The sequence below is a fragment of the Kogia breviceps genome, chromosome 5 (assembly GCF_026419965.1).
Source record: "Kogia breviceps isolate mKogBre1 chromosome 5, mKogBre1 haplotype 1, whole genome shotgun sequence".
NCBI classification, from domain to species: domain Eukaryota; kingdom Metazoa; phylum Chordata; class Mammalia; order Artiodactyla; family Physeteridae; genus Kogia; species Kogia breviceps.
Genome location: NC_081314.1, coordinates 66,850,341 through 66,993,659, shown reverse-complemented (window position 1 = coordinate 66,993,659; position 143,319 = coordinate 66,850,341). Strand labels below are relative to the sequence as shown.

Below are 143,319 nucleotides of genomic sequence, written 5' to 3'. Positions count from 1 at the left end.
TATTATGTGGGGCCGGGAGGTCTCTGGTTGTCCAATGTCCTGGACTCGGCTCTCCCACCTTGGAGGCTCAGGCTTGACACCAGGCCAGAGGACCAAGACCCTGTCAGCCACACAGCTCAGAAGAAAAGGAAGAAAAAAATCAAATCAAATTAAAAATATAATAATGATAAAATTTAAAAATAATAAAATTTTTAAAAAAGAGAGCAACAAAACCAATAAACAGATCCACTAATGATAACAAGCACTAAAAACTGAACTAAGATAAACATACAAATCAGAAACAAATCAGTCGCAGGCAGCAAACCCCAAGTCTACAGTTGCTCCCAAAGTCCACTCCCTCCATTTTGGAAACATTCGTTGTCTATTCAGTTGTTCCACAGATGCAGGGTTCATCAGGTTGATTGTGGGGATTTAATCCATTGCTCCTGAGGCTGCTGGGAGAAATTTCCCTTTATCTTCTTTGTTCGAACAGCTCCTGGCGTTCAGCTTTGGTTTTGGCCCTGCCTCTGCATGTAGGTCGCCCTCAGGCATCTGTTTCCCGCCCAGACAGGAGGAGGTTAAAGCAGAGATGATTAGGTCTCTCTTGCTCTCTCAGCCGGGGAGAGGGAGGGGTACAGTAGTCATAACTGGAATGCGGGGTGAGCCTGCAGCGGCAGAGGCCGGCATGAAGTTGCAACAGCCTGCAGTGCACCATGTGTTCTCCCAGGCAAGTTGTCCCTGGATCTTGGGACCCTGGCAGTGGTGGGCTGCACAGGTTCCCGGGGGTGGGGTGTGGGTAGTGACCTGTGCTTGCACACAGGATTCTTGGTGGCAGCGGCAGGAGCCTTAGCGTTTCTTGCCTGTCTCTGGGGTGCAAGCTGGTGGCCACGGCTCACGCCTGTCTCTGGAGCGCACTTGGGTGGTGCTCTGCCTTCTGTGGGCACACGGGGAAGGAATCCCCTCTCCTCGCATACCCCGAAACAATGGTCTCTTGCCTTTTAGGCAGATCCAGACTTTTTTCCAGACTCCCTCCTGGCTAGCTGTGGTGCACTAGACCCCTCAAGCTGTGTTCACATAGCCAACCCCAGTCCTCTCCCTGGGATCTGACCTCCGAAGCCCAAGCCTCAGCTCCCTGCCCCCGCCTGCCCCGGTGGGTGAGCAGACAAGCCTCTCAGGCTGGTGAGTGCTGGTCAGCACCGATCCTCCGTGCGGGAATCTCTCTGCTTTGCCCTCTGCACCCCTATTGCTGCACTCTCCTCTGTGGCTCTGAAGCTTCCCCACCCACCCACCCCCCGTCCGCCAGTGAAGGGGCCTCCTAGTGTGTGGAAACTTTTCCTCCTTCACAGCTCCCTCCCAGAGGTGAGGTGCCATCCCTATTCTTTTGTCTCTGTTTTTTCTTTTTTCTATTGCCTTACCCAGGTACGTGGGGAGTTTCTTGCCTTCTGGGAAGTCTGAGGTCTTCTGCCAGCATTCAGTAGGTATTCTGTAGGAGTTGTTTCACATGTAGATGTGTTTCTGATGTATCTGTGGGGAGGAAGGTGATTTCTACATCTTACTCCTCCGCCATCTTGAAGGTCCCCCCTATTGATCATCTTATATAAAAATACCTAAAATGATGAATTAGGGACCATTTTCAAGTAAAACAATAAAAATGATAGTACTTAAAATAACTGGGGTCGCAGGTTTTCCAATGCTTATGGCTTCTTAACAAGCCATATAAGAATCACATAGTTTTTCAGCAAGAACATTGGGTCTCTTTCTACCTTCAGAATTCTTTATGTGTACAGGGTACTTTTCACTTTGGCCAGTCCTCCATCTCAGACAAATTAGTAAGCACCTGGAATGCTTGTTTAGGAGGCATACTAGCTTAGGCTAGCTCTCGCTTAGAGTTAATGCCAGGACAGAGTTCCTTGTTACAAATGTGGTTTGGACATCCCTCCTGGGTATGCCTGCCTCCTTCTCTTCTCCACTAGGATAGTGGAGATAGGGGAAGTTAGCTATATTTAGACAGAGCTGCAGTAGCTGGATTATCATTTTCTGAACCCATTAGGAATAGTTGTCCCCAACATTCTCTGGAATATCCGGTGGAGTCTCTAAAACTCCCCTTTTAGCTCCAGATGCATGTCTCTCCTAAGCCAAGCTGTGGGCTTTCATGGTGACTCAGAACTAGGAGATGGTTCAGAAACTCTTAGCTGATTCAAGGGTCACTGTGGGAGGGTCAGGGACTTCCTCCACTCTCAGCTTTCTCTAGGCATCTTTGGAGCCTCCATCTTGGGTTCATATATCTTTAGGATTCTTGGGCACTCAGTCATGGACCTAAAAATCAGCAGCTCTGAATGTGGGCTTTAGCTGCCTCCTTCGACAAATATGGGGCCAGTTAGGACTCCTGTGAACCTGGGATTGCCTAGAGCAGAGTTTCTCAACCTCAGTACTGTTGGCATTTGGTGCTGGATAATCCTTTGTTTGGAGGACTGTCCTGTGCACTGTAAGATATTTAGCAGCATCTCTGGCCTACTAGATGCCAGTTCCATTCCCCATCGCAGTCATAAACTTAATAATGTCTGCAGACATTGCCAAAGATCCATTTGGGGGTAAAATATCCCACAGCCTGAGCACTGGCAACTTAGATTCCTAGAGATTTAACTTCTTTTTCTTTTTTATTAGTTCCCTGACCAGGGATCAAACCTGGGATCTGGCAGTGAAAGCACCAAGTCCTAATTACTGGACTGCAAGGGAATTCCCAACACTTAAAAAAAAAATCCCAAATGATTATAGGATGGTCACTGTGTCCTCTCATCTCATTCCTTGTCCTGACTGGCTGGGCAATTTCTGGCCCATCTTCATGGAACTCCCAGCATGTACAGTGAGCCGACACTTGCACATCCTTTTCGGGCTTCTTAGTATTGGTGTCTGGTGTCTCCATGGCTGTACTCTGGGGAATCAGGAATAGGCAGGTTGGGGACTAGATTCCCTATGGCTTTGGATATCAAGGCCAGAGACACAGACACTGGATTTAGGAACCCAGGTGAGAAACAGTGTCCGAGGCTCAGAGGCTCCAGCACCCAGGCCAGTCAGCAGGGTCTGTGTGAGTAGCCTTGAGAGCTTGCTCTCCTCCAAGATGAGGACAGGTGTCACCTTCATCCTGATTCTTAAGCCCTATGCAGACACTAGATGGTAAAGAATCTCTCTGGAGACTGTATAGTACCATCAAAGCCCCCGGACTTCACATCTGGTCACCTCCTTATTGGTCTCACTCCTAGTCTGGCTTTTTCTAACTTATCCTCCACTGTGTAGGCTGTGTAATTTGAAATGCAGAGCTGACCATGTCCTTCTTATACTTGAAATCTTTCACTGGCTCCCATTGTCTATAGCAGTTACGTTAAGACTGCTGAATCTGAGAATTTGTATTTTCAACAAGTTTTGCAGGTGCTACTGCAGCTACTCATCCTGGGACCACACTTAGAGAACCACTGGCTTATAGGATGAAATCTTACTCCTTAGCATGATGTAAAGTACTCTCTGACTTAAGTCCCACCTATCTGTCCATCATTTTGCTTTGGATTTTATTTTATTTTTAATATTTATTTATTTATTTGGTTGCGCTGGGTCTTAGTTGCAGCATTTGGGATCTTTAGTTGCGGCATGCGGGATCCTTTTTTTTAGTTACAGGATGCAGGATCTTTTTTAGTTGCAGCATGCGGGATCTAGTTCCCTGACCAGAGATCCAATCTGGGCCCCCTGCATTGGGAGCACAGAGTCTTAAGCACTGGACCACCAGGGAAGTCCCACTTTTGATTTTACACTATAAAAGAGTTGTTCTTATCTTTAATATGTTTACACTATAAAAGAGTTGTTCTTATCTTTAATATGTATCAGAATTACCTAATGTGCCTTACCTTCACCACTCTGGCCCTAAATCTGAATCTTAGCCCCAAATCAGAATTGCAGGCAACAGTGCTCAGGAATTTACATTTTAAACTAGATCCACAGCTGATTCTAATGCACGTGGATCTTGGACTACACAGGGAGAAACACTACATACTAAGCAGCACCTCAACATCCAGTATGTGATTTTATTTCTCCACATTCCCTCAACCTAAAATACACATTCTACCATTGATCTCTTGTCCCACTAATAAATTCTTAAAGATTCAGCTCAACTCAAGCATCTAGTCTTCTGTGAAGGCTTCCTCAATCTCTTTTTCTCTCCTTCTCTCTTTCTGTCTCTTATACAAACACACACACACACACACACACACACACACACACACACACACATGCACACTTGCGTATGTGCTCCTGAATGCTGTTGTGACCCTTAAACTGGAAACATCTCTTTACATGTGTGTCTTTCCTCCTGCTCTGTAATTTCAGGGAGAGACAGAAACATTTTTTTTTGGTCCCCCGGTGTGTGGCATATAGCAGTAAGTAGTCAATAAATGCTTTTCAATTGAAATGTAGTTGATTTACAACATTACAATATTAGTTTCAGGTGTACAACATAGTAATTAAATATTTTGATAGATTATACTCCATTTAAAACACTATAAATTATTGGCTATATTTCCTGTGCTGTACAATACATCCCTGTAGCTTATTTATTTTATACATAATAGTTTATACCTCTTAATCCCCTATCCCTACCTTACCCCTCCCCACTTCCCTCTCCCCACTGGTAACCACTGGTTTGCTCTCTATATCTGTGAGTTTGTTTCTGTTTTGTTACATTCATTTGTTTGTCTTTTTAGATTTCACATGTAAATGATAACATACAATATTTGTCTTTGTCTGACTTATTTCACTAAATATAATACCCTCTAGGTCCATCCATGTTGTTGCAAATGGCAGAATTTCATTCTTTTTTTGTGGCTGAGTAGTATTCCATTACATATATATTATATATAGTATATAGTATTATAGTCATTCCATCATATCTCTATATCTATATCTTTATATCTATCTCCCATCTTCTTAATCCCTTCCTCTGCTGATAGACACTTAGGTTGCTTCCATGTCTTGGCTATTATAAGTAATGCTGCAGTGAACATTGGGTTCATGAATCATTTCAAATTAATGTTTTCATTTTCTTCTGATATATACCCAGGAGTAGAATTTCTGGATCATACGGTAGTTCTATTCTTAATTTTTTGAGGAATCTCCATACTGTTTTCCACAGTGGCTACACCAATTTACATTCCCACCAACAGTGTACTAGGATTCCCTTTTCTCTACATTCTCACCAACATCTGTTATTTGTAGACTTTCTGATGATAGCCATTCTGACAGTGGGAGGTGATATTTCATTGTGGTTTTGATCTGCATTTCTCTGATGATTAGTGCTAAGGGTTTAATATCCAAAATATATAAACAACACGTACAACTCAATATCAAAAAAACCAGACAACCCGATTAAAAATGGATGGAAGCCCTGAATAGACATTGTTCCAGAGAAGATATACAGATGCCAGCAGGCATGAAAAGATGCTCAATAAATTTTAGTTAAATATCTGGCCTGTCAGTTTACCATGGATGGGGAGAGAGATGCAGGCACCTTTGGCAGATGTAAGAAAGGTGATTGGGATCCTCATGGGAGTCCTGAGGCCATATCAGAGAAGTTACCTGCTGTTCCCATGGTGTGGCTGAGGTGTGGGCCTCTACCTTGGGTGCAGTTTGGTGGAGCTGGGGTTTGGCAGAGGCACAGCAACCTCCAGAGGGCTGGAGCCAGGGGCCGGCCTTTTATTTCTGACTGTCCCCTCTAAGTTTCCAGTGAAGACCATGCTCAGAATGGCCTAACTGGAGCTACCATTTATTTATTTATTTATTTTTGTTTATTGCTTTTATTCATTATTTTTTTCCACATCATTATTGGAGTATAATTGCTTAACAATGTTGTGTTAGTTTCTGCTGTATAACAAAGTGAATCAGCTATACGTATACTTATATCCCCATATCCCCTCTCTCTTGAGCCTCCCTCCCACCCTCCCTATCCCACCCCTCTAGGTGGTCACAAAGCACTGTGCTGATCTCCCTGTGCTGTGCAGCTGCTTCCCACTAGCCATCCACTTTACATTTGGTAGTGTAAATATGTCAATGCTACTCTCTCACTTCATCCCAGCTTCCCCTTCCCCCCTACCCCCCGTGACCTCAAATCCGTTCTCTACATCTGTGTCTTTATTCCTGCCCTGTCACTGGGTTCATCAGTACTGCTTTTTTAGATTCCACATATATGCGTTAGCATACGGTATTTGCTTTTCTCTTTCTGACTTATTTCTTTACTCTGTATGACAGACTCTAGGTCCATCCACCTCACTACAAAAAACTCAATTTCGTTCCTTTTTATGGCTAATATTCCATTGTATGTATGTGCCACACCTTCTTTATCCATTCATCTATTGATGGACATTTAGGTTGCTTCCATGTCCTGGCTATTGTAAATAGTGCTACAATGTACATTGTGGTACATGTCTCTTTTTGAATTACGGTTTTCTCAGGGTATATGCCCAGGAGTGGGATTGCTGGGTCATATGGTAGTTCTATTTTTAGTTTTTTAAGGAACCACCATACTGTTCTCCATAGTGGCTGTATCAATTTACATTCCCACCAACAGTGCAAGAGGGTTCCCTTTTCTCCACACCCTCTCCAGCATTTGTGGTTTGTAGATATTCTGATGATAACCATTCCAACTGGTGTGAGGTGATATCTCATTGTAGTTTTGATTTGCATTTCTCTAATAATTACTGATGTTGAGCAGCTTTTCATGTGCCTCTTGGCCATTCGTATGTCTTCTTTGGAGAAATGTCTATTTAAGTCTTTTGCCCATTTTTGGATTGGGTTGTTTGTTTTTTTAATATTGAGCTGCATGAGCTGTTTATATATTTTGGAGATTAATCATTTATCCATTGATTCATTTGCAAATATTTTCTCCCATTCTGAGGGTTGTCTTTTCGTCTTGTTTGTAGTTTCCTTTGCTTTGCAAAAGCTTTTAAGTTTCATTAGGTCCCATTTGTTTATTTTTGTTTTTATTTCCATTACTCTATGAGGTGGGTCAAAAAAGATCTTGCTGTGATTTATGTAAAAGAGTGTTCTTCCTATGTTTTCCTCTAAGAGTTTTATAGTGTCTGGCCTTCCTTTTAGGTCTTTAATCCATTTTGAGTTTATTTTTGTGTATGGTGTTAGGGAGTGTTCTAACTTCATTCTTTTACATGTAGCCATCCAGTTTTCCCTGCACCACTTATTGAAGAGGCTGTCTTTTCTCCATTGTATATTCTTGCCTCCTTTGTCAAAGATAAGGTGACCTTGTGTGCATGGGTTTAATCTCTGGGCTTTCTATCCTGTTCCATTGATCTATATTTCTGTTTTTGTGCCATTACCATACTGTTGATTACTGTAGCTTTGTAGTATAGTCTGAAGTCAGGGAGCTGGATTCCTCCAGCTCCATTTTTCTTCCTCAAGATTGCTTTGGCTATTTGGGGTCTTTTGTGTTTCCATGCAAATTGTAAAATTCTCGTTCTAGTTCTGTGAAAAATGTCATTGGTAATTTGATAGGGATTGCATTGAACATGTAGATTGCTTTGCTACCATTTATTGAGTTTGTGCCATGTGCTCTATACTGTGTTATGTACTTTATGTACAGTGTTCATATCCTCACAATTGCTTTGAGAGGTCAGCACTATTACTCCCAATTTTACAGATTAGAAAACTGAGGTATAGAGAGGTAAAAAAAATCTAAATCTTGTGCCCATCCAGGTGGATATTGGTAGAATCTAGATTCAAACCCAGGTCATTCTAGTTCCATTGTTCTTTCCTTGCTCTTTTATTTTATTTTATTTTTTATGTTTTATTTTTGTGGTACGTGGGCCTCTCACTGTTGTGGCCTCTCCTGTTGTGGAGCACAGGCTCTGGACACACAGGCTCAGCAACCATGGCTCACGGGCCCAGCCGCTCCACGGCATGTGGGATCTTCCCAGACTGGGGCACGAACCCATGTCCCCTGCATCGGCAGGCAGACTCTCAACCACTGCGCCACCAGGGAAGCCCTCCTTGCTCTTTTCATTACTCTATAGCTGGGGAGTCTTGTGGACTAGATTATTAGGCCCCTAGGTTTCCACAAATGAAATCCTTGGGCCTAGACAATGTTTGGCTCCAAAGGTAAACAGTAGGGACAGGAGCTATAGTTTTGCAAGTCAGATACCAGAACCTTTCACCTTAGCTTATATTCCAAAGGGGATCACACCACATGGCCCTCTGGTGGCCCCATTCGTCTGGGATCCTGAGGGATCAGATTTGGGAATATAGCTGTAACCTGGCAAGGGCAGAATTAGCTGGTAGAGGAGGGAGGGTAAGTAAAGTCCATTCTTTTGTAGCCCTGATGGATGGCAATCACATACAGAGGGCATTGGCCAGGGCTAAGGATCCAGGAGCACGGAGGCAGCCAAAACATCCAAACTGCAGGGTGAGTCACTAGCTGAAGTCAGGTTGGCTATGGTGCCTGGAACAGAAAGAGGGAGGGTCCTGGGACTCCTCAGAGGCACCTGGGAAAAGAGACCAAGACAACCACTCAGCTGTGGCTGCCACTTTAACAGGCTTGAATTCTCTTGAAGTGTGATAACCCCATACTTATCACTTCACTTTTCTCCACTTCATTTTTGTCATCTAAAAAATGAGGGGGTTGTGCTAGAAAGTCTATAATTCTTTATGTCTAGTGCCTCCCACCTATATGTCGATTTTGCACTCTAGATGTCAGTCTGCATGATGAAAAGATGCTCTCTAGCGTATCACATTGGGCTTTCTAGTTTCTATAAGCCTATAAATGGTTTTTTAAATCCATGTTTTAAAAATAACTTAATCTGGGACTTCCCTGGTGGTGCAGTGGTTGAGAGTCCGCCTGCTGATGCAGGGGACACGGGTTTGTGTCCCGGTCCAGGAAGATCCCACATGCCGCAGAGTGGCTGGGCCCGTGAGCCATGGCCGCTGAGCCTGTGCGTCCAGAGCCTGTGCTCTGCAATGGGAGAGGCCACAACAGTGAGAGGCCCATATACCACACACACACACAAAAAAGCTTTGCCACCTAACAAGAGGAAAGTCATTAGCACAAAGAGTGCTTATCATATGATTCTATTATAGATGGAATAGAAAGACAGCTACCACATTTGTTACTTTTCTGGGAGCTCTCTGATTTCAAAGGTTCTGTATGATTATCCAGTGTGTGTTAAGTTCACATGTTCAGATTTTGATTTTGGAAAAAATAAAATCACTATAATTATATCATGCCTTCTTTTACTGAAAAGAGATTTAGTGTCTTAATCCATATGTCAAAAAAGATCAAGTGCATATTTACTATTCAAATAAAACACAAAGCTATGTAATGGAAAAAATGTGAAGAAAATAAGTAGAGAAATATGTACTGTGACGATCGGTGGAAAGAACAAAATGATGCAAATGGACCTCACATAATTTTAGAACCTCTTGAAATCTGGGTAAGTGAGATACTCAGCAAAGTCAAGGATGAGTCTCCAGGTGAGGTGACTGTCTCAAGATAGGGCATAGGAGTGGAACATCCAAAAGTATCTGGCAATAGATATCAGCAGCAAAAAGCTAAATCCATAGAGAATACAAAGGAAAGAGGGACTGCCCAGATCAGATTTGGGGAAATATATACTCCAGAAAGCAGTGGAGGAAGTACAGGTAGTGGACTTGGGTGTTATGACTTAGGATGAGAGTGGGCAGGAGAGGTGAGGAGTAGAAAAAACTGAGGGAGAGAGTAAAAGGAAATTGAAAAGAAAGTTTGTCTTAGGGACCCTGATCAGAGACTTGCTCTTCCTGTTTTAATTCTGCTATAGTGTTAGCTGATGAAGACATGAAGTTGGGGCTTCCCTGGTGGTTCAGTGGCTGACTCCGTGCTCGCAGTGCAGGGGGCCTGGGTTCAATCCCTGGTCAGGGAACTAGATCCCACATGCCGCAACTGAAGAGTCCACATGCCGCAACTAAAGTTCCTGCATGCCTCAACTAAGATCCTGCATGCTGCAATGAAGATCCCGCATGCCACAATGCAAACCCGGTGCAGCCAAATAAATAAATTTAAAGAAAAAAAAAAGACTTGAAGTCGATTGATGTCTCAACCTGGGACTCCTGGAGAACCTGTCTGGTTTCATCCTTGGTCTGGAGGGTCATGTGGCAGAGGCTGAGTCCCGTGTCTTGAGCCAGCTTCCTCGGTTCAAATTGCAGCTGTGTCACCTGACTAGCTGTGGAAACTTGGGAGACAGCTCAGTGGCCATCACTGCACTTCTCTGTGCTTCATTTTCTCATTTATTTCATTTCATTTATTTGAATATATAAAATGGGGATAATAATACAAAGCCACAGTTTTAAAACCTAAAGGGCTTTGAAAACCAAATTATTTTTCATAAATTATTTGGTGGCAAAGCCTGTCATGAACAGTTGTGAGTCTGTCTGTAGTTTCATTTTTGCTACCGAGTATGAATATTCATAGATTTCACTGCAGAAATATTAATTGTGTTTGATTAGAGGGTGCTACTCCATAGCTGACTTGGGGTGTTAGTAACATATAGTACATGCATGATTGTTACCTTTTTAAAATCTGAAAAATTCCACATTTGGCTCCAAGGTAGGTGTGGATCTATAGTTCCTGCTTCATAGGATTACCATGAGGATTAAATGTGCTTATTCATATAAAGCACTTAGAAAAGTGCCTGTCACATATTAATAACTTAATAAGTGTTGGTTATTATTATACCTATACTGTGTCCTTTCTAAAGGCCCACTTTGTAGAAAGCTGTGAGTTGAGGAACTGCCAAAATAATAACAGATATCCAAAATAATAACAGACATGCTCATTTATTTAGCTGAATGTCAGGGCTCCTGATTTAACCTTAGCTAGATCTTTGACATGCCTGGAGGGCTGGTGATGGTGAAGGGAGCGTTTAACAAGGTTCTAGAAACTGAAGAGCCAAAGACCTTCCTGAAATTAAAAAAAAAAAAAAAAAAAAAAGCAGAGAAAAAGGAGAGTTAAGGGGCACAAGTTTAATTGGAAGACCAGGAGCCTGAGTGAAAGGAGCCATTCAGAGTATAGCAGTGTATTTCTGCCTCAGTATGCCCAGATTCCCATGGACTTCTGCCTGAGTCCCAGCAGAAGGGGATTGCAAGGAAAGAGCAAGTTACAGCTGGTCCTGGTGACTCAGCATCCAGTGGGAACATCAGCACTGTGGGTTCAACCTTCCAGTGGCCTGGGCTCTCAGAGGGCAGAAGCTCCTGCAGCGAACATTGGGATGGGACCTCAGGCCCACACCACCACCAGCAGCAGCACTTCTAGTGGACATTGGCTGCCTTGCCACCCTTTGGTGACCTTGCCACCAGTGACCAGAAGAAGCCAAAGGAGCTTGAGGAAGAGCAGTGGAGAGGAGGAACCAAGGAAATATACTTTAGTGAACAATATTGTGACTTTCTTTTTACTCCTAGCCTGTTATAACCTGGGAAATTTAGGCTTCAGATAGACAGTAGTAGAATAAACTAAAGAAAGGAAAAGAAATGGTTGCTAAAAATGAAAGATTGTGTTCAAGTTGTAACTAAGTTGCTCTCGAATCTGTGCTTTTCTGAACCTGGTGTCCAGCAAATCATGCCACAGCTCTGGTGTTCAGTGATACAGTGGGGTCTCCACTTTCCCCAAGAAGCTATTGGAAATAATGGGCCAAGAGACAAAGACTTTCAAAATGATAAGGCAAGTGCCAGGAAGGGGAATTTTCCAGTTCATATGGAGGCATTTGTGTTACTCCCAAGTAAAGCAAATGCCATTTTCAAACGTGCTCTCTTTGACCCAGTGTTCTTTTCTTAGCATGATTAGGGACGGATCAACTCTAATTGCAACACAGACAGCAGAATTCGGGATTATGTTAACACTCTACGTGTTAAATGATGAATGAGTCATATGTCAGGCTGTGACAAAAGGCTTCACTCTTTAAACAAGAGATGCCTGGTTCTGGCACCTTATTAATTTCTGAAGCTTAAATCTGGGATAACTGGATTTAGGAGGTTAATCCCTATTTCATTATAATTCCTTGTAATAGATTTTGGCCTCTTCTCTCCCCTCTCCCCACCTTCACATGTTGTCTAATAGACTTAAAAAACAAACAAACAAACAAGAAAATCCTTACTTTGGTAATGAGAAGTTTCTGCAAGAAGACTCTCAACCTCAAGGGTTTTGAAACTATAATATACTGCAGAGAAGAGCCAGTGCTTTCTGCAAAGGGGTTATCGGAGGAGATTCGATCAAGGGAGTATTCCAAGAACCTGAATCCTGAGGAGCCAGGCAGGCAGGATTCGTGGGAGGGCTGAGGGGAGCTGATGGCACGCAGGAGCAAGGACCTGACTCAGGAGAGCTTAGGAGACCATTCAGGTCTGGTCTGAAACTGAACAGAAGGGCTGGGTTGAAAACAAGGTGGTTGCCAGGTCTGTAAGGTGGGATTTGGACAGGGATGAGAGCCTGGCTGGTTCCTGGAGGCAAGAGAAGCTCTCGCCTGGAGCTTGCAGATGGGCATCTGCCTAGGTGTTCCAGAGGACGATGACTGTGACAATGGAGGGGCCAGGAAGAGCAGGGAGAGGCGGAAAGGCAGGGTGTCCATCATGTGGCTGAACTGCATCCACAGACTGACCAAATGCTGCTTCTGACCTCATCTTCCTGCTGGGCCCTCGCTGACCCAGGGCACCCATTTAGCTCTGCCTCTCTGGGACCTGGCACCTTCCCCATCAGCTCCACGGGCTCCTTCATACCTACGGAGAGACAGAGACTCAGCTGTGGGCTGCCAAGGTCAGCTGGGGGGTTGTGGGGGCAGGAAGGAGGTGGGAGCAGAGAAGGGGAGGCGATGGGAGAGGACGCGTGGGCAGTGCTGATTTCCCTCACCAGGCAGGTGGGCAGGGCTGAGGCTCAGGCCCGTGTTCGCTTCTGGGGCGCAGCGGGGCAGCGTTTCCTTGGGCTGGTGCAGTGTAGAAGCAGGGAACGGAGGCGGCGAGGCCTGGGTGGGGGCTGGGTGGTGGCCAGATGCAGCAGGTAGGTGATGAGGATGGTCTCCAGCAGGTGGACCACCATCAGTGACAGGCACAGGGCAAAGTAGACCCCTGGAGGGAAGCTGGGCCTGCCTGAGGGCCAGAGGCACCAGCCAGGGACTTCCTGTTTTCTCTTTTCCCTGAGGGCTCATTTGCAGGATCTCTTTTTACTCTGACCTGGTTTCATTTGTTCCTCTCCCCACTCCACCCTCCACCTTGCGTTTCTTCTCCTGATGGAGGGAGGGGCCATACTGATGAGGAGGGGTGCCATTGGCAGGGAGTAAGTCATTCAACGTCATGAGCAGGAAGACGTTGTAGCCCAGCAAGAGTGTCATCTTGAATGGGGCGCGGTTCTCACTTTCTGCCAGCAGGTAGAGGCTGAGGGCGTCAATGGCTATCAGAAAGCTACTGGGCACCAGGAGGCTTATGACGTAGAGGCTGGGCCTGCGCCTGATGGCCACCTGGTGAGGAGAGGTGAGGGAGGCAACTGAGGAGAAGCCTGGGAGGCTTCCAAGCCAGTTAAAAGCAAGAGTTGAGATTTGCTCCTTACTTTCTAGTTAAGGAAACATTACCTCAAGTCCCTTTCTCTGTCCTGCCTCTCCAGCAAAGCCATCTTAATCACCACACTGCCTTTCCATGGTTTGATTCTACCATGCTGCTTACCATTGAAATGTATCTCATTCCTTCTTGGCCCAAAGTTCAACTTTCTCCACCTAAATTTTTATTACTACCAATGTGCTCTTAGCAGAATTGAGGGACCAGATTCTTAGGTATTGTGTGTGTTGTATTTCTGCTTGCTTTCCTCATCAAGGTCTAATCTCTAGTGACTTTGCTGGTGGACATTTAAAACCAGGGGGAGGGAAAACAAGACAGAGCAGACATTTTGGGGTCACCAGGATTTGGAATCATAATATCCCTAAGATTGTGTTTCATAACTTTTCCACCACCTCTTTTAAAAAATAAATATAAAAATTCCTGCCCTCCAAAAAGTTCTGATAGCCCTGACAGAGGGCAGAGGGTCATGCTCACTATAAATCACTGCCGTGGGATCTTTGTTTCTTCCTCGGGGAGGATCCATTCAATCAATATTTACTGAGTGCCAGGTACTGTTTTAGGTACTGGAGGTTTATCAGTGAAAAAAGTGATAACAATTTCTGTCCCTGTGGAGCTTATTTTCTCGTGGGAGAGCTTGCATTCTGGTGGAGGACATAAGCTATGCATCTAAGGAGAAGATCTCATCCAGGGCCCCTGAGCTCACATAGAAGATGATTTGGTCATACTCATTGGTGCCCACAGCCATCTTCATCATTCTTTGATGGATAGCCTGAAGTGCCCATTCCCCCTTGCTCCAAACGACGTTCTGTGATGTTTTCAAAATCTCCTGCATGTCCTGCTCCATGCCCAACACCATGTTCTGCACTGCAAAGGAGATCCAGGCGACTCAGCTTCCCCCAGCACTCCCAACCCCTTTGCCCAGACTGTTGGATTCCTTACCACTTAGCTTTCACACCCCTTTCGGTGAGATTCCCTCACTGTTCCCAGCTTTCTATCCTCTTCTTCCCAAACCCTTTCTCTAGTTCTCAACATGTGAGCCTCACTCACCTGTGTAGATGAAAGAGCTGGAGGTGAGGGTGCCGTTCTGTTCATCAAAGGGGAAGTAGATGTCCAGGTTGCAGATGCTGGTCACCTGCATTGGTTTACTGTATTCGATGTGATCATCACTGTTGACATAAGCCATGAGACCTGGAGGGGTCTGATCCATGTCCATGCTGTGTGTGAGAAGGACAGGGAGGTGAGTGCTGTGGGTTCCCCATCAGACTTGGCCTTCTTCCTCTCTCACGTCACCCAATCCTGTGCTCCAGCCCCCTCATCTGACCTCCCCCTTCCACCTATTGCCATGTTTTGGGGATTTCAGACGCTACTGCTTTCTAAGGTGAGTCTTGGTGTGGCCCCTATTGGTTACTCATGCTCTTCCCTGGAGATATGGTCTCCTTCTTGCTCTTTTCAGCCCCGATACTCACAACTCCTCGATGAAGATATCTGGAAGCCACAGGTTCTCAGTTGCCACGCTCAGCTTCCTGATGCCCCCACATTCCACTGGGTTCCACCTAAGGAATGGATTGTACCAGATCTAGAGGAAACCATGGTGTGGGACAAACAGGGGGTGGGAACTGGTCTTAGTCTTCCTCTGTCTCTTGCACTTTGCATTTCTTTTCTTACTCATTTCTTTACTCTCCCACCCTCTCTCTGGTGACAGCTGTCACAATGTCACTGACAAAGTTTTACTTTCTTCCACTTCTCCCTCAGTGGTCTCAAGGGAGACCTTGAGCTTGGCTTTGGATTCTCTCTGTTGGAGCCACTTAAATATTGGCTTCCATGACCTTGGTTTATGCCACTTGCTCCCTGAGCCCCATCTCTGCCCTCCTTAAACTGGCAGAATAATCAGGAAGTTTTGTGTTTTCATTATTGGCTGGTTCTGTATGAATTTGTCTAATTTGTGGGTATTCTCAGCTTTATCCATTTTAATCTGTGAACTTGGACCCTGGAGTGGAAAAAAAGAGGTACCATAACAAAGGGGAAACTGAGTCTATCTTACCACATTTAGCCACAGGAATGATGTCATCAGTTGAAGATGTGTATCCTGGAAAAACAATTTTCATCCAGGATCATTAATTTTATGAAGTCAGGTCCAGTGCCACCACCCACCTCTTAGTCATTTCCAAGGCTGTTCTGTGTGGCAATTATGATATTTTTCATAAGCCACTAAAAATGGTAGGTCATATAATCCAGGGTACATGAGAAATGCAAGTGAAAGCGCCAGTATGAGAGTCCATTGGGATCATGTTTCTTGTGGCGTATTCCCAAAAAGGGAGAGCTTTTACCTGCAGAGATGTCGTTGTAGCATTCCCCGTCATTCCTCCCTACCCCATAGACTGAGCTTTTAATTTTACAAAATCCAGTCAGGGAACCCACTGTTCACCACTTACTACTTCCAGGATGGCAGACAGGGTGAAGGAGATGTGGACATGAGTTGGGATGCTGAAGTTGGTGACTGGACAGAAGGCCTTTCTGTCAAACACTGCTTGGAAGACAGAGGGATCCACCCCATGCTGGTCGAATCCTGAGCAAGTGATGGTGAAATTGTCTCCTCTTCCTGTAGAGAGCAGAGACTGTGAAAGGAGTGCGAGCACTGGGGTCTGGGAAGTGTTTCTGCACAGAGCGACAACAGGGGTCATGGGAGAAATGTCTGGACTCCTCCTTCCTGGACCAGGGAGCTTGGGCTGAGCTGGTAGGCAAATGGTGGAAGTTGATGAGGTGAGCTGAGTCAGGGCTCCATCCTCAATTCCATCATCTGTCTCTCTATGCAAAACTTGTCTAAATGTATATGCAAACTCAGTCCTGACCACCACTTTTTAGTGTCCTGTTGTGTTCTTAACAATCTCACCACAAACCTTTGTCCTTGAGCCATTTGGGTGAATGTCAGTGGCAGATTTTGCAATCACAGTTCTCCTCCTCACTATATGAACAGGGCATAGATGGTCATGAATTAATGATGAGAGAAATAATCAGGTAGGTAGTGAGCAATCTGTGGGACCTTAAGGAAGGAACTCCTTAAAGAAGGAACTCAGTTTTCAGTTTAATGGTATATATTGTGTCCTTGCTTTGTGCTGTAATTGTTCTCTTCTAAAACTCAGGACTCATCACCACTGAGACTATCTTAAAAAGAGTTCCTTGATACCCATCTTATACCCAAACCTTTTCTTGTCATACTTTGTGGGGCAGAAACAGAGAATGTACGTGGTAACATCTTCTGGTCAAGTCTGTTTTTATCTGTCTCTGATGTTGTCCTATCCCTCATTGCTTATTCTCAATAATGAACAAGAAATTACTCTAGACTGGGAAAATTGTACTGAAAAAGTTTCCCTCTTTCACAACAGATCTCTTCTACCTCCTTCCCCTTGGCATCTTTCTTTTCATTTGCTTAAGGGAACTGAGAAAGAATTTTCTTCTTCTCCATGTCAGTCGATACCCAGAAACTGTGGGTTAGATTATATGCCTGGAAAGAGAATGACATGGGGAAAGGGAAGAGGCCCATAGATGTATGGGGAGTGGAGAAATAGATTAAGAGAGGTGTCAACTAACTGTTTAGGACCCTAGAAAGAGCCACAAAGCTGTCAGTGTCATGAGTTTCCATTTTTACCAAAATGAACACCCAGTCATTGACTGTCTAGAAATAAAAGTTAGCCTGATTTCTCTGTTTCCCAGAAGTTATATAGATGCTGTGCTCTTGTCCCGTCTTACCTTGAAGCAGCAGGTGGAGAATGAGGCAGAGGAGGAATCCTTCCCCATGGAGCCAACCTCTTTCCATCTTCCTCTCCTTGGCTCTTCTCTGGGGACTTAGTGATAACGTTGACCTTAAAAGACCATAGGCCACACCTCAAGCCTTAGCTTTGAATAATTCAGGTGTCAGGTAGCATTAGCCATCTCTCTAATGAGCACCCCCAGTGACAACAGAATATCATGGAGGACTACCTCACCCCATGCCCTAACTAGACCTGAACCTGGTCTTCAAAAGTAATCTGACAAATCAGTTTGGAGAGGAGGAAGAAAAAATATTTGATCACTGGAGCAGTGCTAATGGCTTCTTCATACTTTAGAGTCACTCTGGCATATAATGCACCATAGGAAAGGCACAAAATGACTCTATTGCCTTCAGGTGGCACACGTACTTATTTTAACCCTGCTGCCATCTTTCAAAAAAATTGCAGGGGGGCGTCTCCTTTTATATAATAAACTTCAGACTCTGAGGTTTTAAATATGACTTCTGTACTGGCAAGTCTTAACTTTTGATTTTCTGGCATGTGTCAAAAGCAATTTAGACCCAGGTATACTGGAGGAGGGGGTAGGGTAGAGGGGAGATCACAGAGTTTTCAGTAGAAGTTGCTTTATGAGGTCATGACCAATCAGCCTGCAAATTCATGTTGTTTTTGGCTCTGCTAGTGTTTTTAGGAAATTAGTTAGTTGTCAACATTTTAAAAATAGGGAGATTTCATGTAAAAACTGTTTCTAGCTTTGTTTGAAAAATAAGATCAAGCAGTACTGGGCTCACATTTCTGCTTGACAACAATGCTTTCTGCCAAAGCTAAGAAGTGGTTAAGCCCTTTGGATGGAGAATATTTCTCTCTAGATCATCACAGTTTCTGTCACCAATATTGTCTTATTCCTGACCAGCTCCCCTCATTTACGTTACCTGCTTGGCCTTGGTTGGTGTTTAAGTTTGCCTTTGAGTGTTAAGATTAATTTTATTGTTCGATTCTTAAAGGGCCTTAGGAAATAATTTCAAAATACCATGCCATGCCTAGGTGATCACAGGTCTTGTCACATTTAGAATGTGCAAATATTTGGTTCCTGGTGGAAACCAGACATATGGGAAAGTGGGCCAAAGTCATCAGTTGTTTAACCTGTTTTATTCTAGAATGATTTCTGTTAGGGAAGGCCCCAGGGAGTGTCATCAGTGGCTAGGAAAACCAAGGGAGAGGTTGCTTCAGTGAAGAAGCTTTTCAGACTAGTTGGTATGAGACAGCAAGAAAGGTCTAAGGACAAATCCCATTTCTATTAGAATCATGTCACCCTCTCTCTGCCTCAGTTTCCTCCTCTCTAAGATTGAGAGGATAAAACCTGTCATGCAGGAGTTTTATGTGGTTTGAGATAATATTTGTATGTTGCCTATCCCATCCTCAGCAGCTAATGAATTGGAGCAGCAATAACATTAAAAATGGTAGTAAGAGTAGTTGTTGTTATTTTCACTCTGTCAAGGTTGTTCAGGTTGCTTCAGCCTGAATGGAATCTTCTGGACTTAGAATGTCTGAGTAGACTGAATTAACCCCAGTTCCCATGAGCAGAAAAGTGTTTTCTCTCAGCTTCACTCAGCTGCATACTGACAAGGACCCTCCCTCCACTCTCCTTAGCACCACTCTTCATCTTTTGAGAATCCTTTCCCCTTCAGGAAGTTTATTTATTTTTTCTTTTTTAAAAGATTCCTTTGGATCAGCATTTCTCAAAGCATTTTCTGCAGAACACTAGTTCTACAGGATGTTCAATGCTTTTCCTTTTTTTCAAAATTTATTTATTTATTTTAATTTTTGGCTGTGTTTTGTCTTCGTTGCTGCGTGCGGACTTTCTGTAGTTGTGGTGAGCGGGGGCTACTCTTCGTTGCGGTGTGCAGGTTTCTCATTGCGGTGGCTTCTCTTGTTGCAGACCACTGGCTCTAGGTGCATGGGCTTCAGTAGTTGTGACTCACGGGCTCTAGAGTACAGGCTCAGGAGTTGTGTCACATGGGCTTAGTTGCTCTGCAGCATGTGGGATCTTCCCAGACCTGGGCTCGAACCCGTGTCCCCTGCATTGGCAGGCGGATTCTTAACCACTGCGCCACCAGGGAAGCCCATTCAATGCTTTTTCTGAAAAACTGTTTTTTCATTGTTCAAGTTCAAAGAAGTCTGAGAAATGCTGAATTAAGCAAGGAGAAACAGGTTTTATTACTGTAGGATTTCTCAGAGTATTTAACTAAAATGTTAATGTGATTTGAATATCATGTATATAATTTCCCAAACGTAGTTGACTTTTGGAAATTTCTTTTTCTCAGAATATCTTGCAGGACTAGTACTCCACGGATATTTTTGTGAAACACTGCTTTAGGTAAATAGCGTAAATCTAGAAGAAAGAAAACCTGAAAATTTTGTCTTAGACTTGCTACAGATAGAATATAGAATGCTGCAGCATATGCATAAATAAATCAAGAAATTTTTAAAAATATGGCTTCCCTGGAGGCGCAGTGGTTAAGAATCTGCCTGCCAATGTAGGGGACAGGGGTTCGAGCCCTGGTCCGGGAAGATCCCACATGCCGCGGAACAACTAAGCCTGCGCTCTAGAGTCCACGAGCCACAACTACTGAAGCCCGCGCGTCTGGAGCCGGTGCTCCGCAACGAGAAGCCACTGCAATGAGAAGCCCGTGCACTGCAACAAAGAGTAGCCCCCGCTCGCTGCAACTAGAGAAAACCCGTGAGCAGCAACGAAGACCCAACGCAGCCAAAAATAATAAGTAAATAAATAATAAATAAATTTTTAAGAAAGAAATTTTAAAAATAAATGAGATAAGTGCTTTTTCTTTAGATAAGTATTTTAAACCTGAAATTTTGATTAGAACTGTAAGAACCCACAAACAAATAAAAGGTAAATAGATACCAATTTCAAGCTGTTTCTGAATCCCTGAGCAATATAAACTTAGACTGCCTCAAGGAGGAATCTTTTTTTTTCTTTCTTTTCCTTTAGATCAATGGCTTACCAGCTGCCGGCCATGTGTTATCCACCTAGATCTAATTTTAAGATGAGAATTTAAAAACATTCTTTGGTATTGTTACCTCTCAAATATGCTCAGACAGTAACATTTTAGTAGAAGGGCAATGTTGATTTTTCTCATTGGTGGTCTTGCAATCGATAACGTATATAATTTGTGTTTTTACAGTATGTAGTTTTTCCTCATGGAATTCAATAAGTGAATTATTTTGAGTGAAAAGTACAGACAGCCTGCATCAGTTTTAAATTTTCCTGGACTGACATTCATGCCACAAAGGTTATCACCAGTGTAGACCAAAGTTGTTTATCTCTTCTTCTGATCAAAAGCCCGTGTTTATAAAGCAACACACCTGAGAAGCTTTGGGGGATGACTGGGAGTGACCACTCTTCCAATTTGTCTAGGCCTGTTCTAGTGAGAAGTCTCCATCTTGGCTTGACTATTGGTTCTGTCTTCTCCGGCTTAGTGGGAACCTGTTGCCTCTTGTCTGTGACCTGACAGGTACCCAGATGATACTTCACAATGTGGGAAAATCCCTCATGCACATTTTACCGTTAGAGATCTTAGACAAACTGCATTCTTTTGTTCGCTTGAGTAAGTAATTCTTAATTGTCATTCTGGGAGGAGTAAAATCCCAAGGCCTGTCTATAAATTGTGATGCTTGTTATTTGAGCTGAGTAGATTTAGATGATTGTTCTGGGTGGAGGGAACAGCTAGAGTAAAAACATGGAAATTACAGTGTTATCAGGACCTCATATTTGAGTAGGAGAGTGACAGGAAATGAAGCTGTGGTATAATGTGGGTCCAGATCACAGGTCTTATATACCAAGCTGAAGTTTGGTGTAATTTCATAGCCCTGTGTTTCTCAAACTTGAATAAGTCTCAGACCTCTTTTAAGGGAAACAATTCTCCTAAACCCCTGATGTTGACCTAAATTATTTATATTATAATATTACTTAAGTATGTATATTCATAAAACCATGTATAAAGTCCTTATATCCTTTATAGTTCTCATACCACTATAAAATTAAAATAAATTTACAAATTATTACGTACAAGACTACAGAATCAACACAACACTAATTTAATGTAGTGCATAATATTTTTTTACTAAAATTAGATAATTAGTGTCATTTTTTTCCCTCTTTATAATACAGAGTTAGTTTTTGGAACACCTATGTGTTATTTTGTTGAGCCAATTTGATGGTGCATCTCAATATAATAGTTCGTAAACATTTTTTAAAAAGCAATTCTTCATTTAATTCTAACTACTACCCCTACTGCTAATGAACTTAGGAGGTTACTACTGCAAAGGTGGGGAGTGTGTAATTCTTTCCTTCATAAGGTGAATATGTGATATGACTTATCATAACATGCCTATACCACTGTGTACTCTGTGAACACTGAGCTTCTCCCATGCAGTTCTCTATTAAAAATTCTGTGAAACCTTTGTCTCTATAACATGCTATGATGTTATTTGGCTTTCATTCAGCATTGTTTACATGTTAAATCCTCTTCTCTTCTTTCCTAATTTGCCTGAGACCATTAAAGAAGTGCATTATTCTGTTGCACTATATTGTTACCATGATGTTAAATAAAAGATTCCATTTATTAACTAATTTTTTAAGTCATTCCATGAAAATGACTTTCATTGCAAAATTGATCTGCAAAAGTGAAGTTTTGTTTTTATAACTGGAAGAAGAATTCAGGAGTGCCACAGCAGATGTGGGGTGATCACACTTGACATTAGCTCCTGACAAACTGGGTAGAGGAGGGTGTCGGGGGGCTGCTGGAGTAGAGCATTTCTTATATCAATGAATGGGACCACCGTCCATCCAGTTCTGCAACCAGAAACCAAGCTGTTACCCATGACACCTCTCTTTCTCATCCCACAGTATCTAATCCATCAACGTTAGTCCATTTGACCTCTTAAATTTCTCATGAGTCCGCCTACTTCTCTCCATCTTTTCCACCACAGTTCTAGTCCAAGCCACCACCCTGGATGATGATAGTCACTCCTGACTTGACTCTTCTCTTCCATTCTAGCTGTCTCTAATTCTTTCTCCAGTCTGCCAGCCTCAGGGAAGTTTTCAAAATGTAAATTTGATTTCTCAATGTTTAACCCATTCACCTTTTAAAACCTTGCAATGGTTGGTTTTTGCTCTTACTCTAAAGACCTATTACATGGTCTGCCTTTGGAGACCTTCCCTTCCTTCTCCCACCACCCTGCCTTTGTTGTTCCCTCTGCTTGGAGAGCTCTCTCCTCTGCTCACTTCCACCATCTTCACCTCGCTAACTCCTACTATTCTTCAGATGTAACACTAACCTTTCTTTTCTGGTACATACCATAGTTATAGTTTAAATTTGGATTAATGTTTATCCAGGACTCTAAACCCCATGAGGGCAGGAAACTTGTCTGTTTTAGCTCCATTGTATCTCTATCAAATATTGAATAAATGACTGTATTGAGTACCTTACACAACATAAATATATTTAACAATTCTGCATTGCAACATAGATTCTCTAGCCCCTTGCCTGAAGGTTGGAGAATATCAGTCTCCACCCCAAAACACTTCACAACATAAATACACTTCAAGGAGGGGATGCTTTGCAATTAATACCATGTAAATAAGTTAAGTCTTTGGCCCAGGCTGTCCTTGGACAGGCCGAGGTAGTACCGTAGTGTATTGAGATGTTGAACCAGGGTTGTATAGTGCTCATTCATTTTTTAAAAACCTATTTTTGAAGTATTCAGGGAGATTTTTGAAGATTTTTATTTTATATGAAGGTATCAGATATGCAGCTTTTGGGTACTACAATGTTTGAAGCATGGTTGGAAGTACCAGTATGCCTTGGAAAGGTGGCTTGAGGTGTGCTGAAAAAGGTTTTTCTTATCCTACCAGATGGCCAGAGGTGCTTAAGGAATTCTCAGTAGATATATATCTATACCTATATCTATATTTATATATCTATATCTATATAAATCCTCAAGATTTTTCTGTTAAATTGAACATATCCCCACTGAGAGGAGAAATGGTTTGTTCCTATGATACTAAAACACTTTTTTATTATGAAATACTTAAAGGCTACCCAAAAGTACATCAAATGATTTTAGAAGCACCTGTGTACCCACTGACAAGCTTTGTTAAATTTTAACATTTATAAGTCATTTTTACAAATTGATGTATAGTTGATTTACAATGTTGTGTTAGTTTCTGGTGTACAGCAAAGTGATTCAGATATATATATATATATATATATGCATATAATATATATAATATGTATGTTCTTTTTCAGATTCTTTTCCATTATAGGGTATTACAAGATATTGAATATAGTTACCTGTGCTATATAGTAGGTCGTTGTTGTTTATCTATTTTATATATTGTAGTGTGTATCTGTTTGTTTTATTTTAAATTTATTTATTTTATTTATTTTTGGCTGTGTTGGGTCTTTGTTGCTGCGTGAGGGCTTTCTCTAGTTGCAGCGAGTGGGGGCTACTCTTTGTTATGGCACGCGGGCTTCTCATTGCAGTGGCTTCTCTTGTTGCGGAGCATGAGCTCTAGGAACACGGGCTTCAGTAGTTGTGGCATGTGGTCTCAGTAGTTGTGGCTCGTGGGCTCTAGAGCACAGGCTCAGTCGTTGTAGCACATGGGCTTTCTTACTCCGCGGCATGTGGGATCTTCCTGGACCAGGGCTCGAACCCATGTCCCCTGCATTGGCGGGTGGATTCTTAACCACTGCACACCAGGGAAGCCCAAAGTCGTTTCTTAAAGAAATAAGATATTACAGAAACAGATGAAGCCCTTTGTGTATCCTTCTCTGATCTTATTTTCCTCCTTCCAACATCAAAAGTAATTACACCTCAGATTTGTTGTTGATCATGCCCAAGCCTGGCTTTACATTTTTGTTTGTTTCTTTTTGTTTTTTGTGGTATGCGGGCCTCTCACTGTTGTGGCCTTTCCCATTGTGAAGCACAGGCTCCGGACGCGCAGGCTCAGCGGCCATGGCTCACGGGCCCAGCCACTTCGCGGCATGTGGGATCTTCCCGGACCGGGGCACGAACCCGTGTCCCCTGCATCAGCAGGCGGACTCTCAACCACTGCGCCACCAGGGAAGCCCAAGGTTTTACATTTTTAAACACACATGTGGGGCTTCTCTGGTAGTGCAGTGGTTAAGAATCCGCCTGCCGATGCAGGGGACACGGGTTCGAGCCCTGGCCCGGGAAGATCCCACGTGCTGGGGAGCAACTAAGCCTGTGTGCCACGACTACTGAGCCTGCACTCTAGAGCCCGCGAGCCGCAACTACTGAAGCCCACGCGCCTAGAGCCCACGTTCCGCAACAAGAGAAGCCACCGCAGTGAGAAGCCTGCACACCACAACGAAGAGTAGCCTCTGCTCACTGCAACTAGAGAAAACCTGCACACAGCAAGGAAGACCCGATGCAGCTAAAATAAAATAAAATATATAAATTTATTTAAAAAAAAAAAAAACAACCGCTGGCCTTCAAAGCTAAATTCTGTGGGGGCTCCTCCTCCCGTCGCCAGACCCCCAGGCTGAGAATCCTGACGTGGGGCTCAGAACTTTCACTCCAGTGGGAGAACTGCTGTGGTATAATTGTTTTCCAGTTTGTGGGTCACCCACCTCACGGGTATGGGATTTGATTTTATTGCGATTTCGCCCCTCCTACCACCTTGCTGTGGCTTCTTCTTTGCCTTTGGATGTAGAATATCTTTTTTGGTAGGTTCCAGTTTTTTTTTGTCTATGGCTGTTCAGCAGTTGGTTGTGATTCTGGTGTTTACCTAAGAAGGGGTGAGCTCACGTCCTTCTACTTCACCATCTTGAGGTAATCTCCCTGGGTGTCTTTTCATCTTTGAGTGGCTGCTTGAGTTTTCTTTTTTGTTAATTGTCTGTTCACATCATTTGCCAATTTTCCTATTAAGTTATTTACCATTTCTTATTGAGTTGTAGAAATTATCTGTATATTCTGTATTAAAAACTTTGTCAGTTATAATTTGTGGTTTATCTTTGTACTCTATGGCATCTTATAGAGAAGTTTAAATTTTAATATAGTACAAATTTATCAAACTTTCCTTTATTAATTTGTTTCTGTATCTTGTTTAAGAAGTTCTTTTCTACTCCTAAGTTCACTTAGATATTTCACATTTTCTTCTAAATGTTTGAAAGTTTTCCCTTTCACAGTTAGGCCTTCAATCTACGTGAAATTGATTTTTCTGTGTGATATGAAGTAGTAATCCCTGAGTTTAAAAAAATATGGATAACCAATGGTTCCAGAGCTATTCATAGAATCTTTCTTCCTCTACTGATTTCTAATGTTTTCTCTGTTACAGATCAAGTTTACATGTACAAATGAGTCTGTTTCTAGGCTCTTTATTGCATTGGTATAGTAATCCATCCTTGTGTAAGAACACTGTATTAATTACTTCAGCTTTATGGTACATTGGTGGGCTTTTTTTTTTTGCTGTGCTATGGGGCTTGTGGAATCTCAGTTCTCAGTTCCCTGACCAGGTATTGAACCTGTGCTCTTGGCTGTGAAAGCACAGAGACTTAACTACTGGACCGCCAGGGAATTCCCTCCATTTGTGTTCATACAAGCTAGTTGTATAAAGGTAGAAGTCACTTTCCTTACCTTTTTTTTTTTAAATTTTGGAATGGATAATCATAATACCTATACATAGGGTTGATATGGAGACTTTACAAAATAAGCATGTAAAGCACCAGATACAGAACAGGTAGGCACTCAACACAGTAGTTATTTATATTATGATCCTGTTGAAGATACAGATGAAACACCCAAGAGAAATAAAGTGATCGGTCTCTTTGGAAACCTCCGTTTCATTTATAAAAAGAAAGGGATGAATTGGCATGCCATTTCTAACGCTCTTGCCACTCTAGAAACTGTGGTCCTGGGCTTCCCTGGTGGTGCACTGGTTGAGAATCCGCTTGCCTATGCAGGGGACACGGGTTCGAGCCCTGGTCTGGGAGGATCCCACATGCCGCGGAGCAACTGGGCCCGTGAGCCACAACTACTTTTTTTTTTTTTTTTTTTTTTTTTTTTTTTTTGCGGTACGTGGGCCTCTCACAGTTGTGGCCTCTCCCGTTGCGGAGCACAGGCTCCGGACGCGCAGGCTCAGCGGCCATGGCTCACGGGCCCAGCCGCTTCGCGGCATGTGGGATCTTCCCGGACCGGGGCACGAACCCGTGTCCCCTGCATCGGCAGGCGGACTGTCAACCACTGCGCCACCAGGGAAGCCCGAGCCACAACTACTGAGCCTGCGCGCTTAGAGCCTGTGCTCCGCAACAAGAGAGGCCTGGATAGTGAGAGGCCCGCGCACCACGATTAAGAGTGGCCCCCACTCGCCACAACTAGAGAAAGCCCTCGCACAGAAACGAAGACCCAACACAGCCAAAAATAAATAAATAAACAAATGTGGTGTTTTTTTTTTTTTTAAGGAGGTAATTATACCTATAACAAAAACAAAACAAAAAACCCCCTGTGATCCTGGCCTTTATTTGCTAGAAACCAGGCAGCATAACATTTGGTGATGGGCAGTGGAATTAAAAGGAGAAAGGTGATAGCGCAGAGTCGTGAGCAAGCAATAGTAAAACGTGAAGGGCCACACAGAAGATCTGGGGCTGGCTGGTTGCGAGGACATAGAGGCTACAATGACCTTCACAGTGCTTTTCGGTGCATAAACGGCCAAGCACCGCCGCGACCGCCCTGCCTACAAACACTGACTGCGCTGCCCGCCCACAGAGGGCTACTGTCAACCCTCCCGGCCACCCACTGGAACACAGGGCCTCAGAGAAGATTCCAGACAGGATCGCAGAAACTCTGGGAAGGACGGTGCAGAGCCTGGAGCGCGGTGGAAGGGAGGAGCGACTTGCACCTCCTCCAGGGCTTCTACGGTGCTTCTGGGAAATATAGTTCTTTGCCTCGAATCGAGTCTCGGGCTCCTGGAAGGGGGACTACAATTCCCTTCAGTCTTGGGAAGTCTTTGTGCAGCACGCCTGCGCAGTCTGGCGGCCAATGCCGCTATAAAAGCTTGTTTTGCTCCGGGGCTGATGCTCGGGAGCGTGGTCGAGTGGCCGACGCAGTCGTTTTGGAGCTGGGGCACTGGTAGGTAGCGGCGATCGCCGTACCCCTTTCTTCTCCTTCGGGTTGTCGCGGGTACTATCTCCTGTGTGTTTCGTCCGGAGGTGGGGGGCTGCGATCGAGGATGCGAGCAGGTCGGGGGAAGCCGAAGACTTGAGAAACGGGGCCAGGCTTCCCTCTAGTCTCCCGCCACCGCCTGCTCCTCGGGACTTGACCCCTGAGGGCTGGTGGTGAGGTGGTGAGGTCCTGGCGTCGGAAGGCAGGTAGGGTGGGATGAGTGGTCGGGGTTGCCGGCCACATTCCCGGCTAACGCCACCAGGGGGTGCTGCGCCCGCGGCCCGTGGGTGTGGGTAGCTCTCGCCTCTGCGGGCCCGAACTGGCCGCGGGAACGCCCTAGGGCCCCGGCATCCCAGGCTAAGCTGGCCTAGGAAGCCCCCATCCTCAAGGTTGTAGGGAGACGGCTTGGGGCACCCCCGCTCAATCCCCACAGAGGAGACTGAGCTGCCAGCGACCTCAGAAGCCAACCTCTCGTTTTGGCGAATGGGTAGATGGAGGTTCGTGACAGAAGCACGCACAGCAAACACTTTGCAGAGTCCGGAATGGAATCTAGATCTCTGGACTCTTATTAGTGCCCTTTCCCCTTCCACCACACACAGCTGCATGGTGCTTTGTATTTATCACATAGGGGTCGTTTGGTTTCTGCACGGACGTGGGGAGGCAGGAGGCAGATGGGCACGGGAAAGACTGGCAAAGTTTCAGAGGGTTTTGAAGGAGAAGATGAATAGGTCATTCTGGGGTCTCCAGCGTAAGTGAAAGGTGCAGAAGGCTGGGGCACAGCAAGTGGATATGAAGGGGGTGGTAAATACATTATCCTTGTAGCTTCAGGTCTTTTTGTGTAGCTGCAGGGCTTGGAACCAGATTCCTGAGGTGTTGGAAACCTAAGGAATGTTGTAATGAAGGCAATTTGGAAACACCAGTCTGGCTATTTACAGTCCTTATAATCCTGTGCAGCCCCCTCCCCCCATGCAGTTTCGACTGCATCATCGTGCAGGAGAACGTCTACACTTTTATCACTGGAAAGAGAGTTTTGGTTAAAAAAAAAAAAAAAAAAAGGCAGCTGACCAAGTGGCCTCTGCGCTGAGCACCTCTTTGGGTTCTCCCACTTTGAATATGCTGCTAGTGCCGTCGTTCAGCTCTGACTCAAAAATAAATAAAAATACCTTCCCTTTTCCCTCTCTTTATAATTGGAGCAAGTTAGCATTTTAAAAAAGACTTTTAAACAACTTTAAGGGAGAACAGAAAGAAGAAAAGAGAGAAATACAAAAGGTATCCCTAAAAAGTCTAGCTAGTGATCTTAACTGTTTTCTTCAGATTTGGTCCTTGTTTCCCAGACCCATTGGACTTCCTAGCTCTTGGCTGGCCTCCATGTGGGCTGCCCTCTCTTATATCCCTGATCCACAGAAGCTGGAATCCTCCTTCTGTTCAAGGCTAGGAGATACTCGCTTTGTCCCTGCACAAGGCTTGCCTACTTTCCTAGCTGTGCCTCTCTCCCCAGGAAATTAAAGAAGCAGGAGTGTTAGAGGGAATGGGAAATTGCTCCCCACACCCTTCCAACATAGAATAACTTGGAATAAAGTGATTGAAAGAAACTGAGGTTACATGAATTCTTAGACAATTGAGATGATCTTTGTGTTCTTCCTGACATGGCATTTGGTATTGTGAGTGAGTTACAATACTTTGGCCTCTTCCCTTTCAAACTGCCTCCTCTCCACTTGCCTTTTTTCAAAGTTGGACTAATCTTCTGCTTTCCAGATAATCAGCTAGGCTGGGGAACCTTTGGAGGGGAAGGTTGGACTTCAGTGATCCCTGTAAGAAGGATTATTCTGATCTGCAGCTGCATCCCAACATTGGGGACACTGGCAGATGCCAGGTCTGTTTATAGTTTAGGCTTGCTGAGGTCTCAGTGACGTGATTGCTGTGTTCTTGGTTGTAAGCCGGTGCTCTTCATGGTGCAGTTTGTCATTGGACAAGGTGACTTTTTTCTTTGAAGATAAGTAACTTAGCAGTATCAACTCAGGGTACTTGAGCCAGACCCCTGAAAGGCAAGAAGTAAAGGCTTTCTTTGTGCTGAAAACACGTCTCTGTGGAGGAGATTTAGTCCTTTTTATTTAGAGGATTTGTAAGTGTTCTCCTTTTTTTCTGACACCTTAAAAAATGAATTGTAGCTATCAGAATTATGTCCGTACTGTTGTACTTTTAAGTATCAATGATAGCTAGGAATTTATGGAATTCAAAAGGCAACACAGCTACACTTCTTTAATTTCTAGTGAGGCTGGTATGAAAATTGTTTTCCCAACTTGTACCTGGGAAGCTTTGAACCATCTTAGACAGGGGGAAATGTTTTAGAGACGTATGCATGTGTTTTGTTTTTTCAGAAGTAACCAGAGTTGATACCAGATATTGATTAGAGATAACCAGGCTAGCAGGGTTTTAGAACAGAGTTTCAGGTAGATAGCAAGTAAGACTTAGTAGGACAGGGTAGGGAATTTGTTTTTGTTATTGTTTTTTAATAAGAGCTTTGTTGAGATATTTTTGTATCATGAAATTCACCCCTTAAAGTATATAACTTGGTGTTTGCTTAGTATATTAACAGAATTGTGCAATCATCACTACTATCTAATTTTAGAACACTTTCAGTAACCCAAGGGGAATTTGTTTTTAAAGGTAAGGTGTAGTATTATTTTGTGTTTTAGCTATGTAACTTCACAGAGCTTTAAAAGCATCAGTTAACCATTACCTAATCATAAAAATACAGAGATGGGATATATTATTGGTAGAATAAGTATTTTATAAGTTTTCATTTAGTAAAATTTATCCGTTTTAAAATTGTGGAATTTGTAATGCTTGGAACAAACTTAAATTGTTTCCAGAAAGCCTTTTTTTTTTCTTTTTAAGGCCTATCTAAATGCTGTCTATACATTGTGATTGAACATAGTTGAAGGTGAAGAAGGCGGGTGTCTCTATCACTGTGTTTATTTTTTTTAATCTTTTTTTTTTTTCCCCTTTGAGGTTGGAGGAGAGAATTCTTCTTGATTCTATCACACTGAATTTTTTTCTTGAAAAAATAAAAGGGTAATTGAAAGATTTTTGAAAATTTATTTTTATAGATATGACAGAAAACTTTAAGGCTTTTGTCCTTTTTTCCCCTATTCTGGAGCACTTTCACTTATGATGAAGCACAATTTAGGAAATCTCTGTCCTTGATGAATTTTTAATTTCAGAAATTCTCAAGTGGAACCAAGAGTCTGTGAGCCCTGGCACCTCCACTCAGAGAAGATGAAGGACATTGACATAAGAAAGGAGTATATCATCCCCAGCCCTGGTTATAGAAATGTGCGGGAGAGAACCAGCAATTCAGGGCAGCAGCGAGACCGCGAGGACTCCAAGTACAAGAGAACTCAACCGGTCAGTACTGCCTTGCTTGAGTCCCTCTTCTTACCTGCTTGCTGTGCTAGACCACACCTTCTCTCTTCACAAGATGCCTAATTTAAAATAAATTTCTTTTTCTTTATTGGCTTTAGGTCACTGTTAAGAATTTATGGTTATTTATGAAAGAGGAGAGGTTGGCTCCCAGCTTCTCACCTATTTTCCCCCTTGGGTTCTCCTCTAAAAAGGCTTTGCTTGCGAGAAGACAATTTATGCCAGGTGGGATAGGGGAAGGCCTGGGCAGGGAGCAGGGGGCATATGAACCATTAAACTTCATTCATGTACTTAAAATTGTTTTCTCCCTCTGCCTCGGTTGTCTGCCTTTAAAAGGTGACTCCTTTGGAGATTTTCATTCAGACCTCAATGTGTACTTGAAACAATTCCAGATCGTTGGAGGATAATCAGTAAAAGTTTCAAGTAAACCCATGAGTGTAAAGGAGCCTTTAGTTAATAACCTAATTTCCTCCAAGGGAAATAATGAATATACATTTTAAACTGGAAGAAATATCTTTATTCTGGGGAAAAAATTATACCTTTTCTTGAATTGCAGAGTAACTAATAAGGAAGAACGGGGGTTGCTGGGTAGGAAGTTGAGGTTTGTGTTCAGCTGTTTGTTCTGTGAAAATTGGAGAAAGATATGGCTCTGAAGCTGACACTGGAGTTTCATTAGCCTGACATTACCTGTCCCTCTTTGCTACCTGAAAGCTGTTGCCTTATTAATCAACATTTTCTAACTAATGGGTGTTTTCTGTTTCTACTGTATATTATACAGTGCTTTCCCATTCAAGCTTAACTTTGGGGAAACATAGATTCAATGTAATCAGTATCAAATCCTTAAGGTGCCAGTTTTTTACATTTTCTTTGTCCCTTTGTCCAAACCTTATGTTAATTAAACACGTATCAGGTACCTTTTGAATGCTAGACACTGTTAGTATAGGACTTAAACTGGAAAAAGTCACAAAGGTAACACTGGAGCAGGGCTTTGAAGACTGATGACATGGGGATGCTTTCAAGCTGCTTAAGTCATCTGTGCCTTAGTGGTTTATGAATAAAATGGTATCAATGGTAGAACCTAACTCATGAGTTCCCTTGAGGATTAAATGAGCTAATACATGTAAAATGCTTAGAATGGTGCCTGCCACATAGCCTGTGCTCAAAAAGTGTTAGGTCTTAGAGCTAGTTGTCTAGAGCATAGGATATATGTGAGAATGCTCTGCACGCCATGCTAAGGAATCATTTACTATGGGTGTTGGGGAACTATTGGAAGCTATTGAGAGGATTTTTTTCTTTTAACTTTTTTATTTTGAGATAATTGTAGATCCACATGCAGTTGTAAAAAATAATACAGAGAGATCCCATACATACTTTATCTAGCTTCCCCCAGTGGTAACTTCTTGCATACTATAGTATAATATCACAACAGGATATTGATTGACATGGATACCATCCATCCACCTTATTAACACTTCACCAGTTACACATGCACTCATTTTTGTGTGTGTAGTCTATGCAATTTTTCCACATGTGTAAATCTGTATGACCAGCACCCCAGTAGAGATACAAATCAGCTCCACCAAAAGAATCTCTCATGCTCCCTTTTTAGGGCCACAGCTACCTCCCTTGCCCTCTCCCCCAATCTTTTTTTTTTTTTTAATAAATTTATATATTTATTTATTTTTGGCTGCATTGGGCCTTTGTTGCTGCGCGCGGGCTTTCTCCAGTTGCAGCGAGCGGGGGCCACTCTTTGTTGCAGTGTGCAGGCTTCTCATTGCGATGGCTTCTCTTGTTGCAGAGCACAGGCTCTAGGCACACGGGCTTCAGTAGTTGTGGCACGTGGGCTCAGCAGTTGTGGCTCACAGGCTCTAGAGCGCAGGCTCAGTAGTTATGGTGCACAGGCTTAGTTGCTCCACGGCATGTGGGATCTTCCCAGACGAGGGCTCGAACCCATATTCCCTGCAGGTGGATTCTTAACCACTGTGCCACCAGGGAAGTCCCGGTCTCTCCCCCAATCTTTGGCAACCACTTATCTGTTCTCCATCTCTGTAATTTTGCCATTTTAAGAATGCTGTACAAATGGAATCATATAGTATGTAACCTTTTGACATTGGAGTTTTTCACTCAGCCTAATTCCCTTGAGATCCATCTGATTTGTTGTGTGTATCAATAGTTCTTTCCTTTTAATTGTAATTTTCCATGCTATAGATAGACCACAGTTTGTTTAACCATTCATCTGTTGAAGGACGTTTGGGTTATTTCTAGTTTGTAGCTATTACAAAAAAAGCTGGTCTGAACCATTTGTGTATAGGATTTTGTGTGAATAAAATTTCCATTTCTCTGGGTAAATTCCCAGGAATGTAATTGCTGGGTCATGTGGTAAGTGCATGTTTAGTTTTATCAGAAACTTCAATACTCTTTTCCAGAGTGGCTGTATAATTTTACATTCCCACTAGCAATGTATGAGTGATCCAGTTTCTCTGCATTCTTGCCAATATTTGGTGTTATTAATTTTATTTTAGCATTATGATAGGTATGTCTGATATATCATTGTAGTTTTAATTTGCATTACCTAATGGCTAATGCAGTTGAGCTGAGATTTTTAAGACTTGATTTTTATCTTAGGAAGATTAGTTTTGAGGCAGTGTAGGAAAAACCTGTATGAGAGAAAGAGAGAGACAAAATGCAGGGAGCCATCTGGAGGCTCCTGTGCCAGCCCATGTGAAAGAGGCCAGGGGTCTGTGTCCAAGAATAATAGTGAGGATGGAGGAGAGGGGAGAGATTTGGGGGCATCTTTGGAAGGGGAGGGAAACATTGGGGTGCCCGGGATTCATGGTAAGGATTTAAAACTATTGATGGACACATGGGAAGAGAAGGAAGGAGAGGAGGTAAGAATGAGTTTGCTTTTGAACATGTGGAATTTGAAGTGCACCCACATGAGATGATTAGCAGATAATTAGAGCATAGGCAAGGAGTAGAGCAGGGACAAGTTTTGGAGTCATTAGTGCATCCATGTAGATGAAGCCTTAGGAGTGAACAAGCTTGCCCATGGGTAGCTTGTAGAGCAGGAAGAGATGGAACCTGGGAAGGTAGTGTGTGGCCCTGTCCAGTTGGTTAGAGCAGAACTGACTTTAGGGTGTGCACAGTGGGAGCAGCAAACTTTTCCTCTGTGGGTGAAGAAGAACTGGAAATGGAGTCACTGTTGTGCCTTTTGTCCCCTAAATTATTAAGTCAGGCACCAGACAGCGAGTTTCCTTTGTGTGGCTGAGCCTCATCTTGAAGAAACAGGAGGCTGATACCAACCACTTTTATAAAATCTGAGCAGTCCACATGAATTTCATTTTCATTATCCTTTGATGTTTCCTAAACTTTTACATTTTTGTACTGTTTTCCTGTTTTTTACCATATCCTGTACCCTCCGAACTTTTTTTTTTTTTTTTTACTTAAATTATTTCTTTTAGATTTTTTTTTTTTTTGATGTGGGCCATTTAAAAGTCTTTATGAATTTGTTACAATATTGCTTCTGTTCTGTTTCGGTTTTTTGGCTGCGAGGCATGTGGGATCTTAGCTCCCCAACCAGGGATCGAATCTGCACGCCCTGCATTGGAAGGCGAAGTCCTAACCATTGGACCGCCAGGAAAGTCCTTAATTCTTTTAATATACTGGCTTATTTTTTTTTTTCTCAGCTTTGACCTAAGCAATAGAATCATAGGTTTATGCAACCTATTTTTTTTTTTTAATTTTATTTTTTTTTTTTTGCGGTATGCGGGCCTCTCACCGCTGCGGCCTCTCCCGCTGCGGAGCACAGGCTCCGGACGCGCAGGCCCAGCGGCCATGGCTCACGGGCCTAGTCGCTCCGCGGCATGCGGGATCCTCCCGGACCAGGGCACGAACCCGTGACCCCTGCATCGGCAGGCGGACTCTCAACCACTGCGCCACCAGGGAAGCCCTATGCAACCTATTTTTTACACACGTTAAAAGGAATGTGTAAATATCAAGTGTTTTTAAAAGTTCACATACCACCTAGAATCTTCTTGCATATTACCTGTCAAAATCCAAAATCTTAGATATAAATATATCTTGAACTTGTCTCATATGTTAACAGTTTGCTAATAGAGGAAATCAGCAAGATGATAAATTTCTGGTTCAGTGATAGTTTACAAATAGGTAATTTAAGTATTTGGGAAGTAGAATGGCTGTATAAGCCTACCAATTTTAAGAATGTAAGTAGAGGGACTTCCCTGGTGGCGCAGTGGTTAAGAATCTACCTGCCAATGCAGGGGACACGGGTTCAAGCCCTGGTCCAGGAAGATCCTACATGCCGTGGAGCAGCTAAGCCCGTGCGCCACAACTACTGAGCCTGTGCTCTAGAGCCTGTGAGCCACAACTACTGAAGCCTGGGCGCCTAGAGCCCATGCTCCACAAGAGAAGCCACGGCAATGAGAAGCCTGCACACCACAATGAAAAGTAGCCCCCACTCACCGCAACTAGAGAAAGCCTGCACACAGCAATGAAGACCCAACGCAGCCAAAAATAAAATAAATAAAAATTAATTAATTAATTTTTTTAAAAAGGAATGTAAGTAGATAATTGGGTAGAGATTACAGTTTCGTGTCTCTTGATCATAACCATTGTTTCTATATTAGTTGTTAGAGATGAAATCTGGGATGGGACTTCCCAGATGCCAGGCGTGTCTATTAGCCATCAGAAATAAAAAAACAGTACATCCCAAAGTAACAAAAGATAAGGATACATCATCTGTGGCTCTTAATTGGAAAACAAGGTTTTATTCACCACCATTAGCCTTCAATAGGTCCAGTTAACATGGACACATGAAACTGTCAAACAGAAGTCAGAAGCAAAGCATTAGGGAGTAAATTCTCATTTTAAACAGGCGGGTGATTTTTTTTTTTTCTCTCAAGCTGTAAGCAAAGTTTCAGAGTACACAGTTTGCCTGTTTCTTAATATTGTGACCAAATCTTTTGGAATACTCTTTGGGAAAATTGCTCTAATCATTCACGTTTCAGATATTTGTATCACATTTGCTTAGAGCTAATTAAATTAAAAATAATGCATTTTCACACCTCCCCTTTGTTTAGGACTATTGAGTTAAAGCTTGTGGCCACACACAACTTGAGGATTTGCAGACATCCTTTAATCCTGAAGTGCTAATAGGGGTGCCTTCTGTTGTTGTTAGTTCTTTGAGCCTAAGTATTAATCTTGGCTAGCATTAGGCTGGCATTATTTCAACTGACAAAGATTTATGTCCAGACCGCTCCTTAACACTGTTCCTGTGTCTGAGGCATGACTCTCCAAGCATAGCTCCTTTTCTTATAACTGCATTCAGATATGCACATGTCGATCACATAACTCCACCAAGTCTGGTTGGTTTGTGTGTGTTTTTTTTTTAATTGAGGTATAGCTGTTTTACAATGTTGTATTAGTTTCTACTGTACAGTGAAGTGGAGTTCCATTTGCTATACAGCAGGTTCTTATTAGTTACCTATTTTATACATATTAGTGTATATATGTCAATCCCAATCTCCCAATTCATCCCCCCACCCCTGGCTTGGTTTGTTTTAAGATGTGATGTTTATTCACTTTTTAAATTTAGCAAACATTTGAGCACTCTCCAAGATGCACGCACAGCCCTGAATGAAGTGTTCTGGTGCACATGAAGATAAATTAATGCTGGGCCTGCCTGCCCTCCGTAGCTTAAACTCATAGGCATGTACATAGATAACTGTAATTTAGATGCTATGGAGATTAACAAGAAGGAGAGGATGCTTCAGTCTTTGAGGTCAGGGAAGACTTCAGCAGGAGGTAGCATTTGGTTGGAGACTTAGAGGAATAGGTAGAATTCAGAGAAATGAAGAACATGCCTGGTAGAAGAAAGAGCTGTGGGTAGGACCAACTAGGTGCTGTTGGCTTTGAGCACGAAGTGTGAAGTCATATATGTAGAAGGATAGATCAGTGAGTTTCAGATGATGTGTTCTTGAATAATAGGCCAAGGAGTTTGGATTTTAGTTGCTTTAAATTAAAACTTAAGCAAAAGCAAGACAAAGCAATTTGACGCTTTTATAAGCTTTTTTATTGTGGTGGTTGTTTGTTTTCTTACTGTGCTCAGGCCAAAGCCAAAGGTGACTTGTTTTTCCCTAGCATGTATAATCTAGGAAAGGAGGAAACATGGAAAATAAGCAAGACTTCCCTGGTGGCACAGTGGTTAAGAATCCATCTGCCAATGCAGGGGACATGGGTTTGAGCCCTGGTCAGGGAACATCCCACATGCCACGGAGCAACTAAGCCCATGCACCACAACTGTTGAGCCTGTGCGCCACAGCTACTGAGCCCACATGCCACAACTACTGAAGCCCGTGTGCCTAGAGCCCATGTGCCGCACAACAGAAGCCACTGCAATGAGAAGCCCGCGCACCACAACAAGGAGTAGCCCCTGCTCGCCGCAACTAGAGAAAGCCTGCGTGCAGCAACAAAGAACCAATGCAGCCAAAAATAAATATTAAAAATAAGTAAATTAAAAAAAAAAAAAAAAGAAGTGTACCACTGGTGGAATTTGCTTTCTACCAAGTTAGAATATTCTGCTTCTAGGCAAAGTAACAAAACAAGTATTCTCAAAGTCCAGTGACCTTCACTTAGTGTCTCCTTTAGTTCCTTGTTCGGCTGACACTGTAGCCCTGGTTGGAGTGTTCATAATTAGTGAGTGGAAATATTTGGGTGAATTGAAGTTACATGCTAGAGACAAAGATGTGGTGTAATCTCTTACCAAGAAATATGATTCTAAGATATATTACTATGAAAGAATTATGGTCTCATTATAGAAAATGTGCAAATTGTAGAAGATTATAGAAAAAATAAATCACCCTTAACCCCTTTACCTAGAGACAACTATTGTTACCATAAAGTAGTTTTTGTCTAGTATATTACACTTTTAGAGAATGTAACTCTGAAAGTTTTTCTTTATGGACTAAGGGTATGTGAATTTTTCCGTGCTCTTGTGTTTTCAGTGTCAAAAGTATTATGTGTGAGTCTCCTTGCAGAAGGAGAGCAGGGTGAAGGAGATTAGTATTTGCAGTCTCTGCATTATTTTTCTCTTGAATGCTACTCAGTGACTCAGCACATTTTCTGGACAGTTAGTAATAGGATGCGTAAGAACACCTGCCTTTTTTTTTTTTTCTTTTCCCTGAAGGCATCTATAAAGCTTTATAAATCTTAGTACGGTATGATACGGTGTCTGGCCTGGTGCCAGATGTTGGTCTCCAGTAGCAGCCCAGAGCTCCCTTGTAGAGATGACAGCAGTGCTGCCATTGGTGCAGAGCCCAGGTGGCTTTCCTGCGTGGGACTGAGTCTACAGTGCCATGGGTCTCCTAAGATTGGCCTGCTGCCTTGATCATGAGCTCTTTTATGCCATCTGCAGCAGGACTGCTGCTTCTTTCCTAGGAAATGCTGCTTAAGGGAAATAAATATAGCTTGTTGGCATGAGTTAAAGGAGCTTTCTGTCAAAAGGGAAGAAAAGTATTGGAACTAGCTTTTTGTTTTTTAGGCAGTTTTAAATACCCAAACCTTTATTTTGTTAAGATGTATAACTTGGAAGTTACAAATGGTTAATGAAAACTTTCTCGTGAAACTTTGGTTTTGCTTTGAGGTAGCCTTTTGCTAATGCTTTTTTGAATGTCTCACCATTCTGTCCCTCCCTCTCTCTTAATCAAAAATAAAAAGGTCAATGCCGGAAACAGGAAACAAAGCTTCCGGAGGTCTTTGCAATGGTTGAACCTGTCAGTAGAATTAAGCTTATTAAGTCTCTTCCTTGCCTCCTTACCCCCTTTTTAGGGAGTTAACCTATTTAGGTAATTAACTAGATGTTACATATGTTTTAATTATTTAAGATTATTTTCTGAATTAGCTGTTCAAAGAATCAACTTAACTGTTATTAGATATCAGATGAAAACTTCTGTTTACTAAAGCAGATATGGTGTTGAGCAGTCACTTAGTTTCCTTAAATGTTGTATTCTCACAGTGGAAAAATAGCCAGACTGCCCAAATCTTCACCTTTGCCTTTGCTTCCCACCATTGTCAGCGGTTCCAGCCTGCTCTGCAGTACAGGAGTCACATGTTGGACCCACTAATGTCTTATTCTAGGCATTTAACATGGGCTCACATGGTACTTACTGATCACTGAAGGGAGTTTCATTTACAAATTATATTTTGGCTTTTTTTTTTTTTTTTTTTAAGCTAAAGCCTGAAAATCTTGAAGGGATTTTGTCAAGTGCAAACGACCAGCATCCTACTGTATATACATCAGTGGTTCTCAGTTCAGGCTGCGTATTAAAATCACTTGAAGAGCGTTAAAAAAAAAAAAACCAATGTTCCAGACCAATTAAACCAGTCTCTGGGGTCAGGCTCAGGCATCCATGCATGTTGTTTAAAAGCTGCCCTGGTGATCCTAATGTGTCAGCAGCACTGAGAACCTCTGCCTTAGATCTCATGGAATAAAGTCTCTTCTGTCCCCTCAACCAGTGGGGCTCCAAGTGTTTCCCATGTCTTTTTTTCCCTTCTGTGATTTATTTTCAGTTTAGTCCTTTGAAACCTTATCATTATAATAACAAAGTTAATCTCACACCCCAGTGTAATAGAAACTTTAGAAAAGTTCCTTGGAATTTAGCTTATGAAACAATTGAAAGCCCTCAAATTTCTCTGGATTCTGGGGCAATGCTAGATTATGAGCTGCGGAAAAATACCTGTTTCACGGTGATGGTGGTAAGTTATATCCATTGGTTTTACATATTTACACTTGTGAATTGTAATAGCTTATCCTCAGCATGAGGGTAATACAGCCTAGTTACAGATTGGTGAGCGGGGGGTACAAGTTAATTCATAGCCGCTGAGCAATAGGGCTGAAGTTAGCAGGTTCCCTAACTTTGAATAGTGAGCCATTTCTATTATATTCTGCTTCCTTCCTGTGAAGATTACGTTCTAGAATTTCGCTGTCCCTCTTGACTGAAGTGACCGCTCTTTGGAAGTTCTTAAGGGAAATGCTAGAGACGGTCAGAATCATGTTAATAACCCATTGGAATAAGGAAGTGCTGAGAATTGGGAGAGGAAATGTCCTTCATAGTGCTAACTTGTCGGGGAGAGGGAGGATGGGGACGCCTGGAGTCAGCTGTTCCTGGGAGGGTATCAGCTTTTTCATTTCTTTTTTAATTTAAAAGAAAATTTAACTTTAATTTAATTGTTAACATTTTGAGTCTCTTGAAAACTGTATCTGACAGTGTAACAGTTCCTCTTAAAAGTTTGTCTTTCTAAATGTTTGTCGTAAAGGCAGCTGTGGGGCTGGGACACCTGCAGAAAAGCTTTTACTTGGGCCAGAAGAGTTTATGAGAAGAGGCTACCCACTCTGTATTTGTGTTAAGACCTTGTGAATTAAGGAGAGGGTAGGAAGAATATGCTGTAGAGTCTGAGGCCTGTCCGTTCTGATTGTGCCCCAAGTGTGGCTTTCCTTGTGGGGTGGGCGAGATGGGAATATTGCAGCCTTTAATCCCCTTGGAAGCTAAGAGGTGCCTCTGGTTGATTCCTCAGCCTCTAGGCTTAGCAAGGCTACCCTGCTGTTGTCCTGCTGTCGGGAAAGGATTGTTCAGCCTGGGGAATGATTGCTGGCCCCTGGTATCTTGTCCCAGGGGCCTCCATGCCGGGGGGAAGCCCGTGGTTGCCCTGTCAGCAGACATTCCGCTCTGGCAGCCTGTTAAAATGAGATGGGACAAACTAGATAAACGGAAGCCATGCGGTGTGATAGTGAGAGCTAATTATCCCAGCCCTGAGGATGGTCTTAGTGCACAGAGGATGGAGGGCTCTTGTGCAAACCTGTCTGTTTGCTATGGATCGAAAGTTCCTTGTTTCCCTCACGGGATGGGCAAGTAAATGACTCTGTGTTTCCCTGACCTTTGTTTGAACCATGGCAGAATCTAAATTTCATTGTCCCCTTTTAGTTCCCCAGTGTCCCTGCCCTGCTCCGTCCCCATCACCTTGGTAGGAAAAAAAAATGCTCATGTCTCCTAGATACAAATGGCAGCAGTATTTCCTTGTTTAATGTTTTCTCAACTCCCAGATCAAGCAGTATTTTTCCCTTTGGAATGAATCAACTGCTGCGGACACCTTCTGTGGCTGCAACATCTGGCCATGGAGAGACCTTCAGTCTGCAGTGCCCCTTAAGAGAAGTAAAGAGAAATGAGTGCCCTCATCCCGTCTCAGGAGAAGCCTTAAAAAGTTACTTCTAAAATTGATTTAAAGCATTGTAACATAAAAAACAAATAGGCCGGGCTTCCCTGGTGGCGCAGTGGTTGAGAATCCGCCTGCGGATGCAGGGGACACGGGTTCGTGCCCTGGTCCGGGAAGATCCCACGTGCCGCGGAGCGGCTGGGCCCGTGAGCCATGGCCGCTGGGCCTGCGCGTCCGGAGCCTGTGCTCCGCAACGGGAGAGGCCACAGCAGTGAGAGGCCCGCGTACCACCAAAAAAAAAAAAAAAACCAACCAAACAAACAAACAAACCAAAAAAAAACAAATAGGCCTCATAAAACACATTCCCCTAGATCATCATACATCGAGTACTAGCCGTGTTAGCTTTTTAGCTATCTAGGGCTACCTTAGCACTACTGACATTTGGGGCCCTGTTCTGTGCATGGTAGGATGTTCAGCAGCATCCCTGGCTTCTACCCGCTGAATGCACAGTTGTGACAACCAAAAATGTCCACAGACATTGCCAAATGTCCCCTGGGCAAGCAAAATCACCCTCAATTGAAAACTACTGGACTACGGTATCCAATACTGTAGCCACCAGCCACGTGTAGCTATTGGACGTTTGAAACGTGGCATGTCTGAATTGAGATGTTCTGTATATATGAAACACACACCAGGGCTTCCCTCGTGGCACAGTGGTTAAGAATCTGCCTGCCAATGCAGGGGACACGGGTTCGAGCCCTGGTCTGGAAAGATCCCACATGTGGAGCACCTAAGCCCGTGCACCACAACTAATGAGCCTGCACTCTAGAGCCGGCAAGCCACAACTACTGAACCCGCATATGACAACTACTGAAGCCCAGGCACCTAGAGCCCACGCTCCGCATCCAGAGAAGCTACCTCAATGAGAAGCCAGCTCACCGCAATGAAGCGTAGCCCCCTCTCGCCGCAACTAGAGAAAGCCCGTGCACAGCAACAAAGACTCAACACAGCCAAAAATAGATAAATAAAATAAATTAATTTAAAAAAACCCTTATATAAAACACACACCAGACTTCAAAGACTTAGAACCAAAAAAAGAATATAAAATATCTCATTAATAATTTTTTTGATTATATGTTTAAAAGATAATATTTTGTATATATTGGGTTCAATAAAGTATATTATTATAATTAATTTCTCCTGTTTCTTTTTACTTTTTAAATGTGGCTACTAGAAACATTAAATTACATTTGTGGCTTGTATTTTATTTCTGTTAAGCAGTACTGCACTGGAGTGTTGCTCTACTGTAGTTTAGCCATTAATCTTCTATTAGGCATTTAGTTCCCAGTAAACCATTGGGTTTAAATGATTTTTTTTTGTTTGGAAAATTTTCATTCCTATAATAATACTATGGAGACAAAGCTTATGTAAAGTGTTACATATGACCAGTTTGCTCCCCTAGGTACCTGCCAGTGACATTAAAAATCGGGTCAAGGTTCAGATGATATGTGGTTGTCTTACATTTCCCTCCTTCTCGGGTTGGATTTTATCTCTATTTCTATTAAGGTATATATAGTTGTGTCTTAAAATTTAATTTTAATTTCTTGATTGGTAACATTGAATTCAGAAGCTGAGAGAAGCTTCTGAACCAATTTAGTAGGTTATTCTGGATTTTTACCTTTTATAAATAACTAAAATGTAACCTGCATTAAGGCAGCGATTTCGAGGTGCAAGTCTGTTTTTTCACTCCCGTGTCCCCAGCACCCAGAGCTGTGCCTGGCGTGTAGTCCCCTCAATAAATACTTGCTGAATGAATGGATAAAACATGTTTTTCAGTAAAAGCTGGCTGTTCAAAATATATTATTATATTCGTTACCTGGTCACTCCTTTAGCTGTATTCCCCTTCCCCTTAATGCTAATTTCATTATGCAAAAAGTTTTCCTTTTTATATTTTAAGCCATCCCTTTGATAAGTTTCAGGCTTTGGGGGGAAATGGAGACTATTTCTCTTCCCTAGGTGGCTAAATATGCTGTTTAATTCTCTTCTATTTATTTCATCATTTTAATGTAACTTTTGGGGTTAATTCCAGATGGATTAATGTATGGTGTGAAACCTGGATCTCAGTTCATCTCCAGTCTGTTTGTATTTGTCCCAATGATATTCGCTGAATCGTATTTCCCTACCGTGTTATATTATTTATGCGTTCATATAGTAAGCCCATATAGCTTAAATATATTAAGTCATTTTTCTTTGTTCATTTCTATTTTTGTTTGTTTGTTTGTTTGTTTTCGGTACGCGGGCCTCTCACTGTTGTGGCCTCTCCCGTTGCGGAGCACAGGCTCCGGACGCGCAGGCTCAGCAGCCATGGCTCACGGGCCTAGCCGCTCCGCGGCATGTGGGATCTTCCCAGACCGGGGCACGAACCCGTGACCCCTGCATCGGCAGGCGGACTCTCAACCACTGCGCCACCAGGGAAGCCCCCATTTCTATTTTTAATCCACTCAATCTTAGAACGTTGATAACTCACTTTACAGAATGTTAATATGGTAGGTTAAATTTGTTTTTACTTTAGATAGACGTTTTTCCCCCTGGCTTGCTTGCCCAGGTAAGCTTTTTTGGGAAGCCTAGAAAGAAAGAAGTTAGGCGTCCAACCGAACAGTTACAAGTATAAGACATCTATGCAGTTACTGGCAGGGTAGTATAAAGATGCTTTTATTTTATTTTTAAATATCAGTCCATAATGTATTCATCATTTAGCATCTACTCATCTTTGGTTGAAAAACAACCAGGAAGTGGATTTTTGCAATTAAGTAAAATAGTTTATTTACATTCTAGTGTTCTAATCATGTACTTGTGCCTTTGACTTTGGAAATTACCATTTGCTTATAATGAGGTTAGTTAGGAGAGTCATAGTTTATTTTAATCTGATACTCACCCTGGGGAAGAGAGGAGAGCTGGCTGTCTATAAAGACACATCTGAGGTCATCTTGTACAGTGATGAGTTATTTGCTTGTTTTTTCTTTGAATGGCACATAGCATAGTGATTAAGAGCCTCAACTCTGGAGCCTGGATTCAATCTCTGCTTTTAAAGATCTCTTCAAATCTTTGCTGTTATGTCACAGTTTCCTCAGCTGTAAAACAGGGGAAATTAGAGTATCTACCTCATAGGGTAGTTATGAGAATCATAAGAGTTAGTATCTACAAAACATTTAAAACAATGCCTGGCACATAGTAAATGCTATGTTGGTTTGTTATTAGTTCATTTGCCCAAATTTTCCCATCACCTTCAAGTAAGCAGTTTGCCTTTACAGATACATGCTAGTCATGAGATCGGGCTATAAACAAAGAAGATTGCCCTAACTTCCTCCATTTCCTGCTAATGTCCCAGAGTAGGTGGGATAGAGGCAGGCTCAGGTCAACAAAATAGAACTGAAAGTACTAAAACTAAGAGCAGTTCTCTTTTGCAATAATACTGGAATACATATCTTATAATAAGGTTAATTAAACAAACTGGATGGATGTCTAGTTGCTTGGAGCTACACTCTTTAATCCTGTAATCCCACTGATGGAATTTATCCTAAATAATCCAGAAAGAGAAAAATAAACTGTAATTGTTTATTATACAATTAATAATAAGCAAAAGAGCAGAGAAATTAAACAGAAGTGGGTTAGTTAAGAAGATTTCTTAGTGGTATGTCATGCAGTTTTTCATGATAATAATACTGATTGTGGGGCAACATGGAGATATTCTGGTTGCCATTTGAATAATAGGTGCCAGGCTCTATACCGTGCCAGGGGAAAGGGGTGCAAACAAGAGTTAGTCAGCCTGCCCTCCAGGAGTTCTTAGTAGAAGCATCCTATTGCAGTGGCACAGTGCAGGGAAGACATAGGACGGGGGAAATAAATTCCCTAATCTTGAAAGAGTCAGGGAAAGCTAAAGGAAAGAGGAATAGTTGATATAGGCTGTATGATTTATCAGGTGGATACATTGGTATATAGTTAATACATATTAAATGTTTGTTATATACCCAATACTTTGCTAAGCACTTTTCATTATCCCATTAATTCCTCTCAACATCTTGTGGTAGGTGCATGTACCATTGTAAAAAAGAGGAAATTGAAACTTAAAGTGGCTAGGTAACATGAGGAAAGTTGGTGGCAGGATCAGCCTGTGAACCCATGTCTGTTTTCTGAAATCCATGTGCAAAACCATTATACTTCACAATGGCCTCCAACGATGGGAAAATTCTGCCTAAAAAGTATGAATACTTTAAGACCGTAGAGAACATAGTTTTTTATTGGAGTAAGGGGATTTTCTCTTGATTTTCTTGATTGTGTTATTTTATCATTCAAGAGCTAAACACCTGTTGCTTAATGTTTTGAGAGTCCTGTCTCTGAAGGAGCTAGGTGCAAATATGGAGCAGGACTGTTTCAAAACAGAGCATCCTGCATGAATCTTCTTATCTCCATCAGATATTTCACTGTCCTTATCTGGGCAGTGAGTAAGATATGACAACAAGATTGACAGTTTGGGAAGCAGTTTAGGAAAGAATAGCAAAAATATGATGAGACTTGGAAAGTGGGTTGCTTAGAATGGCAACTTTTGATTGTCTTAGATCAACAATATAGACTTCTCCATACCTTTACTGTGGTCATTCCTGCTCCATGTTTTGTTATTCTATGAAAATTTGAGAATTAGTTCAACCACTTTTTCAACCACTTTTATGGGAGTTTTTCTTTGTCAGAATGAAATTATACTGAGTGCCTTGTTCTAAAATCAAAAACATTGCAAGAGTCCTCAGTCTCTGATATGTTACAGGCATTTGATAATGCTTGTATAGTACTCATGATATGCCTTTGGGAATGAAACTTTGCCTGCCTGCTCTCATCTGAGTCTTTTTAGAGAGCCTTTGAATTTGTCATTCTCCATTATGGGCAGTAACTTACTACCAGAAGGTGGTGGAACATGACATCATGTATATAGTCAAAGGAACAAAACTCATGCAATAAGAGGATTTTGTTTGTTGTCATCCATTCACTTTTCTATTCGTAGGTTTTGATGAAAATTGTAACTAGGCATTTTAGAGATGAATAAAATGAAATTAGTGTACTACAAAGATAGAAATTAGAATATTTTTTATTCCCAGCATCTGGGACAGTCTTGTACTTAGGTGCTCAGTAAGTTATTTGTTGAAAGAATAAATGAAGATGTGAAGATTTTAGTTTTCTCTTAATGCTACTATGTCATTCTTATGTGAGAATACTAATGGATGGCATACCAAGTTTTCCTTCTCTGATGCCGTAATGTCAAAAGATGTTTATAAAACTCTCCTCAATCTTGAACTTGGTTCTTCCAGAAAGGCAAAAGAACTAGAATGGCTAAACCAGTTTTGTAAAGGACGAATAAAGTTGGAGCTATCACACTATGCTATTTTAAGACTTACTAGATAGCTATAGTAATCAAGTTAATGGTATCAGTGAAGGGATAGACAAATCAGTCAATGGAATAGAGTCCTGAAATCGACCCATACAAGTATGGCCAACTCATTTTTACATAGGTGAAAAAGCAACTTAATGGAGAGGTGAATCTTCAACAAATGGTGTTGGAACATTGGACAGCTATAGTCAAAAAAATGAGCCTTTGCCTAAATTTTATACCTTATATAAAAATTAATCATAAAATTAATCAGGATGGATCACAGATCAAAATTTAAAACTATAAAACTTTTAGAAAAAACAGAAAATATTCATGACCTGGGGTTAGAGCTAAGAGTTCTTAGACATGACACTAAAGGCCCAATCCTTAAAAGAAAAAAATCAACAAATTAAACTTGATCAAAATATAAAACTTTTGCTCCATGAATGACCCTATTAAGAGAGAAAATACTTTCAAATCATCTGACAAAGGACTTGAATCCATAATAGATAAAGAACTCTCTAAATGCAGCACTAAGAATAACAGTCCATTTAGAAAATGGACAAAAGACTTAAACAGACACTTCACCCAAAAGGATATATGAGTGGCAAATAAGAATAGGAAAAGATGTTAAATATCAGTAACCATTAGGGTAGTGCAAATTAAAATCATGATGAAACACTAAACCACACCTGTTCAGGTGGCTAATATAAAAAATAACAACAATACCAGGCAGTGACGAGTATGTGGAGAAACTGGATCTCTCATAGATTGCTGGTGGGAATCTGAAATGAGACTGTGACAAAGTAATTTCAGTGACAACTAATGTTTGAATCATAAGTAATGTCAAGTCACTTTACATAGTTCTCACACTATCAAAACTTGAAATAAGAAGTAGGGTCCCCATTCCCTTACAGATTTGTAGTTTATATATTTTCTGAGCTTAAACTACAGTTCCAGCAGTGTGTTTCAGAACCTCAGTGAAGTACAAAGGAAATTTCCATATTTCAAATCCATTTATTTTATTTTTAAATTTTTAAAAATTGAGGTATAGTTGATTTACAATGTTATATTAGTTTCTTTTTTAAAAAAATCTATTTATTTATTTGGTTGTACCAGCTCTTAGTTGTGGCAGGCAGACTCCTTAGTTGTGGCTCACAAGCTCCTTAGTTGCAGCTCTCCAGCTCCTTAGCTGGGGCACACGGGCTCCTTAGTTGTGGCATGCAAACTCTTAGTTGCGACATGCATGTGGGATCTAGTTCCCTGACCAGGGATCAAACCCGGGCCTCCTGCATTGGAAGCGTGGTCTTATCCACTGCACCACCAGGGAAGTCCCTACAATGTTATAGTAGTTTCAGGCATACAAATAGGGATTCAAAATTTTTATAGATTATACTCCATTTGTAGTTATTATAAAATATTGACTATATTCCCTGTGCTGTGCAATCTATCTTTGTAGCTTATTTATTTTTTACATAGTAGTTTGTACCTCTTAATCCCCTACCTGTATCTTGCCTTTTCCACTTCCCCTCTCCCCACTGATAACCACTAGTTTGTTCTCTATGAGTCTCTTTCTTTTTGTAATATTCACTAGTTTGTTTTACTTTTTAGATTCTACATGTAAATGATAACATACTATTTGTCTTTCTCTGACAAACTTCACTAAGCATAATACCCTCCAGGTCCATCCATGTTGTTATAAATGGCAAAATTTCATTCTTTTTTATGGCTGAGTAGTATTCCATTGTATGTATATGTATGTGTGTATATATGTGTGTGTGTGTGTGTGTGTGTGTGTGTGTATACACACCAAGTCTTTATCCATTCATCTGTTGATGAACACTTAAGTTGCTTTCAGATCTTGGCAATTGTAAATGATGGTGCTATGAACATTGGGGTACATGTATCTTTTTGAATTAGTGTTTTTGTTTTCTTCAAATATATACCCAGGAGTGGGATTGCTGGATCATATGGTAATTCTATTTTTAGTTTTTTGAGGAACCTTCTTACTGTTTTCCATAGTGGCTGCACCAATTTACATTATCACCAACAGTGTACAGGGTTCCCTTTATCTCCACATCCTTGCCAACTAATGTTATTTGTGGTCTTTTTGATGATAGCCATTCTTACAGGTGTGACGTGATAACTCATTGTGGTTTTCATTTACACTTCTCTGATGATTAACAATGTTGAGCATCTTTTCACATGCCTATTGTCCATCTGTATGTCTTCTTTGGAAAAATGTCTATTCAGGTCTTCTGCCTATTTTTTTATTGGGTTTTTTGATACTGAGTTGTATGAGTGGGTTATATATTTTGGATATTAACCTCCTATTGGTCATATCGTTTGAAAATACTTTCTCCCATTCAGTAGATTGTCTCCTTTGCTGTGAGAAAGCTTTTAGGTTTAATTAGATCCCATTTGTTTATTTGTGCTTTTGTTTCCTTTACCTTAGGAGACAGATCCAAGAAAATATTGCTACGATTTTATGTCAAATGTTCTGCCTATGTTTCCTTTTAGGAGTTTTATGGTTTCTGGTCTTACATTTAGATCTTTAATCCATTTTTTAGTTTATTTTTGTATATGGTATGAGAAAATGTTCTAATTTTATTCTTTTACATGTAGCTGCCTAGTTTTCCCAACACCATTTATTGAAGAGACTGTCTTTTCTCCATTGTATATTCTTGCCTCCTTTGTGGTAGATTAATTGAAAAGATCCATTCATTTTAGAAATAGGTAATAATGAGGGATTTCCTTGGTGGCACAGTGGTTAAGAATCTGCCTGCCAATGCAGGGGACATGGGTTCCATCCCTGGTCCGGGAAGATCCCACATACCACGGAGCAACTAAGCCCGTGTGCCACAACTACTGAGGCTGCGCTCTAGAGCCCGTGAGCCACAACTACTGAACCCGCATACCATAACTACTGAAGCCCATGCGCCTAGAGCCCGTGCTCCACAGCAAGAGAAGCCACCACAATGAGAAGCCCACGCACTGCAACGAAGAGTAGCCCCCTCTCTCCACAACTAGAGAAAGCCCATGCACAGCAACCAAGACCCAACGCAGCCATAAATAAATAAATAAATTTATTGAAAAAAAAGAGATAGTGACAATTGTTGTGTAACATGGTGAATATAAGTAATGCCCCTGAATGGTACACTTAAAAATGGTTAAAATGGCAATTTTTATATTGTATGTATTTTGCCACACACACAAAAATAGTCCATTTAATTTTGCCATACAGTGACTTCCACCTAACTTTGACTTGGAAGTGACAAATCTGCAATGTAATGATATGATAAAGGCAAATGTCAAGAGGAAAATCTAATAGAATCCTATGATGCCTACCAAGAGATAAGTATGCTCAACTAAAATCATATACTCATGGATTGATTCAGTATTTGGCTGTACCTATCTGTGTGAAAAGAGGTTTTCAAAGATGAAGTTATAAAGTCTTGTTATAAGTCAGCATTAACAGATGAAAATTTACAATCAATTTTGATGAAAAGGGAAAACTTTTTAAAAAATTTTATTGAAGTGTAGTTGATTTACAATGTTGTGTTAATTTCTGCTGTACAGCAAAGTGACTCAGTTTTACATATATATTCTTTTTCGTATTCTTTTCATTATGGTTTATCACAGGATATTGAATGTAGTTCCCTGTGCTATACAATAGGACCTTGTTGTTTATCCATCGTGTATATAATAGTTTGCATCTGCTGACCCGAAACTCCCAATGCATTCCTCCCCTCTCCCCGCTTGGCAACCGCAAGTCTGTTGTCTATGTCTGTGAGACTGTTTCTGTTTTGTAAATAAGTTAATTTGTCATATTTTAGATTCTACATATAAGTGATATCATATGGTATTTGTCTTTTTCTTTCTGACTTACTTCACTTAGTATGATAACCTGCAGGTCCATCCATGTTGCTGCAAATGGCATTATTTCATTCTTTTTAATGACTGAATAATATTCCATTGTGTATATATACCACATCTTCTTTATCCATTCATCTGTCGATTGACATTTAGGTTGCTTTCGTATCTTGGCTATTGTTAATAGTGCTGCTATGAACACTGGGATGCATGTATCTTTTTGAATTATAGTTTTGTATGGGTGTATGCCCAGGAGTGGGATTGCTGGATCATATGGCAACTCTATTTTTAGTGCTTTGAGGAACCTCCATACTGTTTCCCATTGTGGTTGCACCAGTTTACATTCCCACCAATAGTATAAGTGGATTCCCTTTTCTCCACACTCTCTTCAGCATTTATTATTTGTAGACTTTTTAATGATGGCCATTTTTACAGGTGTGAGATGATAACTCATCGTACAATAGTTATGATTTGCATTTCTCTAATAATTAGTGATGATGAGCATCTTTTCATGTGCCTATTGGCCACCTGTATGTCTTCTTTGGGGAATTGTCTATTTAGATCTTCTGCCCATTTTTCAGTTGGGTTGTTTGTTTTTTTGTTATTGAATTGTTTGAGCTGTTTGTATATTTTGGAAATTAAGCCCTTGTCGGTCACATCATTTGCAAATATTTTCTCCCAGTCCATAGGTTGTCTTTTCATTTTGTTTATGGTTTCCTTTGTTGTGCGAAAGCTTTTAAGTTTGATTTGGTCCCATTTGTTTAGTTTTGATAGCATTTCTATTGCCTTGGGTGACTGACTTAAGAAAACATTTGTATAATTTATGTCAGAAAATGTTTTGCCTGTGTTCCCTTCTAGTAGTTTTATGGTGTCTTGTCTTACATGTAAGTCTTTAAGCCATTTTGAGTTTATTTTTGTGTATGGTGTGAGGGTGTGTTCTAATTTCATTGATTTACATGTGGCTGTCCAACTTTCCCAACACTACTTGCTGAAGAAACTGTCTTTTCCCCATTGTATATTCTTGCCTCCTTTGTCGAAGATTAATTGACCATACGTGTATGGGTTTATTTCTGGGCTCTCTGTTCCATTCCATTGATGTGTATGTCTGTCTTTGTGCCAATACCACACTGCTTTGATTACTGTAGCTTTGTAGTATTGTCTGAAGTCTGGAAGGGTTATGCCTCCTCCTTTGTTCTTTTTCCTCAGATTGCTTTGGCAATTCTAGGTCTTTTATGGTTACATACGAATTTTAGGATTATTTGTTCTAGTTGTGTGAAAAATGTCATGGATAATTTGATAGGGATCACATTAAATCTGTAGATTGCTTTGGGTAGTATGGCCATTTTAACAATATTAATTCTTCCAATCCAAGAGCATGGGATATCTTTCCATTTCTTTGAATCATCTTCAATTTCCTTTATTAATGTTTTGTAGTTCTCAGCATATAAGTCTTTCACCTCCTTGGTGAGGTTTATTCCTAAGTATTTTATTTTTTTGATGTGACTTTTAAAAGGGACTATTTGTTTGCATTCCCTTTCTGATATTTCATCGTTAGTATAAAGAAATGTAACCAAGGGAAAACTATTTTATTTTATTTTATTTTTAATTGTTGTAATTTATTTTATTTTATTATTATTTTTTTAACATCTTTATTTGCGTGTAACTGTTTTACAATAGTGTGTTAGTTTCTCCTTTACAACAAAGTGAATCAGTTATACATATACATATGTTCCCATATCTCTTCCCTCTTGCATCACCCTCCCTCCAACCCTCCCTATCCCACCCCTCTAGGTGGTCACAAAGCACAGAGGTGAACTCCCTGTGCTATGCGGCAGCTTCCCACCAGCTATCTAATTTACATTTGGTAGTATGTATATGTCCCTGCCACTCTCTCACTTCGTCACAGCTTCCCCTTCCCCCTCCCCATATCCTCAAGTCCATGCTCTAGTAGGTCTGTGTTTTATTCCCATCCTACCACTAATCTCTTCATGACATTTTTTTTTCTTAGATTCCATATATATGTGTTAGCATACAGTATTTGTTTTTCTCCTTCTGACTTACTTCACTCTGTATGACAGACTCCAGGTCTATCCACCTCATTACAAATAACTCAGTTTCATTTCTTTTTATGGCTGAGTAACATTCCATTGTATATATGTGCCACATCTTCTTTATCCATTCATCTGTTGATGGACACTTAGGTTGCTACCATGTCCTGGCTATCGTAAATAGAGCTGCAATAAACATTTTGGAACATAACTCTTTTTGAATTATGGTTTTCTCAGGGTATATGCCTAGTAGTGGGATTGCAGGGTTGTATGGTAGTTCTAGCTGTAGTTTTTTAAGGAACCTCCATACTGTTCTCCATAGTGTCTGTATCAATTTACATTCCCACCAGCAGTGCAAGAGTGTTCCCTTTTCTTCACACCCTCTCCAGCATTTATTGTTTCTAGAGTTTTTGATGATGGCCAATCTGACCAGTGTGAGATGATATCTCATTGTAGTTTTGATTTGCATTTCTCTAATGATTAATGATGTTGAGCATTCTTTCATGTGTTTGTTGGCAATCTGTATATCTTCTTTGGAGAAATGTCTATTTAGTTCTTCTGCCCATTTTTGGATTGGGTTGTTTGTTTTTTTGTTATTGAGCTGCCTGAGTTGCTTATAAATTTTGGAAATTAATCCTTTGTCAGTTGCTTCCTTTGCAAATATTTTCTCCCATTCTGAGGGTTGTCTTTTGGTCTTGTTTATGGTTTCCTTTGCTGTGCAAAAGCTTTTAAGTTTCATTAGGTCCCATTTGTTTATTTGTGTGTTTATTTCCATTTCTCTAGGAGATGGGTCAAAAGGATCTTGCTGTGATTTATGTCATAGAGTGTTCTGCCTATGTTTTCCTCTAAGAGTTTGATAGTGTCTGGCCTTACATTTAGGTCTTTAACCCATTTTGAGTTTATTTTTGTGTGTGGTGTTAGGGAGTGTTCTAATTTCATACTTTTACAGGTAGCTATCCAGTTTTCCCTGCACCACTTATTGAAGAGGCTGTCTTTTCTCCACTGTATATCCTTCCCTCCTTTATCAAAGATAAGGTGACCATATGTGTGTGGGTTTATCTCTGGGCTTTCTATCCTGTTCCATTGATCTATATTTCTGTTTTTGTGCCAGTACCATACTGTCTTGATTACTGTAGCCTTGTAGTATAATCTGAAGTCAGGGAGCCTGATTCCTCCAGCTCCATTTTTCATTCTCAAGATTGCTTTGGCTATTCAGGGTCTTTTGTGTTTCCATACAAATTGTGAAATTTTTTGTTCTAGTTCTGTAAAAAATGCCAGTGGTAATTTGATAGGGATTGCATTGAATCTGTAGATTGCTTTGGGTAATAGAGTCATTTTCACAATGTTGATTCTTCCAATCCAAGAACATGGTATATTTCTCCACCTATTTATATCATCTTTAATTTCTTTCATCAGTGTCTTATAGTTTTCTGCATACAAGTCTTTTGTCTCCTTAGGTAGGCTTATTCCTAGATATTTTATTCTTTATTTTGCAATGGTAAATGGGAGTGTTTTCTTAATTTCACTCTCAGATTTTTCATCATTAGTGTATAAGAATGCCAGAGATTTCTGTGCATTAATTTTGTATCCTGCCACTTTACCAAATTCATTGATTAGCTCTAGTAGTTTTCTGGTAGCATCCTTAGGATTCTCTATGTATAGTATCATGTCATCTGCAAACAGTGACAGCTTTACTTCTTCTTTTCCTATTTGGATTCCTTTTTTTTCTTTTTCTTCTCTGATTGCTGTGGCTAGAACTTCCAAAACTAGGTTGAATAAGAGTGGTGAGAGTGGGCAACCTTGTCTTGTTCCTGATCTTAGTGGAAATGGTTTCAGTTTTTCACCATTAAGAACAATGCTAGCTGTGGGTTTGTCATATATGGCCTTTATTATGTTGAGGAAAGTTCCCTCTATGCCTACTTTCTGCAGGTTTTTTATCATAAATGGGTGTTGAATTTTGTCAAAAGCTTTCTCTGCATCTATTGAGATGATCATATGGTTTTTCTCCTTCAGTTTGTTGATATGGTGTATCACATTGATTGATTTGCGTATATTGAAGAATCCTTGCATTCCTGGAATAAACCCCACTTGATCATGGTGTATGATCCTTTTAATGTGCTGTTGGATTCTGTTTGCTAATATTTTGTTGAGGATTTTTGCATCTATGTTCATCAGCGATATTGGCCTGTAGTTTTCTTTCTTTGTGACGTCTTTGTCTGGTTTTGGTATCAGGGTGATGGTGGCCTCATAGAATGAGTTTGGGAGTGTTCCTCCCTCTGCTATCTTTTGGAAGAGTGTGAGAAGGATAGGTGTTAGCTCTTCTCTAAATGTTTGATAGAATTCGCCTGTGAAGCCATCTGGTCCTGGGCTTTTGTTTGTTGGAAGACTTTGAATCACAGTTTCAATTTCAGTGCTTGTGATTGGTCCATTCATATTTTCTATTTCTTCCTGGTTCAGTGTTGGAAGGTTGTGCATTTCTAAGAATTTGTCCATTTCTTCCAGGTTGTCCATTTTATTGGCATAGAGTTGCTTGTAGTAATCTCTAATAATCTTTTGTATTTCTGCAGAGTCAGTTGTTACATCTCCTTTTTCATTTCTAATTCTATTGATTTGAGTCTTCTCCCTTTTTTTCTTGATGAGTCTGGCTAATGGTTTATCAATTTTATTTATCTTCTCAAAGAACCAGCTTTTAGTTTTATTGATCTTTGCTATTGTTTCCTTCATTTCTTTTTCATTTATTTCTGATCTGATCTTTATGATTTCTTTCCTTCTGCTAAATTTGGGGTTTTTTTGTTCTTTCTCTAATTGCTTTAGGTGCAAAGTTAGGTTGTTTATTCGAGATGTTTCCTGTTTCTTAAGGTATGATTGTATTGCTATAAACTTCCCTCTTAGAACTGCTTTTGCTGTATCCCATAGATTTTGGGTCATCGTGTCTCCATTGTCATTTGTTTCTAAGTACTTTTTGATTTCCTCTTTGATTTCTTCAGTGATCACTTTGTTATTAAGTAGTGTATTGTTTAGCCTACATGTGTTTGTACTTTTTACAGATCTTTTCCTGTAATTGATATCTAGTCTCATAGCATTGTGGTCGGAAAAGATACTTGATACGATTTCAATTTTCTTAAATTTGCCAAGGCTAGATTTGTTACCCAATATATGATCTATCCTGGAGAATGTTCCATGAGCACTTGAGAAAAATGTGTATTCTGTTGTTTTTGGATGGAATGTCCTATAAATATCAAGTAAATCCATCTTGTGTAATGTGGGAAAACTATTTTAAACCCCAGTTAAGTGAAATGTTATTCCCTCATAAAAGAATTTCATTCTTCTCATTAGTAGACCTGTACCACCAAAAAAATTGTACTCAATTAGTATTACTATATTTTGAATTTTGGCAATAAACATTTTATAGAAATTTGTTTTCTTTTGTAACATAAGTACCTACATAATATCCTCTATTTTGTCTCTTGGCCCACAAAGCCTAAAATATTTACTAGCTGGACCTTTACAGAAAATTTTGCCAGCCCCTACCTTAGAGCATTGATGTTTCACTCTTTGTTCTTTTCTAATATATGCTTTGAAAGCCTTCACAATTTCTCTCTGTGCTCCATTTTAGCTGCATCCCACAGATTTTCATGTGTTACAATTTCTTATCATTTAGCTCGGGATATATATACTAATTTCGACTTGATGTCTTCTTTAACTCATATTATTTAGAAGTGTGTTGCAATTTTTAGATATTTGGAGATTTTCATATTATCTTTGTTACAGACTTCTAATTGAATTCCCTCTTGGTCAGAGTACATACACTGTGATATCAGTCTTTTGAAATGTGTTACACTTTGCCTTGCGGCCCAGCATATAGTTCATTTAGGGCAGCTATCCAGTGTGTACCTGAAGTGGTATTATTTTAATTTTATTATTTTAATTTTTGTCTTCTTTTGAAGCTTAGAACATTCAAATAAGGCTGATCCTTGTCACCTTCTGTACTTACTCTGTAGGTGTTCTCAGTTTCTACTCCCTTATAGAGAATATGTTTGTATTTTTAGTGTGTCTTTCTGCTTTCTCAATCCAATGGTTTTCTTTTCTTCCCCTTATGGTTATGGGCAGCTTAAAGGTTAAATAAATATTATGTAAACAAAACAAAACAAAAAAACCTTTGTTGTGTACTTGAATCTCAGTAGACTTAAGTTCATTTTTAGGTGCTATAAATAAGTGTTCACCTTATACCTAAGGACTTTATATGAGTTCATTCTTTTCTTGGTGTTCACTCCTTTGTCACATGTTGTTGTTATCTCTTGAAGGTAGACTTAGTTTCGAAGTTTGCCTTGCCTTTGACAAAAGGGAAAAAATGCTTCCCAGTTGCTGTGTACTTTCCTGATACTAAGCAGTGACTTATCTGAAGATTCTTAAGTATGCTGTGAACTAAAGCTATTGTATTTGAGGAGAGAGTCACATAGGAATGCAGGTGACCCCCAGGCACAAATCCTTAATATTTGAGTTGCCTCTGTTTTGTGTGTAAAAGAGGTGGTGTGTCAAAATAGAGACTCCACTTTGTGTGAGGCACAGTGTGTTAGGTGCTGCACCACTTAACTTTTTCTTGATCTGGGGATCTAGTCTTTCTTGCTAGTTCACAGTAATTGCTGGAAATATTTGTGAGAATGTGAGAAAAGCATAAGGTCCTTATAATCCTTACTTGAGGAAAAGAATGCTTATGTTTCTGCAACAGTAACTGCAAAAGTAACTTTGATTGATAAACAACAAGATCCTACTGTATAGCACAGGGAACTATATTCAATATCCTGGGATAAACCATAATGGAAAAGAATATGAAAAAGAATATATATATATATATGTACAACTGAATCACTTTGCTGTACAGCAAAAATTAACACAACATTGTAAATCAACTATACTTCAATAAACTTTTTTAAAAAATTAAGTGACTTTGGGTTACTTTTAGAGTAAACGGGCGTAGATGTGTCCAGTTTTTTGGTCCACCCTCTTCTGCCACAGTCAGACTTTGAATTATATGCATTTTTGTTAATATGATTAATTGGTACTTATAAACTTTATAGTAAAATATGTATAACTTTGTATTTCCACCCATGAGACTCTCTGCTTCATGCTGCAGAAGTCTGGGTAGGAGCTCTTTAGTGGGGCAGCCAGGGTGAGAGCCCCACTTCTGCTCTCCCTGTTGCTGATAAGAGAGAGAGAGGAGGCACGTGTGCATCCGGCTTTTTCTGCATGACAGGGCTGATAATGGGGGCGGGGGATTGTGAAGTTTTTGCCATAGAAAATGGGCAATAGAATTTGAAGTTAGTAGTGTATTAATTGACTTTCAGTCTATGTTGGGAAATGAAAGATAAAACATTTTGGTGATAAAAATATAAATTTTAAGATATACAACACAGTGGGTGAATAATGATGTAAACTGTGGACTTTAGTTAGTGATAATATATCAGTATTGGGCTGTCAGTTGTGACAAATGTAGCACACTCATGCAAGATGTTAATTATGGAGGAAATGGGGAGGAGAGTGGGGAGGTGAGGAGGTATATGGGAACTCTCTGTACTTTCTGCTCAATTTTTCTGAAAGTACTAAAAAAAATGAAGTCTATTAGTTTAGAAATTTTAAGTATCTGGTTTAATGTTCCTTAGCAAGTTCATATCATACAAGTTAGTGTTTAACCTCCTGACCCTTGGGATTTCTTGGGTAAGATGAATCTAGTTTGCAGTTTGAGCTGTTATGTCAGGTAGATTTGGTACTCTCTGTTTTTCTAATGTTCATTAATTGTGCTTTTACCTTCCCTCCCTATCTGTTGAAACAGCTGGATTGCCAAGATGCCTTGGAAGCAGCAGCTCGAGCTGAGGGCCTTTCCCTGGATGCCTCCATGCATTCTCAGCTCAGAATCCTGGATGAGGAACATCCCAAGGGAAAGTACCATCATAGCTTAAGTGCTCTGAAGCCCATCCGGACCACTTCCAAGTAAGGGGTTCTGCTGGTTAGTGGCTTGTCTGTGAAGCACCAAAAATGATTCGGGCTAAGATTAGACTGTTTGGGGAAAACCTGGGTTTAGCCAGGAGTTCTGTATACTAAACATTGTGTTGTAAGTGTTGGCCGGCCTCTCCACGTGTCTTGACAATTTTGTGCTCTGGGTTTTCTCTCCTCAGACACCAGCACCCAGCAGACAATGCTGGGCTCTTCTCCTGTATGACTTTTTCTTGGCTTTCTCCTCTGGCTCGCGTAGCCCACAAGAAGGGGGAGCTCTCAATGGAGGACGTGTGGTCTTTGTCCAAGTACGAGTCTTCCGAGGTGAACTGTAGAAGGTAGGCGTCTCTGATCCACCCTCATCTCCCACGTACTGGTTGTGTAGGGCCTGAGCTAGGAGTGTGGGTCCAGCAGTGTCAAGTCCAGAGCTCTGTGTCCTTTTAGGATCTGAGCTATTCTATGGAGGGAGGGTAGCCTGGGGGTGACTTTCCCTTTGCTCTTCTGCTTTATCTCCGATATCATCTTTAATCCTGTTTTAACCACGGGCTTTCTCTCTCTCTCTCAGCCCCGCTTCTCTTCCTGAGTCTGCAGGGAGATTATGTTGCTGCCTTGTGACAGAATACATTTTTGTGGTAGCCGATTGTCATGATTAAAATCTAGTTACGACTCTACATTTTACCACAGGATCCTTCAGAAAGGGTTGGGGACCCTTGAGGAAGGAAGTTCTTATCCACAGGCAGATTCTATTCAGGGATAATTTTTCTGGGTGGAAGGAAAGACTTTCGTTCTCATCATTTTCTGAATCCTGAGAGGCTCCCTATACAGGGTAAATATGTAGTTACCCAGGAAAGGTCTTTCTTCCCCAGAAGGTGAAGACCGTACATAATTTGAAAGGAGAGGCTGGTGTGAATGGTGGCAGGAGGGAGGCTGGGGGCAGGTGGTGTGTGTGCGTATTCCCTGGGGAGATGTGTGACGGAGGACATGTGCCCTTGTTAAGACTAGAGAGACTGTGGCAAGAAGAGCTGCATGAAGTTGGGCCAGACGCTGCTTCCCTCCGGAGGGTTGTGTGGACCTTCTGCCGCACCAGGCTCATCCTCTCCATCGTGTGCTTGATGATCACGCAGCTGGCTGGCTTCAGTGGACCAGTAAGTCCTAACCATCCTTCCTGACAGTCTCCAGGGCCCCAGCCATGGCCAGCTGTAACCTTCTTGTTCTGTTGCAGGGGTCGCCCTCACCTTTGGGCTAGTTAGCAGCCTTAGAGATGCCTCCAGGTCTGTTGCAAGGGCGCAGTTGATATTGGGGTAAATGGTGGTTTGTGAGAACTGGAAGGAGGACAGGGCCGCATTGCCAGAGGAGAAGCGGACCTGGCTTGCTTCCCTGGGGTGGGGGTGAAGCTGAATGACTCCAGCTCTGCCCAGGGCCGCGCTGCTTTGCGGCGTATCGACACGAAATGACAGTCCTGGTTCGGGAAAGGTGTCTCACAGTTCCGTGAGCAGCCGAGAGCAGTGTTGTGTGGCATAGGCTGTTGCGTTGGTGCTGGTGACACACTGAAGGTCTGGGGGGAGTTGTCACATGTTTGACAGTTCTGTGGCACATGAACCCTCAAGAAGCTGGAGGACTGTTGAGGTTCTTAGAGGCTAACCTGAAGTCCATTTCAAGTTCTGGTTTATAGTGTAAACCGTGTGGCAGGTGTTGGGGTTGCAGCCCTGGTTTTCCTAGTGTTGCTGAAGCAGAGTAGGGCAGAAGAGTGATGGTCACACTGTTTTCTGGACGCCTGTTTCTTACACCTGCTGTGCTGCCTTACACTTGAGACTTTGATTAAATCTATTCTCTACATATTTGCCTTGAGGCATCGGAGCCGTAGTACTCCTTATTCTGTGCGTTTTCCGTGTGTGGGTAAGCTGGAGGTTCATGGTTTTGGTAAGTATGGGCCTAAGGTGCATGGTGATTAGGTAAAACTAATTTGCAGTTTTTCTGTTATTTTGTTTGTTTGTTTGTTCATTTGTTTTTGTTTTTAATGTCTGATGCCTTTTAAAAGTTTTGATCTCTTTTCTGGAGCAGAGAACACTACTTTTCTGGTATTGGGTTTCTTATTAATTGACCAACTAACATACTTTTGTATAAGTTTTAAGTAAGAGGGACCATGTAACTGAATATCATGTCACTGACCAAAATGGCAAACGTTTTCATAGGACCAGCTTCCCCCAAGAAGAGCTTCTGTCATTGTTTCACTACAGGGCTGGTGGCTGCTCTGATCTTTGGAAGAATTCTTGCAGCTGGGTAGCACGGTATACAGGCTTCCTTGATTCCATTTGGCCAACGCAAGAATTTAATTGGCTCCTCCCACCTACCCCCCCCCCAAATTCCATAGATTGTTGGGATTTTAATTTTTTACTTGGGAAAAAAAGTTTCTTATGCTTCTTCAGCTTGGGGGGCCTTACAGTCACTCACTTGAGCATCTGCATATTCCTTTATCTCTCTTTTAAGGCACAGCACACTGGAATACTAATCTCTAGTAAACTCTTCTAGATGCCAGGGAAAGCTGAGAGCCTTCCTTTAATAGGAAAACAGCAGTACGCTTTTCCTTTTCTCCACCCTCTTGAGGAAGAGCACCTTAAGGCCTGTGTTATTTCGGGAGATTTCCCCCTAGAACAATCAAGAAAGCAATGGTCCCATCCACAGTGTCTCTAATTAATAAAAAAAGATTTCAAATTGTAAGCAATGAAAACTTCTTTTTTTGGAACTCTAATTCTGACAAATTTCTTTTTAATTGGAAATTTGAAGGATCGGGTTTGAGATTAGTATTAGCAATGAGCATACCTTCCATCTGTGGAATTAAATCCTCTGGAAGAACATCCATTTCAGATTTTTGCACATTTTCTAATATGGCAAGGCTTTCAAACTGGCTTAGTCTGTTCTTACAGCAATCTACGTAAGATCAGACTCCCCAAATACCATATATTTAAAAAATCTCCCCTCAGGTCTCACTGAACCTTGATAGCCATATGCAGAGCAAATAAAACACAATCAAGTGACTGTGTTTTGTTTTGTTTTTTAACTGCTGGCCAGCTGGGGCTGGACATTAATGATCAAGATGATATAAGGTTTCAGTGATGCCAGTGGACCAGTGCTCTGCGCACGGCGTCCAAGGGTCACCATAGTGTTAATGGAGAGCCAGAATCTCTAAGGTTATGGTCCTGACCTACGATGAGTGACCAAATTGCTCAACTTGCAGAGATGATTTGTGGCCTTCTTGGATTAAAACAGTTTTAAAAGACCAGGCCTGACCTACGATTTGTGTGTAAAGAATTAGCATCCGCCCTGTAGATCTGCAAGAGACAGCTCCCTCCTGCAGTGCTATCTCTTGGTGAATGCTAACTCTGCTCACGGGCCTTTTGGGGAAAGGACAGTGAAAAGCCTCTAGAGAGGTAAGTTTCCCACCCTTCCAACCTCTCTCCAGCTGCAGCTTGCTTGATGCTGTCAGGATCTGGATTTGGGGGGAGTGTCTCTGTAGTGGAACCAGTGACAGAAGCTGTTCTTTAGAATTTTCAGGATGGCTGTATTCTGCGGTCAGAATGAGAGAGTCAAGCTGGGCAGAATCTCTCGCCAAGAGTTCAGGTAAGGTAATGTTTATTCACTGGGAATGCTTTCCACAGCCAGACAACTATGCTGACAGTCTCGAGTTTTCTCCCAGTTTGTTTAAATTTAAATGATTAATTTGTAACCTTTTAAAACGAAAATTTGGTTAGATTTTTCATGAAAACCTTTTTTTTTCTTTGTTCCATATGAAATGGTTTGAAATGTAATTGTTTTTTTTAAAAACCCCCTATGTGTTGGAAATTCTTTAATCTGCTGTTTCCTCTTTTCCCTCCCCTTTGAAAGTTTTGCATAGTGTAAGCATTCATTTTGTCTTTTACCTTCCCCCTGCTCCTCCTCTCTGGGAGGTACTAATGCTATTACCTGGTGCTGAAAAATGGCACAATAAAGGTATGGGAAGGAAGGAACCCCAAACTACAACCTGCTGTCCTTTCACGCCTTCCTTTGGAGACTGCTCCGTCAGTGCCGAGGTGTGTGAGAAAATGCTTTACTGCACCGCCATCTTACTGAGTTGCTTCACGTGAGGAAAATGGGGTTTTGACCCTGCCACTCAGTGACTCAGTTCCACATTTTGGATTGCATACTGGAAAAGAAGCCAATCTTCTTGCTAGTAAACCAACAACCCAGCTGTATGCAGTGGTGACCCAAGCAATGGATATAAAACCTAAAAATCCGAGGGAGGGGAGAGATGGGATACAATAGTTCTTGGAATCTGAAATCTCCTATTTATTTGATCAGGTTATTTACTGAGACTTGACATAAATCTGATTGGTGGGAATCTCTTAGGATCTAGTCGACATCTGATATTAATTTCCTCTCAGGAAAAACAAGAAATACTGATTTACCCAGAGAGAGTCTGGGTTCTGGAATTCAGCGTTAGCTGCTTCAGGACAATTGCTTCTGGCCTCCATTTTTGTCTGTCATTCAAGTGCTGGTTTCCAGCTACAGTACCCTTTGCTATAAGGATCGGTATAGATGGGTGAATGGGTTTCTCCTTAATTTTATTTTCTTCCTTCGGGGAGGGGGATTGATTTGGCTTTCTTTTGTTGTGCTTTGTTTTGTTTCATTTTTGGCAAGATCGACTTTAGCTGCAAGGACTCGAAAAGACTCTGAAGGATGCCACCCGTTTTTCCTTGAGGCCTAGATTTTTGTATTTCCTCCAGAGCAGAGGTCACTCCTCACAGCCTAGTGAACCAATAGCACCAGTGATTTTAAGCAGAGTCAACTCTTTGGGGAGTTTTCAGTTTTGTTTTTTGTTTTTTTAATTCTCTTTCCATAGCAGCAAGGTTTTTATTCCTGGAGAATCTCCTCTATTGCAGACTAACTGCAACTTCAGGAGCCTAACCGATTAAGTGCTGTCAGCTTGATGTGCTACTCCGGACTCTGGAAACAGATATTGGTTCTATGCTGTAATTTCCACTGTGTGTAGTTAAAACAACAGTCGAGGCCAGACCTGTTGGCTGGCTAGCCCTGTATAACTCGACTCTGTATGTTCCCATGTATGTTACCGCGATGCTCCTCCTGTTGTACAGTGTCTGTGAGATGCTCTATGAAGATGGTACTTTTTATTTTTTTCATTTTCAATAAAAGTACATTACCTCCCACTTCCTGGTATTTAATCCTGTTGCTGAATGTGCCTCGTGTGAGTGTGTGCTCCGGCGTTGCAGGACCTCAGAGCTGGAGGTGGCACTCGGTGGTTCTTGGGGGCTGCTGCCTTCCCTCCCTGCAGGTGGTGTTAGACATGTGCTACCTGAGGTAACATGTTTTTGTTTTTGGGAGGGAGTGGGGAGTGTGGGAGGGCCCTTGGGAGGGTCTCTGGATTTTGAATAGTCAGCTTTATTTGCTCTCTTCTGTACTATTAAACTGCTGATGTTTATTTTCAGGAATGTTTTGCAAATGCACTACTCACTCTTCCCCAGTCCAACTGTAGGTACACTGTTCCTTTTTATCAAATAAGCACGTTTGAAACGATCCAAAAAAAAAAAAGAAAGGGTCTTAATTTCATGTAAAGAAATGTATCATTGTGTGGAGATACTGGAATAAGGTCAAATATATACTTTTTAATGACCGTGTGTTGAGAATGAATTTCAGCTCATGGACAGGTTTATGTTACATTAGAAAGAGTATGGGTTTTGGTGGTGTCCTGAAGGAAGATAGTTTCAAATTAGACCTACCTCCTGCAAATTGCTCTGCATAAATAGCTGCAGGTGGACCGTCAGCAATAGTTGGTCCTCCGAGAAGGTCTTTCTCTGCTTAGGCACTTATCACTGTACAGTGGAGCTGCCTCCTCTTTCTAACTTAACATAAAACTGTGGCGTGGTGTGTGAGTGCCGTGGAGAAGCTGACGGTGGTGTGTGTTTCTCCCTGTAGGCCTTCGTGGTGAAACACCTCCTGGAGTACACCCAGGACACAGAGTCTAACCTCCAGTACAGCTTGCTGTTAGTCCTGGGCCTCCTCCTGACAGAAATCGTGCGTTCTTGGTCACTTGCACTGACGTGGGCATTGAATTACCGAACTGGGGTCCGCTTGCGGGGGGCCATCCTGACCATGGCGTTTAAGAAGATCCTTAAGCTGAAGAACATTAAGGAGAAGTCCGTGGGTGAGGTGAGCGAGGGATGTTTGCTTCAGGGCAGAGAGAAAGCTCCCAACCTGAGCTCTTTCCTTCCCTTGGGTCCCTGTTCTGTCCTTCCTCTTCCTCCTGAGAAGTGCCTGAGTCCTCGCAGTGTCTACTCACTGCTCTTTGTGTCTTGTAGCTCATCAACCTGTGTTCCAACGATGGACAGAGGATGTTTGAGGCAGCTGCCGTGGGCAGCTTGTTGGCTGGAGGACCTGTTATTGCCATCTTGGGCATGATTTATAATGTAATTATTCTGGGACCAACAGGCTTCCTGGGATCAGCTGTTTTTATCCTCTTTTATCCTGCAATGGTGAGTAAGCCTCCTTACTGTATTTTGGCAGATGAGTTAACTCAGATGAGTAACTTCCACTGGGCTATATATAGTAGGCACCACTGAGGTATCACATCTTTGATTGGAAATTTCCTTTAAGCAGGTACCTGGTTTGGAAATGTCTAGAAAGAGCTAGACAGTGTTCAATCCATACAGGCAGCATTTTGACTTCAGAGGACGTCAGATGTCACTTGAATAAAGGCAGTAGCTCCTAAGTGAGATTTAAAAAGAGAGAGTGTGAGTGAAGGAGGTCAGCAGGTGAACCCTGCTTCCCCCAGGTAACACAGGAGAAGTTGAGTCACACCACCTCAAGGTGATGCTAACTGATATGGCTCTCCCACTTCCCTTTGATAGATATCTGTGATTACTCTGAGGACAAATATTTACTTGTCTTAACTTTCTTCCAAAGAATAAGAGTCAAATACTATTTGATTATAATTTAATAGAGCCCTTTTATTAAAAAGCAGTACAACTACGGGATGCTCACTTTATTTATAATAATCTTAAGTGGATTTATCTCCCAGAAAGACTAGACTGTTCTAACTCTGAATAAGCTCTGATTTGGCATGACATCGCTTTTCCTTTCAGATGTTTGTATCGCGCATCACTGCATATTTCAGGAGAAAATGTGTGACCATCACAGATGACCGTGTTCAGAAGATGAATGAAGTCCTCACCTACATTAAATTTATTAAAATGTATGCCTGGGTCAAAGCATTCTCTCAGAGTGTACAAAGTGAGTTTAAAGACTTCATATGTGTATATGGTAGAAGGATGTTGGCTACTGTGCTGCCTGAGCACATTAGCTACTGGGAATCCTAATGTCATAGGATCATAATACCTTATGTTCTTATAATAGCCGATGAGCTTTACATTGATAGGGATCTTAGAGACTGGCACCCATAACCTCATCTCACAAATGAGGAAATTGAGGCCTGAGAAAATTGTGATTTTTCCCAAGATAACTTAGCTGGTTATGAGTAATTCATTCAGTTTCAAAGCCCCCTATCTATACTCTCATCCAGCCCATAATTTTCTGGTCTGGCCATGAGGACATCACAGAAAACAGTATCAAGTGGCTGCTGAGAGCTCCACTTCTGCCCCCACCACTCTGTGGGTGCATGCGCACTACAGGTAGGTGGGTGTGAGACCCTGGGGGTAGTGCTGGGAGAAGGGCTAGGCTGGGGGTCAGGACAATTGGACTCTGAGCCTCGCTCGCCACTCACTCACAGGAGTCTTTTAATTTGGTTTCTTTTCAAATAATTGATTTGTGTTGAGTCATAAGGTTCTCAGTGCGTGCCTTGATACTGATCCGTAAATTCAGTGCAGACATAAACATGTCATATGTAAATGCCACAAAGTTTGGAGGAATAATTAGCACATTAGCTGAGCATTCCAAAAGATCTCAACAAAAGTTGAAATCCTGGGCCCTAAAAAAGGTGAATTTAAGAAAAATATATTTAAAGGCACTTTAGGGGACTTCCCTGGTGGCACAGTGGTTAAGAATCTGCCTGCCAGTGCAGGGGACACGGGTTCAAGCCCTGGTCAGGGAAGATCCCACATGCCATGGATCAGCTAAGCGCGTGCGCCACAACTACTGAGCCTGCGCTCTAGAGCCCACGAGCCACGACTACTAAGCCCGTGTGCCACAACTACTGAAGCCCACGCAGCTAGAACCCGTGCTCTGCAACAAGAGAAGCCAATGCAGTGAGAAGCCCACGCACCACAATGAAGAGTAGCCCCCACTCGCTGCAACTAGAGAAAGCCACGCAGCAACGAAGACCCAACACAGCCATAAATAAATAACATTTAAATTTAATTTAAATGTAAAAGATATGACTGTTCATTGACCATAATCTCACAGTGAGCTAACCTGAATATGATCCAGTTAAAAAGTTGGTGCAGGGGACTTCCCTGAGGTCTAGTGTTTAAGACTTTGCGCTTTCACCGCAGAGGGTGTGTGTTCTGTTCCTGGTCGGGGAACTAGGATCCCACATGCTGCGTGGCGTGGCCAAAAAATAAAAAAGTAAAAAAAAGTTGAAGGGCTTCCCTGGTGGCACAGTGGTTGAGAGTCCGCCTGCCAATGCAGGGGACACGGGTTCGTGCCCCGGTCCGGGAAGATCCCACATGCCGCAGAGCAGCTGGGCCCGTGAGCCATGGCCGCTGAGCCTGCGCATCCGGAGCCTGAGCTTCGCAACAGGAGAGGCCGCAACAGTGAGAGTTCTGCGTAGTGCAAAAAAAAAAAAAAGTTGAAAAGTTGGTGCAATTTTGGGTTGAATAGAAATGCAGTGTTCAGTTCAAGGAAGTTTTATTTTCACTGCTTGGTTTGTTGACTAAACCTTCAGGAACATTCTGTCCACTTCATAAACTTTAATTATGAGTGGTCAGAAGCGTCTAGCAGAGGATTAGGCTCCTTCTTTAAGTAGTGAGTTTGTTGCCAATAGAATGGAACAATTGGGTGCTAACAGGACATCCGCCAAGCCTGTTGGCAGGGTCACCAATGATGGTCCCTTCTGGCTCCCAGATTCTAATTTTCTCAGTTTTATAATCTTCTTTCTGAGACTCCACTGATCCTTCAGCCCCTGACTTTGGTATCTTTACCTGTGTGTTTTAGCTTGAAAAGAGCATTCTTGCTCATTATAGACTTGGGCAAGTTATGTGATATGTGTTAAAGCAATGAGTTGAATTTTTTTAAAGTATGACTTGAGAGCTGTCTCTCAATATATTTCCCAGTGTTTGGGACAGTGGTAATACCTTTAAAGGTCAGTTCATAGTCTCCCAGAAAAATTGCTTTTATGTTTGAAAATTTTTTGAAAATACCTCACCACGTATTGTCATACTTCTTACTCCCTGGTCTTTTGTACTCCGTGGTTGCTCTGTTAATAAGGTTGTCAGTTTTATAAATATTTAAGAAAAATCATTCTGCTTACAAAAATTGTATTTCACTCATCTTCTTCCAATCACCCTTACTGCTTTTTGTGTGAAAGCCTCTATTCTAGCACCAACATACAGTAGGCACCTTTTTTGTTTTGTTTTGTTTTTTTGCGGTACGCAGGCCTCTCACTGTTGTGGCCTCTCTCGTTGCGGAGCACACGCTCCGGACGCACAGGCTCAGCGGCTATGGCTCACGGGCCCAGCTGCTCCGCAACATGTGGGATCTTCCCGGACCGGGGCACGAACTCGTGTCCCCTGCATCAGCAGGCGGACTCTCAACCACTGCGCCACCAGGGAAGCCCTTAGTTCCTTTTTAATTCTCCATTATCGTTGTATAGTCTTTCTTATAAGTACCTAACCTAGAAATAAACAACCAGGGAAGCAAACAAAACTGCCACTAGCAGATATGATTAATGTGTTCATTCCTTCTAAACATAAGAAATTTGCAAAAAGAATTAGACTAAGGCAGAAGATGATCATTGTACTGAGAAGTAGTGACTGTTCTGTTAGATTCATTCCTGTGACTTGATCCATTTCAAACCTCAAGCTTGTGTGCCTGCTTTTGTGATTGTAATTGATGGTCATATTGACCTAGTTTTTTGCATCATAGATGTTACAGGGTCGTTTTAAAACCTATGGTGGCTGAAGACCTACCAAGTCTTGTTTGGTGACAGAGGAGCAATATCCCATGGTTTTTTTCGACTTGCTTTTTAGAAACTGGCTTGCTTTTTATTCTTAGAAATCCGAGAGGAGGAACGTGGGATGTTGGAAAAAGCCGGGTACTTTCAGAGCATCACTGTTGGTGTGGCTCCCATTGTGATGGTGATTGCCAGTGTTGTGACCTTCTCTGTTCACATGACCCTTGGCTTTGATCTGACAGCAGCACAGGTCAGTGAGCCCTCAGGGCTTGGGGACATTTTAGAATACCACATATAGAGATGCTCTGGTCCTCTGGTTACTAGATTTGGGTTTTTTTCATTCACGCGGTTAATCTGAGAAGTGGAAGGGTGGGGATTTAGCCCCAGTACACAAATAAGTGTACAGGTTGTTTTACAACTTCGGGTTTAGTTCTGAAAATACAGGTCATTGTTTCATTCAGATTCACTGAGAATTTTAATTAGAGGTCTCAAAAACTCTACCTTAAAAAATATATATCTGAAATATATCTGACTCGTACCAACATTTGACAGTCAAGTTACAGCCCTCCTTAAACCTGAAAGGAAATTGATGATGTTGTGTTACTTTAGTCGCACAGCCTCATCAGGCTCAGTTTCTTCTCTTTATCTATTTTCAGGCTTTCACAGTGGTGACTGTCTTCAATTCCATGACTTTTGCTTTGAAAGTTACACCGTTCTCAGTAAAGTCCCTCTCAGAAGCATCCGTTGCTGTCGACAGATTTAAGGTAAGTGGCTCCCTCCCCTCCTCCGTGTCAGGAGCCGTGGCAAAACTAACCGCTGCCTTTATTCCAACGGGCCACATGGGCTGGCTGCACTTGGCTTTTTTCACCTTTAGCCTTTCTGCAAGTTGGTAAGAAAGGGGGCAGTGGAGGAGACTCAGGGGACCTTTTCAAAGAAATATGAATTTTTACCTTTTGTAGACAGCCTAGTTCTGGGCTCCCAAAATTTCAGTGTTCCCCTTCAGAGCTAGTCCCTGCTGCCTGGACCTAACGTGGATATATGTTATAATTTACTGGGTCTTTAAGTGATTCAAACCTAGGCAATTAGAATTATCCGGAGGCTGTCAGCTTTTTCTCACCTTGATCTACATCTACATCTACCTCTACCAAAATACTGTCGGGAATAAGCTCTTTTTGATTCTTTTCCCTGCCCTGGGGTTGCCACTCATGATACAGGTAATGCAGTGACATGGGAATAGTCATAAGACTAGATCATACTGAGAACTGCAGTTAAGTATGTATCAGGGGTTTTTTTCCTTGCAGGTGGTTAGTTGATTGTGCCTTGACTGTTTTTTGTGCCTTCAGAATAATACAAATACATGGTACAAGAGGTAGATATATTTGGGAGGGTGGAGGGAGATAGATATTTGAAAGTGGTTAATACTTAAAAAAAAAAAAAAAAAAAGTCCAGCACCTGTGTGGCTGGACTCTCTTGACAAAGCCACTGCAGAGTAGCTCCAGCTAATCCTTCATGGCTGCTGAGAGCAATACAAAAGCAAGGTCAGTACCTTGAAGGCTTGAAGCTCAGGTGTTTGAGGGATTGATATCCTCACCTTAGATGTTCAGGAGAAAACAAATTGGGTTTTCCTCTTAAGAAGCATGGAGAATAGCTTCCCGAGTCTTATTTATATTTTACTTGTTTACCGTTAACCAGGTGAATTTTGTTTGGTCAAGAAAGCTAGTCCTCAAGAATGTGCCCCCCGACCCTAGCCCCAAGCCCTTCCTCACCCCAGCCTGGCTGCTAGAAGGCCAAGATCCAGAGCCACGTGAAAAGAAATGGTCTAATTGTAATCAGAGCCTTATTTTGCAGAACCCACAATATCTAGTTTTGAAGAAGGCAGTTTTTTTTGTAAATTTAAAAAATCTTATTGGCTTTATTCAGCGATTCATAAATTGGGCAACATTCAATCTAGCAACTAGAAAAAGCTCCGAGGAGCTGTACAAAATGAAAGACTTTTATAGGTAGAAGGGAGCAGGAACAAGGAAGTTATGCTAGGCAGAAAATTGCATTGGTTATTACAAGGTTACTTTCCTTTAGGGGATGGCAGGGGTCTATCAGGTGGGTTACCTAACTAGTGCTGATCAGGTGATTCCTGGTTGATTTGTTTAATATTCCATTTCTGGGGGAGCTGAAACTATAGTTAAGTCTCAGTTTGGTGACGTGGGGCTTAGCATAAGTGACTCCATTTGGGGCCTGTTGTCTTGTTTTTAACAGCCCACAGGAAGCAGACCAGAACTCATCCTAAATGGATCAATTTCCTCCTAAAAGAAAAACACAACATTTTATATAGGATTTAACCAAGATGTAGAGTCTCATAATATAATATTCAAAATGCCCAGGATACAATCCAAAATTACTCTGCATACAAAGAAAGTCTAGATACTGAGATGACCCAAATGTTGGAATTATCAGAAAAAGACCTTAGAAATGAAAAGATAGAAAGTCTCAGCAGAGAAATAGAAGATATGGAAAATAACCAAATAAAAAAATTTTAAGCTAAGAAAGTATATTAATCAAAATTTGAAAATATATTGGATGGACTTAGTAGCAGAATACAGGGGACAAAGGAAAGTCTGTGAACTTGAAGATAGATCAGTTGAAATTATCTGTGATAAGCAGAATGTCCGCCCCTAAGGCAGATGTTTTGAGCATAAATTTGTCCCCCTATTTGTTTTTCTGTCCTTTTTAGTGAATAGCTTTGGTGGCATTTTGGACGAAGGAATAGGAATTTATAGTACAGATTTGTTCACACACCACCCCAACCCCCTTTTTTCTCGAGAGCTCTCTTCTTTTCACTTACTAGTGAGAACCTGTTTTAGCAGGTGGCTTTTCACGCTATAGATCCTTCCTCTATCCAGGAAGCTTCAGAGTTAATAATAGAAGCAGAATCACCCCCAGCTCTGTTGTATGCCTCATGAGAATGAGCTGCATTCTAGCTAATTCCTCTTGGCAGTCTCCTCCTTCCCCCCGCCTCCACTTCTGGGAGGATGATAACTTTAGAAAGGCAGTGAGAAGCCACCTTATAACTTTTCTGATAAGACAGTCACCAGTATAGTGTTGCCGGGTTTAGCAAATAAAAACACAGGCCACCCAGTTAATAACTGCATGAGACGTACTTATACTAAAAGACTATTCATTATTTATCTGGAATCAAAATTTAACTAGGCATCCTGTATTTTATCTGGCAGCCCTATGAGTAGTCTCCTCTTCTGCTCAAAAGATACATTCTGATTTGATTGCTTCAGTGAGTGAGAGTAGTGTTTTGATGTAAAGTTGAGGTTTACGGTTTATGTATCTCTAAGATTCTGTTGTCCCGGCAGGTGCAAATCCAAGTAGATATAAATTTAGGTGTGTGGGACGCTTGTGTGCCTCAGCATGTCCAGGCAGAGTGACCTGAAGCTGAAATCCTCCTGGGAGGAGTGCGGGGGCTGCAGAGAGCCTGTGGGAAGGGCAAGTGTGGACGAGCTGTGCAAGCCAGAGGCACTAGCATAGTTTTTATAGTGCATGAGGCCTACAAGACCCATTTAGTAACTCTTTAGGAGAGAGAAATGATAGGAATTCTGTCAGCATATGGTTTACTCTGTGAAGGTGGGCAGAATATTTGGCATGTTATTCTCAGCCCAGTCTCTCAGGAAGGCTCTGAACAAATGAAACCAATGGCTCTTTTCAGAAAACTGAACTTTAAACAGAAAACTACTTTTTTAAAAGGTTGACCAAGAGTGAAGATTATCTAGGAGATTTAGAAACATGACATTTCTGGGAAGATCAGAGATTGGGAATGAATAGGAGACATGGCAATTTAGGGATGCAAAGAGCAAGCCTAGGAGTTTAGGATTTAGGAGAAAGAGCTGGCTCTTAGGCAAGGGGATTATATGGTACATTTAATAGCACCTGCAAACTTTAAAATAGTTAGGGGTTCTCGGTAACTAAGCAAAGAGTCCTGCCATTAAAAATCATCTTTTCTCTAAAGACTTGCTAATGTTTTTAAAAATTTTTAATCCTACTGGGAATCCAACCGGGATAGCACCCTATAGGGAAGATCACTGGGTTAAGGGAGGTGTCAGAAGTGGGTTCAAAGTCATGGGCACATGTTGGCCCTGGGCAGAGGTTTATTATGGTCACTGTTTCAGATCTAATTTCAGAGACACTTAGCTTTTCAAGCATTCCATTTCTCTTCCCCTGATATAACTCAGTGGGACTTGGGGAATGAGTGGGAGGGAAGAGTCTTTCTTTCTTCCCAAGGATGTTTCTGAGAGAGATACCCTTCCCTTCCATGCAAGCCCTTTGTTTGAATTCTCACAAGTTCCGAGGCAAGACTTGGAAGACATGAGAAATTGTTGGCGAGAAGATGTACTCCGCCGTCAATAAAACCTTAGGTACTCCTTTCTAACCGGAGCGAGCTAGGCCTGGTCACAATATCAGCTCTGCCTCTCCCCCCAACATGTGCGTGAGGGAAGTGCCTAGGCTTGGGGGTTCTGCGGGAGTGGTCTGGAAGGCAAACAGAGTGATGAGGGTCTGGGCAGGAGAGCAGCGTGCCCACCCTTTGGTTTCCCTGCTTGCAGTTTACTACCTGCTACTCAGCAACTCATGAATGAGAACAGGGGCTGCAGGCCAGTCAGTTAAATAGGCCTTGGTCCACATTAGACTGGTGGAAAAGGAAAGAGTAGTTTAGCATGTAACTGGTAGCATCGAGTGTTGGGCCAGTTAAGTAGGCCCCCGTCCATCCCAAGGGTGTCCCCACACTCCCGTGACCTCTCCGTGGGCCTGAGGCTGGGCTACACTAATGAGCTACCTTTTGCCCTTCAGCTTCCTTCCACTGTATAGCCTGATGTGTTTTGCTTCGTGAGTGTACGCCCTAGGCTTGTCTCCCTGGTCTTGATCCAGTGTCTCATCTTTGCACCTCTCTCACAACTCCTATCAGAGTTTGTTTCTAATGGAAGAGGTTCACATGATAAAGAAAAAACCAGCCAGCCCTCACATCACGATAGAGATGAAAAATGCCACCTTGGCATGGGACTCCTCCCACTCCAGTCTCCAGAACTCACCCAAGCTGACCCCCAAAACGAAAAAAGACAAGAGGGCTGCCAGGGGCAAGAAAGAGAAGGTGAGGCAGCTGCAGCGCACTGAGCATCAGGCGGTGCTGGCAGAGCAGAAGGGCCACCTCCTCCTGGACAGTGACGAGCGGCCCAGTCCTGAGGAGGAAGAGGGCAAGCACATCCACCTGGGGAACCTCCGCCTGCAGAGGACGCTGTACAACATCGACTTGGAAATTGAAGAGGTAACCATCTACCAGGTGTCTATTCTGGCAGGGGTAGGCAGCTTCCAGGCCTTTTAGCAAAGGGCTTTCTCTCTGGGAGTGGTTTTGAACTAAAGAGCAAATCTGGCCAGTTCCACCTCTAGAAGGGATATTTAGGCATTTAACAATAGAAATGAATAACAACTGCTCTCATGAGATACTCATGGTCCTCTATGAGACCACCTGAAACAACTAGCATGGTTGTACACAAGTCAGTTTTTTTGACTCCAATTAACTTTTTTGGCCGTGTTGGGTCTTCGTTGCTGCACAAGGGCTTTCTCTAGTTGCGGCGAGTGGGGGCTACTCTTCGTGGCGGTGCACGGGCTTCTCATTATGGTGGCTTCTCTTGTTGCAGAGCATGGGCTCTAGGCTCACGGGCTTCAGTAGCTGCAGCACACAGGCTCAGTAGTTGTGGCACATGGGCTCAGTAGTTGTGGCTCACGGATTCTAGAGCACAGGCTCAGTAGTTGTGGCACACAGCCTTAGTTGCTCTACTCTTCGTTGCGGTGCACGGGCTTCTCATTATGGTGGCTTCTCTTGTTGGAGAGCATGGGCTCTAGGCTCACGGGCTTCAGTAGTTGCAGCACACAGGCTCAGTAGTTGTGGCACATGGGCTCAGTAGTTGTGGCTCACGGGTCCTAGAGCGCAGGCTCAGTAGTTGTGGCACACAGCCTTAGTTGCTCCGCGGCATGTGGGATCTTCCCGGACCAGGGCTCGAACCCCTGTCCCCTGCATTGGCAGGCAGATTCTTAACCACTGCGCCACCCGGGAAGTCCAGATTTTAACAGCAGGCTCCTTATTTAATAACGTTTATCTTGATTGAGGCAACTATATCACATTGCTAATCAGCTCTATTAGAGGATTATTCCTTGTAATCAGCTGAAATTTACTCTTCTCCTTTCTATCTATTGATCCTCCTTCTGCCTTTTACAGTCCACGTTCACATGACAGACCTTTAGCTATCTGAAGAGATACCACAATTCCCCCAGCCCCCCTCTTTAGGGAAGAGGTAGGAAGTTAATATTTGCCTGATGTCTTCTGTGCCCCAGGCACTTACTTCATTGTTGACATCTTTAGTCACCATTTAGTTATCGGAACAGCATTTTCTCTGTGTTAACCTGACCAACCTGAGCAGAGTCTGAGCCTATGACTTGGTCTCCTCATCACGACCGGGCTGTAATCTTTCAACCTCCTGAACCATGTCAAAAACTTTGTCCAATATACTTTTATTAAGTACCAGACAGTGTGTTTGGTCCTGCAAGGATGGCTCCTTCCAAGTTGCTCAAAGCTCAGTTAGAGAGACAGTATTCGTTTAAGTAATAAGACCAAGTCCACAAAATTGGCAAGTGCTGATGGAGCTGGGATTCAAATCAACACCTATCTGCCTCCAGAATCCACGCTCTTTCCACACCACCACTCTCCATGCCTCTCCTCGCTGCCAGTCTTGAGGCAACAGAGTGTTGCTGAACAAGTGGCCCTGTTAAAATCATCTGTCTGTTCTTGAAAACTTTTAACATTGCTCATGGAGAACTCATCATTTTGCCTGAGGCTATTCAGTTAATCACAGGCTTGGTTTTCCACTTTCATGTGAGATTGATGGTAAAAATATGCCCTCAGATTCTTGGAGGTGTTTTGTAGAAAAATGGAAACAACAGTGCACAGTGCACATAATTTTTATGAAAATGATTTATAGACCCTGGAGAAAAAAAATCATATAAAATAAAATGAAAATAAAGTAATTTTCAAGACTCCTGTCCTCTCTTCCAAAAACAACAATAAAAATAAACAAGTTATCAAAAAGTATCAGTTACCAACAAAGTAGGAAAGGGGGTAGGCCTTTCTAAAAGTGATGTGGGATACCTAATGTCTGTGGCATATTTAATTTTTCCAAAAGGCTTACACATCTGTTACCTCAGTGCATCCCCACAGAAACCCTATGACGTGGGTGGCTGATGAGGGAGAAAAGAGGTAAGTGACTTGCTGGGTCCTCAGGATGACATTCCCATAGTGATGGACTTAACATTTTCGTTAACATTTTTTTCTTCAAAGGAAATCCAAAGTCCTAGAGATGAATGGTCAGTAGTGCTTTAATGACCTTCCTCTCTCATGTGCTTTGTCCAGGGTAAACTGGTTGGAATCTGTGGCAGTGTGGGAAGTGGAAAAACCTCTCTCATTTCATCCATTTTAGGCCAGGTAAGATTTTGTTATTGTTCTTGGCATTTTCTGCTTCTTTCTCTGGATTCTGCTTAGCCAGAGTCTCAGGAAAAATGAACTTATTTCCTGAAGAGAGTCAGGAAAGGTGGAAACAAAATGGCCCTAGGTCTGTATCATACCCTGGCCCCTGCCTTTCCTACCCCTTAACAACAGCACTGTATCTGGAAGGGGGCTGAATGACTAATTGATACCCAGCTGGCGTCATTTGTTTCTCTTGCCTTCTTTTATTCAGCATGTATTTACTGAGTGCCATAGGTATGCCGGACAGTGTGTTGGGAAATGTCAGAGAAAAGGGATGGACAAACTGCAGACTGCCAACAAATGGACCAGCCTCACCAACCTCCCTGTCGGAGAGAGAGCCTTCAGGATTTGATCTAGAAGTAAAGACCCACCCCGTTTTCAGCCTAAACTGAAAGATTTATGCCCTCAAGGAGTTCATGGTCTGGGACTTCCCTGGAGGTCCAGTGGTTAAGACTCCGTGCTCCCAATGCAGGGGGCTCAGGTTGGATCCCTGGTTGCAGAATTAAGATCCCGCATGCCATGCGGCGCTGCCCCCCAGCCCCCCCCACAAAAAAGGAGTGTCTATGGTCTGATTGTGGTGCTAGGCCTTCTAGACACACAAGCACAGCACAAGGCAGTGAGTGAATAGTGCTCAGAGGGCCCGGAAGAGGGCTGTCAGCATTTGGATTAAACTAGCTTGACTTGTTGGGTGAGATGAGGATAAACTTAAGGTTATTCCTCTTGATGGATGAAGTCCTCTGAGTCATTTTTCCATATTGAGGAAATTAAACCAATGGGAGAAGGGGCTGGGGAAGATTGTTTTGTAGCACCCAATCTGTGGAATATTTGGTCCTGTTCAGCATCACTGTCACAGTTGGTGGAGTTGTGGCTCTCCTCTAGAGCAGTGGTACCCAGGGTGGTCTGAGGAAGCCTGTATTCAAATCATCTAGAGGGGCAGCTTCCCACCCACACCCGCTTCTGCTTTATGAGGCTGTACAGTGGTTGGGCTCAGCCAGTGGTCTTCGTAAAAAGCCAAAGACCTCCTATGTAATTTCTGATCATCAGCCAGATTTCAGGGCCAGTGATGAGAACACAGGTGGAGTGAAGGGGAAGGAGGGTTAGTGGGCAGCAGTTACATTGAAAAATGAGTGGGTCTTTGCTTCTGGATCAAATCCTGACAGCCTTCTCTCTGACAGAGAGTCTGGGAATACCGGTCAGCCCTGCTTCTTTAGAGTGTAACTCTTTGTTGGCGGTCTGCAGTGTGGGGTGTTTGTACTATAGCGGCCGAGAGAGCTGGATTTCCACAGTTAGACCCTCAGGGGGTTTCTGAACACTTGAGTGCATTATCAGTGTACTTACCTGTTTGCGGGCAGTTGTGGTACTGTGTTATGGCCTGTGTGTGTATGCTGTGCATTACCACGTTTGAGAGGACAAACTTGTGTGTGCAGACTGGTTAATGAAACTGTTTCAAGCTATAACATTCCTAACCCAAGACAAACGTCTACTGTTCCAAAAGGAACACTGAAAGAGCATAAAATGGGTAAATCGATTCATGTCGACCACTGCAACTGAAAACACAATTCAAAGCACATGGCTCATCATGTAGTCTCTTCATGTTGGAGGGGTCTGTCATCATTGTGTAGATGCTCAGTAATACTAGTTGATGTCTAACTGGAATTTTTTTCCCCTCTGGTCCTCATTTTACAGAAGCAGCTGACGTAGCCCACAGCCTGTATTAATTCTGTGGATGAGTTGACCTGTGCTCATCTTGAGGCAGGGACTAGCTCTAAGTCTTTACAGCATATACTCGCCAGGGGAATTCTGCAGGGGCCTTCTGCTTGTGCTTCCTTCAATTAGAACAGTTTGCAGTTAGGAAAAAAGGATAATAAAGTAGCTTATGGGTTGCTGAATGAAGTATTTGTTCATTCAAGTCACGGGTTATGCTGGACTCCCATCACACGTAAGCAAGGAGAACTTTGATTTTCTTGACTGCTGTAGCTACTGCTGTAGCTTTGCTCTCTGTGGAACAAAGGTGAGGTCCAGATTTGGGTTCAAAACGCATCCAAGGAAATTGCCAAGATTTTCAACTCCATCGTGGAATGTCGGGGGTTCTGCTGGCTTAGGGTGATGGTTTTGCGTTGTGATGCCATTAGATGGTGTCTCTTTCCCTAGATGTCACTTCTAGAGGGCAGCATTGCAGTCAATGGAACCTTCGCTTATGTGGCGCAGCAGGCCTGGATCCTCAATGCCACTCTGAGAGACAACATCCTCTTTGGGAAGGAATTTGATGAAGAAAGGCAAGGAATGTTTGGTTTCTGTCATGCTTTCATCTTGGCTGTGTGGGACACAGGCAGCCTGAGTCAGCAGGCTCTACCCCAACTGTGTCCCTGATGCTGGGTCTCTTTGTGTCCTTCAGATACAACTCTGTGCTGAACAGCTGTTGCCTGAGGCCTGACCTGGCCATCCTTCCCAACAGTGACCTGACAGAGGTACAAGTCTTCTGTCCCTGGTGGGCCAGGGTGTTTAGCAGAGAGGATTCTGGAAGATAGGTGGCAGGGCTATGCCAGAGCCCCCTCCTAGGAGTGCATCTTAAATGCATGGGAGAAGAACCTACACAGGAGTTTTACTTTCTCTGGGACTTTATGTTAGGAAAGCATTTGGTCCTTAGGGCAGGAATATCAACACTACCTGTTTTAAGCATATAAATATTTCATGTCATGTGGATTTTAAACAAAATCCCATTGTTGGTTCAGAATTCATGTTTTCTACCCTATTCATTTTTAAAACCAAAGTTAAGCACGTGCCTGTTGAGCTTCTTCCCCTGAACTTCATTCTTCCAACTTCCTTACTCACATATGGTCTCTAGAGAGGCCTTTCCCTCTAGAAAGAAAGAGTCCTGGGGCTTCCCTGGTGGCGCAGTGGTTGAGAGTCCACCTGCTGATGCAGGGGACATGGGTTCATGCCCCGGTCTGGGAAGATCCCACATGCCGCGGAGCGGCTGGGCCCGTGAGCCATGGCCGCTGAGCCTGTGCGTCCGGAGCCTGTGCTCTGCAAGTGAGAGGCCCCGTACCACACACAAAAAAAAAAAAAAAAAAAAAAAAAAAGAAAGAAAGAAAGTCCTTAGCACAAACCTGCCTTTCTTTGCTTCTCTGCCCTGGAACAGTTCCCAGAGGCTTGTCTTTGGAACTGGCTTGTGCCTTCAGTGTTGACACTCAAATCCCATGACCTGCCCTGGAGGCCTCTGGGGCTGACTCTTTTATTCAGCTGACTTCAATTTAAGCCCTCAAACCAGATTTGAATGGTTTGATTAGTTTACTGGTTCTCAGATCCTGGTCCCCTGATTAGCAGCAGATCAGCAGCATCACTGCAGATTCTTAGCCACACCCAGACCTACTGAATCCAGGACTCTAAGGGTGGGGCTCCACAATATGTTTTAACAAGCCCTGCAGGTAATTCTCATACCTGTTCTTATTTGAAAACCTCTGAATTAATTGAATTTTTTTAAGGATAAGGTTTTTTAAAAATACAGAGCTAGTTACCATTTGACAATTGATTTTTTTTCATTTGTTTATTTAGTAACATTTATTAAGTGCTTGTTATATGCCTGCTGCATGTGCAGAAGCTGCTGGAGGCACGGGGAATATAAAAGAAAAGGACAATAGTCTGTGTCCTCAAAAAGCTTACAACTGAGAGAGACATCCCGACAAATAGGCACAAAATAAGCTGATGAAAGAGTGCCCTTTCTTTGGGTGTTAGTGGAGAGGGGGAGGGGAGGCTTCACAGAGGAGAGGACCCCAGAACTGAGCAGACACAGTACAGAAGAAGGCATGACAGTGGTGGTGTGTGTTCATAATAGACACACAATTGAAAATGCTCAGATCCCAGGGTATGGAAGGGGGATTGGCAGTGGAGGCTGAGAGTTGCTGGGAAGCCAGGTGGTAAAGAGCCTGCTTCGTCTGCCATATTTGGGGGCTTAGATTATGTTCTTTAGGACTAAGCAAGGGTGGGACATGGTCAGCTTTGTGTTTTGGAAAGGTCTTTCTGCCCATGGAGAATGGATTGTAGCGGGACATCAAGAGGGCGTGACGAGGCTCAGATACAGGATTGGTTAGTAACCAGATGGTTGTGGGAGAGGAGGAGGCATCTGGGCTGATGCTCCCCCCAGTTCTGTGTGGGCCCTGGAGGACATGGCAGCACTTTATCCAGGTGGGGAAGTGAAGAGAAGAAGCTGGTTTGGGTGGAGGGGAGGGGAGGTGACTGGGGTGATCACTGAGCATTGTTCTGGACTTGAGCTGGAGGCTTCCCGTGCTTTCTGGGGTCCTGTAGATTGGCGAGCGCGGAGCCAACCTGAGTGGTGGGCAGCGCCAAAGGATCAGCCTCGCCCGGGCCCTGTATAGTGACCGAGACATCTACATCCTGGATGACCCCCTCAGTGCCTTAGATGCCCACGTGGGCAACCACATCTTCAACAGTGCTATCCAGAAGCACCTCAAATCAAAGACGGTTCTGTTCATTACCCACCAGTTACAGGTATGGTGCTTCCTTCCCCAGGCTCCCCACCTTGGCTTGGGAGATCAGAAACAGGGAGGTGGGCTTGGTCCAGGTACCTTTGTGGGGCTCCTAGAGGTCCCTGGAATCATGAGTGTTCACTTGCTCAGCAAATAGCCCCCTGTCCCATTGTACTAATAAAGCTCGTTATATCAGATGGCCATCTGAATCAGAGATCATTGGAGCATGTTAGTTTCTGCATGTAACTCAGTAAGTAAAAGGGCTGAGAGGAGTAGACTGAAAATGGAGTTTGGGTATGAGACAGTTTGGAAAGGGTTGTGTTAACATCTATACGCGAGTGGGAACTGTTTAGGGAAAACAAGCTCTTCTCCCTGTCATTCCATGACCAGCAGCCACTTCAGAGAGCAGCTCAAGGATGTTACCATCTGCTTTGCATATGTTGTCAAGTTTGGGGGCTAAGCCCCCATTTTGCCGCAGAAAGACTGTAATTATTTGTACTTCTGAGTGCAGGGAAGGGATGTGAAGTTTAATGCAGGCCTTTGTGTGGCTTCATCAGCAGATTTATGTCAAAAATTAGAGGAACTGGTTTTTGAACTACATCACGAGGCAGGACAAACTAAAGCAGCGGTTCTCAGTCTCAGCACAGTGGGGTTTGGGGGCCAGAGAGCTCCCTTTTGTGGGGGGCTTGTCCTGTGCATCCCTGGCCCCTATCCACCAGATGGCTGTAGTACCCCCTCCCCCCCAACTGTAACAACCAAAAATGTCTCCAGATATTATGAAGTATCCTCTGGGGGGCTTGTTCACCTCCAGATGAGAACCGCTGGACTAAGGTATAGGCGTTTGGATGTATTTGCACAAATATCAGCCACACTATGTTGACCCTGTCTTTGTCTCTAGTACCTGGCTGACTGTGATGAAGTGATCTTCATGAAAGAGGGCTGTATTACGGAGAGAGGCACCCACGAGGAACTGATGAATCTAAATGGTGATTATGCTACCATTTTTAATAACCTGTTGCTGGGAGAGACACCCCCAGTTGAGGTAAGATTCGTGGTGTGTGTGTGTGTGTGTGTGTGTGTGTGTCTGTGTGTCTGTGTGTCTGTGTGTCTGTGTCTATGTCTGTGTCTGTGTCTTTCCAGCAAGAGAGATGGGACCGTAGTGAGTGATGGAGAAATCTCAGCTGAACTCATTGTCCGCGTCTTGTTGGCAGGGGCCCTGTTCTCTGGTGACCAAACTGCTGTGCTTTTTCCGCATACCGGTTCTATTCTACGAGGGCAGGGTTGTGGGGTTAGAGAACAGAGGTCTTCTGTCACTGAGAGTTTATCAGCAAGGCAATGACAAGGAGAAGGACGTGGGCTCAGTGTGTGCTGCTGTTCAGTCATAACTTAGTTTCCTAAACTCCATCAAATCCTGACTGAAACATTAGGAAGCTCCTTTCTTAATAATCAAATGAATAAGGTGGCAGAGAAGAGACATTAAATACTGCATACATTTGAAAATTATCCATGGTGTCTTGGCTGCCGACTTGACACTCATTAACTAGTACCAGCTATGTCCCAGTTCCTGGATTAAGCACTTTATAGCTGTCATCCTGTTCAGCTTTTTTTTTTTTTTTTTTTTTTTTTTTTTGCGGTTCGCGGGCCTCTCACTGTTGTGGCCTCTCCTGTTGCGGAGCACAGGCTCCGGACGCACAGGCTCAGCGGCCATGGCTCACGGGCCCAGCCGCTCCGCGGCATGTGGGGTCTTCCCAGACCGGGGCACGAACCCGTGTCCCCTGCATCGGCAGGCGGACTCTCAACCACTGCGCCACCAGGAAAGCCCTGTTCAGCCATTTTAAGAGCTCTGCGTCCAGATACGATTATCTTCCACTTGTATAGCTGAGGAAGCGGGGGCTCAGAAGGGTTAAACAGCCTGCTGGAAAGGTCGGTTCGACTCCAAAGTGTTCCTGCTGCACTGCCGGGCCTCCTGCAGCAACACGGAAAGCTGGCCGCCCACTCTGGGCTCTGAGTTAGGCAAAGACAAGGGCGTACGTAGAGCTGGCTCTCGTATTGACCTTTTTATCCTCTGGTCGCCTTGGGTCCTAGGAGTTCACTCAGGCTGGGCTGAAAGCCACTTCTTAGCTACTAGGTCATTTTGATGGTGAGTAGGATGAAAGCAAAAAGTTATTGGGACCTTTTCTGGGACTCTTATTTCAGTGTTTGGGTATCATCCTGTTTGATTTCAGGTTCAGTACAACTCATTGTTCATGATGTGTTTTAGGCCTTTTGATATAACTCCGACATTGCGAGTGTCATCAGTAACTGCTATAGAGACACCTGATCCAGATCTGGATTTTATGATCTCTCCCTGTGACTCTCACGGTACTTTGAGCTCTTCAGATTATTTCCTCCTCACTGTACACGTGGAGGGGAAAATGAGAGGGAGAGAAGCTAAAACATGAAATGTCCAAGGAGCAAAGGAATATCGAGAGGGAGCATGTTGAGTGGAGGAGCGTGCTTTCAGTATATCACTTCACTTTCCTGAGCCTCAGTTTCCTCTTTGAGTTGGTGCATTTGAAATAATATGTAATGTTCTTATCCCATTCAGTGGTCAACAAATAGTAATTTTCTCTTTAGAGAGTGCATTTATTCATGCACTGTGGTAAATATAAAATTTAGAGTCCTATCTTATGTTCCAGATGTGGCTCTAAATTTTATATTATTTTCTGATTTTGTTTTCACTGTCAATTTTTAAAAAATCTAGTTGGAGAGCAAACTGGGGTCATGAGGCTGACAGTGACATAGAATTAAATGTAATAAACTATGTATAGAGAATTTCCTGTATAAAGATAGAAGAGGAGCTTGGAAAGGAGAACATTACGTAGTTTCTATTATCTCAGTTTCAATTTGATGAATGTTTTGTAAGTCCCAGCATGCCCCATTATGGGCAGTTCTGGGTGCTGGGCCCTGTGTAGGTTACAACCATGAGTGAGATGTCATCTCTGTCCTTGAGGGACTCTCAGTCTTCTAGGGAAGACCAATACTCTTATGCTCGTACAGGGGACATATGTAACAACACCAGGTCACATATGTAGCAACATGCTGTGAAAGTACTAACAAGTGCCTGGAGAACAGGGGAGGGTGAACTTTATTCTAGAGGAGTGTTAAGTTGCCTCAGGGAGACTTAAGATTTGAATCCATCTGAATGAGGACAACTGTGATTGAGCTGGGAGAGGAGAAGAGCATCCCAAGTGAAGAACCAGCGTGGATAAAAGTCTAGAAGTGGGAAATGGCAGTGTGATGTGAGGCATGGCTAGGCTAGGGCCAGAATGTGGAGGTGCTGCAAAAGCAGGCTAAGAAGTGGAAGTTTATCCCATGGTAGATCTATGATTTGATTTAGTGATGTGGGGATCAGAGATGAAAAGAATGGAAGTGACCTCAGCTCAAATACTCTGGACAAGTTGGAATGGATGAGAACAGCATAAAGGCTACTGTGTTTGGAGTTTAGGTCTTTAGTTACTTCGGGGAGAGCAGTGTCAGTGGAATGGTAGGAACCCAGCTCAAAGATATGGGGAGTTGGGGAAGTTACAGAAGTTAACTTTTAAGAAGCTGGATGTGTCTCTTTTCAATAAGAGCAGCAGCTTGATGGATGATTTGCTAACATGTCCTTTGGACATTTCGCTAAATGGCCATATCATGATGACGGAGACACTTCTTTCTTTTTTTTTTTTTTAAGATTAATTCTAAAAAGGAAACCAGTGGTTCACAGAAGAAAACACAAGACAAGTGTCCTAAAACAGGATCAGTAAAGAAGGAGAAAGCAGTGAAGCCAGAGGAAGGTAATGAACTTTTTTGAGATTTGTCATTAAAGTTTTTTTTGGTTTTTATTTTGCACTGAAGCATTTTATTTGCACATATGTATTACATCCCTAGAAAAAGGATCCCATGGTTTTCCCTCCAGTGTGTTTTCACACACTTGCTTTTTCATGGTCCATGACGCTAGATGAGGTTGTCAGTACAATGGAACCAAACAGGATGGGACCTGCCATTTTTCTACATCTTTGTGTTGCCCATCAAATCTGGGGCTGATCTCTCCACACTTGTTTAAGTTCACAGCAATTTTTCCAGCCCTGTGATCATCAGTTAAATTTGCCAATATAACCATGCTTCACCATCACAGTTAGAAACCAGATGATGACTTTGGAGCATGGCCTAATAAGCACCTGACGTTTGCCTCTCTTTTTCACATTGATGATGCTCTTGAGAGCATCAGCCAGCCAGGACGTTCATGAGCACCGTTTTGGTAGCACAGAAAGATGGTGTAAAGTGTGCATTAAAGTTTATCAGAAATTACGCCACGTGGTAATTCATGCTGTTTGATAGCATTGTGTGTTGTAGAGCTCCTGGCCTTATATTTCTAGAATACCAGGTTTTTGTATTATTGTTGGGAGACCATGAGGCACCTTGTGTTTTCTTAAGCCGACCAAGGCAACAAGAATGTCCCTTAATCCTATACCTTCTTTTCCTATGCAAGGTGGGATGAGGTGTAGGTAGTCATAGCTGAGTCATCTTGACTAAGCAGAATTGAATCGTGGGTTCATCTCTGCTCTTTAAAAGTCATGCCAACCAATGCAGAGGCATGCCAGCTTTAAGAATGCCTACATCCTCAGAACCTCCCCTGTTACAATGATATACTCCTCTGCTTGTCCCAAGCAGACTGCAGCAGGGCTGTGGTGAAGAGTTACAGCCAAGGCTTTTCCTACTTGATTTTCCTATCCAGAGTCTTTGGTGCTGTTTTTTAAAACCTTTATCTTATCAACTGAAACAAATCTTGGGAGTTAGAAAAGCTGTATGCAATACCTTAGGCATTTTCACTTTTGCGAACTTTAAGCTGCATATCAGTTTGCAAAGAATAATAATAATAATAAATTAAAATGCAGTCCTGTTTTAAAGTTCTTTCTGTTGTGTCACCTCCTCACCTGACGTGTTGAATCCAGGACCTTTCCTGGGTTTGCAACTGCTTCTTTCATTTCCTTGTTCTTAAAGCATTTGGTGTTAGGAGGTGACCATCCTGATTTATCACTCCCTGCCTCTTGTCTTTCTTTTAATTAGCCACATATGAGCTTTTGAATTCCGGTGTGATTTGAGATGCCTTGCTCTCACACACACAAAGCAAACACAGCACAGAAGCCTGAAACATCTGTCAGTTCCTGCCATAGACAGTATAAAAAAAAATAGAATGTCTTTAGGGGACATTTGTCCTTATTTACATAGCCACTAACCTGGAGACTCACATCGCAAAGTGCTCAAGGCATGTGTTGCTTGTTCCAAGGTAATTACACATCATATATGATAAAGGGGAGGCTGCTTCCTGTGGGGCTGTTTTCTCTGTATTCTCCTGTCAGCATCAGTCACCTGACAAGCCCAGGGAGCCCCTAGGAAATATCCTGGAATCTTTTCTCTCCTCCCACAACCAGTCACTCCGTCCTACTTAATTTACCTCCTGAAACTTCGTCCCCATTGCCATGACCCTGGTTCTGGCCTTTATCATCTCCTACCCAGACTGTTACAGCTGCCTCCTTTTTAATCTGTCCTCCACAGGAACAGCAGAGAGATCTAGTTAAAAACCAACCAACTCACTTTCCTGCCTGAGGCCTTTCAGTGGCCTCCCAATGTCAAAGCCACATTTTCTAATATTTTTCCTGATTTGGCACACACAGAAAAATGCCACTATTTCTTTGAGCCCCTGGGATGCATGGTAGAGGCTGCCTGAGGCGGCTGGTCTGGCCATCCCAGGCCCATCTAGTGCACAGCAGGGCCGGGGAGTCTAATCTCTACACCCCTGTAGCCCATTCTCTTGAGAAATTCTTGTCTGAAGGATAAAGTTCAAATGCCTTTATCCCCTGACAGCCTCCTTAATCAGCCTTATCTCCTGCCACTCCTTAGGCGCACAGAATGTTCCAGCCACGCTGTATTGGATATCTGTGTATACTGATTTGCTGTTTCCCCAAACCTGTGCCCATCATTTCCCCATCTGGCCAGACTCTGGCTTACCTTTCAAGACACGGTATGGGGAATTCCCTGGCGCTTCCACTGCTGAGGCCCCGGATTCAATTCTTGGTCAGGGAACTAAGATCCCACAAGCCACGTGGCACTGCCAAAAAAAACACCAAAAAACAAAAAAAACGCAATATGGACTGCATAGAAAGTCTTCCTGGAAAACTGCCTGCTAAGCCCCTCACAGCTCCCGCAAGTAGGTTATGTGCATTTCCTGGATGTTCCCATGCTGCCCTGTAAAAATAGCTCTAGCGTTGGAGTTTGCACATTTTATTATAATTATGTATTTATTTACCTGTTGGTCCTACTACACTGAGGAAGGATGATCTGAGCCAGATCTCCAGGGCAGGGACCTGATCTTAATCTTCATTACCGCTCCAGGGCCTCATCCTGGGCCTGGTTCATAGTTGGTGCTTAGTAAATGTTACATGGATAAATGAATGCTCATGATGAAGGGGAAATAATTCTCATCTAGAGCTCTGTGAAACTGTAGGCTCCCTTTGATTCTGCTCTTCTACAGGTGACTTAGTTTTGAAAAGCAGCCTTTCCTTTCTGAGTTCGTGTCTCTCTTTTCCTTACCTAGGGCAGCTTGTGCAAATGGAAGAGAAGGGGCAGGGTTCCGTGCCCTGGTCAGTATATGGTGTCTACATCCAGGCTGCTGGGGGCCCCTTGGCATTCCTGGTCATTCTGTCCCTTTTCATGCTGAACGTGGGCAGTACTGCCTTCAGCAACTGGTGGTTGGGTTACTGGATCAAGCAAGGAAGTGGGGTAAGGTTCCTCATTAATGGGAAAATTATATGTATCATAAAGTGGCCATCTCTCCATAGTCCCTGTCTCTCCTTAGGGAAACTGTTCTAGTTTTCAGTTAAAAGAAGCAATGAACAAGGATTACCCAGGATAAGAGATGAGTCCTTAATGTAACCTCAGCAGATAATTGCTCCCTGACCAACTCACGGAGCAGTAGAGCTGATCAGTAGCAAACTGTAGGCTGTCTGCTGTCGTCCTTAGAAAAGAGAGAGGGAGCGGGGCAAAGGCTGCCTTGTGTCTGCCTCAGCCAGGTCCCAGAGTTTTTATCCTGAGCCAAGAATGGCCCTGATGCGGGGTTCTTGGCAGTCCCTGGGAGTCTTTCCTCACAGACCCTTGCCTCCAAACAGAACACCACAGTGACTCAGGAAAACAGGACGTCTGTGGGCGGCAGCATGAAGGACCATCCTCTCATGCAGTACTACGCCAGCATCTACGCCCTCTCCATGGCAGTCATGCTGATCCTGAAAGCCATTCGCGGAGTGGTCTTTGTCAAGGTATGTGCCCTGGTGGGGGCCTCTGCTCCTCTCCCCGGTGGCTGTGTGGTCGGGATCCCGCCTGGCATCTCTCGGGTTTACTCTGAGTCGGGGAGCTCCTTTAAAGAGGGGTGGCCCTCGCTGAAGTGACCTGCATCCCATCAAGCCTCAGCTTTTTCCTATTAGCCACCTCCCTCCTCCATGACCATTTGCCCTTCTCTGGCTTTGGGCGTCGATGTCCTATGGAGTTGAGACCCGTGGAGTGGGAGCTGAGCCTGCCCGAGTCCCAGATCTCTGATTACGCTGTGCTCTGCCCCTCAGGGCACATTGCGAGCCTCCTCCCGGCTCCATGACGAGCTTTTCCGAAGGATCCTTCAAAGCCCTATGAAGTTTTTTGACACTACCCCCACTGGGAGGATTCTCAACAGGTTTTCCAAAGACATGGATGAAGGTATTTCTCACTGCTTCTCTCTGTTGTGCTCTGGAGCACAAGCCAGAGCACAGTGGCTGTCGGTGTTTGCATCAGGAACATTTCAGTTTGGGCATTTTCTCCACATTGCAACCTCTCTTTAGGCTAAGGACCTATCTCCTTTTTCACCTTTTGTCTGAGTTCTTATTTGATCTTATTTAAACTGAAAACCAGTTCAGAGCACTGAGTTAGCATAGAGGCTTTGGACGGGGGCATCTCAGAGTCCAAAACACATATTTACTTGTGGGTAGTGCATAGGTTCCTGGACACCTACAACCTCTGACAGGTTTGCTGGATGCTGGATGCTTCATGGACTGTGCCAGCACCAGAACTTAAATACAGCTGACCCTTGAACGACAGGTTGGCTGAATCTGCAGATATGGAAATACGGATGAGGAACCACATATATGGAGGGCTGACTAAGTTATATGTGGATTTTTGACTGCACAGAGGGTCTGCGTCCCTAACCCCTACGTTGTTCAAGGGTCAACTATACTCCCATAGCCCATAATGATAGTGATGCTGCCTGACATTCATTGAGGGCTTACTGTGTAACAAGCAGCGTACTGAATATTCTACATGCGTTATCCTAATCCTTACAGCAGCCCTGTGAGGTGTGGATATCGTTTCATCCACTGAATACACGGAAAAGCTGATGCCTAGAAAGGTTAAATAACTTGCTCAAGATCACACAGCTATTAAATAACAAGCTGGGAATTGAGCCCAGATCTTTTTGACTACTGTACTGTGTTGCCTCCATAGAAGGAGTTTGTTTCAGATGTCAATAGGCCAGTGTAAAGCCATGGCCAGAGGTAACAAGGGATCAAAATCATCACTGATAAACAGAACAGTGATACGTATATGCATGACATGATCCCATTTCTGTTAAACTCACATACAGACAAATGGAAAAAAGATTGAAAAAAAAAATCAGTGGTATCAACATGTCTCAGATTTGCATGAAAACAGGTGAGGGGAGATGTTCAAAAAACGGTGAAGAAAATGTTGATAACTACTGGAGGTTCTATACTCTTTCAACTTTTGTGTATGTTTAAAATTTTCCATGATGAAAAATTTCCTAAACGTTAATGGCAGTTCATTGATATTGGTAAGAATAAAGACTATGTTTATTTATTTTTTTTGCATATTTATTTTCCACATATTTTACAACAAGCATATATTACTTTGCAAAGTGGAAGAAATGTTTAAAGGGGTTGGGCAGCATAATGAACCAAAAAGAGGGCACAGGGGAAAAAGATCACTTAAATGCTCTTGGGATAAGAAAAATTAGAGCAACCAGGTTTCCAGATTTTTCTTTGATCAGACTGTTTAAAAGGCAAAAATCACAACTTTCAGATAGGGATTTTAGGGAGCCTCTTTTTGTTTTTTAAAAATTGGGGGAAATTTAAAATTCCATTTTCCCTGTTTGTGGATCCCAGCATCTGACACATGTTCCTTTACGGTTTCCCCAGTCGATGTGCGCCTGCCGTTCCAGGCTGAGATGTTCATCCAGAATGTCATCCTTGTGTTCTTCTGTGTTGGAATGATCGCGGGAGTTTTCCCGTGGTTCCTTGTGGCAGTGGGGCCCCTCATCATCCTCTTTTCAGTTCTGCACATTGTCTCCAGGTAAACAGGAAGTCTTCATGTCTTCCAGGGCAAAGGATGAAGCCAGAGTTGCTAGTCTACCCCTCTGACACAGAACACATTCTCTCTCCAGGGTTCTGATCCGAGAGCTGAAGCGTCTGGACAATATCACGCAGTCACCTTTCCTCTCCCACATCACATCCAGCATACAGGGCCTTGCCACCATCCACGCCTACAACAAAGGACAGGAATTTCTACACAGGTTAGTTCAATGGGGGCCAGAGGGCTTAATGGGGAGCCAGGATCTCAACATTTAATGATAGTTTAAGAAGCCTTTCAAGGTCAGAATTCCAGATTATAAAGCTCATTACTAAGAGTATTAGTAATTTAATGATCTCTGATTAAGATTCACTTGCTTGGTGGAGCTCCCTTCTGAGCAAATGGGAAGACAAAAACACAGATTTGGAGTCTGTTAGCTTTCAGTTCTGAATGGCTATATTTGATGGAGTTTTGCTTTTTTAAAAAATTTATTTATTTTATTTATTTATTTTTGGCTGCATTGGTTCTTCTCTGCTGCGCGTGGGCTTTCTCTAGTTGCGGAGAGCGGGCGTTTACTCTGTTGCAGTGCCTGTGCTTCTCATCGCAGTGGCTTCTCTTGTTTTTTTTGTTTTGTTTTGTTTTGTTTTTACTGTTTTTGGAATGGTTACTTTTATTTTTTAAATTTTTATTTTATTTATTTTATTTTTGGCCATGCTGGGTCTTTGTTGCTGCACGCAGGCTTTCTCTAGTTGTGGTGAGTGGGGGCTACTCTTCGTTGCAGTGCACAGGCTTCTCATTGTGGTGGCTTCTCTTGTTGCAGAGCACGGGCTCTAGGCACACAGGCTTCAGTAGTTGTGGCATGTGGGCTTCAGTAGTTGTGGCTCGCGGGCTTTAGTAGTTGTGGCTCACGGGCTCTAGAGCACAGGCTCAGTAGTTGTAGCACACGGGCTTACTTGCTCCACAGCATGTGGGATCTTCCCAGACCAGGGCTCGAACCCATGTCCCCTGCATTAGCAGGTGGATTCTTAACCACTGTGCCACCAGGGAGGTCCACAGTGGCTTCTCTTGTTGCGGTGGATTCTCTTGTTGCAGAGCACAGGCTCTAGGATCATGGGCTTCAGTAGTTGTGGCATGCAGGCTCAGTAGTTGTGGCTCACGGGCTCTAGGGTGCAGGCTCAGTAGTTGTGGCGCACGGGCTTAGTTGCTCTGCAGCATGTGGGATCTTCCCAGACCAGGGATCGAATCCATGCCCCCTGCATTGGCAGGTGGATTGTTAACCACTGCACCAAGGAAGTCCCAGAGTTTTGCTTTTTTGTTATTATTATTATTTTTTTAACTTTTTAATCTTTTGAACAGTAAAAGACATTGACACTAGACTGACATTTTATTTAGCTGTTGAATATTGTTGTATGAGAAATGTATGTACATATATACTCATTGTGGAGATTTGTGTTAACAAGAGATTGAATTAGACTAAAGGTCATTCAGTAGAGGACTGGTTAAATAAGCTGTGTTGTCCCCATGTGGTGGAATATTATATGGCCCCTAAAAAGAACGAGACTACTCTCTCGGTACTGATAATGAATGATCTCCAAGGTATATTAGTGAAAGAGCAAGGTACAGATGGGCGGGTATTGGGTGCTCCTTTTAATTATGTTTCTGTATCTGTAACATTTAGAATATCTCTGAAAGGACACATAAGAAACTAATAGTTGCCACTGGAAAGGGGAACTGAGTAGCTGGAGGAGGGCAGGAGAAAGACCAACTTTTCATGATAAAACCTTTTGTACCTTGTGAATATTCTGTCCTATAGAGTATATTATTCATTCCAAAAACTAAGTAATTAATGTTAAAAAGGAACTCTAAAATAGAAAGGTTTAGTTAAACAATTCAGAAAAATGCATCCTAACTTTAAGTGAAAAAGTAAAATATGCTGACCGTGTACGTGTGTATGTACATACCCACAGAAATGTGAGTGCATTGAAAAAAATGCTGGGAGTAAATGCAGCAGAATATTAACTCTGGTTTTAGCTGAGTGGTGAGAGTACTGGAATTTTACATTTTCCTCTTCTATTGCATTTTCTTAATTTTCTCTAAAATGCACATATCTTATTGTAAAGAGGGTAGTGATTTTTTTTAAAGCAAAGCACATTTGCCCACCCAGATCTCCCACTCTGGAGTTCTAGTTGTGTGTAGGTGCCAGACCTTCAGGTGGGGTGTGATTACTCTCTAAGCCCCCTGGTGACAGTGATGTCTTGCTCCTGCAGTGACAAAGGTTGTCTAGGTCTTTTTGCTCTGGTTTAAATCACTGCTCCCGGTTCTTTGCTCCATGTCCTTGGGAAACAAGTGTGTCAGCAGACAATTTCCACTTTCAGTCCAAGGTTTTCTTTTTTTCTGGTCTTGTGCCATTTCTGCAGTTTACCGTTGTAACCTCTCTTTCTTTGAGAAAATGACCCCTGACCTAAAACATTTTTCTAAAGCTTAAGCAGCCTCTTTGGGCTTCCCTGGTGGCGCAGTGGTTGAGAATCCGCCTGCCGATGCAGGGGACACGGGTTCGTGCCCTGGTCCGGGAGGATCCCACACGCCGTGGAGCGGCTGGGCCCGTGAGCCATGGCTGCTGAGCCTGCGCGTCCGGAGCCTGTGCTCCGCAACGGGAGAGGCCACAGCAGTGAGAGGCCCGCGTATGGCAAAAAAAAAAAAAGGAAAAAAAAAGCAGTCTCTTTATTTGGTCTCCTTCCCTCCTGCTTTCCCTATGCTGTTGAAGTAGATATCTTTCCCTAGCATCTTTAACACGTTTCTTTGAAAGGGTAAAACTAGAAAACCCTCGTGTCCTCCTGTCTGTGGAGCCTGGAATACTCTGCACTCCTTAAGTTTCCATCTCACACTCCTGGTTACAAACAGTAGTACTTCAGTGTTAGCCCTCCACCCATAACTCACCAGAGCTTTGGCATCCTCCATGACCAGGGTTGTGTGGTACACTATTTGCCTATTAGGTGTTCTGTCTTCCTCACAGGTATCAGGAGCTACTAGATAACAACCAGAGTCCCTTCTTCTTGTTCACGTGTGCGATGCGGTGGCTGGCAGTGCGGCTGGACCTGATCAGCATTGCCCTGATCACCACCACCGGGCTGATGATTGTTCTCATGCACGGGCAGATTCCCCCGGCCTATGCGGGGCTTGCCATCTCTTATGCTGTCCAGGTTAGTCTCTGGGATGGGGCGTCCTCTTGCTCGTATGTTGGCCTAGGACAGAGCTCGTAGGGGGCTCTACCCTAAGCCATTATTTTACTTCCAACTCCTAGAGCTTTTCCCCGTCTGCTTTGGCAGTAACACTCTGGACTGGTATACAGTCAGCCTTCCACATCCACATGTTCCACATCCATAGATTCAACGAACTGCAGATCAAAAGTATTTGGGGGGGGAATTTCCAGAAAGTTCCGAAAAGCAAAACTGAATTTACTGTAGGTGGGCAACTATTTATTTTTGCCCAACTATTTTCTACATTGTATTTCTAACTATTTACATAGTATTTACATTGTATTAGGTATAATAAGTAATCTAGAGATGACTTAAAGGATATAGGAGGATGTGTATAGGTGTTATGCAAATATTATGCCATTTTATATAAGGGACTTGAGCGTCCGTGGATTTTTTTTTATTGGTGGGAGTCCTGGAACCAATCCCTCATGGATACTGAAGGTTGACTGTATAGGAGTAAAGGGATTTAACTCTGTTGCATTTGTCTATGAAATAGGTGCTATGTTTTTCTTAAATAAATATGATTTTGAAAATGGTTTCTTAATTATAGGTTTCTATCTTCACTACCCTTTCATCTCTGGCCTCTTCTTAGTCTTCTAAGAAATAAATATCAATACATTTCTTCTGTGTGTTTTATTTTCAGGCCCCTGATTTTCCCAATACTGTTACATAAGTAAACCCTTCTGGCCCCTAGGAATGGTTGAAGGTCTTCAAATAGCCCAAAGACCAATTGGGAACTTGAGCACTGACTAGATATTTGAAGATGTTAAAGAATTGTTACTAACTTTTTAAGATGTGACAATGGTTGTTTTTAAGGAATCTTTATATTTTAGAGAGGTATAAGCTGAAATATTTATGGGTGAAATGATAGCCTATATGGGATTTGATTCCAGATGATATGGAAGGATGAGGTGGTATAGATGAAACAATATTGGCTGTAAGTTGATAATTTTTTAAGATGGATGTTTGATACATGGGAGTTCATTATACTCTCCTCTCTTTTCTTGTATACGTTTGACATTTTTCTATATTGGAAAGATAAAAATAAGTAGCCAGAAGAAACCGAAGGAGATACGTATCTTCACAGATACCCAAAGATATTTGTCCAATTTATGCAGACTTCCTTGATTATTAGAGGTGGGGGGAGAATCTGTGTTATATATACTGTGTTTCAGAGTCCTGTCTGAGGCACACAGGGGCTCTGCGTTCGGTTTTGGCCCAGCCTCATTTCTCTTATTTGACCTTGCTGGAAGCATTCTCACTGCTGCGCACAGGTTGATATAATCTCCATTTGTTGTGACTGCTACATCAGGTGTAGGTACAAGTATGAAGCACAGCAGTTATTCAGCTACAGTTGAATTACTGGAAATGTAAAGACGGGCGGAAAGCCCTCGGATACAGGAAAGTTAATGCCAGCAGTACCACAATGCCGCCTGCATTCACTGAGAATTGCAGTTGATTGGGTGCTATTAGCATTGTCTTAAATATTTAGAGAATGATTTGGTCCCTAAAACCAGCTGCTGCATGTGCCCAGTTAGTTCTTATAACTCGAGTTGTGATCCCTTAGATGAAGGAGGTTTTCTAGCGTTGGCCTGGTGTGTATTAATAGTAAATTCTCTCTTGGATTCTTGTTTTCCATTATCAGTTAACAGGACTGTTCCAGTTTACTGTCAGACTGGCATCTGAGACAGAAGCTCGCTTCACCTCAGTTGAGAGGATCAACCACTACATCAAGGTCAGGCTACTACAGGCCTTTTGCTACAATCTGACTTTTCATGGAGCAGTTTTACCCTTTTACAGCCTCGAGTAAATGTCCCAGGAGGATGCTTGTTTTCTCTGCCTTATCTTGTCCCACGGGAGAGGCAGCAGTCTCTCCAGCATGTGTGGAGTGGAGAAGAGAATATCTTAAGATTTTCTAAATATATTTGTGAATTGTGCCTGATTGAGAACCTATGTTCATCCGCTAATTTCCAAAGCATTCCCTTTATTTATTTGTTTGTTTGTTTGTTTTGGCTGCACAGGGTCTTAGTTGCAGTGTGCGGGCTTCTTAGTTGTGGCATGTGGACTTCTTAGTTGTGGCGTGCATGTGGGATCTAGTTCCCTGACCAGGGATCAAACCCTGGGCCCCCTGAGCGTGGAGTCTTACCCATTGGACCACCAGGACAGTCCCCAAAGTATTACTAATCTCATTAATTCAGTTAAGCTGACTAATGTAACATTTTCCTTACACTATTTAAAACCATGTATTATTTCAAGTCTTAGTCTAGTTTACTTGTTCTTAACCAGGGAAGGCCATCAGAATCCCATATGGAGCTTGAGGCAAAGACTAACACGGGCCTCATCTCTGAAGATTCTAGTGCAATAGGTCTGGGATAGGACTCAGACTTCTGACATTTTAAAAGCTCTGTAGCTAATTCTAAACTGCATTCACAGTTCAGAAACCAGTTAATTGAGTCGGTACTGAGATGATCTAGCTCTTCCCACCTTTCCCCAGTAACCCTTGCAGTCCTGCCATGGGGCAGTGTCTTGCTGGTGTCATAGGTGGAACTCGAAAGCAATTTTCTGTAGAGAGAAGCAGAGTCCTGAGTAGTTAGGATTCTCACATTTAACCTATTTCTCAGGAATTACCTATTTTGTGAACTGCCCAGAGACTTTATTAGCATTTATATCATTATTTACAGATAATGAATACATTCCAAGTTCCAACTAGAACGTTGACTTACAAACATAGTTTTAAAAAACTAGCCTTTCACTGAGAACGAGTATATTATGTAAACTGCATTTTCTAATAGAGACATGCCCTGCTGATTTATTTTGTCAATGAGCCTCATCAGTCATAGGATATTTCTTAAACTTATAAATGATTGTTATCAGAAAGAATGGCAGATGGCTATCTGATAAATCTGCTAAAAGCTATTCTTCATGTTTATACATGAGTCTCTTGGCCCAATGCTCTGGTCTGTGGACAATTTGTGGGTGTACATGTGGGTGTGTAGTGTTTGATTTAATATCACTGTTGGTGTGAGTCTCTTGCTGGAAAAGTCAGGGTGATGGTCAGCCGTGGTACAGAGTATACTCTGCACAAACCAGTCATATTCCTGAGGACTGGCTCCCCACTGCCAGTCCCCAACCTAGATGCTTGTCCCAACACAGAGTTTTCAGTCTCCACCCCCGCCTGCCAGAGCACTGCAGTCTTTGGCCATTACTTCCCTATGAGGCTATTAAGCTCCATGACTAGTCACCAGAGAGTTTTAAAGCATCGTGAAGTGTGACTGTTGATGACAAAAATTACCCAATGGTTGTATTAAACACAGCATTTTAAAGCTAGAATGGATTTCCAAAATCATCTAATCTATTCCCCACAATTTGCAGATGAGAAACTAAGACGAAGAGTGAAGAAGTGGTATGTCTGAGTCATGCAGCTATTAGTGGTGGAATTTGGAGTAGAGTCTGTCTCTCCTGGACTGACTGAGAAGGCAGGATGCCAGGGTCTGATTAATGTTCAATAAATGAACTTTCCCTCCTTTGGGTTCAGGCCAGTGGTTTTCAAATGATGGAACCCTGTTTCAAAGGGAATATTTTCAAAAAATTCCAATAAAAACTGCTGTGCTTGAAGAGGGATGGAAGGCTTCATGCCTCACGTTGGTCTCCAAGGAAGTGTTTTTTTGTTTTTTGGTTTTTTTGGCTGCATTGGGTCTTTGTTGCTGTGCGACTTTCTCTAGTTGAGGCGAACGGGGGCTACTCTTCGTTGCCGTGCACGGGCTTCTCATTGCGGTGGCTTCTCTTATTGCAGAGCACGGGCTCTAGGCAGGCAGGCTTCAGTAGTTGTGGTGCACGGGCTCAGTAGTTGTGGCTCACGGGCTCTAGATCTCAGGCTCAGTAGTCGTGGTGCACGGGCTTAGTTGCTCCGCGGCATGTGGGATCTTCCCGGACCAGGGCTCGAACCCGTGTCCCCTGCATTGGCAGGTGGATTCTTAACCACTGCACCACCAGGGAAGTCCCTCCAAGGAGGTTTTGTGGAAGAATTCCTTATGACAGAAGGCAGTTTGAAAGCCACTGCCCTTCCCGAGCTGCTGCTTAGTAGCCATTGTAGACTGCTAAGTGTAGAGACCACTGTACTCTGTCTCTGTCTAGTTTACTGGTGATGAGCATTCACTGCAAGGGGACTCTTTCACAGCAAGGGAACAGAGCGGCAGTTTTCTCTGTGTGGTTGCTTTGGGTGTCCTGGTTTTACTTCTCTGTGACAAGACCTTGCAGCTCCCCCAGAATCTATAGTCAGTCTGAACCAGCCACTTCTGTCTCCCCAGACTCTTTCCTTGGAAGCCCCTGCCAGAATTAAGAACAAGTCCCCCTCCCCTGACTGGCCGCAGGAAGGAGAGGTCACCTTTGAGAATGCAGAGATGAGGTACCAAGAAAATCTCCCCCTGGTCTTGAAGAAAGTGTCCTTCACCATCAAACCTAAGGAGAAGATTGGCATCGTGGGACGGACGGGATCGGGTAAGGATGTCCTCTATGGAGAAACATTTGGCCCTACCAGAATCTAGTCTGGGACCCATGATTTCCTGTTTATTGAATACCAGTCTCATCCCTTCATATCAGATTCCTGTTAAATGAGCAGTTAGTGTCTCCGTCTCTGAAACCACTTTTCTAGGCTTATTTTCAACCCTGCTTTCATAACATTTAATGCTTTTTCTAATCATAAAAGTATACATTCTCAGTGCAGAACACTTGGAACATATAGCAAAGTACAAAAAGGGGAAAGGTGCCCATAACTCCATTACCCAGAGATAATTACTGTTGACATTTTGGTGGATATCTTGTTAGGCTTTTTCTATCAACAAATGTGTTTACAAATATGAGGTCCTTTTATACACACTGTTTCATGGCCTGCTTTTAAAATTACCAAATATTTTCCATGTCAATTAATATTCTATGACATGATTTCTATGCAGCATGATATAAAATTCTGTTTTATGGATGTACCATCATTTATATTAACCCTGCTTCAATTGAAGGGCATTGAGGTCGTCAATTTTTCACTATTATGAATAGCACTGCAGTGAACATCCTTATTTCTATGAAGTAAAAATATACAAAAAATTTAAGGTCTTTGTGATGTGTTGCCTGTATAGCCTCATATTTATCAGAAGCCAACATCATTCTAAGTAGGGAACCTATGTTCCTTTGAAGACAGAAATTATTTTCTTGATCTGACATCAGTTGCAGATAGAGACTAGGCCTTCCTTTTAGGCATTTAATTTCACTCTCATTCTTAGAAATGTGTTACTATATGCCCCTTAGATTTCTAGAGTCAAGACTTGAATAATGTGTTTCTTTCCCTCTTTCCTTCCTGAATAACATTTCAAGATTGAGTCTTGTCATCTTTCACTAACCTGTTTACCCTTGTGTAAGAGGTCTCTCTGAGTCACTTCTCATTAGCTTTCTGAGTTCCATGCTTCCTTGGCATCAAAACTCTTTTAGCTTTTTTTTTCTTGCCATTAAAAAAAAAAAAGTCTTTTCTAGCCAATTTACTTTAAAGAAACTGCTAACCAGAAAAGAAAAAGCTGCTTCCTCTTTGAAGGAATTATTTCATGTCAAAACAAGATACTGCCTCTAGGCTTGTGCATTGGAAAGAGAATGCCCAGCCAAGGAGGGTGAATATCCCCACGGCTCTTACTTTGCTTTCTCCCTCGAATTCCCTCTGCTACATTGGCCCCCAGGGGTGCACTGCTCCCCTGAAAGCTCTGACTGACCTCCCTTCCTGTGTTTCCCTTTAACACAGGTAAGACAGACCGAAATTTTCACCAAGACTTTATTAAACAATGAGTAGTGACAGATGAGACATAAACAAAAATAAAATAATTATAAATAGCCCGACTTGGGCTTCCCTGGTGGCGCAGTGGTTGAGAGTCTGCCTGCCAATGCAGGGGACACGGGTTCATGCCCCGGTCCGGGAGGATCCCACATGCCGCGGAGCGGCTGGGCCCGTGAGCCATGGCCGCGGAGCCTGTGCGTCCGGAGCCTGTGCTCCGCAACGGGAGAGGCCACAACGGTGAGAGGCCCGCGTATCGCAAAAAAAAAAAAAAAAAAAAAAAATAGCCCGACTTACAAAGTCTAAACTGTAATGCTTATAAGCTTCTTCTGAGACTATGTCATAGGCCCTGGCTCTCTGCCGTGGTTGTAACCACTGTGAGGACCTCATTGCCTTTTTAACCAACACGTTCCATCAGTACAAAGGTAGTCTAGTCTCAGATCTTTTGTTAAAGTGGAACAACTTAACCTGTTTATTTGAGCGCCATTCCTTCCTCAGCTTAAATCTTGAACCACTGCCACGGCACTGGGGAGGGCCTCCACCTCCTCCCTTCTACCTGGGAGGGGCCCCTAACCATATCCTCCAGTCCTGAAAAAGCCAGTTCCAGGAAGAGAGGCCTCATCAAGAACTGTCCTGCTACATGGACTCAGGTTTCCCAACTCGTTTCTGGTAGATGGACCTGAGGACTCCTGCCTTAGGGAGATGGGCGTTCTGGGTTCCCACAGGTTGTTTGACGGGGGTCAAATCTCAACAGCAGGACTGTGGCTGCAAACATTGGGGTGAGGCAGGTATTTGTGCCCTCACTGACCTCTGAATAGACAGTCACAAGGCTGCCATGAGAGGTCTTTCAGAACATGGAGCCAGAGGAGGGGAGGAGGGTCAAGAACTAGGAAAACTGCTCTAACAGATAAAAACCTGTGGTTCTACATCTAAACTGTGGGTCTGACTTGCAGAATGGTAGATAGACAGGACTATGTCAAACCTTTTTTTTTTTTTGGTGAGGTAGAACACTGAGCTTTTAAAATATTTATATCTTTTTGACAAAGTAGTTTCAGTTCTGAGGATCCGTTTCAAGGAAATCGTCTGAGATAGGAGCAGTTTGAGCACTGACCAGGTTGCCATAGCATTAGTATAGTAAGTTTTAAATAAACTACATGTGCAATGTTAGAGGACTGATTAAATAAGTAAGAGTACAGCCACATGATGGAATTTGTTGCAGCCACTAAAACTTTGTCTTGAAAAGGTAATAATATGATTGAGTGCTTGCTAGGTAATGTTAAGTGGAAAAGCAGTTACAATATTATTTCTCTGGTATGATCTCAACTCTGAGGAAAAAACTAAAAGTAAATGTGTCCAAAAAAAAAAAAGCGGTAGTGAGATTATGGGAGATTGATATTAAATCTGCTTGAATTACTTGTATCATTTTTTATTTTTTTATTTTTATTTTTTTGTGTGGTACGCGGGCCTCTCACTGTTGTGGCCTCACCTGTTGCGGAGCACAGGCTCCGGACGCACAGGCTCAGTGGCCATGGCTCACAGGCCCAGCCGCTCCGCGTCATGTGGGATCTTCCCGGACCGGAGCACGAACCCGTGTCCCCTGCATCAGCAGGTGGACTCTCAACCACTGCGCCACCAGGGAGGCCCTTGTATCATTTTTTAAATGAAGAGTTAATTAAGGGACTTCTCTGGTGGCGCAGCGGTTAAGAATCCACCTGCCAATGCAGTGGGACACGGGTTTGATCCCTGGTCCAGGAAGATTCCACATGCTGTGGAGCAACTAGGCCCACGTGCCACAGCTACTGAGCCCACGTGCCACAACTACTGAAGCCCATGTGCCCTAAAACCTGCGTGCCACAACTACTGAGCCCCTGCACCACAACTACTGAAGCCCACCCACTCTAGGGCCCATGTGCTGCAACTACTGAACCCGCGTGCTGCAACTACTGAAGCCCGTGCACCTAGAGCCCATGCTCCACAACAAGAGAAGCCACCGCAATGAGAAGCCCATGCACCGCACTGAAGAGTAGCCCCTGCTCGCTACAACTAGAGAAAGCCTGCATGCAGGAACGAAGACCCAATGTAGCCAAAAAAAAGAGTCAATTAAGCAAAGCTGTTCTGCTTATCACTGTGATACTGAACTCACTATTTTAACCCCCAAACCTGCTTTTCTACCGCATTTTCCTATTGTGGTAGAGAATCTATAGCCACTCATTTTCTCAAGCCCAAACCACCTTCCCTTGTGTGTTTAGCCGGGAACTTCTTCCATTTCCCAGCTGCCACAGCGATGCAAGGCCTTGTCTTGTTTCTCTCTCAGCTAAGATAAGGGGACAGAAGAGAGAGAAGACAGCTTGTCCTCTGACTTGCCACTAGCTCCTTGCTGTCTGTTCTCACTTTGCCTGAGAAGCATTAACCCTGTGTACCTGTTCCTAAGGTGAAAAGGAGGCGTTTCTCCATTTTACTCTCATGAGAGTATAACAGTCCCTCCCACTCCTTCTCAGGCTGGAGCTGTGTGATGTAAATGCATATGCTTGGTAGCTCAGGAAAGTTAATTGTTTTTTGGGGGGGTTTGTTTGGCCGCACCACGCGGCATGTGGGATCTTAGTTCCCCATCCAGGGATCAAACCCATGCCCCCTGCAGTGGAAGCGTGGATTCTTAACCACTGGACCGCCAGGGAAGTCCCAGGAAAGTTCATTGGTTTTGGTTTTGGTTTTTGTTTCTGGCTATCATTTTATACATTATCTGAGTTAATCAGTTGAAATAATGATTGAACAAATAGAAAAATAGATGAGGTTGCCCTGAGAATTAAACCAGTTTTGTCTTCACAGAATTTGCTAATTGAACGACTTTTCTGCCCGTCTTCTGACTCGTCAGGGAAGTCCTCTCTGGGCATGGCCCTCTTCCGTCTGGTGGAGTTATCTGGAGGCTGCATCAAGATCGACGGAGTGAGAATCAGTGATATCGGCCTTGCTGACCTCCGGAGCAAACTCTCCATCATTCCCCAAGAGCCGGTGCTCTTCAGCGGCACTGTCAGGTGAGGAGCTCAGCACCCACATGTTTCGTGCCACATTTCAGGCCAGCTGGGCATGTTAGAGCCCCCATCGGGGACTGAGATCTAGTGACCTCTGATCTAGCGCTTTCCCATGACACCATGTGCTCCCCATTGCAGAAGGGGCAGCTCCAGTGTCCGAGCCACCTCATTAGCTAAGTGGGGCCCAGAGGCCCTGCAGCGTGGCGGTAAGAAGTCAGAGAGATCTGGGCTCTGTGTCTTAGACAAGTTAACCACGCCTAAGCTTGTTTTCTTTTCCATGAAATGGGGATACTACCAAGCCCTGTTGTTGTGAAGATTGAATAAATTTGTGCAAATTTTATACAAGCACAGAGGCTGGCAAAGGGCGAGCATCCTATACACGGTAGCAGCCTTCATCGTTCTCCCCATGCTGTACTCTCTTCTAGGTACACTCCAAATCACAGTTCTCAAGATGGTCTTCAGGCATTATTACTACTCACGTTTTTTCATCTTCCAGTATCTTTCCCCCGCCTTTTGTTCGTACTCTAGAATGATGCCTGTCTCTGAAATCTGCCAGATTGCCAAAGATAAAATAACTAAGAAGGATATATGTTTAACGCTGTTATCTTTTCCTAGGCTTTATTCTACCTTTAGCCTGAAGCTTCTGCCTCCTAAAAACAATGTGTTTCCATAATTTGAGTCAATTTCTATTTAAGTTGACTCCTTCTAAATAAGAACAGCTTTAACTATACAGTTGACCTAGATAGGACTTCTTTTTTTAAATCACTCTAAAAATGATATTGCCGTTCCCTTTTTTTTTTTTTTTTTTTTTTTTGCGGTATGCGGGCCTCTCACTGCTGTGGCCTCTCCCGTTGCAGAGCACAGGCTCCGGACACGCAGGCTCAGCGGCCATGGCTCACGGGCCCAGCCGCTCCGCGGCATGTGGGATCCTCCCAGACCGGGGCACAAACCCGTGTCCCCTGCATCGGCAGGTGGACTCTCAACCACTGCGCCACCAGGGAAGCCCGCCATTCCCTTTTTAATTTTTAGCAGTTTCAAAAAAAAAAAAAGTACCAACTTAATTTCATATAACCACAGGCAATGTTCAGACTTGTCTTTAAAACTAGACCTCCACACCACCACCACCACCCCACTTTCTTCAGAAGTGGCATTTGAACCCACTGATTCAAAGAGGTTCACAGCTCTTTGAATCACCTGCATTCATGTGGGGTCAACGTTCTTGGGTGTGTTTATTTGGCATTTCTCTAAAACAGTAATGAATTTGGACAGCATAGACTGGATCTGTTGATGAGGATGTCATTCCCTTTGGGTATGAGATAACAAGGTCAAACAAGCAACATTAAAGAGAATTATAGGGCTTCCCTGGTGGCGCACTGGTTGAGAGTCCACCTGCCGATGCAGGGGAAACGGGTTTGTGCCCCGGTCCGGGAGGATCCCACATGCCGCAGAGCGGCTGGGCTCGTGAGCCATGGCCGCTGGGCCTGCGCGTCCGGAGTCTGTGCTCCGCAACGGGAGAGGCCACAACAGTGAGAGGCCCGCATACTGAAAGGAAAAAAAAAAAAGAGAGAATTATAATTTATTGAAGACTCAGGTCTAAAATTAAGAAATTGAAAGGTGTTGCCAAATCTGCTCTTCCTTCCCATAAATCTCTCTATTTTTAGATGCCACAGGAATGCCTTTGAGAATAAAATTAACCTTATAATTTTGGCTCAGGAAAAAGAACCATATTTTTCTTAATTTTTTAAATCATCATTTAGAAGAGAACTAGGATATAAGACAAACCCACAGCCAACATTATTCTCAGTGGTGGTGAAAAACTGAAACCGTTTCCTCTAAGATCAGGAACAAGACAAGGTTGCCCACTCTCACTACTGTTATTCAGCATAGTTTTGGAAGTTCTAGCCACAGCAATCAGAAAAGAAAAAAAATCAAAGGAATCCAAACTGGAAAAGAAGAAGAAAAACTGTCACTGTTTGCAGATGACATGATACTCTACATAGAGAATTGTAAAGATGCTACCAGAAAACTACTAGAGCTAATCAATGAATTTGGTAAAGTAACAGGATACAAAATTAATGCACAGAAATCTCTTCCATTCCTATACACGAATGATGGAAAATCTGAAAGAGAAATTAAGGAAACACTCCCATTTACCATTGCAACAAAAAGAATAAAATACCTAGGAATAAACCTACCTAAGGATACAAAAGACCTGTATGCAGAAAACTGCAAGACACTGATGAAAGAAATTAAAGATGATACAAACATGTGGAGAGATATACCATGTTCTTGGATTGAAAGAATCAACATTGTGAAAATGACTGTACTACCCAAAGCAATCTACAGATTCAATGCAATCCCTATCAAACTACCAATGGCATTTTTCGCAGAACTAGAACAAAAAATTTCACACTTTGTATGGAAACACAAAAGACCCCAAATAGCCAAAGCATTCTTGAGAAAGAAAAATGGAGCTGGAAGAACCAGGCTCCCTGACTTCAGACTGTACTGCAAAGCTACAGTAATCAAGACAATATGGTACTGGCACAAAAACAGAAATGTAGATCAATGGAACAGGATAAAAAGCCCAGAGATAAACCCATGCACCTATGGTCACCTTATCTTTGGTAAAGGAGGCAAGAATATACAATGGAGGAAAGACAGCCTCTTCAATAAGTGGTACTGGGAAAACTGGACAGCTACATGTAAAAGAATGAAGTTAGAATACTTCCTAACACCGTACACAAAAATAAGCTCAAAGTGGGTTAAAGACCTAAATGTAAGGCCAGACACTGTAAAACACTTAGAGGAAAACATAGGAAGAACACTCTTTGACTTAAATCAGAGCAAGATCCTTTTTGACCCACCTCCTAGAGAAATGGAAATAAAAACAAAAATAAACAAATGGGACCTAATGAAACTTAAAAGCTTTTTCACAACAAAGGAAACCATAAACAAGACAAAAAGAGAACCCTCAGAATGGGAGAAAATATTTGCAAACGAAGCAACTGACAAAGGATTAATCTCCAAAATATACAAGCAGCTCATGCAGCTTAATATCAAAAAAACAAACAACCCAACCCAAAAATGGGCAGAAGACCTAAACAGACATTTCTCCAAAGAAGACATACAGATTGCCAACGAACACATGAAAGGATGCTCATCACTAATCATTAGAGAAATGCAAATCAAAACTACAATGAGGTATCACCTCACACTGGTCAGAGTGGCCATCATCAAAAAATCTACAAACAATAAATGCTGGAGAGGCTGTGGAGAAAAGGGAACCCTCTTGCACTGTTGGTGGGAATGTAAATTGATACAGCCACTATGGAGAACAGTATGGAGGTTCCTTAAAAAACGAAAAATAGAATTACCATATGACCCAGCAATCACTACTGGGCATATACCCTGAGAAAACCATAATTCAAAAAGAGTAATGTACCACAATATTCACTGCAGCTCTATTTACAGTAGCCAGGACATGGAAGCAACCTAAGTGTCCATCAACAGATGAATGGATAAAGAAGATGTGACACATATATACAGTGGAATATTACTCAGCCATAAAAAGAAACGAAATTGAGTTATTTGTAGTGAGGTAGATGGACCTAGTCTGTCATACAGAGTGAAGTAAGTCAGAAAGAGAAAAACAAATACCATATGCTAGCACATATATATGGAATCCAAAAAAAAAAAAAATATTCTGATGAACCAAGGGGCAGGACAGGAATAAAGACATAGATGTAGAGAATGGACTTGAGGGGCATGGGGACGGGGAAGGGTAAGCTGGGACAAAGTGAGAGAGTAGCATTGACATATATACAGTACCAAATGTAAAATAGATAGCTAGTGGGAAGCAGCTACATAGCACAGGGAGATCAGCACAGTGCTTTGTGACCACCTAGAGGGGAGAGATAGGGAGGGTGGGAGGGAGACGCAAGAGGGAGGAGAATGGGGATATATGTGTAGCTGATTCACTTTGTTATAAAGCAGAAACTAACACAACACTGTAAAGCAATTATACTCCAATAAAGATATTAAAAATAAATTTAAAAAAAGAGAACTAGGAAATAAGGCATGTTAAACGTTAGACTTCCCTTGAATATGCTGCCACCAAGAAGTATCAGTGTTCATTTCAAATTTTTACAGCACTTCATTTGGGTCTGTGACTCGGGCTTCTAGAGTTAATGGTTAAGAATTGACCTGCTGGCTGATGTTTGTAGAACACTGGAAGCACAGCCTTCGTGGGAGATGGGGCCATTTGTTATCAGCTCCAGAGATATGTTGCCACTTGATGGACAAGCTCAGTGGCTGGTGTGCTGTTGACTGAGATTTTAGTAATTGAGCTCAGAGCACTGTTTGGTTAGGCGGCTGTGCAAGCCTAGGAAATCATATAAGTGTCACTTTCTGCCTGCTGTAATTTTGACTTTTTAAGTCAGTAGTAGACACTGAGGACAAATTAAATACCAGATGTTCTATCTTCCCTTTATCCTCTCAGGTTTCTCATAGGTTTAAAAGAATATCCAGCTTTTGGTGTTCTTTTGCTTTTGTTAGAAAATTAGAAGGCCTATAATGAGTTTCCCAAGGCAAAGGCAGGGTAGATCAGCTGCTTCCTCAGATACCTCCTGGAGACTCTGAATTTGAAAACTGTATCTCCACTGCCTTTAATCAGCATTGGGGGGTGCGTACCTCTCCTGGAGATACCAACATGCAGTTAAAACATATCAGGAGCTCTTAGAAGGAAATCAAGGTAAAACCAAAGTCAAACAAACAGAACTCAGAGAATTTTGCAAGTTAAACATTTCTGAATTGTTCTACATACAAATATAAATAAATGATAGACCAGATCATTTAGGGGCACACTTCTACCTAGATTCGCCAGAATCTCAGTCCATTCCAATAGCTCATCCAGCCCTCCCTCATCGAACTGTCTGGGTTTGAATTGTAGGGCCTGTGTTTCTGTGGCCAGTGCCTTTCCTCTGCCTTTCGCCCTGATGGTTGGCTCCAGGAAGAGAGGTCCTTTCTCATCCAGCCCTAAACACTTTTGTTGACCTTCTCTCTTTTGTGGTCCTGGCAGTACTTTTCTTTCCCCAGAGGACCTGTGCTTCCTGGTCTTGGGAAGCCTATCTCTTTGCCTCTGCCCTAACCAGCTCCTGCTCAAATGCTTTCCATCCTTATGGACTGTCTGCAGCCTGCCTTGGCTGGTGGTTAATCTGCCGCTTAGTGAGACTAGTTGTCCTCAGCTGTCACTCTAGTGTGTCTCTGAGTCTCAGTCTCCTTGGTGGGGGGTGAGCACTTCTCATCACCTGGAGCATCTCTGCCTGGCATCCCTTCGTTAGCAAGAGGCAGTGTTCTCAGTTCTTCCTATTCAGATGCTCTCTCTCCTTTTCCAACTGCCCATTAATTTTTTTTTTTTTCTGCTTTTGAGAAATATTTCAAGCTCTCAACTCAAAATCACAACAAAAACAACTAAGCCCACAACTGACCCACTCTGCTTTGGTTCATTCTGGGCCCAGACACCTTCAAGCAGAAGCACCTAGTGCTCTAGAGGGAATGGAAGTTGCTCCAAATTTGAAGCAGAATCTTAGAATCTCAAGGTCTTTCATTTGTCTTTGAATTATTCTGTTGTTTAAGGGACCCCCTTTTACTTTTTTTGACGTCTTAGTCCCTGTGGAACCGGGGAATCCCCCAAAGCTTCTAATCTCCATGTCAGAAAGTAATGCTGAGTCTAGGATCACTATATATATATATAGTGATCCTATATATATATATATATATAGTGATCCTATATATATATATATATATATATATATAGGATCACTTCATATATATATATATGAAGAACACTAGATGTTATCTAACTTTTGTTGAAGTTCTGGCTGGGTGTATATGGGAAATCTCTGTACCTTCTTCTCAATTTTGCTGTGAACCTAAAACTGCTCTAAAAAAATTGTCTTTAAAAAAAAAGAAAGAAAAAAGTCCTTTGGTGCCAGATACTGCTGCTCTAAAGAACAACAACATTAATAGTAGTAGCTAAGCATATTGAGGACTTATTATGCGGTGAATTGTCCTAGGCATTTAAATTGTATTAATTCATCAAATACTCAAAACTCAAATGAGGTAGGTGCTATTATTATGCCTATTTTATAGATGAAGAAGCTACAACCAGAGTGGTTAAATTATTTGCCCAAAGATAAGAACCTGGGCTGTCTGGCTGAGAGCCTGGGCTCTCCCTCACTCCACTCACTGTATTGTCTCTGAAGTTATCACCACAGCCTCCTTAATCACTACCTTGAGAGATAATGTCTTTCTCCAAAAACTAGGGTTGTGCCTGCTTCCTCAGGGGTCTTGACCATTAGTTACCTTTCTTTTTCCAACATCTTCAAAATCTCATCTGCTTTCAGATTTGCACAGCCTCTGTCCCTCTTCTTGAAAAAAAATTTTCACACAACCTCTGCTGTACTCTTTAGTCTTTTTCATGTACTCTACTCTTAACTAAAAGCCAAGCCTTGTTTCTGAATAACTATTTTGAGTTTTCCTTTAACTTCCTGAGAGACGAATGTCTGAGGGTCCCGTAGTCTCCTGTCCTGAGGCTGCGGCTGCAGGGAGGCACCCACCACCGACAGAGGACTATGTGGTTCAGCATGGTGTCTTCTGTGTGCCCGGAGGGGATTGCTGTATCCTCAAACACCCCGGAAGATACTCTTGACCTTATTCAGTAGTAGTCAATAGGTAAACTTAGAATATTGCTAAAAGTAACATATAAAGAACCAAAGGTGAAAATGCACTTTGAGCAACATAGGACTCCAGGAGTTCTGACTGTTAAAAATAAGTGCCTTGGTGGCGCAGTGGTTGAGAGCCTGTTGATGCAGGGGACACGGGTTTGTGCCCCGGTCCGGGAGGATCCCACATGCCACGGAGCGGCTGGGCCCGTGAGCCATGGCTGCTGAGCCTGCACGACCGGAGCCTGTGCTCCGCAACGGGAGAGACCGCAGCAGTGAGAGGCCCGCGTACCACAAAAAAAAAAAAAGTGCCTTCATGCTCAGATGCTTTTCTTTCTCTCCATCTACCCAGCTGAGTACTTGATGCAGTGGATGTATAACTTTGCTTTCATTTGTATCTGTGGGTCAGACCAGGACCATCTGGTCCCTCTAATGAGGGTATATATATTTTTTTCATTCCTGATGGAGTTCCCTGTTGAGATCAGTCTGGTCTGCCTTAATGTGTATGTTTACCACCTGCTGGTGTACGTAAATATTCCTTACATACCTGGAACCCATTGCTTAGTCTTGGGAGTCTCCTTCAGCTGGTGTGATGGGCCTGGGCGGGGTTGAATGTCAAGCCCGTCTATGTGTCTGCCAAGTCTGGTGGGGCAGCTGCTCAGTGAGCAGTGCACTCTTGTGTACTTAACTATTTATCTGGTAAGAGGTATCTGATGAATTACTAGATGTATTTGTATTCTTGGCATGCTGCAACAAAGTACCACAGACTGGGTGGCCCAAAACCACAGAAATTTATTCTCTCACAGTTCTGGAGGCTAGAAGTATGAAATCAAGTTGTCAGCAGGGCTATGCTCCTTCTGAAAGCGGTAGGATCCTTCCTTGCCTCTACTACATTCTAGTGGTTTGCCAACAGTCTTTGGTGTCCTTGGCTTGTAGATTCATCATCCCAGTTTCTGCCTCTGTTGTCACGTGGGCCCTCTCATTCTGTGTCTCTGTCTTTATGTGGCACTCTTATAAGGACATCAGTCCTACTAGATTAAGGGTCCACCCCACCTCATTACTCCAGGATGACCTCATCTTAACTAATAACCACCTACACTGACCCTATTTCCAGATAAGTTCACATTCTTAGGTACTTAGGGTTAGATTTCAACATTTCTTTTTGGGAGATACTCTTCAACCCATGACACTAGGCATCACTGTACAGTGTTAAAGAACACTTCCTAGACTAAGTCTAGGGGAACTCTACACATTCCTTTCCTGGAAACGAACATTATGGACCCTTCAATCTTGAACATATGTTTGTTGAGGTCTTTAGCTCTGTACAAAGGACTCAACTCAGACATGGGAGGAATCTGAACAAGTGGTAAAATCTAAAACCTAGAATTACACATTCCTTCCAGGAAGAGGTAGAGAAAGGGAAGATTTAAGAGGTAGGAGATGGGCTAAGCCGGAAATCCAGAAAGTGAGGTATCAAACCATAGGTGGCAATTTATCAAGTTGTTGGTGCTGGGAATTCCAGCCTTAGGTAATATGGGTTTTCCTCTGGCAAACAGACCACAGCAGTGGCAACTGGGCAGTGTTCAGAGACCCCAAAAGGCAGATATTTATAACCAGGGAGCTCACGGATAAAACCAGAGCAAGGTGGGGCCCCGAAACTTGGGAGCCTGAGCAGGCTGTCAAGATAGGAACCTGGGCACATGGAGACACAACAGGAACTGACCTAGCAGAACTGTCCGACAGGGGGAGGTTCTAGGTCAATAGGGTCCCATGACGCTAAGAGGGAATCACAGTCAGAGCAGGATGCAGATCCAGAGCAGCCCGGCACTAAACCACATGCGCACCGACTTCAGGTCCTATTGCCCGAGGTCAGAGTTGATTCCCTGTAATGGGCAGAGGCCATTCTCCAGCGTGCAGTCCTGTGGGGCAGCTGTATAGAGACCAAGGTGGAGGGTGAGGAGCAAGAGACCAGGCAAAGCAGGACATGACCCCTGTATGGAACCAGTTGTGATTTCCCACTGGACGGGTGCCCCTTCTGTCTAGGTTTGATGAGGACTTCCGAAGACTCTTGTAAAGAGCTCCGAGGAACTTGTTTTTTTTAAAAAAAAAAGAAAAAAAAGAGCTCTGAGCATTATGGTTCAAAAGTGAGACGCCTGTTGTGACCCCTAAGGGCAGGAATTCTGCTGTAAAATATGAGAAAGTCCATGTTAGACACAAAAGGAGAGAGAATATTTTATTGTGAAAACTTGCATTGCCATCTAGGTAAATGTCACTCAGAGGCTTGTGCTAATCTTGTTGTTTTTGCGGGGAGGTGGATTGTGCTAATCTTGCCCCATGGGAATTCCCACCAGTCTGTGTTGAACCAAACAAAAACGTGATTAACCTTTGATCCCTCAGACTTGGGATGGAGAACACAGGTTTCACCCTGATCTGTTGGTGTATCAGTGTGCAAGGCAGCTGGAGAGAGAGCCATAGACACGGATCTCATCAACCCTGAGGCAAAAGCTCAGGCAGACTCTGGAGTGTCAGAGGGACAAGGAAGATCAGGTGCTTTCAGCATCTCTTTTTGATTAGAAGCACGTGAGCTTCTCCTTAGTCTTAGGCCCATGCTCTGCCATTTCAGTTTTAGACCATCATTCTTTTAAGTGAGAGGGCTCTTCCTAGATGGCATGCCTGCAGAGAATGTCTTCCCCATCTAGATCGTTCACGGCTAGGACTTTATCAGAACTATTTCGGATCCTGGTATTCAGGATCCTGGGATTATTGTGTCCACTTGAAAAATGCATCAAATGTAAGAGTCAAAACCACCAAGCAGTGCAACCAGGCATCTAAAGTGACCATGTCCCCTGTCAGTTTAACAGCTACCAGCTATCGAGTGTCTGCCGTGTTCCAGGCACTGTATCTACACAGCTCTCATGTTCACAGCAACCTACCAGGTCGTGTCACTATCTCCCCATTGTATAGATGAGGAGACTGAGGACTAACTTGTCCAAGGTCACGCAGATGGTAAGAGGCAGAGCAAGGGTCGAACCCAGTCTGCCCGGATCCTATGTGTGCACACACCCGCCCTCCACCATGCTGCTTTCTGCCTCTGTTATTACTGAAAATACTTAAGTTGTGACATACTAATGTCTGTTATCAGGAACTCAAATAAGCATGGGAGGAATAAGTTCTTCTTTCTTACAAAAAATATTAGACAGTGTACATGGGCTACAACAGTGAAAAAGATCCAGACAAGGATTCTAATCCAATGGAGGAGAGAGACAAGTGAACAGAGTGACGAGTGCCATTATAGGGGTGAGCAGGGGGGACCCCCAGTCCAAGCTTGAAGGGTAAGGAGACACTTCCTGAAGACCCCATCTAAGTTGAGAGCTGAAGGACAAGAAGGAATCACAGCCAAGGAATAAGAACAATGATAATAATAACACAGTAATCGTAGCTCTCACATACACGCTACCAGTCCTGCCGCAGGTACTGCTGTAAGTGCTTTATACATGTGAAATGTAGTCCCCGAAACAACCTTTTTGAGAAGGTGCTCTTTTATCCCTGTCTTACAGTTGAGGGAACTGAAGCATAGAGTAGTTAGGCTAACTTGGCCAAGGTCACACAGCTGTCATTGATAGAAGCTGTGAAGGAGTCAGGCAGTCTGGCTCCAGAGCCCTTGTTTTACCAGTGCCTCTCAAGTAAAAAGGTGGGGAGAGGTCGCATGTTCTAAGTCGAGGGAAGCACATGTGCAAAGGGGCACAAGAGAGCAAGGCCGGTTAGAGAGTTGCCCAGGAGTCCAGAGATGGCGTGAGCCTGCCTGCGTTCTCCTCTCAGGCAGAATTCTGCGATAATGACCTGCTTGCATGTGCACGCCTGGGGTTAGTCTCCCCAGACACAGAGACAAGCGTGGATCAGAGCTAAGGTTCTCCCAAAGATTTTTCTATTTCCCATATGCCAACCATAATTTGTGAGCAAAGCAAATTATACTTAATACCTTTCAGATTACTAGACTCACAAATGCAACGTTTAGATCGAAGACAAGACACCCCAGATTATTGCAACAGCCCACTTTCCACCCAATATCTGTTTCATCACCACCTGTTCACCCTCATCCTCCATGACAAAGAGCTTTTTCTCCTGTCTTTAACACTTCCAGAAATACCTAGACCTGTTCTTTTGGTATCAATCTTGATGTCCTTGAGGTGGATACTGTTAGTACAGTAAGCAAGAGTAGTCCCCAAACTAGTTTTCCATGCCAGTAAAATCATTCCTCTTGAACCCAGTATGCTCAGCTTTCTCCTCTGCCTTCCTGCTGGATTGGCTCCTTTCCTGATCAACCAGCTGTTGAGACCCCTGCTCAGTGACAGGGCTCTCACCCTGGTACAGCAAGAAGAAAGAGGGCATTTTTCTAAGTCTATACATACAAGATAGATATTTTAACATGTATATGCATAGAAAAAATCTAGGAGGATCTATGCCAAAGTGCTAACAATGTTTGTTTCTGAGGGTCTGATAAGAAGTCATTAAACATACATTAGTTTTTGTTTTGTCTTTGTATGTCTGTATCTCCTAATTTTTCTATAACTTGTAGCATTTACATAATAAAAATAATAAAGTTTTGTAAAGAAGAAAGGGAGGCTCATTCCTGCGACAGGCAGGCAGCAGTGCTCCCATCTCAGCCTCCCCCTGTGGCTGGATGGGGTTTGAGCCCCAATGTCTAAGCCTTTACCACAGTCAGCCTTTGCAGCGTGGTCACGTACATGTTGGATCCCTGAGAATTCCTGTTATGTTTCTCACTAGGTCAAATTTGGATCCCTTCAACCAGTACACTGAAGACCAGATCTGGGATGCCCTAGAAAGGACACACATGAAAGAATGTGTAAGTAAAGAGCTGACGGAGAGCTTTGCTGACATTTCAGAGCTGGAAACACAGGGATGCTGTGGTCACTCTCCAGCCTGCTCTGGATACCACTGTCCAGCCCAGCCTTTCCCTCCACCTCCAGGATGTCTGTGGAGGAGCACTTTAGAGCAGGGCTTCCCAGGCATTTCAGAAAGGGCATAAAGGTTGTTATCTTCCGACCCTCACCTCCCCCCTTAGCCCCCTCCCATTGTCATATTGCCCTTTTTACTATCCATTAATTGAGAAGATATTAATGACAACCACTCAGAATTCAGTAATGCCTTAAAAACAAGTTCTATTCTTATTAATTATAACAGTACAACATCTTTTTGAAGCATCTATATATGTGTAAGAGATATATCCGTTATGGAGAAAGTGTGCGTATGGATTCACAGACCTCTTAGGGTAACTCAGCAGGCCCCGTCCAGGGGCCACAATCTACAGATACTCCTGGCCTGCAGTAGGGTCTCGTGTTCCTGCACACAAGCCCAGGATCTCTTCCGCTAATTCAACTAGATCCACTCTGCCTTCATCACCTTTATATTGGGCTGCCTCAAACAACTTCACTCAAAGAATAGGTTCTATAGTTTATGGAAAGAAAGGTTTGACAGCCATGGGCCTACAGCTTTGGACTTCAGAAAGAGAGTAATTTCGTTTACCCCATTTCTCATTGCGTGACCATATTTTCAGAACCAAAAATGACAGGCTTTGAGGACGAAAATATTGGCATTTCTGGGACGTTTTGATGATATGAGACTAATAGAATAGTTTAGCTGAAATATGGAATGGCCTAGAAAATGTGGTCCTACTACGTGATCATCACACCTGTGCCTTCTTTCTAGGTGAGCTAGGTTCTGGGCTAATAATTGTTTCATCTGTTTCAGAATAATTTATTTTTGCCACTGGATTTTTGACAAAATTCAGTTGTTGTTTTTTTTCTACTTTCAATTTTTACTTTTTTTTTTTTTTTTTTTTTTTTTTAACCCTTCTAATCTCTACTTCCTTTCTCCCTAGATTGCTCAGCTACCTCTGAAACTTGAATCTGAAGTGATGGAGAATGGGGATAACTTCTCGGTGGGGGAACGGCAGCTCTTGTGCATAGCTAGAGCCTTGCTCCGTCACTGTAAGGTAAGGCAGTTTGGTGGGTGACAGGGAAGGGGAGATCAGCAGAGAAGCGCAGGAAGATGGAAGAACAACTTTTGCCTGTGGCATGAGGTCCAAAGACATTCCTGGCTCCGAGCCCAGTGGCACTTATTAAGAGTACGCTGACAGTGATTGGGAGTCCACCTGCCGATGCAGGGGACACGGGTTCGTGCCCCGGTCCGGGAAGATCCCATGTGCCGCGGAGCGGCTGGGCCCGTGAACCATGGCCGCTGAGCCTGCGTGTCCGGAGCCTGTGCTCCCAACGGGAGAGGCCACAACAGTTGAGAGGCCCGCGTACCGCAAAAAAAAAAAAAAAAAAAAAAATACGCCGAGTGATGTTTCTAAATTAACCTTGACATGATTTGGGTATATGGATATTTTGTTTGCTTGTTTGTTTTTATTTTTAACTTCCCTGAGCCTTCAGTTTCCAAGAGCAACTTGTTTCTAGCCACTGAGTAGTTGTAGTACTGGAAACCATGGATTTAAAAAATTTTTAAACTGCAAGACATATCCAGGTCATCAAATCCAGTCCCCTCATTTTAAAACTGGAAAAGGGAGGTCCAGAAAATTACTGTACGTGTTTAGAGTTACAGAGCAAGTGGGGCGAGTCTTTTGTTAGATCAGTATTTCACATATATCCTTTCATTCATGGAAATCAAGGCAAACATAGGGGTTTGAAGTTATATCAGTTCTAAGCAAAACAGTATTTTTACATGCGTGTAGCTATTTAGAAAAAACAATATACGGTATAAAATTCAAATCATAAAATACATTTTAGTGAAACCTAGATTAACCAGAATGCTTAAGAAATTCGTCGGATCCCTCTTTTTCTTCTCTTCCCTGGCAGATTTTGATTCTAGATGAAGCCACAGCTGCCATGGACACGGAGACAGACTTGCTGATCCAAGAGACCATCCGAGAAGCATTTGCCGACTGCACCATGCTGACGATTGCCCATCGCCTACATACAGTCCTGGGCTCTGATAGGATTATGGTGCTGGCCCAGGGGCAGGTACTGAGCCCCCAGGGGACCTTGGCTTGGCACGTGGCCTTGTCTGGGAGGAAAACTGGCCCCTGGCAGGACTGGGCAGATGCCCCTCTTAGAGTAGTTCTGAGCATTCAGATAAGCAGCCATAATGACTGTAGGCGGTATGCAGCCCTCCCAGTCAAGAGATTGAGCTGGGAGCACTCTTATAGGGTTCTCATTATGCTTTACTACCTGTTCTTTCATTGCTTGTAAACAGTAACATTTTGACTTAGGTCAGAGAGCACGTGTACGTAGTAATTCACTCACATGCACAAGAATTTCCCAAAGCTATTGAGGCCCGCCACTATATGTCTGCTTTTTTTTTTTGTTTGTTTGTTTATTTATTTATTTTTGGCTGCATTGAGTCTTTGTTGCTGCGTATGGGCTTTCTCTAATTGCGTTGAGTGGGGGCTACTCTTCGCTGCAGTGCGCAGGCTTCTCATTGTCGTGGCTTTTCTTGTTGCAGAGCACGGGCTCTAGGTGTGTGGGCTTCAGTAGTTATGGCACGTGGGCTTCAGTACTTGTGGCTCGCGGGCTCTAGAGCACAGGCTCAGCAGTTGTGGCTCATGGGCTTCGTTGCTCTGCGGCATATGGGATCTTCCCGGACCAGGGCTCGAACCCGTGTCCCCTGCATTGGCAGGCGGATTCTTAACCCCTGCACCACCAGAGAAGACCCTGTATGTCTGCTTTTTACAGTCATGTAGTGGTGCCAAACTTCTTGCTGGTCCCAGCTTTCCCACAATCTGGCGCCCCAGCCTTCTTCATTTCCTGCTATTTCCTGGCAGTGCTGTTGGCTATAAACAATCTTGAATCCCCTAAGCTTTTTCACCTCTGTGTCTTACTCATACAGTTCCATCTACCTAAAAAGCCCTTTCCTCTTGTTCCCTCTCCCATATGGATCTGCTTATAATCTGCCTGTCCCTCAATAGAGCCAGTGTCTACCTTTCCCCTTATGGTGCAGGATGTCTGCTCTAGCACCCAACGTCATACCCTCACACAGCCAGTCCTAAGGAAGAACATTTTGTCCTTATGCCTGTCTCTTGGGCAGGACAACCTTTCCTAGAAGCACCCTAGGAGATGTCCCCTTCCTCTCCTTGGCCAAAGTTGTGTTCCATGCCTTTGCCCTGCAGCAGGGGAGGCTGGGAGAGTATGGGTCCTCTCTCATGGGAGGCAGGTTCTGCCAGCATATCATTCATTTTCTACTGAAATATGATTTCCAGTGGCCGCCTAGAAGTCCATCACAGGAATGGATAATTGTCTGAATTGATTATACTGACTTTATACTCACTTCCCTGCCAACTAGGCATCCTGAGCTGTTCCTTTTTTATCCATAGGTTCAGATCAGCTTGCATAAGATGACATTTGCCTGGTATGCCTTTGACTTGAGCTGCAATTTTTTCCCCTGCAGCTTATAGGACCTTGTTGATTGATTCCTTCATACCCAAGGCTGAAAGAATTGAGATTTATGTGAAGGAGGTCTGGAGGTTTTTCTCTCTAACCTTTCTCTTAACTAAACCCTGGTTAGTTGAAAAAAAAAAAAAAAGAACCCATTTGGGTATGACAGGGCTACTTGAATTGCCACCTTGATTCCATCCTCAGGGGGCTTTGGGCTTTGCCCCCCTTCCTGAGCAGTGGATCCTCTAAATCACCTTACGTGTCTCTGAGTCACATTCTGATACCGTCTCCTTCCTTTACAGGTGGTGGAGTTCGACACCCCATCGGTCCTTCTTTCCAATGACAGCTCCCGGTTCTATGCCATGTTTGCTGCTGCAGAGAACAAGATTGCTGTCAAGGGCTAACTCCTCCTGCCGCCGCCCAAGTCTCTTTTCTTTGGAGCATTGCCATTCCCTGCCTGGGGCGGGCCCCTCATCGTGTCCTCCTGCCGAAACCTTGCCTTTCCCGATTTTATCTTTAGCACAGCAATTCAGGATTGGCTTGTGTGTTTCACTTTTAGGGAGAGTCATATTTTGATTATTGTATTTATTCCATATTCATGTAAACAAAATTTAGTTTTTGTTCTTAATTGCACTCTAAAAGGTTCAGGGAACCATTATTATATATGTATCAGAGGCCTATAATGAAGCTTTATACGTGTAGCTATAGCTATATATAATTCTGTACATAGCCTATATTTCCAGTGAAAATGTAAGCCGTTTATTTTATATTAAAATAAGCACTGTGCTAAGAACAGTGCAGATTCCTTTCTATCATTTTTGTACAGTTTGCTGCACTAGAATCTGGTTTCACTATTAGACTATAGGAAGGGTAGCATATGTTCTTCCCCAGCTGGTTGTTTCACGGTGCTGGGTTTTCTGGGTGTCCCAAAGGAAGGCGTATGGCAATAGCGGGCCCTCCAGTGGCCCCCCTGTCGCCTCCCCAGCAGCCACTCCAGGGCAGGGTGGAGTGGGGGCCACTGGAGGCCACGCAGAGCACCGTGAATTCTCAGGGCTCCTGCTTTCTGTCCTGTTGTCACTTCACTGTTTCTGTCGGGAGAGCAGTGGGGCAAAGTCCCAGACTCCTCTTCGCTCCTTCCGTCGGAAATGAGAATCGCCGAGACGTTCCTCGGTGAGGGGGGAGTGTCCTTCCTGCTTTCCTCCTTTTCGCTGCTGTTTCTCAACAAGCATCGAGTCTGTTCCAAGTGTCCCACTGCCTCAGGTTCCTAACGCTAGCCACTGCACAGAGCTCTCCGGCTCCTCAGCCCGTCGGTTCCGAACCCTGGAGCCCACTGCTGCTTTTCCCGATGGTACTTCTTCATTTGCCTTCATTTGCCCCACGAGCCCACAGTTCAGTGACAGGGTTCAGGATTTTGTGGGTCTGTTCCCCTTTCTCCCTGTGGTCGCCGCAGAGTCTCTTCCTCTCTCCAAAGTCTGCGACTTTAAGCAGCTCTTGCTCATCGGTGTCTCACACTGGTGTAGAAGTTTTTTGTACTGTAAAGAGACCTACCTCAGGTTCTGAGTGCCGTGTGGTTCGGTGTGTTCCCGCAAACCCCGTTTGTGCTCTGGGGCCAGTAGCTCAGGTGGGCGTGGTCGCTGCTGTCATCCGTCCAATGGTCAGCGTTGCATGTCGTGACCAACTAGACATTCTGTCGCCTTAGCATGTTTGCTGAACACCTTGTGGAGGCAAAAATCTGAAAAAGTGAATAAAATTATTTTGGATTTTCTAAAACTCTCGGTGTATAAAATAATTCTCTGGGAGGGGAACAAGCTGTCTTTGAATGGCTTCGGAGTCCCGGAGCCTCGGATCTGAATATCCAGCTGTGGAGTGATAGATGGGAGGGACCAGTAGCAGAGCTGGTTGGTTGCAAGGGGGGTGGAGCCCCGCTTGCCTGGAATCACTGCGGCGGGCCTTAGTCCCTCCAGCCTGTGTTCTTGGGCATGGTCATCAAATCAAGCTCCTGTGCTGCTAATAAGAGGGTGAGGAGTGGCAAGGGATGTGGTAAGATGGATGGTTGTGGTGAAATACATTTTAAATGAAGTTTGTTGAGGATTCTCACCAATTCAAACAATATAATGGCCCTTTCAGCCAATTCATTCAGATTAATTCATTGAGAATTAAGTGCCCATTCGAAAGGGTACTACTCACTCTAGAGTTTCTCAATATCTCATGTTGAATGCGGCCAAGAAAGTGGCATTAAACTATTTGGTATTGGTTCTGCAGAGTCATCAGAAATCATACCTTAAACCCAGCCCTTTTTGTAAACTGGTATATTGAAAATTCAGGGGTTTGGCTGTTAAGTTAAAAATTCAGGGCTTCCCTGGTGGCGCAATGGTTAAGAATGCGCCTGCCAATGCAGGGGACACGGGTTCGAGCCCTGGTCCCGGAAGATCCCACATGCCACGGAGCAGCTAAGCCCATGTGCCACAACTACTGAGCCTGCGCTCTAGAGCCTGCAAGCCACAACTACTGAAGCCCACGCGCCTAGAGCCCGTGCTCTGCAACAAGAGAAGCCACCGCAATGAGAAGCCCGCTCACCACAACGAAGAGTAGCCCATGCTTGCCGCAACTAGACTGCGTGTAGTAATGAAGACCCAACGCAGCCAAAAATAAATAAATAAAATAAAATTTTTTAAAAAATTCAGTTCCTCAGTTGTTACATTTCAAGTGCTCTTGTAGCTACATGTGGCCTGTGGCTACTGTACTGGACAGCGCAGACATAGAACATTCCCATCATTGTGGAAAGTTCTGTTGGACGGCACCAACGTAAGCAACCACTTTTTTGGATACACTGGATTTACCCTCCAAGAAGGGTAATAAAAATATCATATAACACTGCTTATATGTGGAATCTAGAAAGATGGTACAGGTGTACTTATTTGCAAAGCAGAAATAGAGACACAGATGTAGAGAACAAACTTACGGATACCAAGGGGGGAAGGAGGGAGTGGGATTACTTGGGAGATTGGTACTGATATATATACACTACTATGTATAAAATAGATAACAAATGAGAACCTGCTGTATAGCACAGGGAACTCTACTCAGTGCTCTGTGGTGACCTAAGTGGGAAGGAAATCTAAAAAAAGAGTGGATATAAGCACACGTGTGACTGATTCACTTTGCTGTACAGCAAGAAATTAACACAACAGTCTAAAGCAATTATACTCCAATAAAATTTTAAAAAGAAGAGTAACGTGGCTGTCCTAGTCAAGATCACTGCTGCACGTGACACTAACTTCCCCTCCTTCAGTTTTTGTTTTTTTTGTGTGTGGTATGCAGGCCTCTCACTGCTGTGGCCTCTCCCGTTGCGGAGCACAGGCTCCGGACGTGCAGGCTCAGCGGCCATGGCTCACGGACCCAGCCGCTCTGCGGCATGTGGGATCTTCCCGGACCGGGGCACGAACCCGTGTCCCCTGCATTGGCAGGCGGACTCTCAACCACTGCGCCACCAGGGAAGCCCCCTCCTTCAGTTTTGTTCTTTCATCTCTTGGGTCTCCTCCCACCCCTGTAACCTGCTTTGTCCCCTTAAAAGGAGGCATCGCCCTGCCTTTTGCCCTCTCCCTTTGCTCTCCTTGCCTGGATTATTTCACTCCCACCAACACAAGCCTTCAACTGTGGGCTTGACCTCTCTCTTTAGTACCAATCTCCGCTGCCTGCTGGGCACATCTCCCAGGCTCCTCAAACAGCTTCTTGCAAATCAGTGCTCCCCGTCTTAATTAATAGCCCCTCTGACTTCTTTAAGTCTTTCAGGCTAGCAGCCTTGAGTTATTTCAGCTCTCCTGCCCCTTCCCAATAAATTTAGCCACTTCCAGGTCCTATGCGTCACCAGAATATGGTGGTGCTGAGCCAGCTCTGCACAAAGCCCTTTTGTGGCCTAGCAGCTCACACTTCCTGCCTCTAGGAAGCCAACCACCATGTCAGCAGTGCAGCTTTCTGGAGACCAGCATACCGTGAGATTTACAAAGCACATGGAGGGTTCCTGGAGGATGAGAGTGTATGGAGATGGAGTGAGGCCAGGGAGTACCGAGACGTCAGACATGTGAGTGAAGAAGCCATTTTGGAAGTGAAACCTCCAGCCCCAGACACCCCAGCTGCTGCCACGTAAATCAGAGATGAACTGGCCAGCCAGAGCTGTCCCCAAATTCCTGAGCAAAATAAAATTTTTTTAAGCCATTACATTTTGGGGTAGTTTCACAACGCTACTGAGGCATCCATCACCCAAAACTAGCCAGTGTTATCTTGTTCTATTCTTTTCTTTCTTTTAACAGGTTTTTTGTTTGTTTTTGGCTGCACCACGCAGCATGTGGGTTCCTAGTTCCCTGACCAGGGATCGAACCCTCACCCCCTGTGGTGGAAGCACGGAGTCTCAACCATTGGACCACCAAGGAAGTCCCTGGTTGTATTCTTTCTTTCTTTCTTTTATTTTTAACGTTTTTATTGGAGTATAATTGCTTTACAATGGTGTTAGTTTCTGCTTTACAACAAAGTGAATCAGCTATACGTATACATATATCCCCATATCTCTTCCCTCTTGTGTCTCCCTCCCTCCCACCCTCCCTATCCCACCCCTCTAGGTGGTCATAAAGCACGGAGCTGATCTCCCTGTGCTATGCGGCAGCTTCCCGCTAGCTATCCACCCTACGTTTGGTAGAGTATATATGTCCATGCCACTCTGTCACTTTGTCCCAGCTTACCCTTCCCCCTCCCCATGTCCTCAAGTCCATTCTCTAGTAGGTCTGCGTCTTTATTCCTGTCTTGCCCCTAGGTTCTTCATGCCTGGTTGTATTCTTTATAGCTTTTTCTAAACATGTGTTTTTTTTCTTTTAAAAAAATTGTCAAAAATACTATGTATGCATTTTTGTTAGAAATCCAAATAGCACTTAAACATAAAAAATGTAGAGAATAGAAATACATCTTAATCACTCCCTACAAAAAAGGCGACCACTGTTAATCATTTGATCCACATTTTTCCAGGCATTTTTTTAAAACACATAACAGCATTATTCATTTAAAATATAATTCAGGGACTTCCCTGGTGGTCCAGTAGTTAGGACTTGGCACTTTCACTGCCATGGCCCCAGGTTCAGTCCCTGGCCGAGGAACTAAGATCCCACAAGCCTCACGGCACGGCCCAAATAAACTAAAAGTCATTAAAAGTAAAATTAGGATAACTTACATATACAACTTGTATGATCTCAGCTAATATATTATGAACATTTTCTCATGTCAAATATTCTTCAGAAACATGATTTTAATAGTTTTATAGCATTTTCTTGTAGAGATTCACTTTTTTGTTTCATTCAAAAAGTATTTATTGAACATCTAGTATAAGGCAGACACTGTTCTAAGAACTGACGGTATAGTAGTGAATAAAACAGAGAACATCCTTGCCCTCATGGAGTTTACATCCTGTTGGGAGAACAGGCAGTCAGTAAGATATATGGAATATTAGATAATGATAAGGACCAGGAATAAAAATAAATAAAGCAGGGCAGGGCACCAGAGGGTAAAATTATAGAGAAGCTGTCCAGTCTCACTGAGAAGATGACTTTGATGTGCTTTTTATATGAACAATCCAATTTTTTTTTATTTGGTTGCACTGGGTTTTAGTTGTGGTAGGCAGACTCCTTAGTTGAGGCTCATGGGCTCCTTAGTTGCAGCATGCAGTCTCCTTAGTTGTGGCATGCAAACTCTTAGTTGCGGCATGCATGTAGGATCTAGTTCCCTGACCAGGGATCGAACCTGGGCCCCCTGCATTGGGAACATGGAATCTTATCCACTGCGCCACCAGGAAAGTCTCTAAACAAGCCAATTTTGATGGATATTTAGGTTGTTTCAGTTTTCATTTTTCCATGTTGTCTTTAAATTTTATTTTTAAAATATTTATTTATTTATTTTTGGCTGCGTTGGGTCTTCCTTGCTGCACGTGGGCTTTCTCTAGTTGTGTCGAGTGGGGCTACTCTTCGTTGCGGTGTGGAGGCTTCTCATCGCGGTGGCTTCTCTCGTTGCAGAGCATGGGCTCTAGGTGCGCGGGCTTCAGTAGTTGTGGCACACGGGCTCAGTAGTTGTGTCGTGGGCTCTAGGCGCATGGGCTTCAGTAGTTGTTGTGCATGGGCTTAGTTGCTCCATGGCATGTGAGATCTTCCCGGACCAGGGCTTGAATCCGTGTCCCCTGCAATGGCAGGCAGACTCTTAATCACTGCGCCACCAGGGAAGTCCCTAAATTTGATTTTTAAAGGCAATTTCCACATTACCATTCTGTCCTCTCACAGCTTATAATTCCCTGAGTCCAAGTAGATAGTCAGAGTGTGCTAACTGCTGTAACAAGCCAAACTTTCAGCAGCTTTTCACAATGACCCCACCCCTGTCACAGAGCAGTGTGGTGCTGGGATGGGGGGTGGGTGAGAGTCACTCGTGAACCCAGGCTTTCTCCTTCTGGTCATTCTGCTAACCTCTAGGCTTGAAGTCCTCAGCCAGATCCTCTGTGTGGGCTAGTAAACCAGGGAAGAAAGAGCATGCAATGTTGAACAGGAAGTTTTTGTGGGCCAGACCTAAAGATAGTATATATTACTTCCACTCAAATTCCACTGGCTAGAGCTCACTTCTGTAGCTGTACCTAGCTGCAAGGGAGGCTGGGCAATGTCTAGCAGTGTGCCCAGGAGGCGAAAACTGCTTTGAAGACAAAACAGCTTTGGTGAACATCTAGCCACCTCTGCTGCAGGGAATTAGTGACCCATTGGAGCCCGTTTACAGGTATAGAAACAAAATACTAGTCTCATAAAATCCTCATGTCTATTTCATAATAGGTATTGATTTATTGTATTTTAATTAAGGTTTTAAACCTAATAAGCTTTATAACCTATCAGTGTTGTCACCTTCAACAAGGAAAGAGAGTACTCATATTATCTGAGCACCTGTGTGCCAAGCACTGTAGAGGCGCCAGCAATATGACCTTATTTAATTTTCTCAATTATTGTACAAGGTAGATGTTATTAAACACATTTTGCTGATGAAGAAACAGGTCCATGAAGATTAAGTTCTCTCAGGTCACACATCTAGTACATGGTAAATTACATAGAAATCAAACCCAGTTTGATTCTAGACTTCTTGTGGTTCTCTTGCATCTCATGATCTCAGCCTCAGTTGCTTCAGGAATAAATGCATGTGCTGGACCAGATGGTCTCTAAGATTTCTTCCAACTCCAGTTCTGATTAATGTGGATCAACAAATATGTCCTGAAAAACCTGGGTCCTGGTAACCTCATTTGAAGCATAGCTCCAGAACTGTGTCCATCCCTCCTAGCTCCCACGAGGGAGATGGTGTGTATTTGGATGCAGGGGGTCACCTCTTTTCCTGGGATCTTCTCCCTATCCTGCTGCTGTCTCTGGCTTGGGCTCCAGCAAACTCCCACACACCCCCTCTGGTGGACTCAGCATAGGAAGACTAAGCCAGCTGCTGCCTAAGTGAGAACTGTCAGAGCTTGGAATTGGTCTCCCACAGCTATGGCACAGCCGCCTTCCTAAAGAGGAGCCCCATCACCCACCCAGGACTGGCCCAGTGCCAGCCAGGGAGGACTGTGGGCACACAGCTGCTGGGGCCAAGACACTCACCTTGCCCAGAACAGTTCTAGGGGCTGAGGGACACTGTCCTGACCAACCTTTTATGTCCTTGACAAAGAATTTAGTGGGCTGTGGTCCTGGGGCCATTCTGTCCACTGATGACAGAAAATGTGTCAACAGGCCCACTTGGGGTCCTCCCCTACCTCATCCTCATGGGCCTATGAAAGAGACCTTCCCTCCAAGCTCGCACTTCTCCTTCCCATGTTATTGACCCAACTATCTCTTCCCTGCCAGCTTCCCAATACCCAGACTCTAGCTTCCTCTGGATTTTTTCCTTTCCCCAAAAAATATTTATGGAGCATCATCCATTAAGTGCTGGGCACTCTGCTGGCCACTGGAGACCAAAAACAGACACGTGGAGCTCACGGCTGAAAAAGAAGAGAGACTGAAACAATGTGCTCTCTGTAGCTGTCTCTTTTTCTCTCCCTCCTTCCTCCTCCGTGATTCTCTGCTCTTGTTTCATGCAGCCAGCATGCTGAGAGCAGCCAGGCTCTCTCATGACTGGGGAGGTGCCTGGGCCGGTTCTGGCCTGGGTTGTACAGACACTCTTTCCTCCTGTTGGCGGTGTTCTTTACCTTGGGGTCATGCGTTCTCACTTTGAGTGTGGAAAGGTCTGAAGGTCTAATATAAGGATGTGAGCCTGGGGCTGGTGCTAAAAGGCCAAAAAGGCCTCTGGGCCTTGGGCCTCCCTGAGACCAGCCACAGGAGTCCTCTGCACCAGACTGTCCAGACTAACCCGCCAAGCTGCCTCACAGAGGGCAAAGCCTTGAAGCAATCAGTGGAAGGGTTTTTGCCTAGAGCATCCTTGGTGGATATTTCCTTTGGGAGCCTGGCAGCTGGTCAAGATTGTAGGTGCTCTGTCCTGGCTACCCACCACGTGTTACAACCACTGGCATTCATAGTTAGATAAGCAAAACAATGTTTGACTAAGAGACCTGATACTACCCATTCCTAGGTATGATCGGATTCTTCCTGTAAATCACACCACACTAGGCAAGCCATTTTGTACTTAGAGAGACTGTCACTCCTCTGGTTTCAATTCTTTGTCCTTGGTCAGTACTAGAGTCACTCTCAGAAATGGACCCATGAGGAAAGCTGCTGCTCATCTTCCAGAAAATCTCTGTTAACAACTTTGTCTACTAGATAATAGTCCACACAGTAAATCCCTTTCAGAATTTGCTACTGGGAAAATTCTCTGCTTCTCAATGGGGATTCTGGAACACATGGTGTCTCCACTCTTATTCTTAAGCTCAGGCACTGTAAGTACATTTGTCTCCGTCTATTTCCAGTGTCCTCCAAAAGATTTTGGGGCTTTCCTTTTGACTGTTTAAAATATATTTAATATTTTTAACAAAAAAACTTCCATAAATCTTGTTTGCATAAGAGGAATAGGCTGAGTATAATGAAAACATCATTCTGGTTTGATGAATAATTCAACTACGTCCCGAGCTCCATGAAGGCAGAAGGTGTTGGGTGTGGGTGTGCCCTTGTGCATGGGGAGGGTGTTGGCTGCCCTCTGCCGAGCTCTTCAGACACCAAGCCTCCTCCTGAGCCCTGGGATCCTAATCCTGGGGCACAGCAGTGGCGTGTGGGAGTGTCTTTTGTGACCCCACTCCCCCTCTCAAGTTGAGGTTGAAAGAAAGCCACTCCCTGTGGGAACTGGAACACTCAGCATAATTCTCAATGCCGAGATGTCATTACAGTGAGACCTCACATCATCATTTCCCTGCCTGCAAAGCCTGGAGACTTTCGGAGTCGGAGGCTGTAGGATGTTCATGGGGAGTGGTCAAACTGGGATACTTTGGAGAATGAAAGAGGCACAATTAATGTTATAATGTGCAAAGCATGACATGTCCTTTAGGGCCGGCCATTGCCCCGGTTGCCTGGGTATGGTCTCTGAGTCTGACCCTCCTTCAGTTAGGGATCTGTGGGTCTCCCAATCTTCCCCAGAAATAGCTCCAGTTCTTTGGGGACTTCATCTAACTGTCCGGAGGCCACCTGTATTTTTTCCCACTCACTCCCAGGAGGCATAAGGCACATTGTGCAAATTCAACACAAATGTAAGAAGTACAAGTCCCTCTCTTTGTTCATGTGTACGGAGATAAATTTAGGGACCTCTCCTCCCTCACCTCTTCTCATTTCTTTTATCTCTAGTGGTCTCCGTACCTCCTTATTTTTGTCTCCTCCCCTTCAGAGTGGAGGGAGAGGTAGAGGTGGGGCTACAGATAGCCCAAACCTTGCTGGAGTGGGTGTGGAGTGGAAGTGAGCACGGATTAGGCTCAGGTTTGGGTAGATCTAGAGATGGGAGGAAGCAGCCTTTTATCTGGAATCCATCACATTGCAGGGAGCAGTCTATTTTCGAGAATACCTCCTGCCTGGGGCTCAGGACCGTTGGTTGAGGCTGTGATATGCTGTCCATAGCCACTGTTTCTCCAGGGGCCACAGAAGGGGGTCCCCCTGGATGGGGGAGAGGAGAGAAAGGTGGAGTGGAAAAGGCATCTCAGTCCTGAAGAAGGGGCTCCTGGGTGCAGCATCAGACAGGATGCAAAGCCAGACCTGGGACCAGCCTAGGCCCTGTGAAGGAGGCCTCTACAGCTGCATCAGAATCTCTGGAAGCATGACTGGCTCAGGGTTTCTCACTTTTGATTTTCTCTTGGCCTTTAGTAAACCCCCTTTTGAGTGTGCTGGCTTGTCCCAGCTGAGAGGCAGCTGTGGAAAGAGAAAACTGAAAACTTGGAGACAGAAGACCTGGGTTAGAATTGTAGCCTTACCACTTTCTTGAGCAAATCAGTTCACCCTTGCTTTCTTCATCTGTAAAACAGAAGCAATAATGTTACCCCAAAACTGGGTTTGCCTCCTGGTGGGTGTCAAGCCAAAAGATGCACCCAAGACAAAGAGCAGGAGAGAAGGATTTATTACTCGCAGCAGGTAAGGAGAACACTGGGATCTTTCCCAAAGCAGCTTCTCCCCAAACAGCAAAACTGGGGGTGTTTTAAGCTAAGTGTAGATGTGTATTCATAAAGGGGCCTGGGTGGTCTACAGAGTCCAAGCTTTAGCTGATTGAAGTCACGAGGGTCAGAAAATGTCCACATCATCATCCCTTAGGTTCCAGTTGATCTGGTGGTTGAGCCCTTCAGGCTAATGTTTACTGTGGTAACAGAACTGGGAGTCTTGACAACCGATATTACCTTTGCTATTTTTACTTCTCTTGCCTGATAACAGTTGTTTGTTTCTGCATTCTTTTGTTCCCTTAAGATGGTTAGTTTTTAACGATCAAGGGCCAGCATTGTGGCCAGGCTTAGATCACAAAATGGCTTAGGCCAAAAATGGCTTCTTTTATGTCCAGAAAGCCAGGCTTGCTTGGTTTTCTTTCTCCGGGGATCCCCTACCTCACCTGCTTATAGTAACATCCATCACAGTGTCATAGAAAGCACTGGTTTAGGACTTTGATGGGCAAATACCTCACACAGGGCAGGTGCTCAGCCAAGACATCTTTAGTTGATTTGAGTTGTTCCTAGAGGAATAAGAGACAGAGGTCTGAGCTTTGTCTGCCCTTGGCTTAGAATTCTAAAAAGGAAACGGGGGGCCCCATGGCCTGGGTGGTGATGGTGGCTGGAGTCATAAGGGGACCATCTCTGAAGGTACGACTTGAGGGTGGGCTACCACAGGATCAGACACTCTGCATGGGGACCATGTGGCCTACCTCCACCATCTTGTTGGGGAGCCCATACCTCACAGTGTAACACTGAGGGCCTTGGCCAAGCAATGAGGAGGGGGTTAGTGCCCTGGGGCCTCCGTTCCAGGTCCCGGACGTGCCATCCCTGGAATCTGATTGCTGTGGCCCTGTGTGCTGTGTGTGTCTCTCTTCCAGGAGCCACATTCCATCCTCAGGAGCCAGAGGGAGGGGAGGAAGCTTGTCAAAGTTTAACACACTTAGGAATGTTGACCAGGCAAGTCTCCCATTAGGGGAATAAATTTCTATGTCTTAAAGAAAAGGCTTCAAATGCTATATCTGATTTTGAGGAGGCTCTGAGAAGCATTCCTACCTAGCCGAGACACCCAGAATGTAGCTGGACCCGAATGAAATGTGGTCAGTGGGTCACAAGACAGATGACCGACCCATCTTTCTATCCTACGACAATCTCCCAAACCAGAGTCACCGTCACAGCCGCTGCCCAATTCCCTGCATCTGTGCAAAAGCCTCTACTAAAACCCTCATGCCTGCCAGCACCACCCACCCCAGCCATCCCCAGAACACCATCTTCAAGTGCCCAAACCACCAAAACCATCTGAGTTAACTCAAAGGCTGCAACGGCGTACTAGGTTACATGTGAGATATTCCAAGGTCCCCACACTGCAGTCGGGGAGAGAAGGAGGTAAAGCAGAAGTCTAGACGTGTGTGGAAGGACCACCATGGAGGAGCTCTCATGCAGTGGACACTGGTGCGCTCACACAGAGGAAAGTAAGCCATGGGACTGGCCTGGGGGGCCACCAGGTCCTTCTGTTAGTAAGTCCACATTACCTAATGGCACCTTGGGACTCTGAGCAATCAGGTGACACTGTTGGAGAAACCCATAGAAAGGTAGACATGACACCTGCCCTTAGGACCTTGTCATATTGTGGAAGAGATGGAGTGGACACCCACGTAGTTAACAGAGCCAAGGCAAGAACAAGGCAAGGACCACTGTGGGAGAGGGTTGGGGTGTTTGGAGGTAGTGGATAGAGACCGGTGAGGTTGGCTAGAGAAGCATTTCGAGAAGTGTAGGCTCTTAAGCAACAATTTGAGGAAGAAGGAACATGACGTGTTGGAGAGAGGAAGACAACTTATAAAAAGCGGAAGCCAGCAGTTTTGTGGAAATTGCAGCAGTAACAGTACTTGTACCAGCATGTACATTATCCACAAGCACTTTCATCTCATGTTGTCTCAGCTCATCCTCCTAACAGCCCTGTGAGGGGAGCATCCTTGTCATCACATCCAGGTGAGAGAGACCTTGAAGATAGATGGAACTGCTAGAGGAGGAGACATGGGGGAAGGGCCTCCAGGCAGAGGGAACTACATGAGCAAAGGCATAGAGATAGGGAAGGACTGACTGTGTGGATGGAGAGATTAGTACAGGGTTTCCACATGCAGAGTGAAGTCTGAGAACTATTCATCAGTTGATGGACCATTCATCATTTTTGGCCGTTATGAATGATGCTGCTGTGAACACTTGTGTACACATTTTGGTGTGAACATATGTTTTCATTTCTCTTGAGTATATACCTAGGAGTGGAACCACTGGATCATGTGCTAATTCTATGATTAACCATGCGAGGAACTGCTAGATTGTTTCCAAAGAAGCTGCACCATTTTACATTTTCTATGGGATTTCTTGCCCTCCAGCTTCTAATTGGATTTGACCAATAGGAGGCACATTACATTGCAGACATCAGAGGGTAGAGCAGAGTGAGGAGGAGGTATTTATTTTCTGCAGGATTGCCATAAACCAGCTGCATCTCACTAGTGAAGGCCAGAGCTCATGTCAATGATTCACCAAGAGTCTCTGGTGGGTCTCCACCAAACTAGGGGCTCCCGGCTCCTCTGCTGATGTCTCTGTCCCTTGGCTTTTTGAAAAAATTGTGGTAAAATATACACAATATAAAGCTTACCATTTTAATCTTTTGGGGGGGGGCAGGGGGCCAAACGGTGCAGCTTGCAGGATCTTAGTTCCCTGACCGGGGATCCAACCTGGGGTCCCTGCAATGCAAGCAAGGAGTCCTAACCACTGGACCGCCAGGGAATTTCCCACATTTTCATCTTTTTTAAGTGTACAGTTGAATGGCATTAAGTGCGTTCACATTGTTGTGTAGCCATCACCCTCATCCATCTCCAGAGCTTTTCCATCTTTCTGAACTGAAACTCCACACTGTTTATCTATGCCCCTCTCCTCTCCCAGCCTTGAGTGGGCAGGGCTCCCCCGTGTGACTACCCTGGAGCACTGCACGGTGCCTTGTGGTGCCACTAACTCCTGCCCACACACCTTTGTAAATCTCTCTTAAACTATCTTCAATGTACTCAACTTGAGTGTACCATTTATCTTCCGCCACACCTGATACAACAACTTTCTGAGGCAGTGCCTAAAATTACCATCACCATTGTACAAATGAGAAAACCAAGGCAGGGGGAGGCTGAATAACTTGCCCAAGGTCATCACCTAGTAAGGGGAGAGCTAGGATTTCGACTCAGCAATCTGGCTCCAGGACAGCTGAGATAAAAGCAAAGGCTACAGAATGTGACAACTGACAAACACGAGGATCCCGGGCAGGTGAAGAGTTCAAGCTGACCAGACGCTGGAGCGGGGATGGGGGTGACTGGGAGGCTGGTGAGGTCTCCAGAGAGACGGTTTAGCACGTGGGCAGAGGGGAGCAGGAAAGATGAGCCCAGTCTGCGTCATGCTGAGCCAGAATACCATATCCCAAGGAGAGACACCACCTCTGCCAGTGGCTGCCCCATCCCTCGCCGAGCTGACCCAGGCGGTCAGCTGAGACTCGCAGGAAGAGGCCGAGAGGACCTTGACTGGGGTTGAGCTCCATGGGCCAGAGGTGAGGCTGCTCTGGGAATGAAGCTGTCCCAACCTGTCCCAGGCCAGGGCCCTGTGGCCCTGCTGAGTAGCCGGGCCTGGGTGTGACTGGCGTGACCAAGTGGATTTACTCCATTGTGAGAAGACTCCTGGGATTGCCTCCCAACATGACACTGCCTGATTGTGCTGGGATAACAGTGGTGGTCAGATGGCGCTGGAGGGGAGGGTGGACGAACAGAGCTAAAGAGAAGGCGGGAGCGCACTGGCATCCCAGGGCTGGAGGCAAAGGGGTGAGGGATGTGCAGGCCCGAGATGTTCTCCCTGCTCAGCAGGCTGGCTTTCTCCTTCCTGCTCCTGAAACTTGGCACCATCTACTGGGAAAGGAGCCACCTTCCTCCTGGTCCTTTCCCCTTCCGCATCCTTGGAAACCTATGGCAACTAAGCTTTCAGCTGCACCCAGAGACACTTCTCCAGGTAGGGAATCCGTCCTGAGTTGGAGGCCCTCCGGAGGGGTGGGCACACGGACCCTCTCTCTCAGCCCAGGGACACTAGAAGCAAGGAACTGGGCTCAGACACGCGTGGGGGGGTGGATCCTGCACCTGCCACTCACTTGCTCTATGACCTCGAGCCTCAGTTTCCTCATCTGTCAAATGCAGGGTTGTTGGGGGATTGCAAACATTGAATGTAAAAACTTTGCACAGGGACGTCCCTGGCGGTTCAGTGACTAAGGCTCCACGCTCCCAATGCAGGGGGCGTGGGTTCGATCCCTGGTCAGGGAACTAGATCCCACATGCCACAACTAAGATTTCATATGCCACAACTGAGACTGGAGCAACCGAATAAATAAATAAATAAATAAATAAATAAATATTTAAAAGAAAAAAAAAAAAAAAACTTTGCACAGAGGTCACCTAAGAGGATTCTACTGCAGAGCTCCACTGCCAATGTAATGAGGTGGAGAAAACTCTTTAACAGGACTCTGCTCCAGGAGAGCATTGTTTATGGTTGGAAGGAATTTTCTGAAAAGCCACGTGGGATGGGAACTGGGGAGAATGGGATCCCTGAGGGCACACTCAAGTAGCATTGCTACACCAAGCCCCCTTCTAGGATGGGTGGAGCCCACCAGTGGGAGGGTTTTGTTGCCCTGAGTGGGGGATTTGGAATCCGGGCCGGAGCTGAATTATTGCTAAGAATTGGAGGGCTGGAGACAATTCCCTTCCCAATGACAATGCTCAGCTCTCATCAATGTTGACTAAGTATTTTATTTATTTATTTATTTATTTTGTGGTACGCGGGCCTCTCACAGTTGTGGCCTCTCCCGTTGCGGAGCACAGGCTCCGGACGCGCAGGCTCAGCGGCCATGGCTCACGGGCCCAGCCACGCCGCGGCATGTGGGATCTTCCCAGACCGGGGCACGAACCAGTGTCCCCTGCATCGGCAGACGGACTCTCAACCACTGCGCCACCAGGGAAGCCCGACTAAGTATTTTATAAAATTCTGGTTGAAGATTCTAGAGACCCTGGGACCCTGTCTCTCTGCAGCTGGCCCAGGCTCACGGCAACGTGTTCACCATGTGGGTGGGCCCGACGCCCGTGGTGGTGCTGAGCGGCTTCCGGGTGGTGAAGGAAGCCCTGGTCTCCAACTCGGAGCAGCTCTCAGGCCGGCCCCTCACCCAGCTCTTCCGGGACCTGTTTGGAGAAAGAGGCAAGGCTGCCCTCTCTTCTGGGAACGGGGTGGCTGGATGGTGACTGCACTCAGGAGTCCCCTGGGGTGACCCACAACTGTTAACAGGGAGGAGTCTGCCCGGAGGACTCCGGTCTCCTCAAACACCGCTGTGCGAGGGGAGAGGGGAGCATGGGAAGGAACCAGCTCTGGGGGGTCAAAAAGACCTGGGTCGGGCTTCCCTGGTGGCGCAGTGGTTGAGAGTCTGCCTGCTGATGCAGGGGACACGGGTTCATGCCCCCGTCCGGGAAGATCCCACATGCCGCGGGAGCGGCTGGGCCCGTGAGCCATGGCCGCTGAGCCTGCGCGTCTGGAGCCTGTGCTCCGCAACAGGAGAGGCCACAGCAGTGAGGGGTCTGCATACTGCAAAAAAAAAAAAAAAAAAAAAAAAAAGAGAGAGAAAGACCTGGGTCAAGTCTCAGCTGTGCCCCTGCCAGCTCTGTGACCGGACGAGGCAGCCTCACTCTCCGTCCCTCAGTGTGCTCATCTGTCAGATGGGGATAGTGACTGCTCCCGCCTCCCCGGGATGTGGGGGAGATTAAGTGAGCCCTACAGCCAAGAGTGCCCAGGACAGTGCCTGGCTCAGCAAATGCCCTTCCTCCCACTTCCTTCCCTCCAGGCTCCGTTCTCCCTTCCCTCCTTTATCTCCTCCTCCATTTCTTGTGGGGACTCTGAATGGCAAAATCAGATTGGCCGCTTGGGAGGAGGGCATAGCTGAGCCCACCTTGATGGCACCAGGCTCACAGACCATATGACCGCCAAATGCCCCTCGGTCAGAGCACCAGCCCCGAGCTGATTGGGAAGGCTGCCCAGGGGTCTGCTCTCCCTGCCTGAGTGAGAGCCAGGTGGCCCTGGCCTGGGAGGCTGGGATGGGCTGCTGACTGTCCCCCAACCCGGACCCAGGGGTCATCTGCAGCAACGGGCACACGTGGAGGCAGCAGAGACGCTTCTGCCTGGTAACGCTTCAGGAGCTAGGCCGAGGCAAGCTGGCACTGGAGCTGCAGTTGCAGGGAGAGGCGGCAGAGCTGGCAGAGGCCTTCCACCAGGAACAGGGTAAGGAGCGGGCTGGGGCAGGCCCACCCTAATCCCTCCACAACAAACACGCACACTCCTGCAAGGAGGCTGAGCCCTCGGTGTGTGTGTTTGTGTTTGTGTGTGTGTGTGTGTAAAGGGGTGGACCCTTTGTGGGTCCAGTAGGGGATTTGTGCTACATCAATAAATCAGGAGTTTCTGTAAGGTGGGCAAGTGGGCAGACAGAGGCCCAAGAATGTCCAGTCCATTGAGACGCCTGAAGCCCTTCTCTACAGGTGGGGAAATGTCCTCCCTCAACATCTCGAGCCTTTTACACCACAGACCCTTTGCACATGCTGTTCTCCCTCTGGAATGTCCTAATCCACTCCCCTCCCCTCCCTGTGAGAAATCACTGCTCCTTTCAGACCTGGCTGACGTCACCTGCCTAAGAAGCCCTCCCCAAATCCCAGGCACAGCTGGTCCATGCATCCTTTGTTCCCAGCTGGGACATACCTGCCCCACGTTCTAGTGTGTTTAACTGTCTCTCACACCTCCCCCTGCAAACCCAGAGCCTGTCACCAAGCCTGGCTCACAGAAGTTGCTCCGTAAGCATTTGCTGAGTGAATGACTGAAGACCGGGAATGAATGAGTGATGCAATGAGTAACCATATACAGACTGGATGAACACTCAGGGCAGTGCTCTTTTTGCCTCCTTACCCTGAGCCCTGCCCCTCTGCTCTCAGGTAGACCCTTCGACCCTCGGGTACACATTGTCACGTCCACGGCCAGAGTCATTGGGGCCCTCGTGTTTGGTCGCTGCTTCCTCTTGGAGGATCCCTTCCTCCAGGAACTGATTCAAGCCATCGACTTTGGCCTGGCCTCTGTCAACACCATTTGGCGCAAGGTAAGCTGGCCCTCGGGGAGGCAGGTGTGTCGGCCATTGGACAGCTGGGGGCCCAGGGCAGGCAGTGGCCTCAGCCAGGGCATAGCAGGGAGGGTGTCAGGTAGGCAGGAGGAAGGCCACGGGGCCTGATTCTGGGTTCCTCAGGCAGCCTCTGCTCAGCAAAGTGACGATTCACTGCATCAAAGTTCCTTTATTGTGGTTGAGCATGGAAGTGTGGGCAGGGAGTAAGAGACAGGTTAAACCCCCTTAAATACAGCTGTCTGGGCCTGCGACATCCTAGCTGAGCCCTGGGTCCAGTCTCTGCTACTACTGCTTTCATTACTGTCTAGATTACTTTGGGAGTGTGGAGAATTTCCAGATGACGAGCGGTTCTGGGATGCCCATGTCAGAGGTTCCAGACCACTTTGGTGCCCCCAGCACCATTCTGAGCTGCCCTGACTCAGGATCAGCACCTGAGCAGCCCCTGGGCGGGCCTCTTCCCCCACAGCTGTATGATCTGTTCCTCTGGGCCTTCCGTCGCCGCCCAGGCCCCCACCAGGAGATGTTTAGGTACCAGAAGGCTGTGCGAGGCTATATCTGCCGGGAGATCAGCAGACACAAACTCAGGACACCTGAGGCCCCCAAGGACTTCATCAGCTGCTACCTGGCCCAGATCATTAAGGTGGGCGTGAAACAGCTGCAGACGGAGGGAGGGAGGGACGGAGGGCGCTGTCTTCCCGGCTGCATCTGATTTCAAGGCCACGGCCTCAGTTCCTCATCCTGGCCTCAGTTTTTCAGAGCACGCTGAAGCAGCAGCCGTTTGGGTTTTTCCCTCCCTATCTTTTCCCAGGCCAGCGCTGGCTCCTGCAGACATTGGTAGGGTGGGAAGCAGGGGACCTGGCTGATGTCAGGGCAGTTCCCCCCTCAAAAGTCAGTGCAGTCCTGGGACTCAGGCCCTTCTGACTACAGAGGAGTTCTGGTCCCACAAGTTTAGGGACAGGCCAGGCCTCAGTTCGGGGAGATGCCAGGGCTCTGAGAGGAGAGCTTCAGACTCGGAGCTGATCTCTCCACCACTCATCCCCCACCCACCAGGCCACGGCCGACCCTGTCTCCACACTCAATGAAGAAAACCTGATCCAGGTGGTGGTCGACCTGTTTCTGGGAGGCACTGACACCACGGCCACTACCCTGTGCTGGGCACTCATCTACATGGTCCAGCATGGAGCCATCCAGGGTAAGGGGGCCGTGGTTACACCCTGCTGACTGCCCCATGCCTGTTACCCCTGCTGTGGGCTTCTGGGCTGAAGGAACCTGTCCCCATCACTGTCTTTGGTCTGCAGCCCCAGGGGTGGGTCCTGCTCTCACTGCTGTGGTGTAGGAGGTGTTCATGGCTTTGAATCAGATGGAGGGGCTGGGGGTGGGGACTTCTAGTCCCACCCTGCTACTTACTGAGTGATCCTGGGTAAGTAATTCAACCACTTAGGAACAGTGTGAAATGAGGCAACATTATTTCACCCATTCAGTAATGATCCAGCACCAACTAAGTGCCAGGCCCTGTGTCAATGTCCACTCAAGATCACAAAGGAAAAAAAGGTGGCTAGAGTTCTCTCAGGGACAAACTGGCCATGACCTAAGTTCAAATCCTGGTTCCACTAGTTTTGTGACCTTCAGGAAAGTACCTGTCCTGTCACAGCCTCAGTTTTCTTGTCTGTAAAGTGGAGAAAACAGTTCCTACCCCATAGGACTCTTTGTATATAGAACACTTGGCACGTAGTGGGTGCACAAATCTGGGTCCTAGCCCTTCCCTCAAGTCGCCCTTGGAGGAGCAAATCCTGCAAAATCTTGTTCACAAGCTCTGCCTCAGAGAGGGACTGCCACTGTTGAGACCAGGGGTGTCTGAGTGGGGTAGGGCCACCTAGGGGCGATGAACCGCGGCGACTGTCTCTGGGTGGGGATGAGGACGGTGGGGCGTGGTGGGGAGGTCGGGCTGCAGCCCCTCCCGGAACCCACGCAGAGCCGCCTGCAGAGAGGGTGCAGCGGGAGCTGGATGAGGTGCTGGGCACCTCCCGGGCCGTCCGCTACGAGGGCCGCGAGCGACTGCCCAACACCCGCGCCGTCCTCCACGAGGAGCAGCGCCTCAGCAGCGTTGTGACCGCAGGTGCCGTGCGCCAGTGCGTGACCTCCACCCGTGTGCGCGACCACCCTGTGCCCAAGGTAGGAGGCCCCGGTGTGACCTCATGCCCGATCCAGTGCCTGCAGAAAGCACCCTTCTCTGGGCTGCCTGCCAAGCACAGCCACCTGCTACAGCTTCTGCCTGTCTGCCAACTCTCAGTCAATCATCCGTCCATCCATCCATTCATCTCTATCTATGGCATTCCAGATGGAGAGTTATGATTGTGAAAGAGTACACTCAATTAGGGATATTTTTAAATCTTCTGTATTGTTCAGAAGTAACCCCGGCAGACATTTTAATGCACCTCTTTCCAATCTTTTTTGTCCACATATATTTTACATAGCTGTGATTATGTTGAATATATAACTCTGAGTCCTTCATTTCACTTAACATATCATTCTGATTCTTCTACATTACTGGTTCCCAAACTTCTAGGTACACCAGAATCACATGCAGGGCTTGCTAAACTGTACATTGCTGGGAGCCATTCCCAGAGTTTTGGGGGTGAGGCCTGAGAATCTGCCTTTCTAACAGGTTACCAGGTGGTGTGGATGCTTTGGGTCCCAGGACCACATTTTGAAAACCACTGTTTCACGTCACTCTAAATGGCTGCATAATGTTCCACCAAATGGATGTTTTGTAATTCTTAACCCTTTTTGGTGCACATTTGGCCTATTTGCAATTTATGTGCCTTAGGCTTGGTCTGCATTTTGTGTCATATCCTTAGAACTGATTTCTAGTAGAAATGCCTGTCTCTTTTCTTTCATTTTATAACTAGGTTAAGAGAACAAGTACTGAATAAGGAGAGATAGTGGAATAAAGTTAAATCAAACTGTTTAGGTCAAGAACAGCCACTGTATATGTACATAAAACTTGAGTCTGAGCTTCCCTGGATGAAGTCAAAAAAGGAAATCCCAATTAGGTATGACTCTTTTTTTTTTTTTTTTTTTTTTGCGGTATGCGGGCCTCTCACTGCTGTGGCCTCTCCCGTTGCGGAGCACAGGCTCCAGACGCGCAGGCCTAGCGGCCATGGCTCACGGGCTTAGTTGCTCCACGGCGTGTGGGATCCTCCCGGACCAGGGCACGAACCCGTGTCTCCTGCATCGGCAGGCGGATTCTCAACCACTGCGCCACCAGGGAAGCCCAGGTATGACTCTTATTACATCATAAAAGGAAGCATGCCTGTATCAGGAAAACTCTGGCTTATCACCCTTCAAGAAGTTATTATGAAGATCATCAATCATAATACCTTTTTGAGGGCCAGTGGACAATGTATTGGGTGGTGCCTTCAGTAGTTTAAAGATACAGAAATATTCTTTCATATGGTAACTTCTTCTTATCTTCAACCCATTTTAAATGATGAAAGTTTAACATGAATACATTTCTGCATGGAGTTAAAAAATAGAGTTCAGGTTTGTAGCTCTCTGGTGATTCAGCTTGAAACAGGTTTCTATGCATGTTTCTGACATGAACTGGATAATAACATAATAATTCCTGCTCTTTGCAAAGCCTTACTGTGTGCTAAGGGCTTTGAGTCCACTACAGCATTCAGTCCTCACAATGACTGACTGACATGCAGATCCTAGATAAAAGATATTTATTGAATTAGTTGTCTGTCTCTCTTGCTATGTAATAAATTACCCCCAAACTTAGCAACTTACAAAAACAACACTTCTGTGGGCTAGAGATCTCGGTGTCTGTGGGTCAGGGATCTAGGTGCAGCTTAGCTGGATGCCTCTGATTCAAGGTCTCTCGTGATGTTATGATGAAGTTGTTGGCGGGGGCTGCAGTCTTATCTGAAGGCTCCATGGGGAGGTTCCACTATTAGAGCACTTGCATTGCTATCTTCAGGATTCAGTTTCTCCTGGGCTGTTGGCTGGAGGCCACCCTCAGTTCCTTAATATTGGGCCTCTACATAGGGCAGCTCAAAACATAGCAGCTGACCTCCATTAGAGAGAGCAAGTGAGAAGACAGAAGCTATAGTCTTTTTGTATCCTAATCTCAGATGTAGTATCCCATCACTTTTGCCATATTCTATTTGCTAGAAGTGAGTCACTAGAGCCAGCCCACCCTCAAGGGGAGATGGTTTTACGGGGAGTGAATGCCAGGCATCAAGAAACATTTTGGGAGTGGGGTGTCATTTTAAAGGAAATGTAGCACAGGTGTGTAGGTGGCAAGGTTGCCATTTTAATGAAGATGAAACAGAGTCACTCATCTAGGTGCCCTATGCATGGAGGTGCGCTGTGTAAGACTTTCCTCAGAAAGGGACTTTGGCTCAGCACTGATGCTCCAGCCTGTCCCTGGTGGAAGCCTCAGTGGTACAAGGTGGTACACCATGAAAACAATGGGATAGAAGGTATGGGGGCCCAATTTTTTCCATCATGAGAATCTTTGTTCAACTCTTACAACCATGGTTCAGGGCAGACTTGACAGCAAGGGCCCTGCCAGGATGTGATTATTAAATTCTTATTAATTTGATCAGACTTGAGATTCTTGTCTCCATGCATTTTTTTCTTCATAATAACCCTGTCCTTTAGATGCTGTTGCTACTGTTATTCTTTTTTTTTTAACAGATAGCTTAAGAGAGCTCAAGTAACTGCCCCAAACACACAGTTAGTAAGGTACTTAACTGAGTTTCGAATTCATGTCCCTCTGATTCCAAGTTTTTGGCTCTACCATACTCCCTGCTGTTCATATTGCTCCAAAAATGCCTCTTTAGGAAGGTAAATGAATCAGCATGTTGGAAGGAAGTGTTTTGCATTGTCTGTTGGTCTGCCAGATTGGCTAATACTGAACAGTCCTTGGCAGTATTTGGCCATCAAGTTCAGAGGTTAGACAAACGTCTCCTTAATTGTGAGGATAGGACCATGTCATCAACTCATTTTGGTGTTATCCTGGTAGGAGGCCCCAGGCCCTTGTTGTCCAAGAGTTGTTCCAAATTAGGTCAAGTTAAAAAGGAGGGAACTAAGGTTCAGCTCTGTTTTATGTTGTTTGGGATTAGAAATTTCTTTATTAATAGCCCATTCCTGCCAATTTGATTCTAGGAGGTGTTCTGTGATAAGAGCTCCAGGGAACCATTAACAGCCTGAAATCAATACTGAGCTTTTCCAACTTGGGCGAGAGATGTCTCCTGAAAGTAGAATCAAAGCTTGACAGTAGATCATTAAATGTTACAGACTTCCCTAAACGGTTCTTAACCATTCCATCAGTCGAGTGACAGTGACAGCAGCAATGGTCCCTAGTACAGAGGTGGCGCTTCAAGCCTGTCTCTCTTCAGACATTTGATTTGATTGTAAACTCCAAGCTGCCATTTACTGGGAAGAAGTTGGGATAGAATCCCCAGGAGGTATCCAGCAGGCAGATGGCTCTATAATTTGGAGGAGAGGGAGGGTTGTCCTTGTTGTGTGCTGGGTAGGCTATGGTCTAAGCCTGTCCCACGAATTAATCAGTTAATCACTTTGCAAGGAGTCCAGAACATTATCCAGAACAGGATATAAATAATTCTGGAGGGAAAAGAGCATCTTGCCAGGAGCCTCTGCATCTGAAGGTGATTATTAAGAACTATTGTAATGCAGTGGTTACTTCATCCCTGGTAGTGAAAATAGAGGGAAATTCCCAGGACTATAACTAGGAAACAAACAGCTCACTCAGGCAGCAGCAAGAACATGTGCTTCCCAATCCCTCTGATTAAAGCCACAGAGTAAAGAGGTCTGGGTGCCTGTCAGTCTGGATGGCTAAGGTCAGGCCCGTCCCTTAAGGCTTCAGTAGAGCAACTAAAAAAAAAAAAAAAGAAGAAGAAGAAAAAGAAAAGTGCCTTCTGAAAGTATTTGCATTGTCTGAAGTTCTGCATTCTTCACTGGCTTCTCTTTGGTGTGCAGGCTTCAAACAGCTGAGTTTTAAATTTTTAATTACAAGATGCCTTTGTCAAAACTGAGAATCCTGTGGCCAGTTCTCTAGTCTCCACAGGGGTGACCAGTTTAATTCTCTGGTGTTGGTTAATGAGCCACAGGATATGAGGCCTTCCTCAGAACACCTGGAGCTGCACCTCCCAGGTCCCGGGTCCATAGCGAACCCCATCCTGGTTCCACTTTGGCTTCCTGGTCAGCCCAGGGCCCATGTGATAAGGAACAGAAGTCACCAACAGAGCCTTTGGCTCCTTTCTGCTCCCATCTGTTCAGTCTGATTCTCTTTCCAGTTATTCACTTCTTTGAGGTAGAGTGAGGGCTTGGGTTAGGTTAGGGTTAGAGGTCACTCTCTCCTCTCCCTAATCATAATAATTGAAGTTTTCTGTCTCTTCTTCTCTCTGCCCTGTTATTCAGTCTTTCTTTCACTTTGTCTGCCATTCCATTTCTCCTCTCTCTCTCTCTCTTTCACACAAACACACACACACACACACACACCCCGCCAGCGTTCATTGCCCTGTGCAGAAATTGGTCCCCTCCATTCATGCCCAATAGCCACTGGCCCTCTTCCTAGGAGGCAGAAGCTGAGTCTCTAGCCTCGGCCAGGAGTCTTTAGAATGGAGGTGGGTGCCCCTTAGCCAGGAGAGCATAATGCCCAACAACTTCACTGATGTGAAGGCCTGTCTGCTGAATCTCTTTGAGGACACCTGGTCCCAGGCAACTCTCCTCTGCACACCGAGTGTTCTCTGAGCTCATATCAGCCCAGCATCAGGGCTGGGTGCTGGGCCAGCTGAGCTCCCTGAGCCATACCAGCTCCTCTCTGCAGAGCACCATCATCTTGCCCAACCTGGCCTCTGTGTTCTATGACTCTGAGTGTTGGGAGACCCCCCAACAATTCAACCCTGGCCACTTCCGGGACAAGGATGGAAACTTCCTGGTCAATGAGGCCTTCCTGCCATTCTCTGCAGGTACTGGACACAACACTGGGTCATGGGTGGTGGGTGTGACGGGCCAGGCACAGGGACAGCTGCCACCCTCTGACCTTTCCTTCTGCTTCCAGGGCATCGAGTGTGCCTAGGGGACCAGTTGGTTTGGATGGAGCTCTTCCTGATGTTTGCCACTCTCCTCAGGACCTTTTGGTTCCAACTGCCAGAGAGGAGCCCAGGGCTGAGGCTGGAGTACATCTTTGGGGGCACTCGGCAGCCCCGGCCCCAGAAGATCTGTGCCGTGCCCCGTCTGAACTGCCTCAACCCAGGTCCTAGAGAGGAGGGTGTGTAGCCAATGGCAGGGGGCGGGGGCAGTCTGGAGACTTGTCCCCCACAAAGACCTTCCTTAGTCTCTTTCGGCTCCTGAAAAGTTGAAGGAGAACAGAGATTCACCAACTCAGCTGCCTGTGTTTCCCCCTAACACAGGCTCTGATGAGTGACATTGGAGAGTAGACGTATTAAGGACTCCACAAAGGTGGCTCAGTTCTGGTAGCTCAGTTCTTAGGATTTTACAAGGTTAGTTAAGAGATTTGGCCTTGAATCACTTCACGAGATAAATCTGGCGAGTCAAGACTCACAAGGTGGCAGCTAAAGAGGTTCAGAGGGAGAGGCATTTGAGAAAAACTATAAATACAGTAATGCATCCAAATATTAGCCATGCTGGCCCCTGATAGTCCAAAAACTGGCAAGCTTATTTTCTGTCCTCTCCTTCCCTCTACTGACTGGATGCAAGAAGTGCAGGTCCCTGCCAACAGAGGACAGAGAAAGATCTTCCCGAGTCTCTGTATCAGGCAAAGCCAGGAATTTAGGACGCCCCAAGGTTTGAAACACCATGTCTCCAGACAAGTCTTGCTTATTAAAAAAGAATAACTTTTATTAAGGAAATTAAAATTAAAATCAAAATGAGATACCACTACACACCTATTTGAATTGCTGAAAACAAAGCCCTGAGCCCAAGTACTGAAATTCTCACACAGTGCTGATGGGAATATAAAATGGTACAACCACACTGGAAAACAGTTTGGGAA

General features: G+C 44.0%; 2 protein-coding genes and 2 pseudogenes across 5 annotated transcripts; 2 read left to right on the top strand and 2 right to left on the bottom strand.

The window, feature by feature from the left end:
- Window positions 1-12,534: 12,534 nt before the first annotated feature.
- On the bottom strand, window positions 12,535-17,404 carry LOC131757237 (5-hydroxytryptamine receptor 3C-like; annotated as a pseudogene).
- Window positions 17,405-27,390: 9,986 nt separating this feature from the next.
- On the top strand, window positions 27,391-119,163 carry ABCC5 (ATP binding cassette subfamily C member 5). Of its 4 annotated transcripts, XM_059064511.2 has the most exons (30): window positions 27,391-27,527; window positions 30,785-30,968; window positions 58,378-58,535; window positions 58,721-58,876; window positions 59,536-59,683; window positions 64,506-64,739; window positions 64,889-65,062; window positions 65,672-65,819; window positions 68,757-68,905; window positions 69,312-69,419; window positions 73,616-73,972; window positions 76,112-76,183; window positions 78,377-78,501; window positions 78,621-78,693; window positions 80,531-80,734; window positions 81,611-81,754; window positions 84,428-84,530; window positions 87,332-87,516; window positions 87,903-88,049; window positions 88,350-88,479; window positions 89,970-90,123; window positions 90,215-90,343; window positions 93,134-93,320; window positions 95,023-95,112; window positions 97,685-97,874; window positions 102,062-102,221; window positions 113,729-113,807; window positions 114,843-114,956; window positions 115,819-115,983; window positions 117,696-119,163. In XM_059064511.2, the coding sequence occupies exons 2-30, from the start codon at window positions 30,840-30,842 to the stop codon at window positions 117,795-117,797; spliced, it is 4,314 nt and encodes a 1,437-aa protein (XP_058920494.1). In that variant the 5' UTR covers window positions 27,391-27,527; window positions 30,785-30,839; the 3' UTR covers window positions 117,798-119,163. The 4 variants fall into 4 exon arrangements, with proteins under 4 accessions (XP_058920494.1, XP_066890220.1, XP_058920498.1 ...); XM_067034118.1 differs by lacking the exons at window positions 27,391-27,527; window positions 30,785-30,968; window positions 58,378-58,535; ... (6 more) ...; window positions 69,312-69,419; window positions 87,332-87,516 and having other exon boundaries at window positions 73,824-73,972; XM_067034119.1 differs by lacking the exons at window positions 64,889-65,062; window positions 65,672-65,819; window positions 68,757-68,905; ... (19 more) ...; window positions 115,819-115,983; window positions 117,696-119,163 and adding an exon at window positions 62,082-62,156 and having other exon boundaries at window positions 27,444-27,527; window positions 64,506-64,523.
- LOC131757568 (small ribosomal subunit protein uS8-like) lies at window positions 84,621-84,971 on the bottom strand (annotated as a pseudogene).
- Window positions 119,164-131,468: 12,305 nt separating the features above from the next.
- Window positions 131,469-142,583, top strand: LOC131756822 (cytochrome P450 2J2-like). The gene is made up of 9 exons (XM_059063917.1): window positions 131,469-131,570; window positions 133,156-133,318; window positions 134,240-134,389; window positions 135,091-135,251; window positions 135,532-135,912; window positions 136,323-136,464; window positions 137,257-137,444; window positions 142,132-142,273; window positions 142,366-142,583. The coding sequence occupies exons 1-9, from the start codon at window positions 131,469-131,471 to the stop codon at window positions 142,581-142,583; spliced, it is 1,647 nt and encodes a 548-aa protein (XP_058919900.1).
- The last annotated feature ends 736 nt before the right edge of the window (window positions 142,584-143,319 follow it).

What these genes read in the sequence shown, in the direction of transcription:
- LOC131756822 (XM_059063917.1), top strand. Translation starts at nt 131,469, where the DNA reads ATGAGCCCAGTCTGCGTCATGCTGAGCCAGAATACCATATCCCAAGGA. An exon ending in TCAACACCATTTGGCGCAAG is followed by an intron (nt 135,252 to 135,531) that starts GTAAGCTGGCCC and finishes GCGACATCCTAG; the next exon opens with CTGAGCCCTGGGTCCAGTCT. An exon ending in CTTCCTGCCATTCTCTGCAG is followed by an intron (nt 142,274 to 142,365) that starts GTACTGGACACA and finishes TTCTGCTTCCAG; the next exon opens with GGCATCGAGTGTGCCTAGGG.
- ABCC5 (XM_059064511.2), top strand. Translation starts at nt 30,840, where the DNA reads ATGAAGGACATTGACATAAGAAAGGAGTATATCATCCCCAGCCCTGGT. An exon ending in TTCCAAAGACATGGATGAAG is followed by an intron (nt 88,480 to 89,969) that starts GTATTTCTCACT and finishes CGGTTTCCCCAG; the next exon opens with TCGATGTGCGCCTGCCGTTC. An exon ending in CCATCTCTTATGCTGTCCAG is followed by an intron (nt 93,321 to 95,022) that starts GTTAGTCTCTGG and finishes TTCCATTATCAG; the next exon opens with TTAACAGGACTGTTCCAGTT.